We start from the raw sequence: 144,179 nt of genomic DNA on the forward strand, positions 1-144,179 counted from the left end.
CTGCTAGTCAGACCAGCCAAATTAAAGGCAGCACTGGAACATCACCATGTGCTGTGATTATACCCTCCCTTGGCATACACGTTTACCTCAAGTGAAAAGGTCAGGGATCCCCATGTATTCATTTAAAACACAGAAACGAGCCTGTTAAACGTGGGATAGGGTCACCTAGGATGTCAGCTGTAGGATGGGGAGTTTTGAGTCAGAACTTCATGTTGTCTCACATTACGTTCACCTGAGGATCCGAGTAAGAATAGAGAAAAAGAAAATTAAAGTTGTTTGTGAAGTCCTATAGCCCTGTCAGGCCCAATTCCTTCAGCAAATTAAAGAAATTTGTAAACTGACCACAACAGCAAAGGTAATGTCCCACCTGGCCAGGATCCATCCAGCCTAGCGAGGGCTGTGCCAGAGCAATTGTTTCTCCATGGACCATCACCATGTCCCTCCTCAAAGAGGAAGCTGTCCATTTAAAGCCACTTCCCAGATGCTCTAAGTAACAAGAAAAGCAAAGCTATATTTCAGCAGCCGTGGGTATGGATTTGTTGATTCTAGCTCTTGGATTAAATCGATACTCTCACCATCTAACTGATGCATAGGAAACGAAAATGAATTGATGGTCTTGGACCTTTTCCCAGCAGGCTAGTGTCTGCTTCTCAATGCCACCAGAATGAATATCACCAGCTGGCTCGCCTCTTGAGCCTTCAGCGAAACACACAAAGCAGATACGAGGAGTGACCTGCCTGCTCAGTCTTACAGCTGCTCCCTGCCTAGTTCTGGATCCAGGCACCAGGGCAGGGCTGGCCACCAGGCGCTTGCTGCTGTTCCCCTGGCTGAACCAGATCGGCAAAGACAGGGAAAACATAAAGCTTGGAATTTTTTCAGCCACAAGCATGTTTTTTTGCCTGTTACTCATGTCCTTGTAAACATTTACCCCCCAATAGCATTTGAAGATCCACATTCTATACTGTATTTGCATTTGCTCTTGGCATGCCTTGGACAGTGAAAATCAACAAAGGCGGTTTCACTTGCAGGATTCTGAAGCTGTGTTTGCCCAGTAAACAAACACCCCACACACACAGTTCTTCATTGCTAGAGAGCTGCACCAAAGTAAAAATATCGCAGGTCCTTCTCCTGATCTTAAAGTTTGTAAAAGGGTATTCTTACAGAAGCTGAAGGGCTGGATTGTGCAACCCTTACAGCACTGAGCCCTGACTTGCACAACTAGCCCATTGAGAAGGTCTGGCACAGAAATGTACCCCACAGGTCTTTGGTTTTAATAAACCAGCAAATTAGTTAATGAAGGATGGCAGCATCTCCAGAACAGCTCAGCCCTGAATTTAGAGGGGGCTTTTTTTCTGATGATGTTAGCATGAATGTACAGTAAAATCCTTTCAGGAAGAAAGTGGTCTCCAAATACTGATAGGGTGCTGTGGTAGAACAATTCCTGCAAACGAGTGGAAGTTTTGCGCCAGATTTTATTAGGGAGGAAGGATTTAGCCAGATTTTTCACTGTTTCAAATTGGCAGCAAAAGAGAAGAAAAAGCGTTCACCCAATTGATTCATTTCAGCAGCTCCAGGACAGCCTGTAGTTTCTTACAGGGAAATAACTGGGATTCAGAAACATATAAAAGACCCCTACAAATGCCATATGTCTTTTAATCCAAGAATGATGTTGTAGGCCACTGTCAGCCTGACTGTAACAAAGAAATTTCTGCCAGAAAAAATACCAAACTCAAAACCCAAACAAAATCCAAGCCACAGGGAAGAGAAAATAAAGACTGCAGAGATTGTTGTCAAACTTTTAGCAGGTTGAAATCGGAGCTGCCGTGCACAATGGCTCAAGTGTGCAGTTTTCAAAAGAGGCATCTGGAAAAAAACAAGCTTTGAATTGTTTTGGATGTGAAGCCAAAGGAATTAAGAATAAACATTTTGGGAACAGAAAAAAGTCCATTAAAAGGGGTCAGGCAGAAACAGTTCACCTCCACCCCAGCTAGTGATCAAGCTCTGAGAAGCATCCTGGGTTTTTTGGAGGATGGTTTCACTGAAGCTCATTTAACCCTACCCTTTGCATGACAGAGCTTTGAATGCTGAGCGGTGGAGAGACACAACAGCACATTGAACTGCAGGATTTCTTTGCTTTTTGTGATGTGTTAGGACCAGTTCCAAACTCCTTGTAATCATCACATTAATCTCACAAGCTGTGCCTGACTTCCAAGTCTGCAACGTTAGAAACCAGAGATTTCCACCAGCCCAGCCTTTGACAGCCATTTAGCCACTGCCTTTGTGTGAGAACTCACAGAGAGCAACAAGAGCTGCGTCTCCAAATGTGGTGACTGCTCCAGGACAGAACAAGAGCCACCCTGCTCTGCTCAGGCTGGAAACATCTTTGCATTTAAAAGCCAGCTCCAAAATGCCTGGCTTGCTCTGTCAGCACACCCCCAGCAACCCTCAGCATGTTGGTGAGGTGATGGAGCCCCAACATGAGCAAAACCCAAGCACCACCTGCTCATTGCTTCCTCCCCGGGTGTCAGGCCAGGGGCATATGCTCGTCTTTGACACAAACCAGGGAGGACGGCGTGGGTGCCTGACAGTCCCTCGTCGCCCTGTTCAGGCAGCTGTGGGACTCAAGTACCCTCTGCCAGCAATGTCTGAAGCTCCTTCTTTGTCTCCTGTATGGCAGTCCATGCTGCAGCCAGCCTCTGAGGGCTGTACGAGCTCAGACCACACAGGAGCTAGCAAGCGACAGGGCACCTTGCCCAGGGCAGGAAGGAGAGGGGCCACTGCCAGCAAGGAGCCCCCAGAGCAGGGCACGGCGAGCAGCTGGGGCACACAGCGCGCTCTGGGCCTGCTTGTGTGACACAACCCAAGAAGTATTTATCAAAGGCTGTAGCTTGCATGGAGTAGTAATGCCTCTTCCCTTCAAGCAGATGGTGCCTCTGTGCCCAGACAACACTGCAGGCCACTCTGGAAAAAGCAGAAGGGGGATGTGCTGTGGAGGATGGACAAAAGCCAGGCAGAGAAATTAGGTATTTTCTATCACAGAAAGTTATCCCAAGCAGCCTGTAATAAAGCTGTCATGATGGAGGAATCGAAGCCATGCCCGTGGCTGGCAGCCACGCTGCTGTGCTCTGGGGTTGGAGCAGATGCTGTAGTTGTGGTGCATCCCGAGGGGAGGAAGGAGGCTCGCACAGTGCACAGCGGCCATTTGCTCTCCACCGGGGCATTTCATCAGAGAGCCTCCGGTTCTGAGAGCAGCCAGAGGAGGTGCTGCAGATAACACAGAAAAAACAGGGCAAAAGCCAGGGCCACGCCATGGCAGAGGTGGTATTCCCTAATCCACGTATTCCCTAATTCTCCCCAGGGTACTCCCATGAACTTCCTCTGCTTCCTTTTGAGACTACAAAATTTCAATATTCCTCCAATATTCCGTAGCGAGAAGTTTCACAGCTGCAAACCTCCAAAACAGCACCACACCAAAATACTTTTCTACTAAACCAAGTGTTTAGGTTTGTTTTTCTTTCCCAAGATGTGCAGTTCACAGCTGTTGATAGGAACAGAGCCAGCCCTGCAAGCAGTGGGGCTGCGGAGCCTTGGGGCTCAGGGCATTTGTACCCCAAGTCCTGCAAACCTGCCCAGCTCCGCAGCACATCGCAGCATGGGGAATCCCTCCCTGCCACACCTGCTCCGCTCTGCTCTCAATACACGCAAGAACAGTAGCTCACACCAAGGCGCGTTAGCTGTTAAGCACTGGAAGTGCCATGGCCAGCAGGACAACACGTGGAGAAGCAGCGTCTACACACCTATTTCCACATCCCATAGGACTGCCATAATATGTAGTGCCTAAGTCCAGTCTGCATCTGCCTGTTCATCCCTTAAGCTTCTTTGAACTTAAGTCTTGCACAGAGCTAATCACACTGCCAACGTTTTGCTAATAATAGCAGCAGCCCTTCAGGCTTTCAGGAGCACTGACTGCAGCCTAACAAAACTCCAGAGATGCTGGATCCCTGACGTCTCCTCCAAGCCAGCCCTTTCTCAGTCTGGCGAGGAAAGAGCAGCAGATTGTAAAGCTATGACACTTATTTTGGGACCCTCTGACTCCCACCCAGGCTGTTCACCGGTGGTTCACATCCCGTCTGCTGTGGAGCTCTTCTGGAGGAGTCAGCAATTAGCAGTCCTGTAACGAATGTTAAAAAGCATTTAATTAAACAAATACATTCAGAGTTAAACACGTTGCCAAGGCTGATCAATGCAAGCACAAAGATGAACAAAGCCCCACAGGCACTAGGACCTTGTCTATATGGGATGGTAACCTGGAATGCCTTCCTCTGAAAATGCACTTACCTGTCACTGTGGGTGTAATTCTTCTGTGGGGTAGCTCCTGCAGAGACACCCTGGCTGGGAGCATACCTGCTCTGCTGTGGAAGAGGTGACCAAGCTCAGCTTGACTGCCTGGCAGCAGGGAGAAAGGCAGGTTTCAAACCATGGTGCTGCTGTCTACATGATCATTTTGCAGTCTTTTAATTACTTCAGAGAAATTATTTAATTAAGGCCTCTTCTGTACAGTTCTAGTTCAAAATTGCAGCCTGCCAGCTTTGCTAGTCCTAAACTGAAAAAAGAACAGTCCCTGAGAGAGGACATGCCAAGGCTCCTTAGATGATGCCTGCGTGGACTCCTGGAGCTGACCCCTGTCCAGCAGAGAGGGCACCGGGTCACTGTGGTTTCAGGCCACCAGCACCTGGGGAAATCACCCATGCTCTGTGCAAAGGCTGAAATTTGCAGTGAGAGGGACATGTGCTCAGCCATAAATAGCTGTGAAGGACTGAGGAGCTTTCCCAAGTACCGTGTGTGATTTGTTCATCCACACTAGTGCTGGCTCACAGGGACAGCGCCACCTCACATAGGCTCCACATGCTCAATTTAAAAGCTAATTTACTAGTTAAGCAAATTATACATAATACTAAGATTTTAGTATAAAGGCAGCTAGAAACAAATCTCATTCTCTGGGGTCAGATCATGCTAGCATTTTCTTAGGTCTCAAATACGCATAAACATCGATACTGACAGCAATCAGTTTACAACCCAGCTGGCCTTTGCCTTTTGTTAAGCACGTGTCCCAGTTTTCATAGGTTAAAACTCGAGGTCCTGATAGGCACCTGTCTGGTTTCCAGCTCTGTTGTGCATTACAGCGCTACAGACCAAGGCATATACCCAGAGTCTCCGCTTGCCCAGCTTTTCACATCCATCGGACACCCTCGCAGCTGCACTACAGCCACAGTGTGGGAAGCCCACGACAAAACTCATGATAAGGAAGAGCCCAGAGGGCTTGAGACCAGCCACCACCTTCAGATACATCCCCTGGGCCTGGAGAAGCCAAACAGCAGAGGACAGCAGCAGTCACCTGCCCCTGGGCAGGGTCACCCTGAGGCTGTGTGACACCCCGACACTCTTCCCTGCTCAGCCATAAGACCAAAGTCACCTTGTAAAACTGCCTCTGAATTCCCTTCCTGTGGAGTGCTGCCTGCTCAAGGAGGGGCAAGCTGGAGGGTTGGACAACCCGGACAGGCGGCGTGACACTGCTGCTCCTGGGGGGTCCTGTTCTGGCTGCGTGTCCCCAGGGTCAGCAGCCCTACGCTGGGGGAGGCCTCAGCCCGCGTCCCGTTACAGACACCGCTAATTTTACCAAACCCAATAAACTGAGAGGACTCAGGAGAGAGCAGCGGGAGTTACAAAACACACATGCAAACAACCCCTGAAGAAAGGCTGAAGCAAGGGGTTTAACCTAGGGCAGAGAAAAAACCTCCAAGGGGTGACTCACTGCAGAGGGGCTGTCAGGTGCTCTCTGCATCCTTTACAAACAGGGTAAGAAACACACAACCACGTTTCCAACAAAGATAGGGGAGGCTGTTAGGACACACAAAACAGCAGAAGCCATGGGGATGCCTATAGAAATGGCAACTTAAGGGCGTTATGGAAACCCTTTCCTCAGAGGAGTGCAGGAAAAGTGAGGTTCCCCCAGGCTGTGTGAGACCTGGAGGAGGACGGGACCCCACCAGGCCCAGCATCACCCACTCTGTAGCGCTTCCGTGCAGCAGCCCTGGAGCGGGAGCCTGGCAGCTGGGAGGGAGCTTCAGCAGGGCTCTGCCCCACTCGGGAGTCACCGGCCAGCTGGAGGAGGGAGCACCCCTTCGGGAGGAGAAGCTGCAGCTCCAAGATTAGGCTCTGGCCCCTGATAGTGCCAGGGGTCTCCCTGCAGACCCCCCTGCAGAGCACTGCCCAGCTGGCAGCCAGGGCAGGGGAGCAGCCTGCTACAGCCGCGCCAGGACAAGCATTGACAGTTCTGCAGGGACAAGCTTATCACAGATACTTGAACGGCAGCAGAAGGGGAAGGACAGCACACAAGCAGCAGCCACACAGGTGTCCTAAGGTCCTGTCTGACAGGGGGGGACAGAAGTAAAGAAAGAAAGAGGTAAAGAAAGAAAGAAAAGGCAGAGAGCCATAGGGTGCTCTGAGGGTTTCAGCTTGGCTCTAGGGACAAGCCTCTGTAACTTGTGCTCCAGATTTTACACAGTCTTTCAAAAACTGCTGAAATTACAAGATGGGGGTGGGCGCTCTACCTCCTCTCAGGGCTATTTATACCCCCCCCCCCCCCCTTTTTTTTTCCCCTCCTTATTCTGCATTTCCTGCTGTTATCACGACCCCCATCTTTCAGACATGACACTTGGCAATAGGTTGCATTCAACAGCATTCCTTCTGTTTTGTAGCTAAGGACACAATCTCATGCGGCATCATCACCCAGGAGGGGTGAGAGAAATCCCGCTGCCCCAGCAGAGGGGAGCCTCCACAGGGTGCCGGCAGCAGTGGTGGCACCCATGCCCTCTCCCACCCCAGCTCTGCCAGGGCAGCTCCAGCAATACCCTCTGGGGCAAACCAGCAAACATTGGCTCCAGAGACATTGCAGGACAGTGCTAGGGGAAAGGTCTTAAAATCTACTTTCACAAACCACCTGAAGCAGCAAAACAACCCAGAACTGGTTAGCAGAACAGCAATGTGCTCGTGCGTTTATTCCTAATGGTCTATGCAACCCAGTCCCAAATCAAGATTTTGTTGTTTATGGGCACAACATGTTCATTTTATGGGAACAGACCTGCTCTGTGCTGAAAGACTTCCTGCAAAGCGACTGTGGTGTTAATTTAGATGATGGCATTCTTCCCAAACAGTCATTATTAAACCAATAACCCTACATTACCTCCAGCATCAAGGGGCAATGTGCTGTTGAGGCAAGACAGAACAAAGGTCCTGGTGGTAATAATTGCAAAAGGGCTTAGGGGCTGTTCTTTTCAGGGAAGGGAGAGAGATGCAGCCTGGCCAAAATCCAGTGCATGTGGTTTTAAAGATTCTCACTTGAGTTGTATTGTGTTGATGTGCAGCATTGAAGAACTGCCACTTCTTCACCCATGCCTGGCTGAGTTACAGCAACTATTTTCAGCATCTGCCAGAAATGACATCTCTCATGACTTTTATCGTGGAATGGGTATGTGTTTGTAATCAGCTTGGAAAATCTGTTTCTGAGCTTAGTTCTAAAGCTTCATCTTTGCTACAGAAACAACTGTACTCAGTAACACAGCTTTCCCTCCTTTTGGCAGCATGGGGAATGATTTGCCGTCCTGGGAAACTGGTCACGGCGTAAGCCCACAGGGTTTTGCAATGTCAATGTTTGATGCCTTTGGTTTAAGTGCTGAACACACTGTACAAGCACAAGTGGACAGCCTTCTGTTGTGCTAAAATTGCCAGTCATTCAGGGAACACTGTAAACTAATCAGTAGTTTGTGCAGCAATTTTATCAATTCACAGTGGGAGGCAAGGGGTTAATGCCAAGGTTAGAAACACTACAGAATTTGTCTCAGATCTGTCAATTATGGTAATCTTAAGGATCACCTTACATGTGCCCACAACAAACTTGCCTGAGAAACCTTTTACTTAAATGCCTTCACAAAATGTCTTTCCAAACAGACCACCCAGGCTTTGCTGGGTTTTCTAAGGGCAAGGATGCCAACCAGCAGCCCAAGACGAGGCAGACCAGCCATAAATGCACTGCACCGTGGTTGCGGATGGCCTTGCCATCACTGGCGAACGCAACTTTCTGCACTGTATCTGAAGCCAAACTGATGCTAGCTGTCCCTCAGAGTTCTTCTCAAAGGAACCCCAAACTTCAGTCCTCCCAAGCTGCTAGGGACACAATACATCCACGAGGAAGTCTCTCAGTCTGTACCTCTACAAGCAAATAGATTAATACATTTCTAATAATTTGGTTTGGCCTAAATGGAACATCAGCAGTTGCTGTCTGGCTAAGGTACTAGCTGTGTTTCTTCAATGGGAAAGATGATTAATGAAACAACTTGCCTAGAGAGGCTGGAATCTCCATCGGTGTCGAACCTGTTCCTACATCTTGCCAAATACCTGCCAGGAATGCGTTAGGGAGCCTTATTTCTGCACGAGGCAGGGTGGCACGTGTAAACACATATTGAGATAACTTCTAGCCATTCCTATGATAGTTTGTTGTGTAAATCAAATTGTTCTGGGATCACACATTATAAACGTGTTGACAGGGCTCTGCCATGCAGCTAATGACAAGACTGTCTGTGCCTCTTGATTCTTTCTATATGACCTCATTTCTACCAGACCTGTGTTTTTCACAGTTATTCATGCATTTCACCTCCACTAAAGAATCTCCAGTTTATATATACAGGAAATGTAAATCTTTTTAATAACCTTTTCCCCAGGTGAAGAGAAGGCTGCACCAAAACCAAAAGCAGGTCTCAAGCCATGGGTTTAGCCTCCCTCCTTGCTTTGGACTGAAGAGCGGTGCTGTACTCCGTGTTATCTTCAAGGTCAGTTGTTGCACAGGCAATAATCGCATCAGATGGGCAACAGCAGCCCAGAAAGCTATCCTCAGCCCACTGCCACCTGTGCCCTATGGCTCTGCCATCGATGCTGGGATGCCTCAGCAAATTCAAGGCTTTTGTTCTCATCTTTAGCACCCTCGTGGGTTTACATCTCACAGACCCGATAGAAGCCTTATTTCATGTTCACAACAAGCTGGAGAAGTATTACACTCAGGACTGTCAGGTTCCCTGCATGGCTCCCTGTCTTGAGAACCAGTAAGTCTGAAAGCCAAAATCTGCTCCTGCAAGGAATCAGAATGACTGTTAACAGCAGCTGTAGGAGCACCTCATTTGTTTAACTTGACTTTAAGGAATCACAGTCTAGCCCACTGCCTTCACATAACAGTACACCACTAATTTCTGTATGCATCCATGGAAACACAATATACAGAACAGCTATTTCTGTAAGATTTTTATTAAAAATAGAGGAGTCCACAAAGTGGAACCCCCATAATTAGACATGACTTACAGTGTCTGGGCTTCACCTTTTGCTACCACAGAGGGCAGCTCAGGACAGCAAAACCATTTATTTAGCAGCAGAGAGCCTTTTACGAGTGTCAGCATCCTTCCTTACACCAAAAGGCCCGATGCCTGCTCAGGACAGCCAGAGCTCTGCCTGCATCACAGGAGCATCTTCCAAAAAGGACAATTTACTGGAAAACTAAAGGATCTTCACAGAAATGCATTAGAGCGGCAGGGGCAAACAGAATGGGCAATTTCCTACTTCCTCTCATTTGAATCAACACAGTAATTTTTCTTTCAGAGCCATGCATATATTCTGCAAAACACCATTAACAAAATAAAAACAGTGGTAGGTCATTTAGATTATGTGTATGAAAGAAAGAAAAAAAAAACCCTACCCTGAAGTAGTATATTCCAGTCAGAAACCATACCCACAGGATTATCAGGAGCAGCAACTCATACCTCTTCCTTCTTAGGTTAAAGGCACCACAGAACAAGTTCAGCATAAGATACTTGAAATCAGAGATTTTACTATGCAAACATTTTCCCCCCATTAAAAAAATAGATTTGAGGAAGATATAAACATATTTATTAAATCAAATAGAAATGCAAAATATATTTCACATGCCTTACATGGAAAAGAGATGAACTTCCAAGACTTTAAAGCAAGACTGTGTCAGTTGACACGCAGGAAATAGGAACATTACAGTCACAAAGAGAGGAAGGACTGGGGTGAGGCGACATGGGGATGGTGGGCAGTTCCTCTCCACTCCGAGAAAGGTCTCCTAAAACCCAAGAATGGAATGGAGTTTATGCTGAGCAAGCATCACAAGCCTGAAATTAACTTTAACATATACTTATTTTGGAGGAAGTTGTCTAAAGAAGTACAATTGGCTAATAACTAGTCGAAACAGTGGTCTAAATTATGTACACCATACTCATATGAAGTGGACATGGGTTTATTTTTTTGAACATCAGTAGGGACAGTAGGAGCATTGGCAACACCAAAAAAACCCCAAACAAACCAACTTTTAAAAGCTGGATCAATCCACAGCCGCATTCTGTGCGACTCCTCTATTAAAATAAGAAAAAAAAAAAGATGAAAAATAGCACTATTTTTCTAAATATTTTAATTACTTCGTCATCCTCCGACTCTTCGTCCCTCCTATGCACAGTTTCTTGGAAGCTGAAATGACACTCAACAGCAAATAAAAAGCATACACCAATAGTATATTCCACAGTTTTTCTAAAGAGTCAACAGTCCAGCAATTTTAAAGTGATCTATGTGCAAAAATAAACACATGAGTTTCTTAAAAAAAAAATCACCTACTGCAGCCTTAACTTCTACTTCAAAAAAAAAATCAGAGGATTAGCATTAAATTTCCCAGCGGAGGACAGATCAGTAACTGCAAGTATTCCGCCAAACCTGTGACTTGGTGTTGCAGAACTGTCAACATCGCAAGTTTACTGCCTGCTGGCAAGTGGAAAAACAGACTATCCCCAAAAAAGAAGTGGGAAAATGACTATTCATAAACGGGTCTTCTGACATACATAAGCATATCGTGCAGGTACGTACTCAGAGACCGCTACCCGCAGCGGAGAACAGTCCTCCCAGCATGACCAACAGTAAATGATTAACAATAAAATGTGCAAGATTTGTAAGAGCAGTATTTGAAATGTTCCTGACTGCTCAATGCCCCTAGGCCTAAACTATCCCCTCATTAATAGTGGTGGAAGTCAGGGCAGCTCTGGTGAAGTTACAGTAGAAATTGCTGTGCATGAGGATTTCTGTGTGAGAAGAACAGTCCCTTGAACTACAGACTAGTTCAGTCCTGACCGCACTACAATAGGGAATTGTGTTTAATCCATGAGTAACCATGTAATCATCTCCCAGCATAGTACTTCTTTTCTGCACACATGGAATGTAAATGGCCAAGATTTACAACTGATGATTATGCAGATTTAATGGATTATATGTCTTTAATGGTTCTGGCAATGCAAACTCAGTTAAAAAAACAAAACAAAAACACCAAAAAAACACCCCTCAAAAGAATCCCACGCTCACTGCTGTCTGCTTTCTTCTTTATTTGATGACTTATGTGGCACACAGGGTTTTCTAACAGTGTTCAAAAACACCAAATTACTTGGGCTGGGGCTGGGGAGAAGGGTAGTCCTGTGGTTAAAGTCCAGGTGTGGAAGACACACCACAGTAAGTGATAAAGCTAAATCACATTTGGGTAAATTGTTAACTCTTATGTCTCTGTCTTTGATCTAATAAACAGAACAGACACCTCAGTTTCTAAGCAAGGGCTGAGAAACAAAACAATCACCAACTCATAAAAAGCCTTGATTTTTCCAGCTGAAAACTCAGAAGAGGAGCAAAATACGAGCAGTAAAGTCACTTGGTGTTTAATGGCCTTTGAAGTCACCTTGCGAAACAGTTCAAATATCAAAACTATCCCCAACTTGAAAGCCAAGTGGCAGTATTCTCCCTTTTACCACCCACTGCTGCGTGGGACAGAGGAGCCTTATGGAAGCTGCGGGGGAGACCAGCTGCAGGAACACGACCAGTCTTTGCCAGCATGAAGGAGCAGCACACTGGACCACAGAAGAGATCTCACCCAGTAACATGAGGCCTTGAGGATGAAGAATGAAGGCAAACACGCCTGGCCCGATGCAGACCACATACCTTAATGCAGGAAAATGGTGGTTCTGGTGCACATCAAAGCACAGCCAAACTGGTTTCATTTGCCAGGGATGGCTAACACTAACCACGCACATCAACATGTGTTTCAAGTGCTGTTAGAACCATACCGTATACATTTATCCTTGTTTTTCACCCCCCATAATGCACTAAAGTAAATCCAGACCTTAAGGAATAACTTGCATAGTAAGAAAAGGTCATCAATTTAATCATTTACTTTAAGCAGGCAAGCAAATTTGTAAACATTCAAAAGCGGCAGCATCCAAGTTACAAACAATTTAAGAAAAAAAGAATTGAGATTAAGGTTCTTTATCATCTCAAAAATTTTGGAAATAATATTTTAAAACACTGCAAACATTGAACACTCTGTTACATCTCTTCTAATCCTGCTAGTAGTCCTGCCTTCCAAGGAATTCTCCTTTCTAAAATGCATGGTCTCACAACTGCCATAATTTTTAGCGTTTGCCGTTTGGAAATCAGCTACCGGTGCATTTCACCTCAGCCTAAATCCCGTTAGCAAAGGGAATGCTTGTGTCTTGGTTCAACACCTCTTTAACTTCCGAGGGCAAAGCGTCAAAGAGGTGATCTTCCACCACGAGCCCGCTTTTCCTGAGAAGCTGACACTGCCCCAGCGTGGCTGGCAGACGGTCCAAGCAGTTTCCCTTCAGTTCCAGGTGAGTCAGCTGCAACAGTTGACTAACTTTATCTGGGATTGAGGTAATACAGTTTTGTCCCAGACTCAAAGTCCTCAATTTAACACATTTAAACAACTGTTTTGGCAAAACGTCGACTTTGTTTCCTGTGATGTGAAAATGCTGCAGATTTTGAAGCAAACCTATTTCCACTGGAATCAATGCGATTGAGTTATAGCTTACATCTAAACACCTAAGTTTCTGTAAACTGAACACTGCGGCTGGTAAGGATTCGAGTTTGTTATTGGAAAGATAAAGAGACTCCAAATTCTTTATGTAGGTAATGGAGGGAGGAATGTTGACTATTTTATTGTGCCACAGCTTTAAACAAGTCAATCTTTTTAAGTGCTGGAAACTGATGATTTCTTCAATTGTGCGTATGCTATTTGACTTTAAATCCAGTTCCTGTAAGTTAGAGAGGCTGAAGATGGCGTGGGGAATTCTCTCCAGTTCACAGTTCTGCAGTTCCAATTCCGCAACATTAGTCATTTTCTTAAGGCTATTGAGTACCACAAGCTTAGTGCCATCATTATGAATGACTAGTTTTGTCAGATGTGGTGCCACATCTGTGATGTTAGGGGGAATTTTGGTCAAATTGCTCTTCACATGGAGAATTTTAAGGTGTCTCAACTCTCTGAGAGATTCAAGCCCTATCATTTTATTGTTTTCAGAGTTCAAGTTGCCTATCAAGTACAATTCACGGAGGTTTTTGAGCAAATACACCCACGCAGGAATTTCTGCAACATCTGTGAATTTCACATGAAGGCATCTCAAGTGGTCCCGGAGGAAGCTGAAGGCAGTCTGCTCGACCTTCGCAGGGCAGTGGCACAGATGAAGTTCCTGAAGATTTGTCATCTGGGAAATTTTCGCTGGGATTTTCGCTTCAGGAATCAGCTCCAGTTTCAACACATCCAGATCAGTCAGATCAAACACTGCATCGGGGACCCCCGACAACATGAAGAGATGCAACTCTTGCTTGTCCTGGGCATTGCGGGAAACATGTTGACGCAGCTTTTCAAAAGTCCATTCATGGTTTAAACTAATTTCCCGTAGTTTGTTCTCACTTACCTCTGACAAAAAAACACCAAATCGCTTAGAGTACAGCTGGTCGTACTGATCTACCATATGCAAGAGAAATGCAAAATCATTTTTGACATCAGGGATATCACTGAAACTACTCTCTTCTCTGACCTTTTCAAAGGAATATTCTTTTAAAGGTATTCGGAACAGCCAGAAAAGCGTATACAGGCAGATAAAACCATAGACACAAATGAGGGAAATGTAGCTGATAAGCAACTTCTTCAACATGTAAGCCATGTTGTGTGTACATTCAAACTGCGTGTAGCCAATCAGATGTTCCACTTTCGGGTTGCAGATGTGTTCAAAACTAATGGTGTTGACAAAGTTTGCAGTATAGCAGAGAATAAATATGAACTTGACGGTCTTGATGACGGTCTGGCCAACATAAAGCTTGTAAATCAGATCACTGTCCTCCACATGAGCCCGGAACTTACGGACTTTCTCGAACAGCGCTTTGGCTTGTTCTCCGTCTTTCTTATCTAAAATAGTGACGCTGGGAACCTCGATCATCGGCTTGTCAGCTGAAAATTTGAAGCCAGACTTTGTTATCATGGGAGTGCTGGCACTTGGGCTTCCTTCATCACTGCTAGTGGAAACATACTTGGGCAGGGACTGGGCACCAGTTAACCTCTGTTTGTTCTCCTCAGAGTCCTCACATGCCGTTTCAGACAATGCTTTCGTAGTCCAAGGGGACTCAAAGCACTTCCCTAATATAGACACAAAATGCTCAATTTTTGAGCAAGTCTTGGGATACTTGAACCAAAAATTGCTACTGACTATTAAAATGATGGTATGGATGAGAACAAGATAGGGAAAATACTTGGAATACCAAGGAAGAGCCAAATGGTAGCACATCTGGTTAATAAATACGTATTGCTGAAAATCCAAATTTGTTTTACGACCTGAAGAATCTTTCTGCTCCTTCTTCAGCTCCTGGCCTGATTCAGTGGGTTGATACTGAGAAGAGGTAGCTCTGCTCAGAGGTATGTCAGGTGTTACAGTAGGGGCACTTCCAAAGGAAACCGTTCTCACTGACGCTGCTTCTCCTGGACCAGTAGATGTTTCAACAGTGGTAAAGTCAGCCTTCCCTGATGTGCCGGTTTGTGCTTTTGAATTTACAGTAGACTGCAAAACTGGCAAGCAGACCACCTGGTCTTTGGTCAGCTGCATGGTTCCAGCAAAAATGGCAACCATTAACATAACAACAGCTAGATAATCCATAAATACATCCCACCATGGTTTCAAGATACGGTAAGTTGGCTGGATGTCATTGAGTGATGCAACTTCTGCAAGGGTAAACATTCCTACAAGAGAACAAAGACAAAATCAGTGTTGACGACTGGTGAGCAGGTTATTTTACCATTTAATAACAATCACACCATAACTTACAGATCCTCAGAAGTTTCCAGTTCTCATTATGTTTTGTTGCCTGTCACACATTGTCCGTCATTCCACTCAATGCTCTTTTTTCAAAGGATATGTACTGAAACGATGCATTACTTTAGCATCAGAACAGAATTCTCCTCACTTCAGGCCAGATGGTATTTATGTACCTTTGCCACCTCACAGTACAAGCACCAAGGCCTGCTTTGTGCAGCTGCAGCATCTGAAAGGTAAAGTGCTGTAGCTGATATGTATTATTAACATAAATAGCAGCAATTGATTACACTGCACAAAATCTGATTCTGTAAAAATGACAGCTTGAGTCTGAACACATGAAACCCAGGAGTAACATTACTTTGTAGTACCTTGCATTTAAATAAAATAGCATTTGTTCAATGCTTTCCACCTTGCTCATGACTTGCACAGCACATTTTAGGCCCCCTGTTACACTATAAGCAAGGTCTCTCATTTCTTTTCATCTAATACAGTAACGGTCAATGTCTCCCACTCCTTGCTACCAAGCATCCAGATTGATTAGCTCCTTTCCCTGATGCATCACTGCACAAGTGAAAGTCTTGCAGTTGCTATGTGAATATCCAGCACAATTTTTTTAATGTGTTTGGATGTTTTACAGGGAGAAACAGTTTTCACCTATTCATTGGACCAAATGGTAGCGTATAAATTTTTTCCCCCAATTAATGAAGAAATAATCCTTCCTCAGAAAAATACAACCCAACTAACCAACAGAAAACACTGACAACTTTTTTGACATATAATGAGAGAAAAATATTTTTCAATTATCATCACAGCCTGGTGATTATAGGAAGCTGGTTAGTCCAGGCAGCACAGGAGCAGGCTGCAAGGCTTTCACTTTAATTTAAACATCTACACCGTGAGACAAAGTGGCAAACTGATGGAGTAAGAATCCAAACCTCTTTGCAGCTTTAAATAGCTTGCTTTGCTTTTTGTTTTGACAAAATCTAGAGGACTCAACTTATCAGCTTTTTAAAAAATAAGCTTCCTGTGCAAGCAGGATGTGGTAACATCATCATTTTAACTGCTGAACTTGTGACCCAAATTTGCCATTTCTAAAGTAAAATATGCAGCTTGTGTGCACACATGGAGTGTGGAAGGAGACAGGATGCACATTAACACACAGAGTCTGGCTCCCTTTGGTTGGGAGAAGAACAGCTTAGCAGAGCACAAGGAGATCAAAGTAGGCAGTATAAAGATGCATCAGGTTTATTATTTTTAACTTGTAGCATACCAGCTCCTACAGACCTGCACCTTACAGACCCTAAAGGACAGCATCACAGGCAATGAATATACAACACGTTTGATTATTTCTAGCCTACATTTCTCTGAAGAGGATAACAGACATTTCTATATGCAGAACTCAAACATCAGCTACTGCCTGTGTGGTCCAAGGCACGCACTAGCCCCTCTCCTTCCCCGCAGCAGCACGCAGCTCCCATGATCTTGGCCTGCAGGAAAGGCCAGAGGTCATTGCCATTGCAGAGCCCGGCACAGAGCTCATGATAAAAGCGTCTCCACCACAGGGAGGGATCCAGCCCCTGGCTTCCCATGCTCTCCTCCCAGGAGCTCTTACCAGTATTGCATACCTAGCCTTGCATTTGGTGAAGACAGCCAGAGGACAGGTGTTTATCTCACTCTGCAGTTAGATAAACTCTCCTCATCTCAGTTGGTGCTGTTGGCACAGTTGCCAAAATGTAAAAGTTAAGGCTCAGTTCCTCAGGGAATAGGCAGAAGGAACTTCCAGTTCTCTCTTTATTTTCCAGGGAGCAAATGAATGTCAAAAACTCCTCCCTTGTCAGTAACACAGGTTGTCAGGCTCTTAACAGTTCTCCCAGCCCCAGCAGAGCCTCCTCGCAGCAGCATGGCTCCTGAGCCCTGCCCCACGCACCTTCACGGGGCTGTAGTTGCTACAGCAAGTGCTGAAGGACGCAGACCAGTAACACCCCACAGATATCAAAGCCTCACAGCGCTTTTCTTCAAGTTAGCTACGAACTCCCACTTTCTTTAATGTCTCCCGATGCTTACCTAGACTGAGTCACAGCACTACTCCTTGCCCTAGAACTGCTACCTTTGACATTTAAATAACCACCTGTCCAAAAGAATAGCTTTAGTCATTTGTACTAATGCGAAAAGACAGATACAACAGGACCTTCCTCAGTCCAAAGGCACAACCGCCACCTGCCCAGGACAGAACAACAGCACAACAGCAGCAATGGGGTGGGTGGGTGTTTTTTTCCTGCATGGATTTTTTTTTTTTTTTTCTTTTCCTTCTCAGAAGCTGTTTGGAAGAGATGCTCTTACGGATCTCCAGGCTGTTTTCACTGTGGTCTCGCCCACCTTGGCAGCCACAAGAACTTCTCACCCACTAGGCTACTAATGCAATAGCTCAACAGGAGAGCACAGAGCCAAATGCTTAGCAAGGACAAGTCATACACGCTTACTACAGCCATGCCTCTGCACACAGAGCCATGCAACGTGCAGAGAGAAGGTGGCAAGCGGGATGGGAAAGAGGAATGAGATGACTGCTGTAACGAACATAGGTAGCTGCTACTGCTTGTTCCTCTGGGGGTAGCCTTTCCCTCAACTTTGCACTACCTAATTATGTGGGAAGTTACTTCATTGCGGTTTGGGGCACAACCTGCAGAATTCCTTTCACAGAATGAAGGTGGTTTTTTTTGCTTCTGCCATGAGAACATGTGGATAAAGCACTGAAACTCCAGCGCTGCAGATGTGGCTGCTCTAAGCAACTGAAATAATGGAAAAGAAATGAGAGAACACAAAGTGGTTCCATCTAGATTTAGAAAGAACAGTAAAAAAAATGCTAAAGCTAAAAATCACCCTACCAGACCTCTGTCTTGCACACACACAAAATGATTTCAAAAAAGGTTAGGAGACACAACAGAGCCCACATAATCCTCTTTGTGGGGCTGTAGGCAGCATGGTGTAACAGGAGCTTTACACTGAGAAGTACCACATTCAATGCTCTGAACATGCCTTTTCTTTCAAGTTACTGATACTCACAGAAAAGCTACTGTTTTGGCAGAGATCAGCCGTTATAAAACACAAAAAAATCCTCTGTGGCGTTACTGTCTAACACTGTCTCATAAAAATGAGAGGCAGTCTTTTTTCTAGCTAGTAAAAATCAATTCCAGGAGCTGAATACAGGTTTCTGTCCTCACACGTCTGAAATATTTAAATGCTCCGAGTCTTAATCAACAAAATGAAAAACTATAAAACTACACACAGTATAAGGCACATTCTGACTGATAGGCTGCAAATAAATATGTTATTTCCTCTCTTAAATCCATAATTACATGTATTGGCATTTGATTTCACTAAACTAATAACCACAGAAGTTAACTTCTATTTTATTTTTGCAGATGCTTAGAAATCCAGTCTCTACAGTATTGTAATGTTTTTGGGTTTTCTTTATTCCACAGTTAAACTGAAACTATTTAAGGCTTTTAAAACCTACTTTTAAAGCCTACTGTCCAGAATATTCCTTGGAGTAGGTAGATAGTATTTTCATCACTAATTTTAACCTCCCTTTAAGGGTGCCAGACTGGGGTTGGGGTTTCATGATAAGCTGCAGTGATGACACAGTAGTAAGGAAAAGGAAAAAAAAGAAGAAAAAGAAAAAAAAAAGAGAAAAAACAGAAAGAAAGAAAAAAATGTAAAAGGCAGCCTGTGACTCGCTGCCATAGGTGGTCTCCCCTCAAGACCAGTACATGCTCTATGCACAACTCCAATGCAAAAAAAAATCTGTAAGCAGGGAGCTCAAACTGAAGAATAAAGTATATGCATCTGGAAAGCCAAATCATCTTAATTTCTCATGGTGAAAACACGCATCTTTTTTCCCCAGCCCTCTTCAAGGCTCACAAGACACCAAGTGGACCTTGAGGCTCAGCAGAACATGGGATTTTGGTACACCAAGATCTAGACCCAAACTAAAAAACTGGTTCTTGAAGGGAAATAATTTTCAATTCCAAATATGGAATTCCAGGACACAGTCTCCTTTTTAAAATAGCATATTTTAGTTTAGTTTTAATAAGCACAGGTTATAATTCAAGCCTATTGCCACACAATCTTTAGGGCTGCACAGCTACACAATATGAGGAAGATTTTTAATTCCAGCAAATAATCTTTTTTCCTCCCAAACCCTTTGACTCCAGTTCTGTAACCTGGATGATGCTCTAGGATAACATTAACCTCTCCCAGCTCCATCCATTATCTCCAGCTACCTACTGGGTGCATTATCTCTCCTGGGGGGTGGGGGGTGGGGATAGAATCTTTAAACTAAAGAAACACAACTGTTCCAAGCACAACTGTTTCTTGCTACCTTCTAAGATTTTAGGTGGAAAAACTTCTGAAAGCAGCATAGTACTACCTTTCTTTTCATTGCTTATGTGATATGGAGCTCTAGAACTAAAACCAGTTTATTTATTTTGCAGTTCCATAAGTTACAGTGAAAGCGGAATACAAAAATAAAAAATTGACAACGACAATATAGTTGCTCTAAGTTACAGGCCTATGTTAAATCAGCAAGGATAACAACTAATTTCATAAATCATATTTCTTCCCCAATTATGATCCTTTCATTAGTCTTAAAGAAAAGTTGTAATAGAAAGAACTCAGAATGTGATCAGCCTGGTGAATTTTTCTGACATATTTCAGACTAAAAATGCTGAAATACAAAGTGGACATATTTGGGTTATTTCGTAAGAAACTGTTCTAGCTTAAATACAGAAGTTAGAGGAAAAGGAAGCAGCAGATTGGTATGTCACTAATGTTCATTTACATCCTACTTCTTCCTGTACTTACTAATAAAAACTTCATCTGTCTGCCCCTGTAATTCACTGGCCCTCCTGTTTTAAAAGCGTATTTAAACTTAAAGCAAATCCAAAGTTAGAACAAACAAATAAAACCAGAACTGTAGCACATGAACCTCTCATTTTACTTTCAGGTTCCCAAGACTCCAAACAAGCCCATTTTGTTACAGGAAACAAAAAGATTCTTGAATTAGCCTTGTCACCGCAACTGGTCAAGAATTTCTTTTTTTTTTTTTTTTAAAAAAAAAAAAAAAACAACAACAAAAAAAACCAGAACAAAAACCAACAAAATATTTCTAGTTGAAAAGAAAAAGTGCTACCATGAACAAAATTGTTTTCTCCCTTCCCACAGGAAATTAGGGAGAAGAAAAGTTTTCCCATAACTAAAAGGCTTTGCTAGCTTGCTTTTGATCAAATGACCATAGGTTTAAATTTATTTCCGCTGTATATTTTACTCTTTCCACCAGCCATTTCTACTTCCTTTGTTTTTCTACTTCTGCAGTATCCTATTAAAGCAATTAGAACTTAATGTGATAAGAATGGATTATGAGATTCCTTTTAGCCAAGGATGCTGCGAATATCAATTGTTCCACAGTCTGCAAAGACCAAAAAGATGGCACCAGCCTTTTTTTAATCCTTCCCCACAGAACCAAGTGTAAGAAGCCCCAAAGCCCTTGTAAAATAATGCATAAAGACATTCAGAAAAGAGCCTATGAATGGATTTATGCATGCCGAGCACACAGACACATTCATCACCTGCACTGGTTATTCAGTTTCTGATATTAAGAGAAATCTACAACAAACTGAAGAAGGTTGGAATCTAGTAATGGAGGGAAATTGTCCCCGCTACTGTAGCTGGGAATATTACAGCTATTCCTAGCCCGGTTTGCAGGTCCTGGCTAGGAACAGCTGGCTGAGGCACTGCCTCTGGATAGCTGTAGAGAAGCTGCAGCCCATTTGAAAAAGAGGAATTAACTCTGCTGCTTTATTCCACAGGGGATTAGTGTGCTTTGCTCTACCTGACCCAACTCAAGTTACAAAACCAGTTTTAGGTACAGCTGCGATTAGAGCTTCTCTTCTCAAGCATCCTGCAAATCAAATCCCCAAATTCAGCTAAGCATGGATTTGTGTGTTGAGTGCCCCTATTGTCTGAAAAGCCCAGGAATCATTTAATGATCAAATACAACACTGTATTTCTATAGTGTTTCTCTACTGTATGAAACGCTTTGCTGCTTCTTCAGCGACAGAAGGAATTGCAGAACATTAACACCAGCACACAAGGACTACGCTGCAGCTTACAGCGTTAGACACTTTCTGATCAGTGCTTTTGTCTCAGGAAGATCAGAAAGAGATTTAAGATAAGAACCTGCACAGAAAAAGATCTCCCTTATTTTCTTCCACCAAATTAGAATGACAAGAATTCACACTCACTATTTCTTCCCTAAACATCTGACATCAACCAAATCTACCAGTTTTAGATCAATCCGTAAGATCTGGGTTGGTTTATTTTTGTTTGGCTACCCCTTGACTGAACAAATTGTTATTTTGTTTGGCCTCTCTGATATTCCAGGCTAAGCAAACTTCTATGAGATGGGACATTTATCTGTATGATAAGACTTTCTTAAAATTAATTGCCTGTCACCCTGAAGGTAGTATTTCAGAGACAGCATACCACAAGATGCTCTGTGGGTGTAATGGATGATAACTACATAAGGAGAAAACAAAGAAAACAAAGCTGAAGGAGATTTCTATAGAGAAAAACATCCCAACTAAGGAACAGGAGTTCCACAAAAGCTTTTAATTATAACCAAGTCTCACCATATAAATATATGTGGAAAATGTTGATGCTGTTATATAATAACATACTTAACATGATTAAGGAGGATTAATTAGGACCACTCACAGACACATTATTTGAGGAACAGACAAACAAAAAAACCCTCACCAAAACCCATCTCCCCAATTCCCCCATCCCACTGCCCAAATTGCACAGCTAATTTTGAACTTTCCCTTAAAGGGAATATATAATCTCTGATATAGACTGTAAATAAATCCCCCACCAAGGAATCATCATCTTTATGAACAACATCAACCTGACAGTAACTCAGTAAATGAAGAATTATCAAAATCTGATTTCTCTCAGACTGCACACAGAAATATTAGGCTTCAGTAAACTGGAGACAAAAATAAGATTCTTGCTTTGTAACCAATGTCAAATCAGTACCCATTTAAAAAAATTAAATCTATATAAAACTTTTTTCTTTTTTTAAACCTTCAAAAATTCTGCCCTTCTAAGCTGGGCTTTTTCAGGTTGTGTAACACTCTAACCTACTTTTAGATGCTGCTATTTAAGTGTTTACACTGAATCTTCCTTGTTTACCAGCTCTTTGAAGGTCTAGTGCTATACACCACTCCTACACAGATGGTTTTGTAATCAATGTGATATTTAAAAAGCACTGTTAGTGGCTATAATTTCCATAACAATAAACTCTCAAATCATACCTCATTCTTGCCTTGCCGTAAATGACGGGAGAGGTCTGTTTAAGGATGACTTCTCCAAAACAGGAGCCCAGCGTTGTACTTCTGACTAGCTCCCCAAAGCAACCAAAGATTATTAACACAATTAACTCTGTGTTTGCTACACGAGAGTTCTGTGTCCACAGAGCACAAAGTGAGCAACTTCCCGCCAGGACTGCAGTACACCTGAGAATGCTCTTACAAGAGGGCTGCTTTGAAAAGAAGTACAAGCTTCGGGTTTTATTCATACTTATCCCCAGACCACAGAGCGCAGGGTAGGTGCCTAGTATCTTTCAGAATACAGCTTGTCAGTTTTTTGACCTTGAAAAGTTCAGAGATCCTAAGCTGAATGTTCTGCAACACCGCCCCATCCTCACTTTGCACAAGTTAGTAGCATGGCAGACCATACAGGGCGTGAGAGATGGGAGAAGGAAACAAGGGTGGAGAGGAGAGTGGTCCTTGAGCATCCTTCTGTAGCGGGTGCAGAGCTCAGTATTATAACCGTATGTGTTACAGTTCAAGTCAGTTAGCCACGTGATTTTACAGTTATAAACCAAACCACCTAGCAAGGCAATATGCAAGAAACCAAGAGGGGTGACTAATGAGGCTAGACCCCAGCAGAGGCAAATACTGAATTTACGCTTTTCATATCTGTAATTAACAGTCCGCAAACACATGGGCATTTGACAGGCAATTTCTTTTGGGAAGAACACAAATCTTGCATTGCACAACTGAACAGAAATCCTACAGCAGAGTAAGAGGGACCTTGCAGAAGAAGGCAAAGAACATGCCTCGGCGTACCCTGGCACATGCATTGCTGTTACAGTGTTGTACGTTACATTGCTGTTACAACCGCCAGCATTAATGCAATATGGATTCACCCTTCTTTTATTGACAGTACCAGCGATAGCAGTAACAATGCTAAGGCTGAGTGATCAGATTTCCGAAAACATTTTGTTTTACCTAGCCAGACTAGAGCGAAAAACAGTGAGTGGACACTTTGAATCTCATTCCACCAAATTCCCAAAACATACCCAAACCAGTAATATTGAAAAGACAGCCTAATCTGTATGTGCAAGACCCCCAGTTCAACAGTAAGCACTTTTACTCAAACACAGACACAACTGAAAGTTACTGTAGTTGATTCAACCTTCGCTGACATGCATGTACAGTGCGATTAAAAGTTACACCATCCAATAAACTCTATCAGCTGCTTGTGCTCAAGTGTTACACATTGAATTCCTTTGCCGTTTCAAAATTTGCTGTTGCCCTATCTTTTAGCCAGCGATGTTTCTGCAGTGTTTTCATGACCACTATCAGAAGTACAGGAATACACAGTAAACATCTGGTGCTTCTACTGACCAAAGCACTTTGGGAATTTATCAAGATGCAAAAGCAAGCTGCACCAAAATAAAAGCACATCTGGTAACTCTAGTCTCTAGAGGCTGCTTTTCATCACTAAAAAAAAAACACCCAGTGATACAATTTTTTAAAAAAGGTAATAAAAGAATTGAAAGAGAAAAAGGAAGAAAATGTAACAAAATTATATTTCCTTTTCAGTTTAGAAATCTGAACACAGAATGGTTAAAAATGGTTGACCCTAAGATGTTACTTAAATTTGCTTTTACATAAATAAATCCACATGGCTACAGAGTTTGTTATACAAAGTAGCTTGATCTCAGGTAGAGGTGGCACTCAGCAATGCATGCAATTCCTCTGAGAAATACTCCTTTCTGATCCACAGCCACACACACTGCTGGTCTGACTCATCTTGTTCTGGATTCACTTGGAACTGGGGCAACTTCAAAAATGGCAAGAAATTGAACTTGGCATAGAGTTGCTGGCTTGATGATTTTAAGCCACAGAATGTAAAGATACAAATCTTATTACAGGACATATTAGTACTTTTAGCTACACACCCTAAACATACATAAAGAACAGGAAGGAGCATCTACCAAAGAAAAACACGTCCCTGAAGTTCATGTTGCTGTAGGTTTTTACAGCCCCTCTTAAGGGCAAAATGACCTCTCCACCCTAACTCATGGTACTAAAGTCTAGCTTTACTTAATTTCTAAACTGTATTCTCAACAGAATGGAAGCAGGTTTACTGAGTAACTGAAGTTATTTTCAATGAATACTTTCCTTCTTTTTATTTTTAATGGACATGCCAACAACCTTGCACTGGAACATTTGCAACATCCTCATGGAGATACTGAGCCAAGAGCAGACAGAAAGTTCCTTTAACTAAAGAACAGGCTCCATTGCTGCCTACCTGAGCTGGTTCATCTCTTCACACAGAACAGCACACACACACAGACATGTTAAATCTAAGTTTCATATATAAGATTTGCACACCTATGAGCTACTGTATTTTCAAGTACCTGCAGTGACGCTTCCATTACATTCATTAGTTAAAAATGACCTAGGAAAGGTCACACTTAAAGTAAAAAATTAAAACAACAAAAGCAAATTACATGCATGCGTGCAAAACAAAACCAAAAAACACCCAGGGACACAAGAGGCCACATGTAACCAGCCTCCTACTTGCACATCAGACTACCTCTATTTCTGCCAAGATCTTTTCCATGGCAAGAGCAGTAGGAAGATGCATCAAGTGCAACTGAAAATCAGGACATGAAAAAAGCACACTTTAATTCCACCTTCCTTTTTACCCATTATGCCAACATAGAGCTGCCTTGATTAAAAAAAAAAAAAAAAAAAAAGAGAGAGAAAAGCAAGTTTACAGCTCAATAAATAGACTGCACCCTCAGTTTTCAAATAAGAGTCTCTGACTCTTTATGGGACAATAGTCAAAGTACGTTCCTACTTAAATGTCACACAGCTTCTTTTCTCCCCAGGGAGAAGGGGAGACTTCCTCACTCAAGCTGAGGAATAGCTGTAAAGCCATGTCACAAACTGCTCAAGACAACTGCTAAGCAGCCTCCGACACCCCTCCCACCATCCCGTCTCCCCCCACTCTGGGCAGACACCGCACCACAGATAACCTGCTCCCGGCTCTACCTGCAAAGATTAAACCACTGCTATCAAGCAGAGAGATCTTCTATGCTTCGGACATCCTGCCAGATGGGTAATAACGATGACTTCTCATGTAAAACTCTGATCAACAGATGAAGGATGACTTATTAATGCTACCGCATTCCTGCCAAGCTTCCAATAGCTGAATCTCCAGTGGGTTCATGCCAGGAAAAATGCCTGCAGCTGAAGCATTTATCCTCAAAGGGCTTTATTTAGGTTTATTTCTTTTTCCTCTTCTAAACTTAAGCTGCTTTCTGTAAGAGGTAAGCTATTTACTTAGCCCATCTAGTCCCATAATTGTTTGGTTCAGTGTGTGTACTTAAGAACAAAAAAGGCATTACGCTACAACACATATTTTGGAAGCTGTTGTTCTGAAATTTTGCTGATGAGTTCAGATCACCTCCTTCCTTTTTATGCTTTAATTTCTAAAAACCCCATTCAAAGTTGCCTTAAGAAAGAATGTTCCAAAAGACTTGCTGTCTTCCCCGAGACTGCAGCATTCCTGCTCTAACAAGCAAGCTTCCAGCTCTGCAAAAAGGTTCAGTAAGGCTCAGTTACCTGTGTTGCTTGCTGCCATTCACCAGCACCAACTCATCCATACATCCTCCAATTTAAATATTTACTATTGCTAAATTTATATTATGATTTGACCCAGCTGGAATTGTAACCTCTGCACTGAGAGCTCTCCAGCAGTGAGCGGGCAAACAACCCTTGCCCTTGAAGGCTTACAATCTAGAAGTGATTATTTGTTAGGCAATGACAAGCATGTTTGTGGCTGTAAAATTCAAAGCAAAAAACCAAAACCCATCAGGCTCCCAGAAAAAGAAAAAAAAATGGGACAGCAGCACGATTAAGAGTATACTCAAACTTACACTGCTACCTTTCAAAAGGCTTAACATTATGTCCAGATAAATCCAGTTACCGCATTCCTATATACTTAGCCATATGCCTTCCACCTGGTTCAAGGATGACTCTTATCCCAAAAATAAGGCACTAAACATAACAAACAGATCTTGAAATCCACCTTTCCAGTAAAACAGAAAACAAAGCTTTCTTTTCCAGTCAAATCTGGTTTAGAACAGACAAGGAAGCTTTCTGGGTACATACTTCACTTCAACTCAAATAAACAAAATAAAAATATAGAAAGGAGACATTTTATTCAGTCTCATCTACGGACAGATGCCACTCCTGCTCCGGCACTTATCACCTTGCCACAACTACTACAGCCTTCCCCACGCACTTGCAATAATGTTTTTGGCAGCCACCCTCACAGACATGCAGTCATGTACCATGTCACTGTCTGTCTGACTTTTACAGCTGATGTGCTATCTGCTTGGATGGCCAAATGGGGAAATTTGTCCAGAGGCAACTTTTCTTATTCTGCAGGCAGCTTCCCTTACCCCAGATGCTTGTGATTTGAACTTGTTTTGGCAAGTTACTCATCACTAAACGCAGCACAACAACCACTCCCCAGCTGCTACAGAAATAAAAGGAGAGTTGCCCTCTAACTGGAGGAAAACAAAACAGTCAGGTTTTGTTGTTTGCCACTGCTTCCATACACAGCCAAACCAAGTAATTTTCACACCCTCAGGCAGACCCCAATCAGGTCCCCACGAGGTTCTGTGCAAGTGCAGGTAACCAGCAAAGCTAGTTCAGAACCCACCACTAGCATCATACTGACCCTGAAGAAGGGTCCTTTCCTTCTAACTAATCTTATAGCCCTTCCACCAGCATGCCAAGATTTCAAAACCAGGGGAAATGGGAAGTTTGAGCTTGTGATTTCAGAGTCCTGGCTCTCATGTGCCTTCCACTGAGCATAACGCAAGGCTTTCAGAAAGAGGCGCAACCCAGCCCTCCTTGCTGCCTTGGTGTCCTGTACAGAACAAGGTGGAGAATCAGGACTTGTCCTAAGGCAAATTGCTCTTTAACATCATCTCCAGCTGTATTTCTATAGGCACGTGTGATGGACAGGGCATCACCTACTCACATAGATGAAGCAGGAACAAGTTACAAGATATAAGCAACATTTGCTTCCATCTTGTAACAACACCAGAAAACACCAGCCCCGGTGCAGTGGTGGTGGCAGATAGGACAACTACAGTGTTCCTCTCCCTCAGCCATGCAGACCTCCTCATACTCCTGAGCAATCAGGTGATATGGCCCTATGGGCCTGACAAACACCCCTTCTTGGAACAGGGTAGCCTGGAGGCAACCTGCAACTATCAGGGGACAGCAGGGATTACTTGAGCTCTTGGTTTGCATTTCAAATTGTTGATTCAACACAAAACAAAACCACAAAATGGCCACAAATTGCCCACACAGTGACCTGCATCCCGTCATAGCTGAATGCAAGTAATCTCCCATATACCAGATTTATTCATAAGTTTGACTGGCACTATTTTAACAAGGATCTAGTCAAGAACATTAGGACAACTAGCCAACTGCTTTATTTATATGTTCCTGTTATCTCATCTGCACACTTGGACTACTGCCTGTGCATGTGGGTGTACAACAATAATATACATATGACTACATTCCCATAAACCGTCAGTTAAGAGTTTAGGATTTGTCATGTCCAGACCAAAACATGAACAAAACCATCCATTTCATTTATTATAAAGTTTTGTAACAGCCTGTCTTTGACCAAGAACTCTGCCTGCCAAATTATGCCTCAAGTATCTTTTCTAAAATTAAGAAAAATGTCATCAAGGCCCAGAACTCCATGATAGTTTTTGTTCCCTTTTAGGCTAAACGGCAATTCTAATCTCAGTTTCAAGTTCCTTAAAGACTAACAATAAACCCCCTTCTCTTAAGATATAAAACCACCGAGCAACTTTGGATTAACAACAACTAATTAAATGATTCCTTTAAGCCTTCACTGGTTTCAGTTTCCCAAGAACAGACTTGCTTTAGGAAACCAAAGACGAAGGTCTGTTCTCTACCCTCATCGCAGAGCTTGGGACACCCATGCACAGCACCCATTGACATCGTAACAGACTCAAAACGGTGACTTTGAGCAGGCAGGTGACATGCTACTGCTGCAAGCTCCAAGTTCTTGCACGTGGACACAGCCACATCCATGTTCACTGTGAAGTGGCCCCAGATCACAAGGCCTTTGCAGATACATCGAAGTTGGATCGCTGCTCACCACACGTAAGCAGGCATGAGATGACTGTTATTTCGGGTTTGAAGCCAAGAAAGGGAAGAGCCAGCACAACAGCCGGCTGGCAATCAGACAGTGGTCTTTAGGCTTGATTGAAAGTTGCAGCCTTGTCCCAAAATGGGGCTAACAGCTTGTGCTGCTCGCTCTGTACGACTGGCAAAGCTACTGCCAGGTTAAAACATGCTTTAGAAGACAGACCATTATAGCAGTCCTGCTCCCGACTCATTAGGGGCATCCTCTCTCTGCCTCATCATGCCATGCATCAGTTGCCACTACCTTTCACAATACTTGCATCATATGCTGTATGCTCCTTCTGCAGTGCTCAGCTCCTAGGGTCTTTCAGAGTTCCTTTGTATTCAAACTAACAAAAAAAAAAAGTGATTCCTGGACAAAGAGCTAGACTCTTCTAGCACTTGATATTTGCATGGCTTAAAAGGCTCAATTTCCCACTCCCTATTAAAGCCTTACTGCATTATGCATTGTGTAATCCTGCCTCAAAAAGATTACAGCCCGAGAATTCAGCTGAATTGCACAGGACTTCACGCTGTATAACATGACAGAGTGTTTGAGGAAGGCAAAGTTTCAAGCTTGACCAGTTATAAAAGGAAGAACCTTTAAGTCCGTGCTGTGGGCTAGAAATGGGAATAAAACACCTTTAGTCTGCTACATTAGCAACGCTTAGACCACAGGAAAAGTCACAAAGTAAAAATATCCTAAAAAAGTTCGCAAGTATTATCAGTGTGTTGGAATTATTCCTTAATACGTGACTTCATTCTAAAAAGTGATTTAACAAAGATATCATTGAAGGACCTAAGCAGGCAATTTTGCTATTTCCATGTGGATGTACAGTTCACAAACTATTTCCCTCTGGAACTCTTCCTCAGGGAGCGTAGCTGAGGTTTCCACAGAGTTAATCTGGGGATAATGCTTCTTACTGCTCTGTATAGACATACTTCACTGATACTTGCTTTGTCAAATTAAGAAAAGCAAGTTGTAATAAAGCTTTACTTCCACCTCAAAGGCAGAAGATACAACTGGCTGTATATATACAAGAAAAACAAAATGAGTAATCATGAAGTAGCTTTGAAACAAAAACAAAGCCCCCGTCAAAAATTAAAACACTCATAGAAGTAAAGGCCAAAAGGCTTAGACTAAAAGATCTTAAGTTCCACAAATAAGAGCAATAATGCTATTGTGACTCATTTATTATGGAATCTACTGCTTTTAGTTAACAAAAAACCCCAAACTTGTGTGATGATGGCACACTTGAAATTATCCAGTTACATAAAGTGATTTTTTGCTTCTGAGTTGCTGTTTGTGAATAGCTGCAATTTGAACAGAGATCTGAATAAAGATCCTTCCACCTCCTCACTGTAACACAGACTCAGAATGAAAGTTTATTAGCAATGAGCAAAAGCATGTGTCCATGCCAGCAGCATGTTCCTTGGTAGAAGCCCAAAGACCACTTAAAGTCTACATTTTCAAGATGTCTTAGACTACATAACTTATTTCATTACTTTCCCCCCCGCAAACAAAGTACAAAAGCAGCTTCAGTTTCCTCTATGATCCCCTGTGACTCTTGAAACTCCTGTGGGCAGAAAAGAACACCAAGAACTATGAATACAGCTCGTATTTGGCATTAACCGAACGTGTTTAATTTATGATTTACAATTATATTACAAAACACACATATACACAAATGTGTCTTACAGATCAAGCAGTCTTTCCACAGTTAGCAAATGATGCAATTTATTCAGTCATCACAGTCCAGATCAGACCAGTGACACTGTAAGACATCACACAAGCAACACAATAGCATGTACTGAAGAACTACTGAAAACTCATTTAACAAATAAAATCCTTCTCATAAAAAAATCCCATGAGAGTCTTTTGCCACAGTATATCATCTGTGTTTCAGACTCAGCATACCAAAATATTTAGCTTTTTCTACAACAAAGAATTTAACTTGTGTTGGAATGATTGCATGCAGGGAAATACATAGCATTCATACAAGAACCACAAAATATCACACTTATAAATTGTGCTTCTTGATGCAGCTCTCTAAGAGCTAATTCATAGCATCTATGACTTTAACATTGTATTTTTCTCTGTTCAAAGGTCCAGTATCCCTACTTGATGCTTTTCCAGATTAGTGCTATATCAAGTTAGACAGCCCAGGAAGGCAGGACTGAGCTGTTACTTTTAACCTTGCACTTAACTTGAAGTCCACTCACTGGTCCCATCTTTGGACCACGAATGGCATGACCACAAAATAACCATTCCCACCTACAAGGACAGAGATGCTAAAATGCTCATCTTTTACATTTTCTCAAGTTATAAAACTTTTACTGCAATACCATTTTTCTCATGTTCTTGTTTTAAGACTTCCCTCCCTGCTGCACTTTCCACCAAGACTACCCAAGACTTTTGGATAGTGCAAAGCTGTGGGTCACAAGACACATCCAGGAGCTGACTGGTTTTCTCTGAGCATGTACATGTGTTTCTGTGTGGATACAGTGACAAACACAGAAGAGCCCTCTGCTCTTCAGGTGACATCTCAGGAGCACACCGAGGTAGACACTACCAACAATGCTGAGCAGCTATCCCAGTGCTTGGAGACCATGAAAGGGAAGTAGAACAACAGCCTTCACAGTCATTATGCCTGTACCCATATGTCCCCGTCAACAATTTATGTCCATTAGTATCTACTAGATGCAATTGTCACACACAGAGTTATGAGTGTGCCTGTGTGCACCTCCCCATAACACTGGGAGGGGAAAAAGGAAGAAAAAAAAAAAAGACAAACATTTTTAACTCTCAATTTAAGAATAGAAAAAAGCTTTCTCCAAAACAAGTGTCAGGAGGTAGTTAATAAAGGAAATTGGAGACTTTTGCTTGACAAAAAAACCCACAATTATGGCTTTTTTTCTCTCCACATCTTAGATCTCCTTGCTCCATTCCATTCCCCTCTCAGCTTCTGAAGAGCTCAATCCTCAAATAAAGACCGTGCATTTTCTCTGCAGATCACTTACTTTAAATACAATGGAGGGACACTGTGCAAGCATGATCACTGAAAAGCTGAATGCTCAAAACCAGTTTGTTACTTTGATCCACGCGCATTCTGTTTGTAGATCAGCATGTAGGCCCTGCAATCAGAGGCTCAATAACACATTTTAGCATGCAGGGTGTTTTCTCTCTTTATCACCACCACCCCTTCGTACACACACCCTCTGTGTTCCTTCAGCCGGCACTATGCTCCTTCTTATATTAAATTTAGAAACAGACCTCTGAATCACCAGTTCCTGTTGTTGAAAGTAGCTAGAAACAGATGTTACAGCAAAAGAAGTTTCCTAGTAAACAATTATAGAATAATCTGCCCACTACGTTAGACCCCATCATTACAAAATGTTTTAAAACCCTAGAACAAGAGGGTTTATAGATTTACATGAAACTAAATTTTATTCCTGGGTGCCTAATCCTTCCTACAATCATATTCTTACCCACAATGGTGTCATGCAGCAGCAAGTTCCAGAGGTTAGGTGTCCATTATAAAAAGGAAAAAAAATACCACCACCAAAACCCCCTCAAAAATGTTGCTTATAAACTCATTGCTTTTGAGCCTCCCACTTGCACTTACTCCATTCTACTCTGCTTTTTCTTGTCACTTCCTCAGCTACACCTTCCAAGAAGAGGAACAGTAAGATCTGAGCTACTACTTTGCAAGAGAAGAGCAGCACCAAGATTCCAAAAATGGTTACATGCAAGAAAGATCAGTTTCAGAGAGAGGAGAGCAGAGTCAGACAGCGCTATCCCCAAGCTAATCCACCCTGCAGTGAGGAATTTCTTCCTAGTATAAGCTGAGTGGAAATGCACCCAAGTTGTCTGTGAGGAACTGTATGCATGGTTAGGAAGCTCTCAGCAATCATGTGCGGACTCCAACTTCTTCTGTTGCTCTTGAAATATATTAACAGAGGAACTACATATCTCAGGCCAAGAAGCACCATCCATGTATATGACTCACATGTATGTATATATATACATATACACACTATATATATATGTACTTCCCATCAGAGGCACCAGCTGGTGCTCAATTATTCAGCATATGAGGAACATTTCATTTTGCAGGTTTGTATAGTCCCATGTATGAAGTACTGCAGCCAGAGGGACACCACAGACCACCAGACTCAATTATTCTTGTTTTTAGCCCAGTGGACTACATGTAATTAAGCCAAATCTTTGCTTGCCTAACATAACACTTCCAGGAATGCTTTCAGCCCTGGGAACATTTTGGGTGGAATCCACTACTTTCCTTTGTCATGTATTTGTTCCAGTGCTTGTGCTCTCTCACCATTACAAATGCTTGTCTAATTTCCCATTGCCCGATTTCAGCTCCCAGTCATTAGTTCTGTGTTACACCTGGTTTTGCTGTCTTTTAGCCTGCAGTACGCCCTCCATCACAAGGTGCTTCCCACCAATTATCAAGTCACCCCATTTATCTACCAAGAAGCAACATGTCCAGCAACAGAATGAGCTTTTCGGGCTCTCCTTGTGGTACCTGAACACCACCCAGCCTCCAAATATCTCCTCTGACTGTTCTCCGAACTCGCATTTTCAACATGCTGCTCAGTACCCCAGAACCACACACAATTCACCTCCTTTTGCCCACCAGCCCTATTTGTACACCCAAACTTCCACAGCTTTGCTGCCCTGCAAGAAGGCAGTAATGTCCAGTTGTTTGCTCACTGTACCCTCAAGTAGTCTTCCCCCCAAGCTCCTATTCTGTCACTACTTTGAAGTACAACATCTGCATGCCCCATGATCTTGCATCAGGCTACACTAAAATGCATTTTTGATTGATACAACTCACCAGGATCCCCGGATTACTCCCTACAAGCTGCCTTGTCCCCATTTACCACATTGCCTAGCATGATCCAGCCTGCAAACTGTATCCGTCCAGATCCTGTCCTTGTCTCCAAGTACTTGATGAAAAGGTTCAATGGAATCTGGCCTCACCTCAATCATTAAAACAGATTTCTAGAAGCATTCCCATTTGATAATGATTCACCACCAATGACTAACTTTTAAACATCAGTTAGTCAGTTCTTAATTCGTTTACTTTTGCAATACCACATAGCCCTAAACGTGTCAGGACAGGAGTCCCAAAGGGGTATGTCAAAGTCCTAACTGACTGCCTTTGCTGCTGCCAAGAAAGGGAACTATAGGTAGCACATGGAAGGAGTTAGGAAGTAGTAGGGGACCACAAGGGTTGGACTGTCTCCCTGCCCCTGTATCAGATGCTTTTTGAAGATAAGGCTTTACTACATCTCATACAGGTCTCTCTCTCAAGTAAATCTTAAGTTTCTAGCATGCCACCACATATGATCAGACATTTCCCTTGAAGTGATGCAGACTAGTATTAGTCTGCCTGATGTTTTATCAATTGAGTATTCCATTAACTTTTCCAATATTTTTATGAGGATTAATGTCAATCTAGCTGGAATATGGTTAAGTCAGTCACCCACCGTTCTGTTTTTTACTTTGGCACAGTTAAGACCCTCAATACCAACATTTATTAAAAACTGTCCGCAGGCCTGCAGACTTTTCAGCAAGCTCTTTTGAACAACGTAGTCATAGCACTGCTGATTTACATATGTCTGTCCCTAGAAGGTAATAAATCTTTATTCATTAAGATGGATGCAATTCTGTGTTGGAATGGTATTGATGGTATCACATTCTGCACCTTCCCCAATACAGAACAGTATTAACAAATATTTCTACTTTTCTTGCATGAGTTAATTTATTATCTCCATCTAGTAACTGGAATTATTAGTTTCCTAACATAATTCAGCTGTAGAAAATATGCAAAGTTAATTCTCTAACTTACTTCCTAGTTCCTAATGTGCGCTAATTCTCATGTAGTCATCATCCCCTTAATTACTGTATTTCACTTTGAAATTTCTAAATGTGTCCTGAAGTCAGAGGGCTGTTAGTGTAGCGGTTCACTTTTTTTTAAAACCAAAATTTTAGCTTTTCAGCTATTTAGTATCTTCTTCTAGAGATCTCTGCTTTCCACTCATATTTTTCTTCCTACATAATGTCAAGTTCCCCATGATGACAAATACGCTCTTCTGAAGCATTAAATATAATTTCTTTGGGGCTGCTCTCTATTTGCACATCCTGTTTGCAACTGGGTCACACTCATGGTCCCATGGCAAACACCAACGGCCAGTTGTGTGATACAGAAGTCCACAGTAGCTATCTGGGCTGAAGAGCTGAAACATGAGCTGACTTGCAAGGGGCTGAATTTCCAAGGCACTTAACACCTTCTCATGATGCCAACAGGACATTAAGCACCTTCGAAGCAATAAAGGCAAACAAACCTGTATGTTTGCCGATTAGCTATTCTGGACATCTCCAAAGAATATTTTTTAAAAAGATCTATATTAATTCCTTGTATTCCTTGACTGTAAAGGTAAGGCATTTACCAAGCCACCAACCTGGTGAGTCAATCAGACTGGATAACAAACATATTCAGGCTCCTCCTCATCAGCCTGACTCTCACCCAGGTTAATAGCTTCTGCATATGACCAGCCATCTGCTGCTTGTTTGATGAACAAGGCAAAAATGAACTGACTTCAGTCCTATCCCAGTATGTCACTACCACAGAAACTGCAGTGCTCCTCTGCAGCCTCAGCAGAGAAGAAAGGCAGCGCAAAGCACACACACTCTGAGTGCAGAGACAACATTCCTTGTCTACCTAAGGTAAAAGCATCTATGCTGTACCTGGATTTGCACATGCAGTTGATTAAACTTCAGTATGGAATCAGTCCATAGCCTCTAGGACCAAGCGTTTCACAGGGCAATAAAACTTAAACGTATTCAGCAAAAACCCACAACATTTGGTTTTGTAATTGCCACGATAGCAGGAAAAACATTCAGAACCTTCCAGTTTCACAACTTTAAATAAATATGCTAACTGTTCATACACAGGGATCTGTTAGGTATCCTAGAAGGTGGCAGTAGCAGTATGCAGATGTAATTCTGCAGTTCAACACACACGATGGACTTTTCTACATATCAGGAGTCCTACACAGTTCCTGAAGCACATACTTGCATGCATTTAGTTAGAGTAAAAATTCCATATGATGTTTAACAAGAATCTAAATTCAGTAGCTGAAAAGGAAATAACCTGGGTTGGGTTCTTGCAGGGTATTGGTACAACCAAAAACGACTAAGGAAAAACACATACAGTGGCTCAGTCATTCCTCTTATTAAAACAGCAAAATGGGAGGGAAAATGAAGGAGGGGGGAAGAGTCTGTAGCAGTACATTAAAAAGCAAAACACAGAGCCCTACCCACACCTTCTGCAACAAATTTCCCCTAAATTAGGCAGCAGATATTCAAAACGACCAGTCTGCAGACAGTTCAGTCTGAAGTGTACGCTCCCTGTGCTGGATTCCTCTGTCCTCTCCTCTCACACTTGAGGTAAACACAGCTATCCAGGTTGCAAAAAGCCTCAGATACTGAAACATTCAGCCTTTTTCTACTACTCAGATTTTGCCAAAGTGCTCTGCTTCATACACATATTTTAAAAAGCTTTGTATGGGATGGGAAGAATCTCGGTTTGGCTTGGAAGTCCAAGATTTACTAGGAGGACTCACTCCTCTAACTTACTTCCTCCTCCTCCCCATCAGCTTAAAAAAAAATCTCACAAGACATCAGCAGCTTTACCCACCTAAGAAGTGCATTCCATTCCCTATGAAAGATTAAATACATGAACTACAAATTTCTCCTGAAAATCTCAGTCATGACACAGTTAATGACAAATTTGAGATGCTGTAACAGTGTTTCAAAGGTCTATTGCAGAGACCGAAGTCAATTCACATTCCTCTCATAATTTCTGGTTAAGGTTAGCAGAGTCTGAAGAAGTTGCTTGATTATTAAATGCAGATGAAAGTACAGAATGTCTTTAAAATACAAGTGCTATTCCGACTAGTAATACATCTGCATCCACGTAAACCCTCCAAATCCTTAAGAACAGCCTTCCTATATAACATAATCCACTTTGAGGCTTTCTCTGCAGAAGGCACTTTGGATTACTTCGAGATAAAAACCATACAAATTAAAAAATTGATTAAACTGTTTGAGACTCTCTACAGATGCTCTTTTCCAGAATCTGAGTGACTTTCAATTATTAAGTCTCAGAGACGTAGGGCAGTTGAAGCCATTAACTTTAAATTCACACCTTCAGCTGACTCAAGTATTATTTATTTCTCAATGGCATGTGAAGACAAGCCCTTAACTCCAGAACCACACACAGGATTTACTTGGGAGTAACTGTCCAAAATATCTCCCTTGGGAGACAGGCCCAGACAACACAACACATCAGGATGCTGGTTCAACACCAAACCATTCTAAGAAGAATGCAAGAAACCACACAATCAGAAAAGCTGGAATTCTTGTAAATAAATTCATGACTAGGTATTTTCCAGGTTTGTTTTAGAAAAGCATTTCCAACAAGCACCTAGCCTTAGTTTGAAAAGCCTCTTATGACACAGTTTTCCAAGACTCCGCTCCATTCCCTCCCTCCCTCCCCCCCATCCCTACCCCTTCTCTGCAAGCTGCATCCCCCAGCTGTTCTTTCCCAAACCCCAGCCTGCCACCCCGACAGCAAACACACCGGGCACAACCTAACACAAAAAGTGACAATCCCTTGTTCTACGATTTCAAGCATCACCTGAATACACCGCAAAGCAGCCTGGAACAGGAATTGCAGGTTCAGATCCAGCAGAGGTGCCTCGACTTCAGATGCTCCCTCCCCCGCAGCTAGGCTCTCATTGTTTTTTCCTGGGGATACACTTTCAGATCAGAGCCACTGCCTGCTGCAGATACAGATCAGCTTTGCTCATCCCACAGTTCTCTGTCACTGACAAAAAATAGCTCTGGAGGAGAGGAGGAGGTTTTCAGCTGTTTTCTTCTTCCAGTCCTCTAGCCGTTTCCTCTGTCTTTGTCCTCTCCTTCCAGCTTTTATACCTTGCAATAAGGGAGAAGCCATTTTCTCATGTTCATGACTTGACGCAGAATAACTCCTTTCTTACTCTGTGGAGTCAGTAAATACCAGATCTGCCTTTAAAACAAATCTAATAGTAGCCACAACGTTCCAGCAGCACCTTCAACATCACTAACGCCAGGCATTTCATGGAAGAGCAGAAAGCTGCTGGCAGCTTGTTTCCTTACCGAAGGCTGCCCAGAGAAGCAGCTAGAGCCAAACAGGAGTGGTCTGGATAGATGCTTCTACCAGGCACCACTGATACCCTACAGGGCTCAAACGAGCCACAGGAGAGGGGCATTTTCCTAGGCAGGATCAAAAAGAGACGGCTTTAAGATGGCTGGAAAGCATGTAATATACTATTCTTCAGTTTTCTTATAAACAGTAACTTTATTCTTCCTGAAACATTGATCGACATTTGATCCTGTTATGAACAATTCCAAGGCCTCCCCCACTGAGCATCTAAGCTGCATCACATTAAAGCTGTTCCTTTCTCCTTGCCTCTAGCATATTCCCAACATGTAAACAACTCTGCTGTGCACACAAGCAAAGTCACAGCTAGCTAGTGAAAGCTACAGCACTAAGAGCACCATAGGAATCCATACAATCCCAATAACCCATTATTTTCACAGGGCACTGTATTTATTAACTAGAAGCCAACAAAAAATGATCCCATTAGGAAAGCTGAAAGAATATTGCAGAGTAATATTTTTCATGAAATAGTCATGTTTCACAGGCTTTGTTACCACCCCCACCCCCCCCCATAACCCAAACATACAAGAGAAGCCAGCCTGAATGATAGAAGAATTGCTAGCAAGGCTAGGACAAAGGCAAGTATCAGAAAATCCATGCAGGCTTACTGTCTGAGGATTTCTCAGCTGATGTGACACCACATGACAAGTAATGTTCTTGTGGCCAAGCCTGAAAACCCTACAGGGACTATTTCAAGTTCAGCTTAAAAAAAAAATAATAAAATAATCAATCTCACATCTCAACTATTCAGAAGTGAGGTAATTAGCAGGAGATACACCGTTACAAAAGGTAACAATGTTTAATGCAGAAGCATTGCCTAGCCACATATTTTGTGTAGGTTAACTCTTGCTTTACAGGCTCTGGACCAAGCATAGGAGGCAAGCTGCCCTGGTGAGCCCTGCTCCTGGGGGCAAGTTTCAACAGCCAGACCCACCCGCCCTGCCCTGGAACCCCCTTACAGCACCACCGCTCTGCCCACACATCTCTGCAGGCAAGTCTCTGAGGAGGAAACACAGGTCATCTCTGACCCCTATCTCATCCGTCCAGGGGTGCTGCAGTGATCCCACAGGAAAAGCAAATGTAACTGCAAGTACTTCTGTTTAGGGCTTTCTCCGTGTTAAGACATCTCCAATGGCAGGAATCCAGAGCAAAGCGGCTCTGGAGCAGTGAACTGCACACAGCTGCACCGCCAGGCTCAAACCCTAGGACGTAGGGCAGGTCAGAGTACCTTGCCACATACCCTTCTGACCAATGCCTGATGCACAAATTTTTGCCTCTTAGGTTAAAAAAGCCCAATGATTTCTCACTGTCCTTCTGTCCACACCTACTCTACAAACTGGAGCAAATAAGTCATGTCCCAACACCCACTAGCTTCCTTTGGCTTACTTCACACATCCAGAAATGTCAGACTATGAATTCCAGATCCTGCTTCTTCCTTCCACGATGTAAAGTATTGCCCTAGTCACACATATCCTTCTCCCTTCCCACTTCTTGTCAAATTCAACTTACCCATACTGCCACCAAGCAAGTTTTATCTACTTGAAGCCATGAAATTATCCACTTCTTCGCAGCACCACTCCAGAGCAAACTGCTTTCCCATCTTACTCTCTATGACCCAGCAGGTGAACACTCACTCAATCCTGCACAACATTTACCCAAGGAGGTTTTACTGGCGTAAAACAAGCATTCAAGGAGGTCTAGTTTTATAAATAAAATCACATATCCTTCCGTGTACCTACAGTTTCTTCATCATCCCCACATTTCTCACTTTCAATCCTTTTAACACAAATTAAGAGAGAGAAAGAAAAAAAACCAAACAGCCTTCCCCTTCCATATTTTGTACCAAGGCAAATGGTTGTTTTATTACACAGGTCAAACCACCTCTTTTTACAAAACTAACTGGAGTCTAACTCCAATGTTATCCTTGCAAAGCAGTCCTGCACACTCTTTTTCCACTCAAAAAACACTACTCAAGGTACCTCTGCGCCACAGGATAAATGTTACAAAGAATTTATACAGCAGTGCAACTGAATCTTAAATTCTGACTAAGGCAAATTAAAGTTCACGGTTAAAGTAGGCCAAAGTGTATCGCTATCTGCAAGCTGGAAAACACAGACAACTCTTCACAGACTCAGGCCTTGAAAAGTACAAGGTTCAGCTGCTGCACCCCACATATCTAACAAAATACAATGTCACAAACACCAACAACAGAAGGTTGCAGCTACATCTCAGTGCCAAGTGTCTGACAGCCATTGCCCTTTCAGAGGAGCCTGATCAGAAGACTATCGCTGAGCCACAGCTCAGGATTTACTGATCAAGGAGCCCAATGAACTGAAATGTGAAGCATTTCAGCTTTAAATTATGAATGACAGCAACAGCTCCAGGTAAAATTACTACACATTTTCATTCACCTTTCATGCTTAAAAATGAATAAAAATTAACAAAAGGTTGGAAAGTGGCTTTTTGCACACTGCCAGCAACAAAGACCTCAATGTACATGCACCATGCACTAAACACTCAAGATTCAGTACCAAAAATGCTCAGGACTGCACATAGCATGGTTTTAATTAATAAAATTACAAAACCCAATTTATTGCCTCTTCTACGATCAGAGCCAAAAGATGTACCTTGTATCAAAGATCTGCCCCAGACAGGAGCACTCAGAGGGTATCAATTTACATCTTCCAGGATTTCAAAAACTTGCTGAAGTTTCCATGCCCTTCACGAATGGGTTTTGATTGACCCCTTGACTTTGGCCTACTGCACTTGGAAAACTCCTCAAACAGAGATTATTTATGCTAATTTAACTGAATTCAAAAGGCCAATTTAGAGTCATCCCTTCAGGGTCACATTGCATTCATTCTGGAGCATTCTCCACTTTTATTATCATCCCAGCATAAAGGCAAAAAGGCACCATGGATCTAGGGCTTCCCGTTAAGACACCCAGCTCAAACACAAATCTGTAGAAATGTAATGCCTTGACTGAGACAAACCTATTAAGGTAAAGCAAACGAACCTGTACGCAAGAGCATACAAACGCTGAAAAAATACCTTTGCCCATGAGGCACCTAGTATACCAGTGGAACTCAAAACTGTTATGAAGCAAGTATAATTAACCCTAACACTCACACCAAAATAATGGGAACATTTGGCTCTTTCCAAGTGCTGTAACCTCATCAAAACACTCAAACCAAGTATGACATTTATCTCTCTATAAATAACGTGTAAGTAAGAAAAGAAAACCCAACATTTGCAGTTCAGGGAAAGACATCAAAACAAACATGTCCATAGTACTCAAATGCTAAACTACATATGGGAATCTGATGATCTTTTGAATGGCTGAAAGCTGGGACACAGAGGAAAGGGGATTCTTGGCTTTAAATTAATTATTAATCAATCTTTCCAGCTATCAAACCCCTGCAATGACTCATCCACTTTCTTTACCAAAGTCTAAATTGTTATGAAAAGACTACAATTCCACTGGAACATTACCCTCCTGAGTGCAATACTTAACCCTACATATGAGAAAGGATTTTAGTACGTTCATTCCTGTCTCCCACAAAAAGATCATGTTCTCATTGAACCTGAAAAATCACAAAAAAAAAACCCCAACCCATAAAGCAAAACAGTATTTGTAATTTTTACATTGAGAGAAACAAGAGAAGATGAAGTCCACCTCAGTTATTCATAGCAAAGCCAGTATTCTTCCAATGACAGTATGCACTGCAAGCAATGAGAGAATTCACATCATCAGAAATCCTCAATAAACATGCCATTAAACAATCCAATTCCCTACACTCATACAGACAGTTTCTACCGCCTATAAAGGAATTTAGTTTTATGGAAGCATGGCTTGATAGGAGTTGCTTTTTAAGCTTACAAAATTAAGAACTTGCTCCTATACCTCACACCCATGTAAACCCCTTTTCAGAGGTAACAGCTCTATTAAATAAACTAAGCTGCAAGACCGGAGCTCAGTTGGTGATATGCATGTACAGAGCTTGCTCTTTTCCTGCGCTAAAATTGTATCAGAACATTACAACACATTTGCATATCTCCCACACATGTAACTTTTTGCCAGCAGTTAACGAGACGAGGACATCAAAGCTTAGAAAAACGTACCAGACAGAGATAGAAGGAGAGGGTGGAGTTTCCTGTAGGAACACCCAGACTGAAGTCCAGCAGTTCTCAGGGAAGGTGCTGCTTCTACCAGCCCCGACGCCTTTGCCTTCGTATCAGGCTCCCAATTGTCAATGTCACATGTGAAACTCCACCCAGGAAACCAAAAGCTTCCTATTGTTTCTCCCCTCTCCACAGCACTCCTGGCCACTATCAGGAATAGTGATACCACACCACCCTTTTTCCATGAGGATGGTTTCCATTTTTCCCTTTTATTATGTTCAGCCTTGGAGCTACAGTAGAAACAGGAAAAAAAGCCTCTGCTGGGTTCTCTCTCCTCTAGTCTCTCCCATATGGTTTTCCTGGGAATACTTCTAGTGGTAGCCCACACTGCCGCCCTTGATTTTAACCATGCAGAAGTAACATGAAACACACGTGACTTGTCTGTTTTCCAGCTACAGAAGTTTTGCAAAAGCATCAATTAAAACAATCAGACCTTCAAACTTTAACCTAGCAAAGCTGTAAAAAAATTACAGGTAGCAGGCCCCTTGGAAGAGTTTGATAGACACATTGATACGCAGTTATTTTCAGAAAAGCTTTTTGTTAAAAAATAAAAAAGATGACACTGCTGAAAATTTCTGGCACCTTACCTCCTCCTATAAGCTCCCAATGGAAAAAAAAATGATCCAACTAAAAGGAAGTAATAAGAAGTTACTATCAATCATAGGAAAATACCTTACCTCCCATAAATAAAGTATTACTAAGGTATAAGAGTAAGTTTAAGTGATTTTCAAAGTAAATAGTGGAATCCAGCGTCATAATTCAAGGTGTTATACATACTACACATTGTAACTTGGATGCTCAAGTTATAGAGCCATGACTCTCCCTCCGATTCCTTCCAGCAGCCCATTTCTCCCAGTCCCACCCTACCACGGCATCCCTATAGTGAAGCTCGGTTAAAATGCAAGTAGAACATGTCAATTAATCTGAGGCTCAGGGAAGTCTCAAACATTGTGTAGGGAAAATTGAAAACAAGATCATACAAGTAAGACAGTATAACAACAGACTAAATACAATAGTCCCCACATTTAATAATAATTGTTTATTAATGATCATGTTAAGACAGCTGCAAGGAAAGTGCCTTTGTATCATAATTTGATGAAGACCCAACTAGAAAGAAACGGAACACTCAAAAATTACATTTGCTAGTATCAAATCAGGCCAAGTACACACCACGCACATGGGGATAAGACACTAACTACTCTAGGAAGCAGGCTTCCTGACACCAGCACACTTACTTAAAAAAAATCTACATTATCATGGACTAGGGAACAGAAAAACGCAGAACAGCGCGAAAGGAAGGCAAACCCGGCTTACAAAATAGCAGTGACTCAGCTCCTGAGGACTAGTCTGTGGCTGCTCTGAAAACAAGGTGCGCATTCCTTATGCGCCCTACAGACATACAGAACGAAAACAAGTCCATCCTCTACATATACCTTTAACATGGTAGATGACATTACAAGAAAGGTGTGAGGAAACACCAGTAACACTGTTTAACCCATTCAAACTTCAGAAAACATTTTCAACCACTGCTGATCCACACAGCCTGTCAAGACTATACAAATCTATCCATGCTTGGTGTATTTAATAAGCAAGAAACATATCTCTGGCCTCAGATCAATCAGAAACAGCTTATCTTGGGGATACCTCCAACTCTAAAAGGTCAGCGAGTTATTTTTAAGAAAATCTTTCTAAAATGCCATGACCCTTTAGCCTGCCTAGTTCTATCATCTGTGATCAGACTATCCAGAAAGCCAAGAATAAGCCCCAAGGCCTTTTGTGACAAGCTGTGAAACACAGCCATTTAATATTATAAGGAACACTAAGGAACATAGCTACTTCGAGTATTTATTTGGAGAACACAACTACATTTGTCCTCATTCAAAAAAAAAAGATAGCTTTTGGGTTTTCATATCCCATCTCCCCCTTAGCAAGTGCCCTTGGCTGCAAACAGCTCTCTCCTTGACCACATTATAGCTCATTTTGTTGCTCTTAAGGGACAATCTGGGGGCTTTCTGGTCTTCTGACTTACTTTGCTGTTTTCAGATATTATTGGTGACTGGGGCTTTTCCTGGTATGTTGAATATCTCGGGGGGGGATATTTATATATATATATATATGCACACACAAAGAATTACTGCAGCACACATGCAAGGAAAAATAGGTCAAATAAGTCAGCTCTAACAATATTACTTTTCCAACAATTACTAACACAAGGTGCTGGCCACTGAACATCATGCCAGCATACACATGAATGAAAGCACCCCATCCAACCCCTCCCAAAATAAGAAACCTTGAAACTGGCTCATTTCAGGGATAGGATTAAAGGTTGTTTCTTTAGGTGTCATTCTTGCACACTGAATCCCTCTGCCAGACGTTGCAGTTTATCATTGCTAAACATTGCAGAAGCACCTAGAGGCCTCAAGTAGGTCAGGGCTTCAGTATGTAAGGTACAGAATATATGCATAATACTTGACAGCCCTTGCCTCATCATATTTTTCTATTTCAAGCATCTGTCTTCCCACTAGCACAGCTATGTGAGTAACCCACGCAAGCAAAAGAAACTCAATGACGCTGCAAAAAAACCACCCAAGTCCTACCGACGATGTATGTAAGTGCTATCCAACACACAAAGAAAACAGAAAGTAACTCTACCCCTCATTAGGATATTATATATAAGGATCTAGCTAAATGTCAAAGCAAAGCAGGTCTGGGGCTTTTTTGGTTGGCATAGCTCCAGCTACTATAACAAAGACAAAAATGGCTGTTGAAATAAGCTTTGATAAATGTTTATAGATGAGAGCTCCAATTCTCATTTTCCCATCCCCTACAACCTAGACATACCCTTCTAGTGAAAGAAGGAGTTTCTCAGTTGTTGCCCTCAGACTGAACCCCAATTAAGACAGAGCAGGGGTGCAAAACCAAAACAAACAGAAGAATTTACGTGAGCTGTAAGGAGAGAAGCTACAGACAAAGTGCTAAAACCCCCTTATCTTAAACACATATCTTAAATTAGCTGCATTGAAGATGGACAAACACATCAAAAATCTGAAATGATGCTTAACAAGGTGATGGAGTTCTTGGCAACCTGATTATTTTACCAAGCCTGTTATCCCAGATTGTCCCAGTCTAAATACACATACCAGGACGGCACAATCCAAAGGAGAAACGAACTGATACACTCCCATAACATTACCCATGCTTTTTTGCTCCATGCTGTGTCTTTTGATACCTCCCTGCTCCACCACCACCCACCTCTGCCTTCCCAAACACTCATCCACAGCCTGCAGAGCTTCCCTGCTGCTCCCCATCCTGTTCCCTCACCTGGAAAGGAAATACTGGCATTGCTGTGGATCTCGACTGCAAGTTACCACCAGTCAGGTGTTGTCCAGAACTAGGAAGTACACAGACTTGGGGAAAAAACAGCCATTACTCATCAAACAAAAGGTGGTAAGTTGACATGGGACTGTCTAGCTCTATCACAGCCCATTGCTTCTTGCATCTAAAGAAAATCCCATTCAACACCACTATTTCCACAGCCCTCCTCATTTCCCCCAAGCCACAGGAATGTGCACTGCCCCCAGCCTCCAGCAGCATTACCAAGATCCCAGCCCGGCGTCATGGGAGGCAGCAAGTCACCAGGTGGCAGGATGTGACAAAAAGGCAAGGCGTGCGGGACCGCCAGATCCAGTTGCAAGCTACGGCCAGACCCCAGACCGCAGCTCTGGTGCAGTTGTTGGGTTTTTGGGTGGGGTGGGATGGTTGAGCTTTGCCTCAAAAGCCCAAAACCACCATAGTTCCTCTGCAGAGGAGATTTAAAACAAAACCCTGTGCAGCGTTCTTAACTACTGCAGGACTTCAAAACAACACATGGGAGGGGGACAGGGGCTGTCTGGGGTTTTCCTTTTGTACAGAATTTATTTTCACGGATTCCCCACCCCCAATGTTTCAAACGTCGGTAATGTTATCACTAAGTTCCTTACGTAATTACTTGAACTTGTTTTGCAGACTGCCTGGAAAAAAAACATTTTACTTCAAAAGGCAGCAGATTCAGTTTATGAGCAGAAAAACCACATTTTTTTGCCCAGCTCATGCAGAACGTAAGAGTTGAAGGAATAGGAAAGAGGCTAATGCCTTATTGATCAAATCAATTCCAATTATGCATAGAAAACTTTTCCACAGTTTCCAATAATAAAGTGAGCAAGAGCTATTTCATGAAATGCCAAGTCAGATGAGTGCAAAGTTTGGGAGTTTATTGCTCCCCAACAAAGGCCAGGATTTCATATATCCAGTCACCAGAGGCAGTAGAATGTTATAATTGCAAGCAAGCAATAGCACTTGAAATAATAAATAAAACTAGAGAAATGTATTATTTATTTAAATTTAAAATTTTTCTAAAAGAGGCCCATAAAAAGCTGTGGACAGAGTAACAGCACTAAAGCTAAACCACAACAGCACTAAAATAATTAGGTAAAGAGCTGTTTGCTCATTTTTCCCCTCACAAATCTTCCTTTCTCCTCCCATCTTCACTGTCTGAGGTGCCAGGCAACAATGTCACAGACTTCATATGGTGTGTCCTTTTCAATATCAAGGTTACTAGACAACATGTTAGGCCCATCTACGCAAGAACCACCAGGTTTTGGCAAGGCCAGCTTTCCCCCATCCCAACCCAAGCCCTTCCGTGGTTTCTCCATTGTTGGAAGTGTTTCACCTCCCTGTGAAATGAAATCAGGTGCAGACAAGGATGGGCATACCTTACCCTTTGATGCTGAACCTCACTATGCTGATTTGGTGCTCCAGTATTCACAGCCAGCCTCTTAAGAGAACAAGAGAACAAGCACACTGCAATGGTGCTCCCTTATTCGAGAGAGCATCACCTCCCAAAGACAAGGGATGAAGCTTGGGGGAGCAACCATATGTTGAGAATCTCTTCCCATCTATCCAAAACACGAGAACTGAAAGCAGGTAAACATTTCAAAACAGCATCACGCTGTGTCAAAACACACAGCTAACATTACTGCAGCCTACTGAATCTGGTACACATCCAGTAGGAAACAGAATGAAATACATATGAAAATCCACAACATGACATTACTCCGCTAAAGGTTCCAAGAGAGCACTGCTGCATTTTGACCCTGCTTAGATTTTTCTCTGCTATGGTAAATTCCCTGCCAATCACTGATGAATGCCAGCTTCCCCCTCCCGCCCGCGGCAGCCGGTATCGGTGCCCGTGGCCAGGCTCAGGCTGGCAGGAGATGCTGGCTGCCCACAGCTCTGCTTGCAGACGTCTGCCCAGGGGCACTGCCCTCTGCTATCGGTAACGGGCAAGCCTCCCACTAGGCAAAGAAGGGCGGGAGCAAAAACAGTGGAAAAACCACTGAAGTAGGGCTGTTTTTCAGTTTCTGCATCTAACATTAACAGTGAAAATTCTGCTGGGAGGACAGAAAGAAAAGACAACCTGATGTGGAAGCTGTAATGTTGGGGTGAGGTACGTAGACATCCTTTTCATTGCACAGAAGTCGTCAAAATGACATCTGTATCTACCTACTTTATATATGTATATATTATTTATGTATTTACCTAAAACCTAAGGAAAAATTTACTTTTTCCTTGAGGCAGCTTTGGCAATAACATTGTTGCAAGCAAAAAACAGTTTATCAGTTTCGTGGGGAATTTAAATAAAAGTTAACTTGCCAATTAATAAACTTCTAACTGCTGTTTCTGGCACAGAAACACACCCACAGGGGAAACAGCCCTTGCTCTCCAATCCCCTCGCTGTACCCAGTCCCAGCGGGGCAGCAACGGGGCTGGCCTGTGGTGCTTCCCCCACTGGTCCCAGTCCCTGCAGGGTCCCACTGCTCCCTATGGCACACGGCAGGTCCCTCAGGTGGGCTGGGGAGCTGGACCAGCGCAGGGCAGTGCTGCCCTCCCTGCCAGCCCTTGCTGCCAACACTGTGCCAACCACGGCCGCACCAACACCAACATAACTCACTACGTGCACACCCAGACCTGCGGGGGGCGTACCTCAGTGTTGGGTTAGAAGTCAATCTGTAGGCGAACGTCCAGGAAAGCCTGCCGTTTGCAACACATCTGGGAAGGGCACCCCCTCCCCCAGAGGCTGAAGGATGCTTGGAAACACACAGCACTTCAGGACATCCATCTTTTGTCTGCCCTTTGGTAGCCATTGGTCAAAAATTGATTTTGTTAAAAGACGATTTTATTTTCTTAAGTGAGCTACTCCTGGCCTCATCCTCCACCTCTGCCACAAGCTCACACAGCTCAAACACATAAAATACAAAGGACCATTGGCACAAGCTACACGTGGCACTCACTCCATTAACAGATCAGAACAAGCCGACAGGTTACCTCCCAACATTAAGTCTGGTATTGATACATTTTTGTAATTAACTCACAGAGGGAGCTGATGCATAGCAAGTGAATCTGTCAGACTCACCTGCCTCTGGAGAATGAACGCTGCCTTACACCACACAGAGGAACTACATGCTGAAATGCCGATAAAGCAGGGCACAAGAAATTTAAAGAAAATAATCAAGCAAATCCACCTTCCTTGGGTCCCTTCATTACTTCTAGAAGAAGGTCGGTATTGCTGCTTATTATGTGCATAGAGTAAACAAACAGCTTATATAGACAAGATGTTCTTAAAACAAATCTAAAGCACATCAGTGAAATGTGATCCAAACCAAACCAGCTATGTTTGAGGATATCGCTATTTCCCCTGGTGCTACAGGATTCTGCAGCTGCAGAAATTCCTCTAAGAAAATTCAAAAGACCTGAAAGCTTATGCTCCCACAAAAGAGGTTTCCAGACACAAATATATTTTATATATATACACACACATATGCACTCCATCACAGTAACCAGACCAGAACACTTGCACAGAAAAGCCCCTAGCCACACTTTAACATTTTGCTGATTTAGCTGTATCAGCCAAGATTACTCTCATGCCAGCAAAAACCTTACTGCAGAAGCCCTTCCAGTGGCTGCAAAATTCTTCTGCCTGCACAAACCGCTCCTTTCATAGGACCCAGTTTAAGCAGCACCAGCAGAAAAATTCCTCTCGTAGCTGTAGGGGCACCTCAGGAGGAAGTGGTGAGACCGGGTAACGACAGCATGCACGCGGGAGGGGTGAAGGCAAAGGAGAGGTTGCATCAGTCTAGCTTACGTCTACAGAAAAAGGGAGGAAGCAGTAACTGCCATCACACCAGGTCTGTGCCAGCAGAAACTAAACTGCAAAGTCACAATCCTGCTACAAGAAGTAACAGCAGTAAAATCCTGCACACAGGTCAGACCGACCAATTTATTTTGATAGACGTTGCATTTCATTTTCTGTTTGGATTTTTGTGTCATGTTTTGTGTGTCATGCACAATCTTGAGAAACAGACTGCCTGAAAGCATAAGTGCAAGCCGTTCCATTTATGTCAAGTAGATGCTAATCCTATTTCCCCTCAAGAGGTGACTAAGTGTCAGTTGGGTTAACTGCTTCACTATTGATAAGATACGTATCATCATTTGCTAAAACCTATCTCAACCCCAAACCATCTGTAAAAGCCTCTTAATGAACAAAACCATCCAGGTATTTCCCCATCTAGGAGTAAACAACCTCTCTACTCTTCCTAATGAGCATCCTTATAATGCAGACTCATCCTGACTACATGGAAAGTACTCAAGAATAGAGAAGTGTGACTTAGAAAACAAAAAAAGTTTAAGATAGATTCAGTACAGTTAATACAGACTGCCCTGTTCGTGTTTCTACTCAAATATAAATCTTCTCTGACCTCTTCTTTTCCTTTTTTTTCTTTGTTTTTCTTTTTTTAAATCAGATCTGCTGCAGGTTATCTAGCCTGCCACATCACATCAATGCAGAAACCAGTAAGGCCTGGCTGCAGAATTTAGGTCAGCTTGTCTGGGGAGTATGTAAGGTCTTGCACACAGCCATGAATTTCCTAGTAATGCTTCAATAATCCCTCTTCATCCTGCTATGCAGCTATCTCACTAGTAGCTGTTAGCTTTCCTCTAACTCCCCAACAAAGACTCTCCACAGGAGGGATGTTTGCAGGCAAATGAGCCACTATCTCTTCCTTGGGAAGCAGGAAGCTGGTTGTTGAATCAAATAAATGCTGATCCTTATTTCCCAAGACAAAGAAGTGAAGGATTCCCAATGCATGCTAGAAAAATACTTCCATTTTTCCACCACACAAGAGAAGATAAAATCAGACAGAGCTGGAAATTACCCCTAGAACATTAAGAATAATTTTCTTAACAGTTCATCTAAACAAACCCCCACTGTTCCCACCTGGGTGAATAAATAACATACAAATGTGACAAATGAATTCAGACAGTCTAAGGGACAGATGCTGCTATTTCTGGAGAAAAAGCATCACTCAAGGTGAAAAACATCATGCCTCTTCAAAAAACTCTTCCCTCTAGAAGTGAATTGCAGGCCACTACCATCCCAGCATTATATGAGCATACATATGTAGCAGCCCTGTTCTTAAGGAATCTCTGAAGGTGCATAAAAAAAAAGTAAAGTTGTTTCAAAACATGGTCCTCAGAGCAGAAGCTCCACATAAACTGCGAAGTACAGTTAGGTAAGAAAAAAATAAATTGAATACAATAAACCAAAGCCTTGAACTACTCTGACTGTCTTCATACAACAAGATGAACCTAAGTAAGTCTTCTTAAGTATGACAACCTGAAAGACTTGAACGCAAGAACAAATACCAGTTTCCAGGAACAGTTATGGGAATCCAAGGAAATAAAAACACAACTAGCAAGCTGATAGTTGGTTATGTCTTAAAACCCATCAGACTGCTACCTTTCTGTGCTCTATGGTTGCCACAGAACATTGGGCTCCTCGAAAGCGGGTGCTTATATCTGCCTGTTAGAACAAAGAATGAGGCTGACGGAAGAGTTTAACCTCCAGACACCAAACTGCTCTTCAGCATTCAAATGTGTTAAGAGTATTCCTAGTCCCTTCTTTCCAACTCACATGGAGCCTGGCTACAGGTATTGGCAAACACATACTGAGCTGTACTGCACGTTAGATGTGTAAATCAAAATACCTCTGAAAACATAAAGTTGTATTTGTTTATGTTTACCTCAGATCTGTTACAGAACTCAAGCTTGTGCAACCTGCTCCAGGTGAACCAGCTTTAGCAGGGGGGGTGGACTATATTATCTCCAGAGGTCCTTTCCAACCCCAGCCACTCTGTGATATAACACACACCCATGCCAGGTCCACAGGTTACATGGTTGTCATTACTGGGCCACCACCGTATCACACACGTTTAACAAAATTTTTTAAGGAACAGAACTCTATTTTTATAACTAAGGATCATCCACAACTTCAACTCAGCATCAGACAGCTTTTCCCATTCCTGGCTCAGTACCTGATCAGGCTGTGCTTTTCCTCCTTCCTCCTCTGGCTTCACCTGGGCTGAGCGCTGGTTCCAGGAGGCTCCAGTGACAGGAATACCAAGCCAGGCGCTGACAGTCACTTTCTCATTTTGACAAGCACCACGGACTCTTCCTGCATAAAAACAAACTTCTGTGAATCAAAGTGGCCAAAAATAGTGTTGATGCTAGTGGGGCGTCAAGAGAAACGGCAGTCTGCAACACGGAAGCAGAACGTTAGTCATTCTTTTGCCACCAGCACCTTATCTCTGGGGAAGGCCGAGTGTACCCTTAGATTTGTAATTTCAGAAATACTCTGAGTTGTCCTATTCTTGAAGGGTGGAGATCCCTCAAACTAGCCATTTGCTATTTCCCACATATATTCTTAAATACATCGGCTCATCCAAACTTAACCAATAGCACTGCTATTTCTACACTGCCACTTCTCTACACCACCACAAAAGCCAGACAAGACCCCAATGATGTGGTAGCTGCACACTGTGTATGCTCCATGCAACCGCTTTGATCACACTCGAACTGCTGCATTACAGCAGTATGCCAGGCAAGCAGCCCACTCTGAATCAATGAGCTGCCCGGAAAAAAACACCTCTATTGCTGGCATGAACAAAATGGAGAAGAACCAGGACTCTCCTCCCTCCTCCTTTAGCTCAACAGTTCCACCAGCCAAGATCCCAGCACCGCTACCTTCAACTTAAGTGACGCAGAGGCTCCAGGGCAGAGCAGAGCCTGCAGATGGAAAGCAACAACTCAGCAAAATGAACAGCCAGACTCCAGCAGGTAGTTCATGAGTATTTATTTTAGTTTGCTGCTTATTAAGTATGCCTCGTTATAAATCAAGCATTTTACAGTAATTGCCTCCAATCAACAAACACCAAGAAAGTTGCTACGTAGACTGATGCTGTTTCCTAACTGAAACAAGTCCCCTAGCAACAGGCACAACTCTGCACGACTCTCCGTGTGCAGCAGGCTGGCCACCATTGCCTTGCTGCCCTTTTCATGCCTCTCCTGCCCTGGCTGCACCCCAAGCACCGCTGCTGTGTGCCCAAGCCCTTCCTAGCACCGCCAGCCACCGCACACTGCTGCCAGGCTGCAAACGCCAGCACAGCAGGGCACTCGCTATAAGGCTGGCAAGCCCCAGCCTGGCTGGCAGCAGCACCTCACCAGGAACCAGGGCTGCCCTTCAGTGTGGGGGACACTCCACAGCCAGGGCTCAAAGGCAGGGACAACGAGCTGCATCCCCTGCTTCAGCCATCAGCCCCCAGCCCCTTGCCTCCACACCAGCAGTGGCTGCAGCAGTGAGCTGCTCTGCCAAAAGGTCTGTGCACAGCACCAAGCACAGTGCACTCACTCACCTGAGCTGCTCCCAAACCACCGCAGCAAAATAAAAAATAAAAATAATAATAAAAAAAATATCAATCAAGCACCAGCACCCCACCACCAGCACATACGTCCCTCTTAACTTATTTTCCAAAGCCTTTTCAGGGTTGGCACCCACTGGCACTCAGAAACCCACAGGAACAAGCCCTGTGTCATGCTTTCCACTGAGAGCATTTTAAAGGTCAGCAGGAACCTGCTGTTCCAGGTTTCTTCCTAGCAGTAAAGATCCAGGATAAAGGAGATGGGGAAGGCACTGCCAAATACACAGATAAAATATGCATCTTAAATAATTTCCTCCTTCAAAGGGGTCAGGGTGGTCAAGTGGTCTTGGGAGAACTAAATCCCTTTTTGCAGCATACATCACCAGAACTGGAGTTTTCAGAGACTGTTGGTTTTTAAACACGCAGAGGGAAAAAAAAAAAATCTCTGACTAGATACTTTACAAAGGTCTATTGCAAGCAGGTTTCAGAACAGACCTTTGGATCATACTTTGAGCTCTGACTGAATGTGCTCTCACAGCCACAGGGCCATTCACCTTGGCTGTTTCTGCAACCTTTTTTCACAAGGTCAGAGACCCACATAAGAACGGCCTAAGCAAAGCTTGCCATGCCCTCCAACCCCTTCTCAGCAGCCACGCCAAAGGCAACGAACAGTTTTTGAAAACAGAAGGCAAAGGCAGCACCCATCTCCAAAGTAGGAGGGCTGCATTTTTTGAAAATGCATCAGTGCTTAAGGAAAAGCACCACCACCACACTTGGGAAGGCATGGAAGAACAGGACAGCTTGTCTTCAACGAGTTGTATCACAATCTGAAAGACTGCTGACATCCATCACCACCACCCTCCCCTTACCAGAACAGACTGAGCATGAGTTGGATCATACCTGGAGGAGAGGTGGAAGGAACAAATGACAAAGCACACTCATAAGACTTTGGTTAAAAAAACAACCAAAACAAAATACAAAACCCAACAAACCTAACAACTACCTAAGGCAGAAATTCTCATATAAATCATATCAGCGCATAAGTACATGCTTGGGCAGAGCCAAGACCAGTGAAGGAATCTTCCCCACAGTTATTGCCACAGAAATCCTCCTGGATGTTATTCCAAATCTCATTTGAAAAATTCTCACTTTATGCTTCCTCCTTCAACTCCCTCTCCCATTTTGAAGTGACAACATCAATTTATTAAAACAAAGCAATGTCTTACTTACAGAAACATCTGCTCTGATACAAGAATACGCACCCATTGTTACAGAGTCAGTATGTGGAACAGTGGGTATGAAGGTTAGACATGCACCACTTCTCTTATAACCTAGTTCCCCTCTGGCACTCATTCCCTTTAATCCTCTCTTTTTTCTTCCAGGTCCTTTCAGCATAGGGAAAGACTTACACCCCATTTACACCAGGGTATTGGCATCACCCAGTGCCAATTTTACCTGAATCACAGCCAGGCACTTGGCACTTCAGGCATAACACGTGCAACCTCCAAATGCCACGTCCTATATACTGTAGACCTACATGTGGCAGCCTTCATTTGTACAGTCACTTGATCAAACATCTTTTCCACTACGGAAAACACCACTTCTGTTGCACTTAACAGAGGTTGCATTTAACAGAAACAAATGTTCCTAACAGAGTGAAAAAATCAGATGATGCACTTATAGAGCAAATTATTATGAATTCTGTAAAGAAAGAGGAGGGAAATGACAGTATTTTGGGGAAGTAGAGAACCTGGGGGAAAAACCTTCAGCTAATAAAATAAGTGAAGCAGTTCCAGACATTAGAGGTTTAATTTCAGCACAACTGAGTAATTTGGGTTCTAAACGTATCTCCAAGTACCCAGCCAACAGCAGACATTTGACAATCACTTTGAAGTGCCATCTTCCTCCCTTGCTGCTGCATAAGAAAAACAACAAACCACCACACAGCAAAAAAGTCATGCCATCAAAAGAAAAAAGAAACACCAAAACCAGCACAGAAACCTACTGTAAAAGTATTGTCCAAAGCAGCATGTAACCTAACCAGATAAATACCAGATTTTGTTGCTATCTCCGAGTGAGGTTTTGCAACCTGCTTAAGCTGCTTTATAGCCACCCTGCTGCTAAACACTCCAACTCTCTCCCCTGGTGTGTGCCTGGGGGAAGCATCCTGCCTGACCAAGGTAGAGGCAGGTGGGCAGGACCTCCACTTTCAAAAGTAGTGCAAGCTCAGATTTGCTCCAGCTGGTCTTGAAACCACACTCCCTTTGGAAAGCACCTTAGGCATTGCTCCTACACCATGGGCGCCTACAGGATCCCACTGCTGCTCCCTGCAGAGTTCATTGTCCATACTGGGGCCTTGCTGCAGCTTTCCACATGTCACTCAACACCCCTTTTATTTCAGGGGCCCCCTGTGATTCTTTCTTTCTCTTCGTGGCCACCTCCTCTTGCCCTCTCCATGAGCCAGGGGCTGCATGCAATCTTCTCCCTGCTTTCTGTCTTCTGTTGCAGAAGGCAGGAATATAACCAAGACATTAACGAATCAAACCTTGCTGGGCAAGCAGGCAAAATCCCCCAGCGCTACAGGTAATCCACTGTCTGATCTGCAGGCAACAAGAGAGGGGGCTGCTGGTGGTAGCTCTGGTATTACGCTCTTTAGCAAACAGCAAGCCAGGTCCAAGATCTTACCAGTTCAGGCAGCAAGCGGGTAAATGACCAGACACTGAAGATGAGGTGACAAATCAGCAGCAATCAGAGCACGGAGGGCTGCCATCCTCTCTTCATTCACAAAAGGAACAGCAGAGGAGGAGCACCGCGTGCCCCTCACACTGACCAGCTGCACACTGGTTGTGACCGGGTGCTCTGGGCCACTGTGCACGTGGACAGACCACGATTTTACAACACAAATCAGACAGGTGCAAAACTATTCGACCAAAACCAGGCCTGCACCAATGCAACAAGTAAGTTTATAGGTGCTCATTAAATTTACTGTAATTAATACAGATCCCTGCGTGGACATGCGTATTCCTCTGCAACATGCTTTCAAGCTGATTGCAAACTGGGAGAACCTTGCCATTCCGCTGTGAGCATGAAAATCTTGTTTCTGGAGATGAGACTCCCTCCATCAAACTAACAAGTTTCATACACTTTCCACATGCAGAGCACATACAACTTCGAGTTTTAAGATTTTATTTTATACACATTCACACTTATCTCAATGGTTTTGTTAACTCCTTTTCTTTGCCACAGTGTCACTATTTTCTTTTGTATTTTCGCATGCCTCTCGTTTTTATTTTCTGGCTTTCCTACCTGCTTTACTACTTTTGTTCTCCTGTAACTCTGGCCCCAGCAGTTTCTTTCTTTAAAATCTGTTTTGATTAGACTGATTGATGCTAACAAGGACACTCTTAAATTCACCTTTCAATCTAGGTACATCCTAAATCAAATTACAGTAAAAATAAACAAAGCGTAACCACAAATTTTAACCACTGGAAATAAGAGTCTTGTCCAAACCACTGCGTTTTTCATTTTCCTGATTTATTATTAGTACAATTCTGTCTCATTCTTGGTCCACTCTTTTTTTCCAAGAACCACTCTTCTCCCATCGTTCTCCTGTTAGACACTTTCCTACCCGCGTTCCATGGGGGCACTAGCACTGACCAAGGTCACAATTCCTGCTGCACCAACAAGCATTTGTGTATCTGCATTCCTCCACTTCCTCATTTCAAGAGTCAACAGATTTTTTGTCAGAAGGACAGAAAAGGAGAGGACCCAAACTATCAAGCACAGTCTTCCCCTTCTGCCTGCTAACAATGCTAAGGAGGTAAAACAGTGAAGAAATTTAGTATGGGTTATAAACCAGCAAATGTTACTTTAAAAAAACTCAAGTGCATAAAAAGTTTCATTCCTCTTTTGTCAGTTCCTCCTCTAAGCTAGGTAGTTTAGGCTTTATTTCTTAATTTAATTAGACAGAAAGCAAGTACATTAAAGTTTCTGGATGGCAGCCATTGAGAGGAACCCTGCATATAGGCTTCTCAGTTTGTATTTTTAAACACCAGTCAGATTAAGCGTGAAGTCTGGTTCCTCCGTGCATTTTTGATGAAGGCAATTGCTAATGCATGTGGAAAGCATTTGTGACCATAGCAGTACTTGAAAACAAAGCAAGCTAGTTCACTACCTTGCACACTTCTCACTCAAATTTTAATACAGAGACTATCAGACCAAAATAATTCCTATCCTCCCTTTCCACAATCTGTACACAAACCACTATGTGCAAATATGCAAGATGGACTTTTTTTTTTAATCATTCACTGACATTTGCATTGGTTTAGTGGACAAATTTATATTGAACAATCCAAATGACATCAGCTTAACAATGTGTTCCTCTGTGCAGGACTGCAAAGGCGACAAAATGTCTATTACATAATACTTCTGTCTAAAATATTAATATTCGCAGAAGCAGCTTTTCAACCGAAAGGCTATTTTCAATGATTAGCAAATTAGCGTTGTATAAGCTTGGGGTTTTTTAATCACTGCATTTAAGACTGATAAACTATAGTTTTTGCTCACAAAATAAAACAAAATCAACTTTGCGTGTGCACATATCAAGCTAGATGAAAGATCTCCCTGCGTTTACCAGCTTTTCTTTTGACCTTAAGGTACTGCAAAATTACAGAACTGCCTCCATCTCTAGCACACACAGCTTCAGCACGCCTGCACTAGGGTTATTCCAGGCGTGGGTGTTCTTTGTACAAGTTCTCACACCAGCTGAAAGTACCTAACAATGGCTGAAGAACAGATAGCTATTCAGACATCATATTCATACACACATCCTATGCACTTGTTTTCTCCTTAAAACTATAATCCCAAGTTGGAAGATCACTGCAGCAAGAAAAGTGCTTCAAACAAAGTCCACCCAAAAAAAAAAAAAGCAATGCTGCTTTTAGCGGGCATGTTGGTATCTGTGGCATTGGCCACACTTAAAAACACTAGAGGTGCAGCAGCCTTGGCTTCTGTAGAACCCAAGGGCGATCAAGAACACCTTTTTTAGAGAAACTTATCCCAGTGCTGACTTGTAAAGAATGAAGTCCAAGGAGGGAGTGGGGGGGTAGCGGGAAACCACCACCCTGTATCTTGGCTGTGGCTCTGCAGCCATTAGGTTGCACGGGGGCGGGTAGCAGCCTGCCTCGCTGCTTCACTGCGAGGGCTATAAAGAGCCTTTGTGTCTGATTTTTTCCTTTCTGTGTGTATATCTTTACATAATGGATCTAGGGAAGGGGTCCATCTGGAGCATCGCAGGTCTCCAGCAGATGCTTCAGGACATTTGTTGTAGGTCTCCATTTATGGTTGGACTTGATGATCTTAAAGGCCTTTTCCAACCAATATGATTCTATGATTCCATTTACCAGCTCCATGCAAGTACTGCAGATAAGACATCCTGCAATAGACACCTGTATTTAGGTGGCCCCACCTATGGTCTCAATATACAGGGGAAAACATCAGGAGATGTGACTCAAGACAGAAAAATCCTGAGCAAGTGAATAGAAAGGGATTTTAAAACTCCAGTTTTTGGAATAGTGCCATTTTTTCACATTTAAATGCACAGCAAACAGTTTGAAGAGATGTTTGATAGGAAAAGGTAGCAACAGCAGCAGTCATGCCTACCCCTTGGGTCTGAGAAATCTTCCATTGATGGCATTTTCCTAGTCTTCAAAGGAGAGCTTCATAAGACAGAACACCTGAGATGCCTAACTTTTAATTAAAAGACCACATACAGAGAAGATTCTTTTTTTAACACTAACAAGGAGCAAGGCAGATCACAAAAATCAGAGCATTTCTTTTTCTATTTAGATATATATATATTTTGCATACATAATACAAAATGCAGGACCACTGTGAATAAGGTAATGGCTACCCTCACCCACTGCTGGCTGCCACATGCTTTCAACCTGGTTGGTTTTACTGCTGCTTCATCAGTTACCTTCACCAAGAAAAGGGTCTCTGAAAGAAAAAAAAAAATTAAGGAACAAATAACTTTCCTCCTCCCCTAAGAGTAGCTGTATGTTACATCATGATTGTTTCTGAAGTCTGGAATATCACAACTACTTCAGTCTTAGAATAAATCACTTCTGAGGAAAAAGCTCAAGTGGAAAGAAGGAAAATTACAGGTAGCAACAGTTTTGAGACTACACAAACAACTGTGTTTTCATATCCTGATTTATACTTGCAGAAGAGGAAGAAGAAAAGGGAAGGTATTTCTTTGAGCTTCTCTTCCTATCTCATTTCCTGAAGGGAGACAGGAACCAGTTCTGGCAAGACTGGAAGAATAAAGCTGAGCAGGATATAGAAATAAGTGAAAAGAGCTTCAATTCTTTTAATTAAAAAGAAATTTGTGGCAAGAGAAAGGCTGAAGCAGTGTCAGTTAAAATTAATGATGTGGAAATGAGTATTACTGATGGTATTAGAAAATGCCAACTTGACTTGTGACGCACTTTCCCTTTTAACATGCCAAAACTCAAGATGATTCTCAAGAAGTTAAACACTAGAAATACTGGCTTTGTTCTTCCCTAAATTTTTTTTGGAATCTCTGAGGGGAAAAATTGTTTGGCAAGCAATCAATACCTATTCTTTGTTATATGGTTAAAAGAAAATTGCACTCAATTTGCTTAGACCAAAAGATCTTGAGCCAAACCCATCCCCAACACAAGCAAGTCAGACTGAAAACACATAGCTCAAAGTGTTCTCAAGGCAAGAGGTACAGAGTAGCTTTGAAACACTAATTACAATCAGTTTTACAAATATAACGCTGGTACCTGCTAGAAAACTGCATTTGACAAACATCCTTCTCTGTATTTCAGCCCTTGTCTAGCAAATACTTACAAGCGTAGGCCCACAGAACCTCAGTATCACAGCCAAGAATAAACTTTCAAGTTCAAGCACTTTTACCATGACCCCAGAGAGCCTCATGCATGCATGCGTTGTCCTCATGAGCCTATACATGTGTGGAAAATTAGTCATGTGCACAAGTCTTTGCATGGTGAAGTCCACAGACTTTTCACTGCTTGTTATAAAAAGATGTTTAAAATGTCAGTTATGCAAAAGCACAGACAAGCCTTTATCTAAATGTAAGGTTTCTGGGGAAAATTATTGCCATTTTCCTTAATACATCAATAGCTTTTTTTTCTACGATATAATCTTCCCACCACAAGAGACAATAAATGAATAAATAAAACAGAAAGAAAAGAGAGAAAAAAAACAAGAGGAGAATTGTGTAGTCTTGTTTCAGTGCTAAGCAAGAAATGGGGACATTTAAACAGCAGAAACTGAAATAGCACGTTTGGTTCGTTCCACTTTATATGTTAACATTTGGGTATAACATAAATACTGCTAGTTGTGTTTTATAAATATTTAGGGATCTACAACAATTATGAATTAACTGGAAGATACGGATTGTTTTTTTGAAAAGAAATGAAAAACCTTCAGAGTTCATTATTTGGTAAAATACTAACACCGGAACTCCCTTTTGTTTACATCTAGTTGACAAGCTAGTTCACTGCATTCCCCCATGACACCATTTGTGACTCAAGCTACTTCTCAGTAAAGCTGCCCCACACCGATTAAATGCTTTAAGCCTCACGACTAATTCATCCTCAGTGATCACAGCGTCCATGTCACGGCATCAAAACTCCCCTCTGGCTCTTAGAGGTGGAGAAGAAAGCAAAGGAGACCCTGGGCTGAGGACTGAGTCAGTGCTCTGCCCGCCAGATGTCCCAAGCCAACCCACTGGTATGCAGCAAAAGGAGGAACCGACACAGTGGCCAGTGGCATCGAGAACACAAGGAGGAAAAGAAACTCAGCCAGTGGTACAGGACCCCCAGTTCAAAATCCACTTACTCCCACTGACTGGCTTCAACAGATTTTGAATGGGACCTCAATACACAAAAGGAACAGGAAGACTTGGAGAAATTAGAAGAACTAACTTCAAGGCAGGAAATTTCAGTACAGTTACTTCTTATAAAACTGCACCAAGCCACAACACACATGGTCACAAGTGCTTTTGACCACAGGGACATACATAACCTTTTCTTCACTAGCCTTTATTTTATAACCCTCCTGTCACTGGCAGGACCTATTGCAGCCATATCACCCACAACATTCGCTTTTTTCTCACTCTCCAGGCACACGCAATCAAGAAAGCTGTCCACACACAACATACAGTTGTGACATCTCCATACCACCACCTACCTACGGCTACAGAAGAGAAAGGGGCTCGTCTGAGGCAACAGGAATACTGGGCTATAGAACCAGAATACAAGAACTGTATTTTACATGTGCAGTTATGTGTTAGCACAACATACACTAGTTAATCTTTCCACAGCAAGCACCTAAATGCTTTCGCTCTCTTCGCATCATTATTGTACTGGTTTGTTCCTATTAATAATTACCTTCCCATGACGGCTGCACGCAGACTTTCCCCGTTGTTGGTGCTGCTGCTTTACAATGCCTCCTCCAGGTCTGAACACACTGGACAGACTACTGTCCCCTCAAAGGTGTCAGGACTGGAGCAGATGTCTATTGCGCACACCTGGATCTTACAAAATAAATTACTGCTTAATGCTGCTCCCTTCCCCCTGTTACCTCATATAGCCTTTGTAAACTTTGGATCTTTATCAAAGTCATCTTGACTGCAAATAACAGTATCTATATTTAAATATTCCCTGCTTATTATGTGCAAAACAGATACAGCAGACATAACAGACTAGTGTTTTCCACGTCGAGCAAGACACAGGCAAAGCAACAAATGAGTTTATTATAAAGGCAATGCTTGCTCAGAAACACGGAAGAAAATGGTGTACAGCACAAAAAAACATAGCCAGAGTAGCATATTCCTAGGTCAGGACCTTATAAATCAGTTTCAGCTAACAATAAAAGGTTTATAGGGGATTTGTAAATCACAAAGAATGAGTAGGATCCTGACCTCTGAGCAAGCCTTGGTGAATTAATTTAAGATGGCAATCAAGAGCAAATAACGTAACACTAACCTTCTATACCACCAATCCTTACCCTAAGTTTGAAGAAAAGGGGTTTCCTCTGCCACCAGGAAGACTGAGGAGGAAGAAAGGGGGAAAAAAATTTAAAAAAAAGCACAGAGAAAGGAATTTAGCCACCCCATCTGGGATGAGAGTGCTTTTTTAATAGCTCAGAGCTGCGGGATCAAAATCTCAGTGCTGTTCCTGCAAATTTCTCACATCCTAAAGCCCGCTCTTCCAAACAAGAGGGCATAGCCATTCTCCACCTTCAGTTTTAGAGGAGAAAAGATGATCCTTCCCTACCATGGCTGACAGACATAATGCTGAAAAAAATCAAAATACTTCTCTAGGCTATTAGAAAAAAAGCTGTAACTGACAATGCTTATGAGTAGCAGGTACCCCAAAGCTAGTACCGGAGATGTTTTGCTCTCTGCACCAGCAGCTAAACCAAGTAAAACATCACTTTCAGCACCACCATTACAGGAAGTACTGCTGAGACTTATTCCACCAAACAACAGGGTGGTTACCACTACCGTCCTCCATTTTCAAGTCTGAGTAACCTACCTCATGGCTCTTACACACTGGGAGCATCCAGAGAAGAAACTGCCACGGGCTGCTGGCGTGCTGGAAACCCACAGCCTGCATCCCCCCGACCGCAGACCAGCTTCCCTGAAGGATGCTGGGCAAGTCACAAGCTTTCTGTGCCTGAATTGGTGTTTGTTTAACAGCAGTGGCGGCACTTGTAACGGGGACGGGGCGGGGGGGAACGGAGGTTGAAAGACAGAGGAGCTGCCGTGCCAGGCTCGGGGATCCTCAAGGAGCAGGAGTCGATATGGCCACGTACTGGGGAGCTGGGAGGATACGTGCCTCGGGAAGCCAGGGGCGATCCTCCGGCAGGGGCTGGCGTTGCCCCCGGGATGGGTTCTATTGACAGGTTTAGGCCCCTTGAACCCGCGCGTTGCAGCCCCCGGCACGGTTGGCCCCACACAAAGGGCACCCGGCTGGCGCCACCCGCCCGGAGCTCGCACCGCCGGCCCCGGGACGGGGCTCGCTTTTCTCCGCCGCGTTCCCACCGGCACGCCGTGCTCCCAGCCCCGCCGCCCGGCACGGCCCGGCACGGGGCACGGCGGCACGGCCCGCGGGGTGCGCGCCCCGAGGCGAAAGCACGGCGGGGGGTCCCGGCGGCGGCGCCCAGGCTCGGAGGCGCCCCGGGCACACCGGCGCCGGCAGCCAGCGAGCGAACCGACCCAGGCCGGTTTGAAGGCGGAAAAAAAAAAACCAGTAGGCGAGGGCCACGGAGGGCGCGGGGAGAGCGCGGGGAGAGGCGGGGGGGGCCGGGGCCGGTGTCGATGCCGCCCCCTCCCCGCCGGCCCCGCGCGCGGCTCACCTCAGGGACGGCCCCGCGGGCTGAGGGACCCCGAAAGCCGCCCGGCCGCGCCACGCCGGGCCGGGCCGTGCCGTGCCGCGGGGACGCAGACCTTCTCCGGGGCGGTCACTCTCGCGGCGCTGCCATGCGGGCGGCGGCGGGCTCGGAGGGGAGGGGGAGGCCGGGCCGGGCGGGCTCGGCTCCTAGCAGCGCCCTGCAGCGCGCTCTCCGTATGCGGCGCGCACCCGCATGGCTCGGCGCACGGACAGCACCGGCTGCCGGCGAGGGCCGGCCCCCGCGGCCCGGCGGCGGCCAATGGCTCCCGCGGCGCCGCGCATGTGAGGGCCGGGCCGGGCCGGCCCCGCCCGCTCGCCCCCCGCGCAGCCGCCGCGCTCAGGTGCCTGCGGGCCGCCGCGCCCCGCTGGCCGCTGCCTGGACCGGGGCTCGGCCCGGTACCGCGGGGCACGGCGGCCTGCGCGGCCCGAGCGAAGCCCCGCGCGGGGGTTGCCTGGGGCATCGGGCCGTGTCTGCAGGGCGCAGCCGACGCTGCAGGGCGCGCTCAGGCTAGCAAAGCCATCGATGGCCGCTTCTCCTGGTGCAGGTGAACGAAGTGTGGTGCGTGAGGTAAACAAAACAGCGACACGTTCCAGTGATGCGTTCTAACGATATAAAGTGTTGGGAGGAAAAGTCAGTTCTGTTGCGTGTGCCCGAGCCGCTGGGGGGAGCGGGCAGCTCCAGGCGGCTGCAGCGGCGGCCGGGGGGGAGCGCACGGAGCCATCCCGCCGCCGCCGCCCCGCAGGCGGGGGAAGGGGCCGAACTGAACCCCGTCCTCACTCCAAAATCCACGGGAAACTTGTTTTTTCTCCTGTAACTGAAAGGGCACCAATATCCTGAAGCCTTGGTTGAACGCTGACCGGACGAGTGACCAGATCTGGGTTGTGTGTGCGGGGTTAACTAGCACTGAGTAACCTGTTACTTCTGAAACTATATTGAACTTCATCAAGAATGGAATTAAAAAAAAAATACTGGCTCGTCTTCTTCCCAGTTTGCTTCATTCCCATGGTTTCTAGGAACTGGAGGAGATGGGAAATGATCCTTAGGTGCTTGTTCAAAACAGCTTTATGGCTCTTTAAAGACTGAGAATCTCCCCTCTGTATTTGCAGATGCATTTTTAATCAGACTCTCTGGTCTAAATGACTGTAAGATGTATCTAAGGTTACAAACAAAAGCACTTCTTAGCAGCAATTTAGCTTCTGAGACCAGAGAAAATCAGGCCAGCTTGTCCTGCTCTCAGCTGTTCAGCACTATTTTCATAACAAGAGTTTTCATCTGGTGGAGAATTTTAGCAGAGTTCAGATTTAGTCTGATGAGCTGTCAATTATTTTAAGCTTTGATTTTTAGTACCTTCATCTGGCCTTTTAGCTATTTTCTTCCCTGAGATCATCAGCACTCGTGTTATTTTTGGCCAGCTTTTTAGACCTCACTGTTTCCTCAATAAGGTGAATTTATTCTCTATTTATGTATTTCTGCTCTGACCCGGTGGCCAAGTCACGCAGGGTGTATAACACTGGGGCTCCACAGTGATGTAGGGTTAATAGAGATAAAAGCAGTCCAATCTGGTTAACATCAAGGCGAGTGAAAACAGATAATAACAAGAGCTGCTGGCTGGGAAACCCTGACTCGCAGGCAGCTGGCAGAGAAATTCAAGCGGAAGAAAAAGGATTTTTTCAAATGCCAGAGCTGGTCAGAGCTAGCTGAATCCACATTCACTTGGCAATCAAGACACCTTGCCAAGCCGAGGCACACCAGCAAAACAAATGAATAGTTCAGGGGACCTGAGGCAGAAGACACCTGGAACTGGGTAGATCCAGATCCAATTAGAGTCGCTTTCTGACAGGGCAAACACAAGTGTGAAGGACTTACCTCCTACAGAACGTATGCTGGGCTGCTTGCTTTGTTGTTTTTGTTTCCCCTTGTCGTGATATGTATTTAAACGTAACTCTTTTATTTATTTATTTATTTTAAACTCTTTACATTCCTTTCTTTCAAGCTTCCCTAGCAGAGACCTCTCCCACTGTCTCAGGTTTGGTCTTCTCTGGGCTCAAGCCTAAGTGCTTTTGGGCAGCTCTTTCTAGATTGCTGTTTCTGGCTCTGGCTGCCTAGGACATGCTGAGGTGGGATAGAAGAGAGAGGAGGAGGGTTAAAAACCTGAAAGAGCTCAGTTTCAGGCAAACATATGTCCCAGATGTTCTGCTATCCTCCTATAGTCTATAGGGTTATTTTAGCAGAAGTACAAGTCAGCCAGCTCCATGTGATAAAAGAGATGCCAGAAAAACAGAGTCAACAAAGGAAAAATGGCTTCTTTCCACTTGCACAGTTTTGACGTTGGCCCTTTACAATTAAAATAAACTAATATTGTTATTTTGATCTATGGCTCAGAGGACTGAATTAGTGATTACATTAACAAGCAATTGCAATGCAGCCATATGCCTCGCAGGATAAATTGGTGCTGTTTGTTTTTACAGCTGTGGTTTAGTTTAAATTTTTCAAATTCCCTAACCCTGACTAGCCAAAAGGTGTCAGATTTTTCCACCTTAGCATTATTCCCATTCTCGTATCATTAAAACACTTCAGAAAATATCAGTTTCAATAGAGTTATGGTTTTGCCCAGGTTGAAAAGCTGACAATTTACTCTGAGATAGTTTCCAGTTCTTTCTTGCTCTCAACGAACCATCCTGTGCATCTCAGATATGCCTGCTTGACATTGTCCAGCAGGTGTCCAAGCTCAGTCCAAGGGAGCCAGGTGCAGGAGGGACAGCAGCAGAAGGTGAACATAAGGAAGAGATGGTGCCAAAAATAGCGAGTGCCAGCGGTTCCTCAGAAACTGCAAGGAAAATCCATACTGCAAAATGCTTCAGTCCTGGCTTTGAGTGGTCTGACAAATTTTTCTCCCAAGCAAATTTAAGATGAGGGGGAATATTCCAAGGTAGATGAGGTAGTTACTTGGGAAGGAGTGCAGATGGCAACATAGAAGAGAGATATGGGCAGGGAAATGGCTTTCCCCTCTCCAGAAACACGGTGGTTAGGCTTCATGGAATGGGCAAAGCTTGAAGGAGAAGACTCCAGTTTAAATAAGGAGGAGGATGCATATGAGTCACTTGGATACTGGCCACCTTGTCCCAAGAAAAAGTGTTTCTAAGTGCTGAACAGTTCATCCCATGGTCCTCATCCAGGACACATGGGCAGGAAGATGGGGTTGGGGATGCACTCACGCTTACCAGTCCCAATCCTGCCACTTGCAACCCACTCACCCCTTAGTGCCATCTCTGTGCCTCACAGCCTCCCGCAGTGGCAGGCTGACTTTCCAGGCAAAATTAGGCAATGTGTTGGCAGCTGGTTTGTTGCCCTGCAGTCAGATGATGTTGGCAAGGGCCTGCTTTCCTTGTGCCTGCAGCTGGCTGCGGAGAGGCTCTTGCATGGAGAGCCAGCCCAGGGGGTGGGGCGGGCTCCACTCCGCCAGAGAAGAGAGAGAAACCTGTCACCCCAGGGCTGTGCTTCTGCACTGCAAGGCTGCTGCAGCTCATGGTACACCGTGACCAGGACACAATGTCAAAGCTTTCAGAAAGTCTTAACTAAATTATGTCAGAAAATCTTTACTACAGTTTTATTGACAATCCCAAAGATATGTAAGAAAACCAGAGCAGCATGTTTTTCCACTATAAAAAGCATCGCAAAACTTTGTCCCTACCATGCTAGGTTCATTTATAATTCCATGAATTTGTAATTGTTTTTTTAACCTGCCAACCAACTTTCTTTGCTACTTTATAAGACCATCTTAAATAATTATCCAGACCCATGTTACCACTTTTTCTGAAGACACTTTATTATGCTTGTCTTCAAATGCCACCAACAGCGGTCTCCATGTTAAAAGCATGGTGACCTTTGGAGGCCTTGCAAGCCAGCCTAGTCTGACACTGAGCTGCATCTCTTTCCCTTCCTGGTTGAAAAAAGTCACTCTCTCCTTACCTTTGCTTTGTGCTGAAAAAAGGAGGACTCCCTCTATCTTACAACATGAGAACGACTGTTTAGATTAAAAGCAGTTTCTTCCCCCTTGTAATTGCATCCAGAACCCCACAACGTGCTCTACTGTCTCTATTTCATTTGTGACAGTAAAAAGCCACTCACTCAATGTGCAATGCGGCCATCTAAAAATGGAATAGAGATTTGGGGGACGAGGCCTCATTCTCAGCAAGTACCTTTGTATTTTGAAACAAGACGAGCAGCCGTGTCGGTGCGCATGGTAAGCAGCACTTGATTAACATAGCAGATCTAGTTTTCACTTTTCATCCGGTGGTTATATGAACTAATGGCCCATCTGCTGCATTCTGTACTTATCAATAAAGGACTACGTATTCACGAAACACACAGCATCATCTAAGACGGAAGGGAGGCGCGGCAGGAAGGCAGTAAGCTGTGCTGTGGGCAAACACCATCATCACCCACCCCTCACCCTGACTGTTCACCCGACCAGGGCTTGCTTTTGGCAGAAGCAGGAAGAAGGTTGTGCATTGCTTGGTCAGCCCAAGGTAGAGCCTGTGCCAGTCACATGTCATGCCTGGTAACAGGGCAGCTTCATACTCAGATCCCAGCTCAGCAGCATGCCAGGTGCCACCATGGAGGTATCGGGTACCTTCAGATCTTCAGAGCCAGAGGGCTAGGGTGGGGGGCTTAGTCTGTGACTGAAGTAGTCCGTTTCATCTACTTAGCTCTTCCTATTTTCTTGATTTTGCGCTTTATTACTTGTGTGATTGCTAGCTTTTCTGCTCACCCTGGTTTCCACAAATACTAAACACTAAACATGGAAGCTGAATAGGAAATAAAAATTAAAGCCCTGTCATAACCAGAATTAGCAAGGTAAGACCAAAAGAAACTTTCAGCTGTCACAGCTTGTCCAGCCCAGCTTGCTGGAATGATTTCCCTACCTCCTCCTGGGACATTTTAGACTTCTTTCTTCAAATCATGCCTAAAAACCCTCTTCCCTCTTCAGATCTTGATTGGCTTTCTCAGTGAAATGGCTGTAGCTCTGTGTGCAAATGGCTGACACAAAACCTAAGTGCCCCACCTGGATCTAGGAAAATGGTGGTCTTTAAAGAAATCACAAGCCAGTTATCTGCGGAGTGCTTAGCTATACCTGTGCTAGCACTTAACCTTTACTTCCCCAATACCACAGTTACAACAGTTAAAGCTTGCTGATTTTGTTATTCCTTTAGAAGAAGTTTTCTTAAAATAGCCTAGCCACAAGGGCATAATGAGGTGCACAGCTGGGCAAAGCTTTCTGAGCAGCAGGAGGAAAAAGAAAGAACATATGCAGGACCAAAATGCTCAGAGCCTGCAAATGACTGCTCGCCAGTCATTCACATGGCTGAAGATTAAGGACTTTGCCAGCTGGACCATTAAAAAAATAAAGTTGGGGAAGACCAGGCAAAAACAGCAGAAAAAAGGGGTAAGAGAATAATATATCATTTATTTCTTACATGCTGAATCTTCTCTCTGTCTTCCTATTTTCCCATGGAGCAAAGAAACCACCAGTCATTCTGTAGAAGGAGAACAGAGAAAGATTATTTAACAATGGCGATTCTTAATCAGGGACCTAGAGGCACTTGGAGATCTTTTCCCACCTCTACAACTGCAGCAGGGCTGCTATGTTTGTGCCTGGGAGCCTACAGAACCCAGGCTTGCCAACACAGCACTAAGAGAAGTTGATTTTGCTTGAAAAGGCTAGATTAATCTTTTCACTTTAACTGCAGCACCTTCTGCTACTTAACATGTACATATACTAGATCAAACAAAATTAGTCATTCCATTCTAGACACTCTACCCAAGGGAAAACATAGCAACAACATGATATAACTGCACCTCTGAGGTCTTCTTACCAATACTTTTTCAAATGCAATGACAATAAACCAAAGTATTCCAGTTCCTAGAGCTTCTATAATTAGATATCCACTGTCAGTTTAGCAGCAGGCTATCCACTCTAACACAACACACCTTAAAGATCCCAGGTATTCCTGCGATTCCTAGCCACAGCCATGGTGGCCATCAGCACGCTCATTTGAAACATGCTTCATCTTCTGCGGAGGAGTATTGCACATGTGTGCAGCGGCAGGGAAGCAGGTTACTGTAATCTCCAAATCATTATCTTCTCTGTGTTTATCTTGAATGTAAATTAATTGGAGAAAGCACTGGCAATATTTTATGTATTACGCAGCAATTAATTCCCTGCCTACACTGTATAGCCACCACAAAACAACTAAACATATACCTTCCCCCAGCCCTTCAACTTAGGTTATCACCATACGGAAACAGGTAGTGGGAGAAGGAAGGTCTGATCATGCCTTAACCCAAAATAACGTTTTGCTCTGTCAGGGTAATTATACATTCTGACATCAGGAACTGAAATTAGCAGATGGTTTTCCCTTGGGTTGCCCAGAGACTGTAGAATGAATCATGCCCACTCTTGCGCTGCACCGGGCACCACGGGAATGAGGGGTGAAAAGACCAGGATATTTATTTTCCTGCTCAGATGTCTGTGGCTGGAGAGTCACATCCATGCTTTGGCTTTGTAGGTGCTGTGATGTGGCTGTTGTTACTGCTGTCATCCCACGTGTGGCAGAAATGGCCATCATCTTCCAGTGGATGCGTTTACACAGCCACAAAAGCATATTCACCGCTTCGCTTTGATCCTGGTGAGAATTCATGCCACTAGAATCTCTCAAAATGTCACTGAAACTTTGTGAAATGAATTTGACTTGAGAATAGTTCTCAACACAGAGCATTCTCCACAGGAGAAAAAAAAAATAATGTAGCCAGCCCTTTTAAACGTTTAAATACACAGAAGAGACTCCCGAGTAGCTAAGATACCCGCCTCCCCCTCAGAGCCGTTTAGCACCAGGCACCCTGGTTAGCCCAAGCCTTAAATCTTACAAGGGAAAGAGCACCCAGACACTTCTCCTGCTCGCCTCTTTCATGTCTTTTCATACCTAAAGTTCTCCCGGCGTTGCGTTTCCATGGTGGCTGCTTTTCAACCACTTCTCCCTCTCTCAGGCCCCTTTCTTCCTCATCCCCTTTCTGCAGTTTGAGCCCCGCACCCGGCGCAGCGTGCCGGCAGCCGCCGCCCGCGCACCCGCCTGCCCCCTGCCCAGGGCTGCTGCCGCCGTCCTGCTGCTCTTCCTCGCCCAGAGCTCCCCCTGCCGTTCGGCGCAGCTGCACGCCCAGCCGCGGCTGCAGGCCGCCGGCACCCCCCGCGCTGCTCTGGGGGGCTGATGCACCTCACCGGGAGCAAGGCTGCGCTGGGGGGGGCAGCCTGGCCCCCATGGGCCCCCTGCCGGCTGCCTCCTCTGCCAGGGCGCCTCCTGAAGGCGAAAGGAGCAGTACCCTTGCTCAGCACCCCGCAGGGATGGGGTCTGTCTGTCTGATGGCAGTGCTTTAGGGAACGCTGCTTCTTTGGGCAGAAAAATCGGCCTTTGTGCTCTGTCTCCAGCTGTCTAGCATAGGACATTAGCATAATGCTGTGGAATAGCTGCATGCTCAAAGTGCTGGTTAATTACAGGAGACAAAATAGGAGAGGAAGGGAAAATTCTGCCAAAAATTACTGAGGAATGGAGAATAAGGGCCCAGCCTGTGAAAAGCGTGTGCTATTTCTGCCTGCCCTAAGCAGGCTGGCCCTGGGCTGTGATAGCCTGGTTGGAAGGCAGCTGCACGCTGTAGGTGCCTGGAGGCATGTGCCAGCTGCAGCAGGCCACTCTGAGGCAGGGCACCGGAGATTTAAGATCCCAGCCTTATGGTACATGGGTGTGAGGGACCAGAGGGAGGGATGCTCGCTCTCCCATTGCCTGCTCCAGAGGTCTGTGCTGTAGAGCTACCTCCTCGCCATGTGGCACACAACACACAGCTCACTGCTGACAAGATGCTCAGCAGGCCCTCGTTCTGCTGGGCTTTGGGATGCCCAGGATGGAAGAGCAAAAGCACAAGAAATGCATCTCCCAGCAGTGAGGGGGCCTGGCCTCAAAACGTGCCAGTAGCTTGTGCCGGTTTCCACAGGGGCAGCACCCTGCAGCCCTGGTACCCAGGGACAGTACACGGCTCTGCTACCACCCCGAGCAGCGTGACATGGAAACGTGCCAAGCTGTCCCCTGCTAATGCTGCCACGTTTGCACACTTGTTGCATTCGCCTGCATATGTTGCCATAGGAACTGCAGCCCCAGCATCTGCTGCCTGCTGCTCCCGCTGCGCTGCCTCTGTGCCCAGGAGGGCTCAGCCCACCTCTGTTCCTCTGCCTGCCTGCTCTGCCAGCCTGATCATGCCTCCCCTTCACTCACAAACACCCTCTTTTTTTGGGTGACAATCAGATTACTCCTGTAGCACCTAATTATTGCATTAGTTATAATTTGCCTATTCATTTGTCTCTCCCCCTCCCTCCCACCCCAGAACACTTTCATCTCTCCATCCTTTCCACCTTCACGCTAGCTCTGCTCTCTGACTCCCATCGCCTTTTCTCTTGCACTCCTCAGCCACACAAAGCCTGGCTGCATTGCTGTACGCTTTCCTTCCTCTTTACTTCCCCATTACTCACATCCGTGCTCTTCCCTAGCGCCTCTTGTTCCACCCTCTCTCCCAGTCTTTCTCCTCTAGTTTCCTTCCCCTTAGCCCACCTGCCCACCACCTCAGGCTACTCCTTCACACAGTCCTTCTCTTTCTTATATCCCTGTGCAGGGCACTGCCAGCTTCTCCTGGGTCTGAGCCAGGCTTGGTCCTCTCCTGCACTCTCCATGGCTCTTACACAGTCAACAGCATTTCTCATTCTCTGCTCTTGTCTATCCAAATACCCCAGAAACTGCATCTCCTCCCACCTCCCAATAGCCTGTACCAATGGACCCTTACTCCATTCTTCACCTCTCTGAATTCATTTTCCTCCAGGCTCCTTCATCAAGCCCTCCAATGTAAGCATGTTCTAATCTCTCACTGTCCCCAGATCCCATCCTGACCCACTTTTCTTCTTCCTTGTCCTTTGAATGGGAGATTCCAGCCAGCACCACAGCCAACTCCAGCCTAACAACCGTGGTCTAAACCTTTATTCCAGTGGTTGCACCACCATGTTTCACAGCCTCTCACTCCTCCATTCCCATTCCGCTGGCTGTACTGTTGCTTTTGATGCCATTGAATGCAAATTCCTTTTGAAGCCATATTCCCTCCTGTTTCTTGGAATTGCTTTTCTTCTCTGCCACCTTCTCCATTTCCACACAGCCCCTTGGACCAGAACCCCAGTGTCTTCCCTCCATCCCCACCCCAGCACACTAGCCATTCTTCCTTGCTACCATCTGTGCCCTGCCCTCCCCCGGGAGTCTCCAGCACACATGCCCTCTCCTTTCTCCCATGTGAAGGACACAGATGCCTCCTGGGGCACCTTCTGGAGACCACCTCATCTGCTTAGAGGGCTTCAGCTAGCATCTACACCTGTGCTGGTCCCTGCTCCTGATGAGCGTCTCTCCATCTTGCACCTCAGCCAACCTCTACACTTTCCTAGATTAACTGAGTGCTGCTAACGCCACCTTCACTGATTCTCTTGCTTTGCTTCGCAAGTCCCTTGCATTTCCACACTCCTTTTTTTCTTACCAGGAACATCACTGTTTCTTGCTAGGTTTCTTCTGCTTCCACTTTTCCAGCCTTGTATCACCACCCCAAAACCACCAGTGGTCATGAAATCATTACATTTAGACTGTTGCTGCAGGACATGTAGAAGGTGTGCACGAGAGAGAGCACATAAGAATTCTGTAAAGTTAGACAAGAAATTTTCTACTTGTATTATATTTTCATACATACTTCAGACCATCTGTGGAAAGCTGTCAAATGACTAGCTAGAAACATATTATAAAATCTTGTTATTTTACTTTAAACATTAATTTAGCAGGCTCAGATCTGAGGACTCAGCAAAATGCTAGCAGTTCTCATGTGCTTCCAAATTTTGCTCATATTTTTACAACAAAGCGGTCTCATAGCTTAACGTGCCCTATACTCTTCCCCTACCCCCTGTGACTCCTGAGCCCACGTTTGGCTGCTAGTTTGGCATGTGTTGTAATTGGCATTGCTGTAATCTCAGGTCCACACATGCTTGTTAATACAGCCTGGAATAATTTGCAAGTGTGTTCTCGAGTCAGCAAAAGTGAGACAGCACTTCATTATTTTCAAGTGACACCTCTGGACCCCGAGATCAGTACATTACCAAGTATTTTTTAAGCCTGTTTGCAGTGGGTTTTTTAGGAGCTTTTTGCACGTGGTATTGTCCTGTTATCCATGTATTTGGACTCCAGATTTCCAGCTCTTTATCCTCACTGTCCACTGAAACAGTATCCTGAATATATTTTGAAGTTAGATTTGTGACCACCTCTTTCTTGATTCCCAGTGTTTGAGAAAGCTTCTGGTACATGTCTAGTTTCCAAATGCCATTTTGTGGCGTTGCTGGCCTGGAGGATACTGGCAGGTCTATATTCCTGGTTTTCTCTATATCAATTTTCTCTGCTTTCGTTCCAAACCTCTGGAAAAAAAAACCAAAAAACAACTGTCTCTCTCTTTGCTGTTACTATCAACTCCCATTTTTATTTAGATGTTTCCTATATAGAACAGCTTGTCTTACTGCTGCCTACTACAGAATTTCTTCTTCACATCTGAATATCTGTTGTTGAACTCATCTTCAAACTCTCCTTGCTATCAACAAGTTCTTCTGTCTTTCCTCTTCAAAAATAGCCACACAGACCTTTCCTGTATGTGTTCCTCTGCAAAACAAATTCAAGTTAGTGCAACAAAAGGTAAGAGACAGGTACCCATGCTTCCAAATTACATAACCCTATACTTGGTGCTGCTGTGATGCGAGTTCTGCTGGTACTCACATACATTGTCCTCCTGATCTGCAGCTGCTTCCATTGCAAACCCCTTTGCTTGGATGTAAATCTGAATATACACGAAATAATAATGAAATGTTACTAAATCTACAGTAAATCCACTGAAAAGCGTCTACCTTGTCCAATTTATGCCTGCTGACCATGCAACATGTTCTAGGTTTCCTGCACTGACAGTGGTCCTTCACAACACTTTCCAGAGATGCAACCCTCACATACACTTGGTCTCAACACATTAGTTGTAGCAGGCAACATTTCCCACTCAGAGCTTGTTCGCAGAATCAGAAATTAATCTCCCAGGGTTTAAGACAGTCCCACAGCTCATCCCTAACCCCAGGGCATCCACATTTTTCTCTTCTTTTATAACTTGGATTCACTTCATACAGACAGGATCTCTTTTGATACAAAAGAATCTGACATGATAACAAGCAGCAGCTGCACAGAACAGTCACAACTTGTGTCTGAACTAGGGTGTTTCTGGTGCAAAAGGGAAGAGTCAAAATGCACCAAAGGAAGAACTCCAGGAAGGATTGGGCAGTCAGTGTCTTGAGTTTAAATTGTGCTCTACATCAGGACTAGTCAGACGGGAGCAGCTGTCCCTTTTAGAAAATGTGGATAACATGATGGGATTTGGAATAGAAAACAGGGAATGACTTAGGGAGCTGCTGTGACTGCTGTGTACCGTGCCCTACCTAAGCCCAAAAGCCCTTCAGCTTTAGGGGTGGGAGTCTGCTGAGAAAGCCTGATATTCCAGCCAGAACTGGAGCATGCGTCAGGGAGCAGGTAGGTCCTTAGAAGCAGAGGTCTTAATCCCGTAATTTTCCCATGGAGTTTTCCATAAGTCCAATATTTTTATGTACATTGGCCAGCCTTTTGCGGTAACATCAGACATCAGGCAAATGTTTCCTTCTATTGTCTTTGCGTCTCCCAAAGGACCTTTGGCTTGAGTGTCTTTGCCAGCAAATAAGAAACAGCAAAAGCAGTTGACAGCTCAAGATCAGTGATGATGGTAGAGCTGACTGCGATGCTGGTTGCCGTTTACTCTTCTAACAAAGTACAACCAGTTTGCTCAGGACTGCATGAACAGGAAGGAAGAGCTGATCTCTGCTGTGCCTGGCTAAGCATATAATGGTCTGGGATGAAGTCCCAACCAGAGAAACTGAGGGTGGGGGAAGGTGAGGATCCCTGAAGTTCAGCCCTGTTGCACTATGAGTTATCTATTCTTGTGTGAAGTTCTAAAATCTAGGTGAGCAGAATCTGTCCTAAAAATATTGCCTGGCTTGCTAAGTTTGGGGAGGGAGAAGGACAAGGTGAGCTCCACACTGCTGGTGCCAGGGCTGTAGGAGACAAGCAAGAGAGAGTGCTTTCCTCCCCTTTTCACTTGCCTTCACATAGGAGGTGGGCTGTGCCCTCACGTCCTCCTTTTGGGCCTGCAGAGAACAGGAGGAGCAGAAACAGAGAGGAGATGGTCTTTCCACCCAACTCAGTTATCAGAGCCATTAAGTACAGCAAAATCCTCAAATCACTGAGCTCACATCAGTGTGAGACCCTTACGTTTTCCTTTCCCAGAGCTGGATCGTTTGGATAAGAGCTGCAAGTCACCATACCCATGGACAAGCTCGTTTTGCTCTTAGGAGTAAATCTGTGGCTGGATGATAGTTTGTAGTTTGTCTCAAAGCTAATCCAAAACTTGCAAATGAAGTGCAGCGTGTGTCACAGTGGAGTGGTACATGGACCTCTGGGATGCCAACCTGCAAGATCTCACCTGCTTTGGACACTACAGCTGTGTCCTTGCTTGATGTGGTGCAAGCATTTCTAGAACTCCTCCAAGATGGCAGAAAAAGCCAGAATGGATCAGACTCACACATTTGCTGGATCTCCACTTTGCTTTTTCGAGATTTTCCCTCCAGTCCATTCACTTGAGTTTTACAGATGTTTTTTTCCTGTTCAAACGTGTACAGGCTTGAAAAATGCTGATGCAGGACTTTGAAAACCCTGAATGTAGCTGATGGAGAGGACTGAGCTCTCCCACCTGGACAGGCAGGTTTGTGTGTTGACACCTGCAGACCAAAGCTTGTGAATTTGTTTCTGTCTTCAGGAATTTTAAGGTAAGATGCAGCATTTTACTGTGCCTCTGGTAAATCAGTGCCTGGCACAGCTTCACAAGGGACATGGGCTGACAGCCAGAAGGGCCTGCAGATGTGATGTAGGTCCTTGCGAGACCTCTCTTCTGCTGGAATAACAACTGGAGGTGAAGCACGATATTGTCAATAGCAAGATCTAAGTCAACAGCAAGACTTTCATGATCTCTGTGGAAGTGGAGCAGACCCCGAGTTGCTCTGAAGACATCCCATGACACTTGTTTATGAACTGCACTTGCAGAACTCTACCTTTAAGAAGCACAATGATACTTTTATTACTAACCTGGAAAACCCCATGCTTTGAAAGAATAGCTCCTTTAATGTCAAGAAAGCAGGGAGACTCCTACTTCACTCAGTGGGTAGCTGTATGCACAAGAACCACAGAAAACTGCATGGGCACACGATCCAGATAGATCACATGGGGAGCACTGAAGGGAAATGTAGGCCTCCCTTTCTTCCCATCATTGTGTTTGGAATATGTTTCCAATTGCACTAGTCACAAAGCAATCAAAGAAACTTGTCTACAGTGGCAAATTGAAGATGTCCTATCAGACCACATTACAGGAAGCTATGCACCATTGAATCCTTCGTTACATCAGGCAAACCAACATCCACATGGCTTCAGGACACAATGCAGCCAACTCCATATGCCCTAACAGAAAAGACAGAACAGATCTTCAAAGCAAATGAAATCTGTCTTTGGATGACGCCCACTAACATGTTCTTTCCTCCCTCTTACATCCCTAACCAGCATCCCACCTTCCCACGCAGGCCACCCCCTGTGGCACTTCAGATGCAGCAAGCTCATCTAGCCAGGGACCCTCGGCCCTTCCCAGGCTCCCCCCTACCGAGCTCCAGGCCCGGCACCCCCTCCTCTCCACCCGCCACCCCTGTCAGCAGGCTGCTCCCAGGGGCAGGGCTTTGCTCATTTGGTTTCGCATGCTCCACACCTAGCGTTCCCAGCCTCGTTCTGCTCACCTGATGCCAGCTGCTGGTTTTAACAGCCCTGCAAAGGAAGACAAAAGCAAAAATTATTACACCACCCAGTCACGGCCACATGGTAACACGACAGCTAGGGCTGGCCACTGTCACAGGGAGCAGCATGGCCACAGTGGGCACCCTGGTTAAAAAAAAACGTATGTGGACAAATAAAGGGAACCAGTAACAGCCTTGCTGTTGGGCTCTGAAATGGATCAGAGATGGCTGCAGCCTTTGACTGGGATATTCCAATAATTGTTATAAAAGGAGTTTATCTCAGCCCTAAGAAAGGGTTCTTTGTTCACGAGCCCAGTTCTGCAGCACAATTGGAATAAGGAAAAGTTGCAAAGGAGAAACATTGATCTGTTACTGTGAAGACGCTTCAAAGACGATCAGGCTTTGGAAGCAAACTCTTCTCAAGCTACAGCTGATCTCTGATCTGGGCGAGGGCTCCACGCAAGCCATCCCGATGAGCCCTTGCACGGCCGGTGTGGGAAGGGATCCCTGCGGTGATCTGTCCCTTCAGTTAACGGGCAGATCCTTACCGGGCACGACTCCCGCTGGAACGATGGGGTCTGGTTCGCAATCCCGCCTAAATCCTACCAGCGTTTCCTGGGTCGAGTGAAATAAACTGGTGGCTGGCAAACGGAGTTAAAAACCCGCGGCCGCTCCTGAAGCGCCGGGGCTGCGGCGCTGCCCGGCCCCGACAGCAGGTGCCACTGCGGGCCGCGTCCCGGCCGCTCCCCGGCGCCCCCTGGCGGCGCGCCCCCCGCCTGCGCACCCCCGGGGGCAGAGGCGCCGGTCGTTGCCGGCCCGCGGAGCCGAGCGCGGCCTGGGGACGGGCGGGCAGCCGGGGGCCGCCGGCTCACGCGTGGGGAGGGACCCGCGGAAGCGTTCGGTGAAGGGGGCCGGAGCGGTGCGGCGGTGGGCAGCAGCCGGGCGGTGAGCGAGGCGAGCAGCCCGGGGGAAGGGGCTGGCGCTCGGCACGATCCCGCCGCCGCGGTATTTGCGCAGCGTGCCCTGCTCACGGCCCGGCCCCCGCGGACCCCTCCCCGTGCCCCTCCGCCCCCCGCCCCATCGCAGGGGCTACCTGGGGTCAGCCCCGGCTGCTGCCACAGGCACCGGTCACAGCTGCGTGCCGGTTCCATGGCCGGCAGGCAAGGCGTTAGACCCGCTAAGGGTCACCCACGCGCTGCGCTCCAGGACCGTCGCTGCCACTCCGGGGAGTCAGGATAACGTGCTCGGAGAGGGCACCACTTTCTTGTTTCCATTACTGATAGGAGAAGCAGCCACAGGAGAAAAAAAAATGTGCTTTGTTGTTAAAGCTGCGTCTGGTTTATACCCGCACCATGAACAACCTTCCAAGTGACAGTGGGTTTCCAATGTCTGTTTTCTTTCTGGTTGACTTCTGTAGTCAGGGAAGCGTTACCCACCTGACTGTGTAAAGAGACTAGCAGGGAGAGAGGGGAGAAGGAAAGGCACAGGGAAAAAGCCAAACCTGCTAATGGATTTATCCTAAAATTAGGGATGAAGGAAGTTACAAGGACTTCTCAGCTCATGAAAGGCCTTCCCTCATGGGCCACCCTCCACTGGACTATCCCATTTAGACCCCTGCCCTCACTCACCTGGGGACGCTGGATAACCAGTAGAAGCAAAGAGACACCGTGTCCTGCCCTTACCTGCCAGTGCTTACAAATATTGCTTGCACTGGGCAGCTGAATCCACAAACAAATTAAATTCTCTCTCAGATGAACACAATGATCACACATGATCATTTTCCTTCCAGCTCTTTCCTCTGGAGCAGAGGGAGGAGATGCTCTCCCAGTGTCACAGCAAGCTGTGCAGCACTCAGACCCAGCACCATCAGCCCTCTCCACTTGCTTCACTGCTGCGGTAGCTGCAGCTTTAGCATGGACTCTTGCCGACAGCTACAACTCTACTGAAATGCTTGAGGTTTTGGAGATCATTTGCAACTTCTTGGTATGCTACCAAGGCCCGGATGGAAGCCAAAGAAGAAGACAAGGAAGGGCTCATAGAAAGTGGAGGACAGGCTGGCAGTATGGCTGCAGGTAAGCAGGGCCCAGTTTGCCTACCCTCCACTTTAGACACCCCAAGGTTTCTGAAACTGCACAGAGCTGCCAGACACAGTGTAGGACCTCAGGAGACTGGGCCATGCAGGAGCAGCAGCTGAAGAGCAGAGAGGGTACCCAAGGATGCACTGGAGACCTGCAGTCATGGAGATGGGAGTGGAGAAAAAGACATGGTTAATTTGGAGAGCCACCAGGGAGGAGAATGAAAAAGCATGACCAAGTGCTGTGATGCTCTCCTAGTGAGCTACAGCTCCTAGATCTTGTTTTCTGTCTTTAAAAGTGGCAGGTGAAAACTGGGTGTTACTTCATGCTATCAAAGGCAGGTTTGCTGTGAGTGAACAGAGCAGCATTACCCCCTCTGGTGCTGCATGAGGGATCTGAGAGGCAGCGTTCACATGCTTAGCAAGAGCACTCCATGATGAAGTGCTACCTACCTGTTTTTTTATTGATAGCATGCTCTGCTGCTGGCCAGGTGTCCCCAGGCACATTACTCTGCCTGTGCTGGTTACCCACCTCGCTATGTCTGTCTGTCTCTTGATGACAGCTAGTGGATCACTCAGTACTTCTGGACATCTTCCTTGGGGTTGCACAGGGCTCCAGCTTTAGTATCTCCAGATGCTTTCTGTAAAGGGAACAACATAAACAGCCTTCACTGGACATGCATAACCAGGAGCCCCTTCACCTTCCCCCAGCACTGCCGCCTGCTGCTCTGGTGCCCAGCCTGGGAAAACCAACCCCAGATCTCCCTAAATTCCTGTCACCTGCGCACAGGCAGGTGCAGAAGGTACCATGCTGATCAGGGATGGGGCAGAAGGTGCCCACCACACACAGCGAGTGCCAGGCAGGCTGCAGTGGTTTGAAAGCGCAGCCTGCCCTGGGCACAGGATGGGGCACCAGGAATTACCCCCCTGTGAGAAATGTGGGTGGTACAAAGGTGGCAGCTTGCAGGTTAACCCACCAAGGGGCCAGTGGCAGCACAGCTATGTCGAAGGCCTGTGCTCTGAGCAGCACATCCTGCTAGCAGGAGAGGCAAGAGATCTGGCCTCAAGTTACAGCTTTAAAGCAGCTGACCCTGTACCTGATGTGTATCAAATCCAGATAATATTAACTGGGTTTAACTTGCTCTTGACACCCACGAAGACAAGCTAAACTGTTGGAAGTATCTCTAGTCAATGCAAGTGCATCCATGTGAGGGCTTGCACCAGTAAACTGTAGTGATCCGAAGGTGTGCTGCCACGTGAGCCTCTCCTGTGGACCTTGCAGTCATTTGGACACCCTGTTGCAAGGCCTTTCTGGGCATCACAAACATACACTCCCTCCAGAGCAGGAATGTTTTTTTTCCTTTGTAGAGCTCTATTCAGATTTCTGCATGTTGCTGCTGGAAATCCATGCATCTCCCTGTATTAATGGCTTCATGTCACACTAAATCCTTTTTAGCCGCAATGAAAATCAATAAAAGATGCCCATATGATACGATTACCTGTCATAATGATATACAATTACTGAATGACCCAATTCCTACTTACTGAAGCTGCGTAGCCTTGGTAACGTAGGAGGAATGTCCACAGAGTTAGGGGACAATTGCTTTGTCCTTTGCATTTCCAGGGCAATGTGACTGCCTTCACCACATGTTGAGATTTGCCTCCTGGACCTGCTCCTATATATTGTTCAGCTGAGGAACTTTCTGCTGGCTCAACTAGATTCCTTTCCCAGTGCTTTGGAAAGACTCTGCTGTTGTCCAGCTTGACCTCAAAACTGTTTTCTCAGACAGTGCCATCCTTTTTCTCCTTCCAGAAAGCTTTGCTGCTGGGTGAAGGACTTACAGTTTCTCATCAGGCTCTAGTTTGCTTTTCTACTGTTTTTTTTGCTGGCTGCTCAATTAGACACTAAGTCTTCCTGCAATTCAGTGATCTGAGAATCCAGGTCATCGTTTCCGTCAGAGCTGCTTCCTCCTCCATCTCTGCTGAGCTGCTCGCAGCTCTTCCTTCCTGGGCAGACCTCCACGCTCCTTGGACTGCGCCTGCAGATGCGGTACCTCCCTCCTGCTCTGCACGCTCTGTCTCCAGCTCCCGTCACAGTTTTCCTCCCTGAATTACAGATAACAATGATGACCTGAGGTTCAGTCGTACAATTCCCGCCAGAAATTTTTCTTTGCTGCTTGCAGTTCATGGGACTGCCTTGCCCATGGTTACCCAGCCCTCCAGGTCACTGTGGCCAGGGGCTGCCTGGGAGGTTCAGCAGGGCAGGACGCAGCCAGCAGGACCCATCCTACCACCCCAGCCAGGGAGCAGGGCAGGCCAGGAGGCACAAGGGGCAGCCCCTGGGCATCAGGCTCCTTCCTGGGGCTGGGGCTGGGCCAGGACATCAACCCAGGGGTGAAATATCACTGTGACCATAAGCGGAGGCTTTGTAGACCAATTGCTGGCTTGGAGCAAGGACTGACTGCCCAGGGTGGGCAGAGCTTGCCGCTGCCACAAGCCAGCCTGGCCCTACCTTGCCAGTGTCATGACACTCACAGCCCCACTCCTGCTCCTGCTGTGGCTCCCCCGCTTCTCACAAGGCTCACGTCTTTCAGCCCCATAGACCTCCCTGACTCCACAGCTGTGACAGCCCATCCTGGCGCATCCTTTGTCCAGCTACAGGCAATAGCCTGGGTGCGTGGCATGGAGGGAGCACCAGAGAGGCTGCCTGCTTCCAGAACTGCAGCTTTCGGGTGCTTTGCCAGTCCCCAACATGCTGTTCCTCAGGGTTACGTGCCCTCCACTCCACAACAACTTCAAGTATTTTTCTAGTAGTTTTTTGGGTGGTGCCCACGGGAGTCTTGCAAGCTACCGCTTCTGCCAGCGCAGCAGCAGTGTCCCATCGCAGCATCTGTACTGCACCAGCACAGCTGCTGGCTGTTACAGAGGTGCCTTCGCATTTTTAACCTCCCCCCATCTCCAGGGGAAGGAAGAACCTCACCTCTTATGATTCATTTATTGACTGGTGTGAAAAAAGCCAGTTCCTAGAGGAGTCTGCTCTGTGTGCCTATCCATGTTGAGATTTCCATTAATAATTGCTCAATCTGTCAGTCAGGTTTGTGTTTGGTGGTTGTTTGTTGTTTTTTATTTTTTTACCTACAGGATGTTTCTGTGTCTGTCTTCTCTCTGGTTTTAACATGATAGCGCACACAGGCTGTGCTGTGAACAAGTGAAACTGCATGTTCAAACTTTGATAGAAATCACCGTCAGGCTTTATATTTTATGATTCAAAGGTATTTATAATTCAGCAGGAGGCTTTCAAAGTGCATACATATGTACATACATTTTCTTTTTTCTTTGATTTAATATTTTGCCTGCTTTTCAGAGAAAGTAGCTACTTATTACATACCTAAACCATCACTTTTGAAGACCTGGAAATATGGAAGTATTTGCATTTCTGTTTCCTTCTTTTCCTACTTGCCTGTTTTTTCAAGTTACATTCCAAGGAGTCTATTTTAAATTTATTTTTTTATTTTTTAAAGACTCTTGGACATCTCTCTTTTGCTCCTTCTGTGTTATCTGTATCGCCTTATTGTTGCCTGGAGTTCATCTCTCTCTCTCTCTGGGTAGTCCAAAGTCACTACAAAACAGGTCTGACCTCTGTTCTTCAATCACATTGAAGGTATTTGACCTTTTTATATAGATGTAGATAACTGCACAGTGCTGACAATCATAGTAACCCCTTTTTCCTTTGCTTTGTCTACTAAAGATTTGCAGCAGTGCACCTGAAAAAGAACACTCTCCACTAGGCCTTGTTCCCTGGCATTTATGGACAATTCCTATTAGCCTCTTTTTTCCTCTTATGTGAGAGCATGCTTCTGCTTGGTCATTTTATGCAAGCAAAAATAATTTAATCTTTCAGTATCCTGGAAAACTTTTCTGTGCTTGCTCTTCTTACAGCTGGGTATCTCAACAAGTCTGAACAAAGTAATTCCCAGAGGCAATATCCAACAGCAACAGGGCAAAGGAAAAAACCCAAACCCACAACTGACATTCATAAAGCTAAATGATCCTGTAAATGGGGCAACTGACTGAAATAACTTGATCTGGCTCCTGTCACCAAACCTATTTTGCTCCTGCAGGAGTCCAGCCCCTTGAGCCAGGTCATTCCTGATAACCTTTGCTTCCCCAATGGTTGCCCAAAGCCCATGATGTCCCATGACTTTCTCATTCCAAAGGTTCCTTTCAGAGCAACAGGCTGGCCCCTGGCTCTGGGAGTTGCACGTCCCCAAGCCAACCCTGATGCTACAGCACCCAGCCACTGCAGGGCTCTGGTGAGGGGGTTCCTGGGCACCCTTCGCTGTGCCATGAGCAAATCCAGTGCATGGGATGAAGGGAAGGGTGAGGATGGCAATGTGGGTCTAAAAACCCCCAACTCTGTAACTTCCCAGTGTGAGACAGCAGCTAGTACCATCTGGGATTGCCCAGGACACTTGGGTCAACAGAACAGCCCCTGCCTGAGCCCTGGCTGTCTCCTGGCTTCACCACAAATCTGCAGGGCCGTCAGTGACCACACTTACACCGGAGTATGCCCTGTGGGCTGTAGAGCTGGTGGCTTTACACCCCAGCTGTGGAGGCCAGGGGGTTTCCAGGAACTGTAATCCTCACACCACGATAGCTTCCACGTCAGCACCCCTGTTTCAGTCCATCAGTCAGGATGAAAGAGGTTTCCCTGTGCTCAGCCCTCACCGCCTTGCCTCCCAGCAAGTCTGACATGTAGCACCAGAGCTTATCGCACTGAGCGTTACTGGCTGAGCTGGGCAAGCGCCCTGGGAAAAGGGACCAGAAAGGAAACAGAAGAAATTTTCATTTTATGGTCAAGGACATCCATTTATCTCCACAGTGCCTGCAGAGCACCGGTCTTTTTTATTTCTAAGAAAAATACTAACACAACACACCAAGAATCTACAGCTAATTTTCAGCCAAATTATTTAAAAAGTCTCTTTACCTCATTTCTTTACCAGCATTTCTTACGCTGTTTCTGCGTGGCATAACCATATCCCAGTAGCCTGCAGGTACCAGGTTTCTCCATTCTGGCCAAACACAAGCCTCAGCTGAAGCACTCTCCCCGTTTTGTGCGGAGCTGCTGCACAGGAGCTGTAACCTGGAGCAGCTGAATAAAGGCACAGGCTTTCTGTGTGCTGGCTGTTGTCACCTGGGCTGTGCCTGGCATCCCCCTCCCTGGCACCCCTTTGTGGGATGTCCCCAGCCTGTTCCCTGGCTTGAGAGCAGCCTGGGAGTCCCACCTGGTGGCACTGGCTACCAGCAAGAGCTCTGTGTAAGCATAGGTCTCTTAGGAAACTGTCCTAAACATTTAGGTAAGAGATGTTTAGTCATTAAAAAATAAAATAAAATAAATGTAGCTCCCCAGTGCTAGGGAATATTTATGTCACTTGTCTCAAAACCAAAAAACAAACAAACAAAAACCCAAACAAAACCAGAACAGAAGAAGAAAGGCAGTGGGAACCCTCAGCTACAGCACAGTGTGTGCAGTGCCCCCAGCAGCCCTGTGCCGGGGTCTTACAAACTGTGGGAGGCATCACAGCCACATCACAGATCTTCCAGGGGAAGCAGCTATGGTTTTAATTCTGACATCAACAATGCAAATGTGCAATTAGGCAGAGCGCTTTTTGGGAGCTGTCTCTATATCTGTAGTAAGGCTGCTCAAAGTGTGTAATTACTCAGACACGACAATCCTGCAGGAGCCAAGCACAAGATGGCCATAGCAAACGCCTCATAACTATATCCCGACTCCTTGGCACAGGCAGATGGTCCAGGGGAATGCAGGCACCTGGGACACAGCTCCTGGCACTCCCAGGGATCAGGGACACTGGTGGCACCATGCCCTGGGTCCTGGTAGCAGCTTCAGTGTTACCATGAATGAGTCTGACATGCTTTGCCATTGCATTACCGAGTATTGCAACCACCGTGTCTTCCTGCTGGTGTCTGCTCTGCAAGATGCCCTCTTCTGCTCAGAGTCCACCTACAAACTTGAGAAGAGCAAGGAAAATGCCACTTGATGGTCAAGATCTTTTTCTCCTGACTCCTTTCCAGTTTCTTGGATTCTCTCTCTGCTTTCAGACTCATATGTGCTGAAGTAATTTGCAGTCATGTCTAGGTTTTGCATTGCCACTAACTGCATTAGTTCACGGATTTCTTCTACCATGGAGTTCCTGCAGCTGCCGATGCCTTGCCAGTTAATTTATCATATATTTCCTCCAAATCTGAATTGAATTAGCAAGCATACATAATAAAGCATAGTAGAAAGAAAAAGAGGCAGATAAAAGCTGACACAGACCAGATGCCTCTTTCAGCTACTGCAACACCAACAGAGAGCGCGGGTAAACGTCAGGTGAGCAAGAAAAACCAGGACATAGACAAACAACTTGCCAGGATTTGATCATCAGCTGCTTACATAGGGGCTTTGAAAATTTCCTGCCCTCAGGGCATCAACATTTCTCTGAGCTTCCCAAGTATTGTGCAGTTGAAGGAAGACATTGAAAAGGAGCTCATTTGCATTAGAAAGACGTTGAACAGTGTGAGAACCAACGGTTGAAAGAAGACCAGCAAAAAAGACCATCCTAGGGGAGCACAGTATATGAACAACAACAACAAAACCAGCCAAATAACCCCCACAAAAAGTCTCCCTTCACCTCCTCAGTAGGATACTCTGCCCATCTTTGAGACTGCTCATTTTCAGTGATATGCACCTTCATTAATTAATGCCTGTCAGCACTGCCACACATACACACACAAAGCATTCGCTACCCAGGAGATGTTAACTTTCCCTACCAACATTACCACAAGCTTATAACTGTATCCTCCACGTTCTGCTCTAGCTTCCTATAGGAAATCAAACAAAGGACAAAGCCCTTAAATTCAAGGCAACCAGTGGCAGAGACTCGAGACCTGCAGGGAGCAATGCAAGGCTGTGGGAAGGAACGTGAGAGTGGGAGATGGGAATCCACAGAGAGGGGAAGAGAATGTCCAGCAACAGGAACACAGGACACCCTACTCCAGAGCAGGATGGAGACCCAGGGCTCAGCTACCTCCTCCACAAAAACACTTACCAGGCACAGAGAGTTCCATTTGCATGGACTACACCACGCTGGGCAGAGCAGGACAGAAAACTTGGTACCCACCTGCAGTGAAGCCATTTGAGCACAGCACCGATCCTAGGCCAATGCCCTACACCTGCCACTTTGGCTTTCTGATTTAACCTGCGCCAGCTGGTCCTACAGCTCCCTCCCATGCAGAGTAAAGCAACGCTATGGCCCTCAGCACCCTTGGTGTGAAGTTACTTGTTCTTTATAAGCTGTATCGCAGAGTATCTGGGAAGGAAAATGTGCGCACAACTCATGTGTGTGGTAGAAACACGGCTATTCAAACCCTTCTCATCCTCTTTCTTGCTTCTAAAGCTCAACGTCCTGCATACTTTTGAAATGTATGTCAATAAGCAAATAAATAAATGCATGTCTTTTTCTCCCAGGTGCTGCTTTCCCTGAGCCGTGTGCTGCAGCAAGTGCTCAGGTGGGCACAGCTCCCTTAGTGTTGCCCTCATGCTGCCCAGAGGGGGACCTGGCGCTGCTGAAGGACAGCCAAGTGGTGGCAGCCGTCCCACTGCCCGCCTGCTGCCTGCGAACCAAGCCCCTGCCCTTTGGGTCTGGCACTGCCAGGCCACCAGCCTGGCTGAACCTCTCAGATAGTCCAAACTGCCATTTGAAATTATTACAGAAGCCCTCAGAGAAAAAATGTCAGGAGGAACATACCACCAACCCGTTCTCTGCATCCTCCTCTTCCCAGCCTTGTTCAAAGACCCTGTGAAAGGGTTCGCAGGCTTCTGTGAACGTGGATGTTCATCAAAAATGTCTCCTTCCCCAAGCAGAGTTCCAGCTTATTTCAGGGCTTCCTCACAGAAACTCCCCCATGAATGGCTCTGCTGGCAGCAGCTCAGCTGACTGAAGTGGAAGCAGATTGGCACTTTTTAAAGACCTCTTCCTTTCATCAGTTCGTTGAATTTTTGTTAAAGTGATGTGAAATTATCTTGGAAGAACTGGGGGTATGGCCTTTTAATGACAAGAAATAAGGCATGAAAGATTTGTTCACAGAGGTTTTGTTTGTGTGCTTATTTTTCAACTCTCCAAATTTCCAGTTTCCCTTGATGGTCTCCCGGGGTGAGCAGAGCCTACAGTTAAAGGCTTGTTGAAGAAGCGAAAATACAAGTTTTTTTAACGTAAGTGGTTTTATCAGTTCTGTTTGCCAGATATTTTATTAAGTGCTAGGAAAATAAGCAAATTAAACCTCCTACTGGTTTTATTATAAATAGATCAGGCACTTGAGGCCCTCCAGTTATTTGCAATTTGTTTCATGAAAAATAAGCTGCCTTTAAACTCTGATGTTCTTCCTACACAGTAAAGGGGGAGGAAGGGACAACCCTTTAGTCCTGATTTGTAGTTTGCTTTTTAGATCCACCTTTTTCCTTCTACACAGGTCACTTCTGGCAGCTGATACAGGATTTTTTCCTCTTTGTGCACAAAGGGGGAGAGTTGCATGAGAAGTCTCCAGCATCTTTTGGAGGAGAAGGTGTCCCCCCCCCGCCCAACCCATCTCTTCTGGCAGCCACCTGTGTCCCTGGTCCCTCTGTGCATCATTTAATCCCTGTGCTATCCCCAGCCTCATCTGAGCCAAGTTTCCAACAAGCATTGTGTCCCACAGGCTTTGCAGGAGGCTTTTCTTTCCAGTTCAGCGGTAGAGGAAAGATGAGGCTGGAAAGATGATGCTTTCAATCCCCTTTGCCCGCAGGCTCTCTCATAGTCCCACAGGGAGGTAAAAGGAAGCGACTGTTTATTAACAGAGGATCTAAATGCATAAGAGCTGCAGAAAGCAAATCAGAGTGAGGCATTCACTGAATAAGCCATGATAATCCTGCCTAAAAAACTGGTTTTGCAGGAAAAAGAAGCCAAAAGCCGGAAAAAGAACCATGTAGGCAAGTACCGAGAAGCGCTCAGAGAAGTACAGTATTTCCTCATCTGACCCAATAGTTGCTCATTTTTATGCTATCAGCCTGTGCATTCAGCATGCCCATGAGGTGATGTGCTATAGGGCTGTTTTTATGGCATAGTTTTTGGGGTGCTCTGATCTGGTGAGCATTTGAGCTGCTGCTGCCGTACCCTGCTTGTGTGAGAATTTCCTGGCTAGCTAAGGTGCTTCCTTTGCTTTTTAACAGCAGCAAAAATCTCCCTTTCCCCCCTCCCTGGAGGAAGTACCGTGACCCCTCGAGGAGGCAGCGAGGTTAGCGTGCCCCAGGAGGGTCCCGGCCACCCCCGTCCCCCACCCCTCTGACCTCGCCTCTGAGCGCGGAGGTGGGTGGCAGAAGACACTGGGCAAAGAAGGAGCCAGAAATAAAGTTAGGGAGAGGAAGTTCAAAAATAGCAGAGCTTTTCCTGTAAGCCTGTGTTATTTATTTAATTTGCTGTTGTTGTTTTTGCTTTAGGGACCTTTTTTTTTCTCCTCAATGACAGGGGAACAAGGAAAGGGAGAAGCTTTGGGAAACAGGCAAGGAAATTAAAAAAAAACCTTTCAAAGCAAACAGAAGGGAAAAAGAGAAGGATTTAAGAGGAATGATACTGAGGATAAGAGCTTCCCCTAGATATACCCATCGGATTTTAATTATCAAGAACAGAAACCAAGAACAGCAGGAAACCCTCCTTCCCCTTCCCGAGGCTTTCAGCAGTGCCATTTGCAGCTGGCCCCCTGCAGCCCTCCCCGGCGCCCACCCTGGGGCTGGGGGTGCTGGGCTCCCTGCAGCCAGCCAGGGACACCCTAAGGGTTGGGAGCCCAGGCTCCCTGTCCCCAGAACACCACACAGCTCTGCTGCCTTGGAACCCGTTCAGTGCCCTGCTCTGCTTTCCACGACCCCGCTGGCTGCTGCCCTCCCACCTCGCGGGACCTGGCCACGGCCCCCCAGCCCCGTGGGGCGCTGCCAAAGCCAGGCACAGCGACTCGGGGGCACGGGCACAGCTGGGATTTCAGCAGCAGAAGCCGAGGGAAGAGGAGGCAATCCCAAAAGCGAGCAAACCGAACCGGTGTTGCAGACAGAGCGTGCATCTACGTGCTGCGGTGCTGTGTCACCTCGTGGCTTCGCTCGGCCTCTGCCAGCCCCTTCTGCAGCCCGGCTGCCCAGGAGCTTCGCTCAGCTGCAGACCCCCTGGGGGGACTTGGCAGGTGAACCCAGCCCCGGCCCAGCCTTCCAGCCGGGGGGAGCCTGTCTCACATCACTGAGATGGGCCACCACAGTGTGGGCACACCTGGGGATGTGTGCTGGTGCTCATGGACAAAGCAGTAGGGAAAGAGCAGAGATTATCTTTACACCAGGGATGGAACTACATTTCCTACCGTGGCACGTCTGATTCATTACCATCTGGTGTATATGCAGCTGTCACCTGGATCCGATGCGGGTCTGTTACACGCCGAGAGCGGCAAGGCCCCCTTACCACCACCGCTGGCTGCGAGCGTCCTGCGCTACTGCGCATGGAGTTGTGAGAGAGATTTTCAGGGAAGTCTGCTGAGGCGCAGAGCTATAACGGGCTATTTTATCAGTGGATTTCACCTGAGGGCCTCGGAGTACTTTATATCACCTCTTGTCAGCTTGACAAACTCCTTTAAATGTTCCCCCACGCCAAAGGCAGGGATGGACGTGGCAGAGAGTCACAGGGTGGCTGTTCTCAGGGCAGCGAGTGAGCTGCTGGTACGGGGCTCTGACTCCCACGTGCAGCTGGAGCCATGGCAGGGGCTGTCCTGGGGAGCCCTGCTGGCACGGGTGTCCCACACATGGGCCCAGACACAACCCCCTCCTGGGGCAATGGCCAGCATCACGCTCAACGTGTGCCTGGTGAGTTAATTAGCAAGGGAAGGAGGGAGGCTTCTCCAACACTTCCCCTGGCAGCACCTTTGGTGAATTCTGCTGTTTTCACCCCAGAAAGGGTCATAATCTGGAGACGGACCATCACCCCTCCCCAGCCACACATGGCAGCACCGTGTGAGGACTGAGGCCCCTTGGCTCCTGCTACAACAGAAGCACTGCTTAGCTGCTTCTCACCGCAGCCCCTGCACTTTACCCTCATAAGATGTCACTTGGTGTGTCCCTGGTTTCCCCCAGCCTCTGTAATATCTGCTGCCTGTCAGTGACACTATGGAAGAGGTCTACACCCTGAGGTCTCACCTCTCTTTTCCACAGCCATAAAAGGGAAAGCAAAATGTTTAAATTTGACTGCTTTGAAGTTTTGCAGAATAAACAAACTTCTTCGTGTGGACTGCAATAGGGAAAAAATTCACAGAACCTCCATGAGGCGTAATAAATGTGGCATCTTGTGTATTATCTGTGCATCCATGGCAAATAATACATTAAAGACCTGAAAATAAAGTGCTCGGGGATACCACATTATTAAAAACCAGGGAATCGGTCTTGCTGTCCTGGAAGGCAACCAAAGCATCCAAGGCATATGTAAAGATGGGATCAAAATCCAGTGAGAGAGCTGCAGGACTAGTAGAAGTGTGACATTAATGGAATTCACTTTAAAGGCTCCTAGAACTGGAAACATTTCTTACATAATGAGAGACAGTTTAATGCGGGATGCCCTCAGAGGTCTGCAGCAACTACACACATGTACTTCACGGAGTGTTAGGAGCTTTCTACACTGTAGAGAAAAAGGGTGTGAAAAATGGAAATATGCTTGGGGTGGAGACAGCTTTGGGCCATTTGTTTGTACTCTGTCTGAATTCTTTGCTGGCCCTGTTTCTAAATCATCATTATCACAGATCCCCAACAGCTGAGTGATCTCCCATGGAAAAATATCAAGGCAGGCAATGTGTAAGGAAAACACACTCATACATTAGGCAGATCTCTCGGGCGTAACTTCTAAACAAGTACTGGATGAAATTACAGCTCAAATGGAAGGATTTCAGTGTAGTTCCCAGTCACTTTTAAAAACTTTCTTGGAAAGCTGGTTAAGTGAGATTTAAGTAAGGCTAAGGCTCAGCTGTGCTGTTGTCAAGGGAGAACATCCACACACACATTATTAATGATTGACCTGGGGGGACATTGCTCACTTTTGTTTGGATAGTGTCTCAGCCCATACCAAAATCCTGGCTACAATCTTTCAGCTGGCCTGTGCTGCATAGAGGGTTACACCCAAACGCTGGGATCAAGCACCCTTGAACACCCGGGCACGGCACTATCCGACTGTACGTCATTTGGGTAGGGATCTTCTCACCTCCTTTTGGCTGCTTGGGGTTGAGCATCACATCATTGTTACTGTTCACCTTCCACCTCCAGCCAAAAGACACAGGAAGGAGCCAAAGGAGGAGGAAGCATCCTGCGCCACGCAAGGGGTCTGAGGCAGAGGCTGCTACTGAACATCCTACCCCTGGAGCCTACATGATTAGTTCAGCCAGCAATTATTCCTCATCCTCTAACCCCTGTTTAAAATATCCAGGGCCAAAGACTAAGACAGGACTGGTTCCTGGCAGGACTGAGCACACCTGAAGCAGTGGAGAGGAGAGCTATCAGTGACACTGGGAGCATCTCAGGCTGCCCTCACCTGCCCCTTGCCACACAGCCCTCATTCCCGGCACCCCAAGGCTTGCTGCCCTCTTTGGTGAGATGATGCATGGGAACCCTTGGTGCCCTGTGCTCCGGCCTTGGGGTGCTGGGAGCACAAAGGGGAGACCAGCTTTGGGAAGCTCAATACTTTGTCCGCTGGCCCACTACAGGAAACTGATTTTTTTCTGGGCGAAACCAAAAAATTATCAATAAATATTTCACAAGAACTGGGACACAGAAACAATCAGGTCTGAAATCTGCAAGTTTTAGGCAGCCACATTTTTCATATTTACGTGTAACTTCCCTCAGAGAGTGTGACTTAGCTTTCTGCGCCCTAATGAATGAGGACTCTTGAAACCTATCTAATGGGAATCAGAGCTGCAAAGCTGGGAAAAAATGAAGCTTAAGTAAACACAGGCTTTTTAGGTTTTGTTTTGTTTTTTTTTTTTAATTGAAAGCCTCAAGTGTCCTAGTGGCAAACCTGATGCTGGAGAGTGGCAGTGGGAGCCCCATGCCACAGTCTGGCCATTGGTATGGGTGCTGGCGTTGGTATGTGTCCCACTACTTCACCCAGGGTGAGTGGTGCCCACCTGGCCGTGGGTGGCTGTAGGCCCTTCAGGGCAGCTGAGGCAGACCATGGCTGACGCTGGCTCCTAACATGGGTTGAAAAAGGAGACTTGTGCCGATGAGGGCTGCTCCCTGCATTGCCATGGAAACACATCTGCTTCCTCCATTTCCCCTCTCCCTGCCAAGGGAGAGCTCCAGCCCTGCTGGCGTCAACACAAGCCCAGGAGAAGTCCCAACAAAACACCTTTTCACTGGTCCCTCACTCCCCAGGCCACAGCTCTCTCTTGAACGACTGCAAAAACCTTTACTCTCTTGTAAAGAGTTTGCCTTGCTGCTGCTGCCCTGTTCATGAAAAAGCCACACGAGCCCTGAGCACTCAGCTGCCCTTGCAGCCTTGGGGCCAGCAGCACCCTTCCTGCCGTGGGTATTGCCACAGCCCACGGGATGCAGCAGCCCCCTGCCTCATCACCTCACTTTTTTCCAGGCTTGCAGACTTGCATTTGCTTCCCTCAGAGGCCTGATGAGTGCAGAGTTTTCCTTTCAGGTACTTTTCACAGGCTTCCTGTTAAAGATCTTCTGCTCTGGGAGATTCAAGGCAAACCTCCACTGATGAGTAGGAGCAAGCTCAAGCTCCTGGTGAAGCACAGTTGCTCACTCACCTCCTTGAAGTCCCAGCCTCACCTCCTTGAAGAAAACACCTACTTGGGCACTCACAGGACAGCGTGGGTTATGGTGTTAAGAAAGGGGTCCCACAGCTCTGGCGGCGTGGTGAACTGCATGGTTCCTGCAGCAGAGCTGGCCCACTGATGCCTGAGGTGCCTGGATGCCAGCATGGCCTGGGGCGAGTCCCTGGTGCAACTGGCTTCTGACACTGGGCTCAGTCAGAAGTTTGGAGGCGGTTCCTCTCCGCTTTCACAGCTTCTGCAGAAATAATTGCTGGTGAAGGCAAAGCGTGTGTGGCAGTTCCTCCGGCACCTTATCGGGTTGTCCATGCTGAGCTCCCAGGAAGGGCTGCTGGGGCAGGAGGAGCCGGTACCACCTGCTCGGCTGATCCAGCCCTGAACCAGCAGGACCACTTGATTGCCCTTCCACCGGGCAAGCGCTAGGCTTTGCAAAGCCATTTCCACCAGCTCAGAAAGTTACTTTTCCCTTCTATTCAACCAATTTGTGCCCCTGATAAGCTGTCAGGTTTGAAACAAGTGCCTGGGTCCTTGGCTTTGTAGAAGCTTTTCAGCTCATTGAAGCGAGGCCGGTAAAATCCCCCAAAGGTTAGGCTGTGTCTTCAAGGAGCATCGTAGCCACCAGCTGGGAGCACAGCTGTAATGGTATTTATTTACTATGTCTCACCCTGCTCAAGAGGCCACATAGGGGTTCTGACACACTGGTGGTGACAGCGATAAGGGACAGTGTTCCTAAAATGCCACAGATTGCACCCTGAGACCTTGCAGTGAGATGTAGCAATAGATTTCTTAAATTTAAAGAAAATACTAAATTCTGTCCCTTTGAGCCAGGCAGTCTGCTACTCAGCACACCCACACTCAGAGATGCTGCAGTCACGTGGGCAAAGAAACTGCCTCATGGGTAGCATCACCTTCAAAACACAGGAGGGAGGTGCAGCTCTGCTCCTTCCAGCCATCTTGCACCCCACCACGACGAGCCTGTCCCCCCCACCCTCCACCCCTGCACTGCAGAGCATTGTGTGCCTCAGGCTGCGGGTCTCACCAGCACTGATCCTGCTTGCATTCACTCCTGGCACTTCAGCTTCCTAAAGTTACTCTTTGCAGAGGGGATTACTTTGCTCTGTGGTTTTGTCTGCAGCTTGTTCTAGACTTGTAAAAATCTCATTTAGCTTCTAGCTGTAGCCGGCAACTTGCTCCTGAGGGTAACCTTGTGACTTTACTGAAGTTCTGTGCTTCTTTAACTACTTTCTTCTCTCTGCTCACAGCAAGGAAACAGGATGCCACAGCTTTGCCAAAATATTTTACTGAATAAATAGAACTGCAGGCAGTCTCCACAACCCAGGCTAACAGTGTCACATGACCCCAACTGGCAAGAAACAAGGGTTACATTTAAATCATATTCAGCAAAATATCAACACTTATTTACCACAGTCCATAAAATTCATGTGTCAAAATACCTCCAACAACCAGCTTAGTAGCCCTCTTACTCCAGCAATGTAAAAGCACAGCAAATGAAGTCAGCCCGCGTACTGCAGCATCACATCAGGCTGGCAGCAACTCATGCCCTAGCAAGTGACTCCTTGCTGAAATCTCTGCGTGGTCTTCGGGGCTCAGTGCATCTGGCAGTCCTAAAATCCCTTGCCACCTCTGTCTTGTTCCCAAGGGACCTTCCAGTTGTCTGAAGTAGCTAAGGGTCCACCTTTAGTATAATCTATACATAGCAGCACTGTAAAGGGACATAGGCACCTATGTCCCATTTGGCCCGTTGATGCTGGTTTTGAAGGAAGCACCATCTTGTCATTACTGTTCCCAATGACCATGCCACTGCCACCTTGCCACATCAAGGACGCTGCTGGATGTGCTACCCAGTTTAGGTGTAACATCATAAGCCTTGGCAGCAGAGGAGAGTATGGGCTGATAAAATCATGTTTGATAGCAGAACAGTTCAAGCTTGCCTGCAATGTAGGTGTTTTACTCCACGCCCTGGGATTGCACACCTTGCCAGTGCTGCCCATGGTAGTTCCTGGGAATCTGGCCCGGGTCAAAAGCCACCAAACCCCACTGGCCATGGTGGTTGCACTCCTTGAGGTTATTGTATTTGCTTTCTCATTGGAAGCACACCTCTAGGCACATCCAGTCCCTCCCTGGCCTGGGCCCTGCTCTGGAAGCCAGGACCATGAGCAACCTCATGGTTTACTTGCCTGAGCCAAAGCTGTCAGCTGCAGCCCAGTCGCAACACAGCCTATTCCATATCGAGACAGCAATCAAAACACTCCTCTGCCAGCACAAGCTGCTTCAAATGTGTGTCTGGAGCCAGAGGACTGAAGCAAGATCCTCATGCTGGTCTGGGCTTCCCTGCATGGAAGCTCTGGGGCCATTGCCATCCACTGCGCATCTGCCAAACCTCACATTGCCCCGTGGCATGCCAGCCATCTCTGATCCCCGTGGGGATGGGGCAGGTCCAGCCTGGTTTTGTCTGTCGGGTCTTCTGCACCCAGCAATACAGACAAGAGCATGATGAAGGGCAGGATGCGTGATGGGAAACTGGGAGCTGAGCCTGGGTGGCACGAGCACCCATGGGTGGAGGTGGACCTGCAGAGACCTGCCTCACTGAGCCGCCCCACCGGCGGTGCACCGCCTGCCCGGCCCTGCCCGGGTGCCCCCCCAGCGGGGGGAGGCTGAGGGGCTCGTCCTCGCCCTCCTGGCAGACCCGCTCCTGCCTCCTGGCCCCGGCCCCCGTGGGCCATCGCTCCTGTGTGCTCGCTGCACGTGGGGACAGAGGCGGCAGCGGGGAAGACCTGCACCCTTGGCACGAGGGGTATTTCTGAGGCAATCACGGATAAAAAAAAGCAGAAACAGAAACGGCTTCTTCACCTCAGTCTTCAGGGCTTCATGAACGCTCCTACAGAGAAAAGACGGCAGACATGCAATTTTCTTACCATTGCCCACACTATCAAATGCAATATGAGGACATACAAGCAAACTCTCACAACCGTTGGGAATTCCCAGTACCTATTTGGTGTGAGGTGAAGGACAAACTGGCCTGAGCGCTGCTGCTTGCTGGCAAGCAGATGACATAGCTGCAGGGGGGCTGTGCCCTGGGAGCCCCCCGGGCTGCGGCTTGGGGGTTTCTCATGGCATGGTATCTGCCCCGGTTAACTCCTGCTCCCCAGCACGCATATTCAGGAAACCAAAAGAAGAGGTTTGTTGGGGCTCAGCTAACTTGGGCCGTGAACGCCTCCTGCCACCAGCACACTCAACAAACGGGGCGACACCTGCTCCAGCAGCGCGATCTCATCGCCCCAGGGATCCCCGCCGTGGTTTCGCCTGAGCGTTCCCATCCCGCCGGGTGCGGCCCAGAGATGCTATCTGCGGCGGGGCCGGTGGGAAGGAGCAGGGCTGCAAGGAGCATACCAGCTTTTCCAGCCCTCCACCAACCCTCCACATCTTCGCAGGGAACAGCCCGGAGGTTAGGAGCAGGTGCTGTCAGCAAGGCATCTCCATCCTCTACTCCTCCGCGAGGCTCGCCGTGCCCCAGGGGCAGCATGTCCCTGCTGCCAGCTCCCTGCCAGGGTTTATCCAGGGGCAAAGCCGACTCAGGCTGACTGCCCGTGCTTACCGCTCCCCTCCTCTCCCTGGGACCATGAGAACCAGAGAGGAGCATTTCTTGCTCCATCTCAGCAGGACAGCGTTGCCTCAGTATCAAAAACCAAAACTGAAACACATTATTGCTTCCAACTTAAAAGGTATGGAGAAACGAAGAAAACATCCCACGCCAAATGCAGGCAGCACAAACCCATCGCCTTTGGTCAGATTTATAGGGGGTTACGTCAGATGCAAGCACCAAGAGCATCGTTTCCCTTAGTGGCACAGGCACATGATGGGGGAGGCAGGAGCCTCCGTGCCCCTGGCCACCGGCTGCACGGGGCCGTGTGGTAGCCCAGGCTGGCAGGGCCCCGGCATCCCCCCGGCCCTGGCAGAGCACAGGGACCGGAGCGGGGGAGCTGCTCCCGCAGGGATGGCTTCTTTGCTGGCCACTGAGCAGGCTGCCAGAAGGAGGAGATGGAAGGAGGTGCACAGGAAGCGAGACCATGCGGCTATAAATCCCGTCAAGCCTAACGATGTTTTTTCAAGCATATTTTCCTGACTTCCCTCCCAAGGGATCAAACCCAAAAGATGGTTATGTTTGATCTTTAGGTAACCGAGAAACAAAATATTTCCCAAACAAAAAATCACATTCCAGTCTGACAATGTTCATTATTACAAAAGAGCATTTTATTTCCATTTTTTCTGGGTGTACTATATTGCAATGTAACACTACACAGGTCTATTACCATATTAAGATTCTTGCTACAGAATTAAGAAGTTTGTCCATTTGGTCAAATTTCAGAGTTTTTCCTTGGCATTCTTACAGGACTTGTCACCACTTAAGCACATGTATTATTAGAAGTGCCAGAAACATGATAGGAGACTTTAGGCAGGCGCTTTGCAATCAGAATTTACAAAAGTTGTTGGGCTGGCTAAATGCAAGAGGTCAGCACATATATCCATCCTCATCTTGACAAAGAGGGAGATGCACATCTCCAGATTTTGATCACAAAGTAGATTTGCTTGTCAGGTTTAATGTACTACTAAGGTTGTCATCTTATTTTTGGTGCACTCCTTGTCATCTCTGCTTCTGTTACCAAGCAAGATTTGTATTATTTTTGAGCAATAATGTAAAATGCCTTGCTTATGTTCTGGAATTGTCATACTTGTTAGGCACCTGAATAATGTAAGTAGTTATATAAACTCTTTGTGTGTGTGTGTGTGTGTATATATATAAACCATGCCTGAAGTATTATCCACAAAATGTCCATCCATTCTAAGTCAAATACTATAGGTCACAGAAAAGTCTAGTACGCATTGCATGTGAATATACATATGAGCAGTACATGAATCACTGAGTAAATATGGCACTTTTACATTTTTTCCTGGATGTCATACTCATACAGAATTAGGAAACAATCTTCTTTGAGCTGACGCATTTCTAAAATACTGTAATATGGTTTTGGAAAATACATCCCACAGACTAGACAGTAAGAAGTTTACAAAAGTCAACAGTGCAGCTACCTGAGTTTGTTTCATTAAATTTAAGCAATTAACAGTAATGTGATAATTTACCATTCACTGCGAGCCTGAGGGTTGTGTACCCACAAAATCCATGCCACCCAACCCCGCTACAGATAAAACAGCACAGCTCTCCAAGCACGTGGCTCGGCAAGATGCTGAACTGACCTAGCAGCTCAGCACCTCCAGAGTGACTTGTCCCTCCTTTTCCTTGCGGGGATCGGGCTGCAGAGTCCTGTCCCCTCGCTACTTCCACCCTACTGTGCATCCGATCCTTTGGAGAACTGATCCAGCAGAAAATTTGTCCTTTTTTTAAACTGGCTTAGTTTTCTGCTGGCTTAAAAAGTTGATTTGTCCTGTGGAGGGATCAGACCAGTAAAGGTACAAGAGAAGCAGCTGGCACGTGTTGGCAGGGATAGGGAGCATGGGAGGAGGAGGGAACTGTCCCTTTCTGGTGGCAGTGAGCTGTCAGATTGAGGAAGCTGTCTCAGCAGATCAAATCCTTGGAAAAGATACAGTTGTTAGTGTGAAAGTGCTTAGACCGGTATAGTTTATTCCTATCAAAGTGAATAAAGATATGCCAGCACAAGGCACTTTATACTCATGTAACTGTGTCCACATGAGGGGTTGCACTGGTGTAAGTATAATTGGTAACAAACAATCCCCCCACATCCCCTAAGTGACGTATTTACAAAAATGGTGTAGAACAAGTCTCCAACCTTCAGTTATGAGGTGTGCATAACTTCCATTCAGAAAATAGACGACATACTATACATTTAACAACATCAGACACAAAATAAATTAGGGATTTAAAATGCTACATCTAGGAATATAAAGATCTTTTTAAAAAACTTTAAATGTAATCCCATATTTCAAATCTAAATAAGAGAACTATACAGCTCCACCGATTACTTGGACATTTTAAACAGTTTACATTCATCAGGGACAACAGCACTTTGGTTTACATAATTAGGCTAATATGAGCAATGAAACTTTTCTCTCCCTCACGTTACATCAAAGTGAAATACATTTAGAAGATATATACTGCCAAGCTCTTCCAATAAGTGCATTCTGTACATGAGTAAGCGTAGCTCTCGCAATAGCTACATCAGTCACAAGTCTTTAATAGAACTAAATCAAACCCCTTTAAAAAAGCTTGCTTTGATTCTTTCATGCCTGACCCATTTTTGATTAATCACATGGATCTTCTCCAGAACATAGTCAAGCGCAAAAAATAAGTCTGACTTTGCACTGTGGCAAGCCTGCATACCAGATTGAATAGCACACCCTGGATTAATGAGGAAATGCTCATTTTTGTTCGTCTCCCCACCTCTATAAGTCAGACTCTTAAAACAACAATATGCTTTTGTACCAAGCTCGAGAACTCAGATTAACTGTAGCTCAAGACACACAATGGCAGTTAGAAAACATTTAAGAGCAACCAACCTGACAATCATCAATTATGTTACATAACTTTAAACAATCAGCAACTCAACCTCTGCAATTTATGAACAGCATCGCTTCCTAGAGAAAGAAGTACTTATTCCTAGATATTCTTGCAAAGCGTTTATCCAGTGCCTGCATCTGACTCACATACGTGTTGTTGGATAGGATGAAGAGACCTCCTCCTAGCAAAATATTTTACTATCATAGGGTTACTTTTGATTAGCTTAAATAAGCTTGTGAGCAGCACGTGAGTTACCATATACCTGCCAAACTTGCCTGAAAGAAAGCAAATGGCTGGATTAAATAAACAACTGAACATGGCTTCAGAGGATAAAGTTCCCAACCTGATGCACCATTGTTACAGATTACTACGTTATTTTAAAAAGCAAACTTCCAATTGTATGAGTCACAATTTAATAACTAGCAGGGAGATGAAAAAATAGTCTTCATCACTGTCTCCTGATAAGTTGAGACTTTTGAGAAGTTAATGTATTCATTTTTAATCTCAGTTTTGTAAATCTGCCAATGTTCCTGTGCTGAGCTCGGTTATAAGATACTCAAGCTCAATTAAGGAGTGTATTAGATGCTATTTCCTTGTCAGGAGCTTTACAAACTAAACACGATTGCACTTTTTCTGGATCCCATTCCTGCAGGGTGCCAGGCATCCCCACGGGGAAGTGAACTGAGGAGGGCAGAGGGCACTTTCTCCCTTGCAAGATGGGGTGTTTAGCAGAGGATGGGGAATTTTCAAGATAGTGTTTCATCTCGCTGGGTTGATGTTTCCAACACAGTGAGTTCATTGCACCCCTTCCATTCAAGTTAGCAGGAAACAGGCAGCCGCATCCCTTTGCACTGTTTGGAAAATCTTCAAAATGAGTCACTTTGGTCCAGACTTGTCTGTGAACTGTGACCTTACCCTTCCTGCACCAGAGAGGAAATCTCAGTCAGTGCCTCCTGCTCGGCGCGGTGTGCGAACGGACAGCTAGACTGAACTTGCCAAAAGGCGGTGAAGGAGTTCTGCATGCTCCCTCAGACCAGTATAAATACATAAAAGACCTTTCTACTTGCTTTGACCATCTAAGAAAACCACGTCATAAATAAAAAAGGATGGTCAACCCAGATTTCATCTTGTTAGATGCTGAACACCTTCTACTGCCAGTGAAGAAAAGACGAAACAAGGCATTCAACACCTGCAGCACCACCCGTTGAAGACCATGTCCTAAGGGATCAACAATAACAAGGAAGACAATATAATCCTCTATTAAAAATTATACAACCCAAAGCATACAGCTTAAACCCAGTTCCCCTGTCGGAATTAGGCAAAGGGAAAAAAAAAAAATCAGCAGATAAACCCATTTACTTTTACCAGTAAAAATTAAGTTACAGACACCCTTGTTCCAGGGCAAAACAAACTTAAAAAATATCTTAAAACAGTGAAAAAATACGAGGCAATTTTATTTAAAAATATATGTACTCCTTACTCCAAATGTGTTTGTACAGAAAGGATTTGTTTGAAAATGAAAAAAATCATGACAAACTAAACGCATATTTGGAGTATGCACTTTCTACAGCGTATTTGGTAGAAGCGTTATTTCTGTAAAACTGAGCAAGAGGAAGTTAGTTATTCAGCTTTCATTTGCTCCCTGACATCAGAAGGCAACGTTTCAAACAAGGTGTCCTCTACAGTGAAACCAGTCCGCTTCAGAGCTCTGCATTCTCCGAGCTCAGGTGGGAGGATTTCAAAGTGATTGCCTTTAATATCCAAATAGGAGAGGAATACCAAATTACCAATTTTAGGTGAAAGGACTGACAAGTTATTTTTCCCAATTTTCAGAGTTTTAAGTTTTTTGCAAAAGTATAGTTCATCTGGCACACTCTCCACTTTGTTGCAAGTAATGGAAAAGTACTGTAAACTCTGCAGAACTCCTATTTCAGGTGGGATAAAGCGAATGTCATTGTAAGACAAATCCAAATATCTGATTTTGTTGCATAGGAATAGGTGGGACGGAAGAACCTCTATTTTGTTATGGCTGAAGGAAAGCCGCTCGAGACTCGTGAGTTTCTTTATATGCTCTGGGATGTATGTTATACTGTTGTACCAGAGCTTTAGGATTGTCAGTTTTCGCAGATGTTGAAAACTTACTATTTCTTCGATGGATTTGAGGTTGTTTTCCTTTAGATCCAATTCCTGAAGACTGAGAAGGCTGAAAACTGCATGAGGTATGCGCTCTAAATCACAATGAACTAATTCCAGCTGTGTCAGGTTGACCATCTTCTTCAGATTGTTGAGCATCACTAACTTAGTGCCATCGTTATGGACGCACAATTTTTGCAGGTGACTTGAAACATCGACAGCAGATTGTGGGATTTTGGACAAATTACTTTTTATGTAAAGAACTTTAAGGCTTTTAAGTTCCCGAAAAGACTCCAGTGTAATGTTTTTGGAAATATCGTGACTTAGGGAGCCAATTAAATAGAGCTCTTCCAAATTTCTGAGGCCATACATCCAGTGTGGAAGTTCTCTGATGTCATCAAACTTAACGCTCAAGATCTTGAGATTCTCTTTCAGAAATGCCAAGGCAGCGCTGTGGATCTTCACAGAACACTGGTGCAATGAGAGTTCCTGGAGATTGTCCAACTGTGCAATGGTTGCTGGTATCATTACATTATTAATTATTTCAAGCTTTAATGACTGCAGCTCAGTAATTTCAAAAACTGTGTCTGGTAGTCCGGAAAGCATGAAGAGCTGTAGCTCCAAATGGCTATGGGAGTTCGTCTGCAGCCTCTGTCGCAGTTTATCGGCAGTCCACTCGTTGTTCAGGTTCAGCTGTTTCAGCTTATTTTCACTGACTTCAGATAGGAAGACAGCAAACCGCTTGGAATAGAGAGGATCATACTGATCAATCATATGAAGCATAAAAGCAAAGTCATTCTTGACATCCGGGATATCGTCAATTCCCGTCTCTTGCCGAACATATTCAAAAGAATATTCTTTCAGCGAACGGTAGAACAACCAGTATAGTGTATAAAGGCATGTGAGGCCGTAGATGCTTACAAAGCACAGGTAGCAGTAAGAAAGTTTAGAGAACAGATGTGCCATTGTGTGATTACAGCAGAAATTCTTATATCCTGTCATATCTTCAATATCAACATTACAGACTACTGTAAAATTGACTTCTGAGACAAGTGCTGTGTTGTAAGCAATAATAATCAGGAATTTAATTACCTTAAGTACAGTCTGGCGAACATACATGACATAAAGAATATCACCCTCCTCAACATGCAGTCTGAATTTCTTCACCTTTTCAAAGAGTGCTTTGGCCTGTTCACCTTCTTTCTTATCTAATGCCCCAGGTGTTCCCTTATCCACAACCAACTTCTCAGGAATTGATTTTAAAGACTGTGACTTGACCAAAGTGCCCTCAGTGCTTGGCTGGATAGTATTAGACTTGTTTATGTTGTTCTTCCTGTTATCCTTCTCTTCAGAGTCTTCCCCTGACACTTCAGATAAGGCTCTTGTTGTCCAGGGAGAATCAAAGCATTTCCCGAGTATTGAAATGAAGTGTTCGATTTTGGAGCTCGATCCAGGGAATTTGAACCAAAAGTTACTACACAGCATGAAGACCAGTGTGTGTATAAGGACAAGGTAAGGGAAGTACTTGGCATACCAGTGCAGAGCACGTTCGTAGCACACCTGATTTATAAAGCTGTATTGCTGAAGGTCCAAATCAGTCTTCAGTCCTTTCATTTCAACTGTAGCTGGAGGGGTGGATGGCTTAGGTGGAGGAAGGGGGGTTGTATCTGGGATTGTATTAAACACATTTGAACTATTAGATTGGTTCTGGCAAGGCTGTATGCGCTTTGGAAGGCATATTATCTTGTCTTGCATGACCTGAAACACACAAAAAGATACCTCTCAAACTGATGTACAAACAAAGGTGGCAGTACCAATGGGTAGCTGTCCTTGGAGCTCCTCCAGCTGCCAGGCGTTCCTCCCCATAGCCTGCGCTATTGTTATTATTATTATTCCTGACAAGACACTTGTTCTATATGCCAAGAACTAGGCCACCCCTTTTCATCTGTGGTTAGTTTTCCATACTTTGAGTAAGAGGGCATTGAGATAATCCAGAAAACGGAAAAGTGTGGGTAATGCTTCCAGAAAAGATCAGGGATCTCCTGCACTGCTCTCCCCAGAAACAGACTGTTCTTGCCAGGGGTATCCACCCTGGCCACACAATATTCAGAGATAGCTTAGGCTTGAAAGCAGCATAACTGCATTCATGTGGCTGTATGCTCACACGGTGCTATCTTATCACACCAAAAATGGCTGACAAAGAGCTAACGTGGGCATATCTATGCTGGGACATTATTAATCTTCAGTAATAATAAAGACAGATAGAGATAATAGAGAATTGCCAGCATCTCTCTGTGTGTGCGCATCAATGTAATTTTTATTCAGTTTCTCATACATACACACAAAAGTCCTCCTACCACATACCTCGGGGAAAAGTAGCTCTGCCCTTCTGTCCTTGAGTCTCTCTACAATGCAAAAAACCCCAACTTTCTTAATTTGGGGTGGCCATCCATGTTGAAAAACTGAGGTCAGAGTGCCTTTAGGGACCAATCACCTTTGGTTTAACTTGAAATAATAGTTCGAGTTCACTGCAAGGGTCCCCGTAAGTCTGAATTTTAAATTCTAATCTATGTGATAAACCAAGGAGCTCTGTTATTTGCCCTGAATGACTAACTGCGATTATCCCTAACCAAGAATGTGTGTGTAGTGTAGATGTACTCTTTGACGTCATGGTTGTTGAAAGCACTGAATACAGGGTACGCAACAAGAGCTACCAAAATCAGATCCTCCTTGATGATCCACCCTGGTGCAGGGAGATGCTGAGATGAGACCACGTGTGTTTTGAACAATATCAGTGCCACAACTGTTGACACATCAAAAACTCCTGCAGTTTTTGTCTTTGTCTGTAAACGCTATTCAGATACACATCCTTACTTACACCCTGAATTCATACCTTTGGTAGTAAGTTGGAATAAAAAAGAAATAAAAGAAATAAAATCGCCTATTCTTTGCAGTGTTTCCACACATTATTTTCCAGTGTGCTTCACCCAATCAAGCAGGTAAACTGAAAAATAACAGATGTTCTACTTTGCATGCCTAAGCAAACACTTAGCTACTAATGCAAAATTCAGCCCTATTAAAGAGATTTTTCAACATAGACGTTGTACCCTTTCAACTGAAAATACTTGAGAACAGAGAATACAGGCAAAACTACCGTTGATTTCACATGAAATTTGGGATATATTATGTAAAAATCTTGGACCATGTAAGTGAGCAAATTCCCCTGAAATAAGAGCTCTATCAGTATGTCCCTTTAGCTCCATTTCCAAGTCATGCCAAGAAACGTGAGATCCACGTTTGAACTAGTACTATAACTTTTTGGTTTTGTGGAGTCTGTCCCAAACAGTACTTTCCACTTCTTTTCAGCTTTTGCCTCTTTAGCAAAATCTAACTAACAGCAATTGATAGTAACGTCAATTGTTTATGTGTCAGCATCCTCAGAGATGCTTTGGAATGGAAGAGGCATAATATTAGTTGTGGGTGGTGTTATTAAAATAAGCGCATTCATTTCAAATCTCTTTGAAGCATAACAAGAGAAATAATATTAACATCTGCCAAATAAAGAAAAACAGAAATTACAAAACTACATTTTTCAATCTTTTCAACAGAAGAATGGTAATAAATAAGAACTGAAGTTGATTGTCTGCTTTGTTATGCCAAACTGTGGTGAAAACAGGCATCCAGGCACAAGCCAAACCAACAGCTCTTATCTTAGCTGGCACGGCTCCATCGACTCTAGCGCAACTCTGCTGATTTACAGCTGCTAAGTCTGGTCTGTGTTATTTGATGTTGCTACCTAAACAGCTTTAATCCTGGGACCAGTGAATTTTTGCTTTGTTCATGGTGAACCCAAGAGATAAAACAAGATGTGACATCATCCTTCTAAGGACCTTCCGGATTGTGGTCCTCTTTCAGCAACCCCGAGAGCACCCGCCTCGCTTCCATCCCGTTTGATTTACCTGTAATGTGCACCCAAACACACCGATCATCAGCATGGCAACAGAGAGATAGTCCGTGAACACATCCCACCAGGGCTTCAGCACTCTGAACGCCGGCTGCTGCTCCGAGAACTGGCGAAATTCGGTCACGGGAATCATCGTCCTACAAAAGAGCAAGGCCAGTGCTCAGTTTCCTGCAGCCCACACCTCTCAGTCTGTGTGAGCAAGTACTTCCGTGAGGTTTGAAAAAAAACTGCTCTGGAAATGAAACTCCCAGGATGTGGCATAAAAGTTCCCAGCTATCACCCAGGTGGTCCCTCTGACACGCCACCTCAGAACACGGATGCTGGTGCTGCCCTCCTGCAGCTCCGGTGAGGAAGGGAGGGCAGGACTGGGGTGCCATCCATTCAGGCAGGTAAATCCCTCTCTGCATTGACTCCACCTGTATCTGATGGGTCAACGAGGCCTTCTGAATCCTTGAAAAACCAGACCGTTCTGTAGATACATTCAGCTTTACACACCTTAGCCTTGATCTCAAAGGTCTGGCTAAAACACTTACCCTGTGCTCAGATTTCACAGGCCCTTTCAGCTATCATTTCATATCTTTCCGTTTTATTCATAGTGGTTTCAGGGATGCTTTGAAATATTTGTGTGCATACTCACCCAGTTTTAAATCCACCATGTTTTGAGTGCAAGTTGCTAAAGTGCTTTAGCTAACCCAAACTACAGGCAGATCAAGGGCTTTATCTTCACCTCAGATGTCTAGGCTTACATCACTACCTCCTCTGAAAAATCAGCTAATACATGAGCATGTACAGGCAAAGAAACTGATTTTAAAGCCTACGGCACATTGTGTAACTGAATCCCTGAGATCAAACCAGCACTGAAACTTCCCAGTAAGTTATGATGGAAAGATAAATTTACATGGGAATGTAATAAAAATACTCCCAAGGGCATTTACAAACTTTGTCCTTTAACTAACATCCAAAATGCTCACCACAATCACTTCATATCACAGTAGTACTGGAAATCCATAATCTAATAATCTATATGCTGGGACCCATCAGTGTGGGTTTGGTGCCATCCAACCGTGCGCAGGCTTAGCAATGAGCACACACTTGCTGATACGCTGCCCAGGGACTTAAGGGATTCAGCTCATTCAGAGCCGGGGATCCAGCAGGGAAGGATTCAGGCCCTAATGGCTGCAATTCATCACAAGCATACAGCCATCCCAAGAATTTATAACTGACTCCCACTACACTGGGCATACCCGTGTGGAAAGACGCTCACTTTGGCACCTTCTCAGGGACTGCTGTGTGTCTGCTTGCCCAACTGACCCTCGGGAGGTACTGCAGTCTCCAAAGGCACAAGGTGACATCTGTAAATGAACTTGGGTTAGTAGCTAGGCTGGGACTTTGCAGCTTTCTGAGTGAGCAGCGTAAAAACGTCTTACCCCTTGTTCCCTGCTCCCCTCTCGCAACCCTTCTCTGTTGCTTTAAGCACTACTTGGCCAGGCAGAGGAATCTCTCTCTCAGCCTCTTGTCCTTCCAAAAGCTGTTCCCTGGGTGCATGCTACGATGCCAGATGAAATCACACATACCTCTCACACGGCTGGCAATCCCCAAGAGAAAGGCACGTTGTCCTCTACAGCACTTGCAAATTAATAGACCAACAGTGAAAACGATGGCAATGCATGCCTGACTCCATCCAACCAGGTCGGAAGCTCGGCAGCATCCATGCCACCAGGCCTGACTTGCTAGAGTGGTGGCAAGGGAATGCAGCATTCGTTATCACACTGCAGGCAGCCAGGAGCGGCAGTTCTGATTTTTGTGTTCCTGTCTTGCAAATGCTCAGCAGACCTACCAGGGAAGACATACTTCTACAGCAGAGAACAGCTGGGACAGCGCTGGGACAAACCTTTGTTGCCTTTCACTTTTATTTTGGAAATACTGATGGAAAAAACAGACCTCATAAATTAGAGGTGCCCCATGCAGCTTTAAGTACATGCCCAGCTGAAGCCGGGGAGAGAAAACCCTGCAATGGCAGCTCCCAGCAGAGCCTGAGCTGAAGAACACCTCGCGCTGATGCCTCTTCCATATCTGCATGCATTTCACATCCATTGGTAAGGAATTACCCTTCTCTTTTTTATTTCCACATCAAACGCAGGCGACTGGCAATAGCTGGTGGTAAGCTTTAAAAAATAATTTTTCTATCAAGCATTGAAAAACACAGAAAATTCTTAAAGGATACACTAATACAATTGTTAGCTACTCAGATGCCACACAACACTCCTGCTCAAAGCTCTGTAACACATATGCCACTGTCAGCTCAGGTTTTGAGGCCAGTTAGCTGACTCGACTGCCATCGGTACACCGGAGGACACGCATCAACAGATTGCTTTAGAATCACAACATTTTATCCCATCCACCCACCTCACCCTCCCTTAATAATGGCTTATGAGTGCTTTTCCATATTGTGATGCCACAGCCTCTGGAGGTGCTGTTTGTAAGGTCTTTCCAAAAGCATAGACAATTTGAGTGTTAGGCAAGACAGAATCATGTTTCCTACAGTGCAGACTCTTGAGAAAACATTAATGTTCACACGCACCAAAACATGCGGAGACCCAACCCTTGCCAGATAGATGCTGAAGCAACTCTGTGGATCTGAGCCATGGCGTTGCAAGTCAGCAGTACTGAAACAGGGGCAGTGTCTGACAGCAGATGGAACTGGAAACTATCTTCCAAATTACTGTGCAGGGACAGCTTTCAAGACCAAAAATTAATTTGGCTGTTGCATTTGATAGGTTTCACTCTGTATTTTTAGGGGGTCTTTGTTGTATTATATACTTGCTTTATTTCTTCTAAGTGATGTGTGGGGAATTTAGATGAAGGCAGACAGTTTCTGGCACCACAAATACACGCTGCTCTGATCCCTTGTTCCCTTTAGAGGCTGCTGTTTGCCTAGTGAGACTCCTCATTAGCAGAGTGCACATACTGTTACCCTGGTTAATGGGCCAAGCAGAGGGAGACCTGCTTCTGCATACAGAGAGCCTCTGTGAGCCATGCTAGGGAACCCATCTCTGAGCGCACAAGATCTGCAGCCCAATGCCAGACATAAAAATCTGTCTGCCCTTTATGGTTTTCTTCATTGTCAAAAAAAGAAGACAAACATTACTGAATGATGGCAATAGTACCGTACATAATAATGGTAAATAAACCAACAACGTCTAACAACAGACAGTATTTTTTAACTTCAGGAAAAAAGACATTCACAAGAAGCTTTAAATAGAGATTGGATGTGAAGAAGTGGGATAACCGTTTTCCAGCATCCTCTGGAGAAACCCTATAGCTTCTCCCCTTGCTGCACTAGCAATAAAGAAAAAATGCTGGAAAGCAGCGCAGAGAAGCCTAGGCTTACCAGTGCTTCTGGTATGTGCACACAGAACAGAATGACACAAAATCACTTTTTATTTGTCTCCCTCTTCCCTCTAGCTTCTTTCCCATCCTGGCCTGTCCAGTGACTGAAAGGACATCTATCAGCAGTGGCTCTGATGCCTCCGAAAAGATAGAGCAGGTCCATGTGGCTCAGAGCAATCCTGAAACCCCTCTCCTGGCTGTGGCCAGAGTCCGGCTCTTCCCCACTGTTAATCTAAAGCCGAACCACTGCTAGACCCATAGCCACGCACAAACCAGATCTGTACAAAATAAAGTGATTCAGTCAATCAGGAATTTAAACAAATCCTAACAGGGATGCTAAAAAGTCACACTGCAGCCCAAATCACAGCAATCTCTGGGACAGCACAACATCTACTGCAGATTTTTATCTCTTCTTATAACAAAGAGATAGAAGAAAAGGAGTTGAACATTTGAGCTGGTGAAAACTAAGACAGTATTACTAATTTCAGTTCACTCACATGCAAAATACTATTTAATGGCACAATACATCGTAGCTGAAATGTGGGGTCTGACTTACGTTAAATGCTATTCTAACCTACTTTAGGAAACACTGAATTCTAAACACTGGATAATTTTTTCAATTAAAATCAGAACTTGCTCTTGTTTTTCTCTCTTGCATTTCTAATAAACCTCAGTCTCTAGAGAAATGAAAACCGTACATGAGATAAATCATCTGGTATTCAGCTACCAGAAGGAAATAAAAAAGGAACTTGGATTAAAAAAAAGTTGTACAGGCTGTTAAGCAGTGCTGCAGAAAAGAGCTGAGGATTTGCCAAATTAAATAAAAAGCAAACGCACAAACAACCCCCCCCCAAAAGTGAAAGGAGAGAAATTAGTGGGGATTTTTATTATTATTTCAAAATTTCTAGGAAATGCAGAAATCTTGATGAGTTAAAATGAATACGTGATAGTAAGATTAAACACTGGAATCCAGGTACAACGAAGGTGTGATATTTCCTCCAGCAGAAAAACTAACTACAGGAATCGGCTAATGCACAGGTGATTAGGCGCAAGACATGACAACTTAATGTGACCTAAAAGAGCTAAGGAGAATAAACAGATCCAAGTCAGAGAAAAAAGTATTGGAAACAAATTAGACTTAATAAATGAAGAGATCTAACCAAAGGATGACTGTGAAATGGCCACACCATGGAGCAAGCCAGCTTCTCTGCAATCGGCCTTCAGCAGAGGAAACAAAGGAAGTGGTGGGGATAGTTCGGAAGTAATGATGGCTCTTGCCAGTGTGGCTAAAGAGAAAAATGAGTACATTTTACAAATTGGGCAATCCGTGTGATATGCACTGCAGGATATAAAGAAAATTAATTAACTTCTGCCCACTGGTGACTCAGAGGACGCTGGGGCAGGCAACCCGGGGGGTTTCTGTGCTGTGGGACCACCTTTGGGGCACTGGTGCCCTCGGGGCCAGGTGCCAGCAGGGCGTCTGTGCAAACGGGCGCAGAGACGCTGATGAGCAGTTTCCAGCCATAGCTGTAGCTACCCTACCTCCACCAGTGACAGCAACCCAACGGACTGGGCCTCCCCAGCCACGGCACAGCACTGCCACGGTGCCAGCTGTCAGACAGCGCCAGCAAAGCCTCAGCTCGATGCACTGCAGGCAGGCACTGCGCGCTGCTCCCTGCGGCTTCGTGCCCACCGAACCTCTGTGACAGCCTCGCGAGCAGCGTGAGGGACCCCCGTCAGAGGCAGGGCCCACCGTGCCAGACGGGCAAACACATGGGGACACTCAAGTTTATATACTCAACCTGTCTGAGGTGTGCGTGATACACCCCCTCATCAAGCTGCATTCATCTTGCATCTTGAGAGAGGCTTTACGAAGAAAAAACATATTAATACTCAGAGAAGTGCCGCCCTGGTACAACCCTGAACAAAACTGCTTTTGGCTTCTAGCAGCTTCCAGGTCCCACGCTCCAGCTATTGCTAGGTGATGGCTGCTATTTTTAAGCAGATTCTCACGGAGTAACTTCATTTTATGGAGCATAACGGCGCGGGTGGACACGAGCCCTCAGCAGAGCCGGAGGGCTCACTGCCGGGGAGCGCTCTGCCACGGGTGAGAACTGCTGCGCTGCTCCCGCTCTGCCCCACCTCGGCTGTCAAGGCACTGCTCGTAGAGACACAGTCATTAAAAAGCAGCACGCTGAGTGACACAGGAAGGGATAACTGGGAGGCCCTCCCTTTACCTCACCGGCGGCAGGCCCGCTAGCACGCACAGCCCAGCGAGGCAGGCCCCCCGCAGCTCCCACCGCCCAGGCAAGATGGCCGCCAGGCCGCCTGTGCCGCGTGGTTGGGAATGCCGCCGCCGGCCTGTGCCTTACACAGGCAACGCTCGGCATCGCCCGCCGCCAGCGGCCAGCCCATGCCCCAGCTACAGCCTCTGGCCAGGCAAAGCCCAAAGGCCTGTCCCCATGCTTTGCCAGCCCTCATGCAACAGAAAGACGGCGGCGGCGCTGCTGCGTGGGCTGTAAGCGGGAGGCCAGGACTTGCCAGAGCTGCCTTTGCCAAGCTACAGGTGTTATGCACCAGAAGTCAAGCCCTCTGTTACTTTACCCTTCCAGCAGTGGTTACTCAATAATGTTGCCATGCGCTGAAGCAATCACTTGCCTGTTTTAGGGGAATAACCACAGCTGCACAGCAGAAGCAGGGACCCTGGGTTCCGGGCAGGCAATTAACATCCAGGATTTATTGGTTCAGTAGGGACAGGGTATGAATAACCCACCAGAGGGAAAAAGGAGGAGGCACACAGCAGGATGCGAGAGACAACACTGCAGAAATAGTGATGTTTACAACCGGGAAGCATAAAAAGCTGGTGAGATTTCTTAAGCTGATCAGAAGAGATGTATACGTGATTAGCCAGCTGACATTTAACCACATTTCCTTGACATTGCACCAACTCTCCCTGGATGTAGGGCCACCACAACTTCCTGAGAGCGGCGCAGAGTCCAAGCAAGTCCCAGATGCTATGGACATGGCCCTGACCCGCCCCGCAGGGAAGGAGCTTCCCCATTGGCACGAGGGGCCTTGGGCTGGTGGCCGCAGGGCCACCACCACAGCCCAGCTTGAGTACACCAGGAAGGGTCAAGGCTGAGATGTCCTCAAGAGACAACTCAGGCTGGGACTGCTTGGTCTTTCACATCAGAGATGTACCGAAAGGAGAAAGTGCTGGGCTAGGCAAAACCCGCCCTCCTGGCCGTTTTAAACATACTGCATGTGCTAGGATAAATTATGAAATGCCTTTTGGGAATAGTGCTGCAAGTAGGTCTCTGGGTTGGTTCCCATGCATAATTTATTGCATATTAATCTTCATTAAAGGAACAAGGCACAACACACATTTAACACACAACAAGCCTATGATCGGGTAGCAAGGACTCAGCAGAGCCTGAGTGCTGCAGGCTGCCTGAGCAGGGGCTGTGCTCCAGGGGCTTCTGCTTTACACAGGACATGGCACTGCATGCCCTGAACACCACAGCCCACTGTCCTTGGTCATAAACATTTGTACCTCTGCATAAATACCATGAAGTTGCTTTTCAGGTGGTTCTGTGCTGTCTGGCCTCAGCCACCTTGGGCCAGGAGCTGATGTTAAGCTAAAGCGCTTCTCAGCACAGTGCCCGAGGTTGCACCAAAAAGCAGAATTTGGCATTCTTATTTTACCTGACTGGGAACTGCACACTGAGACAGTAAAATAAGCAGGGACAAGGGAGTTTTGCGGCTAGGTTCATCATGACGTATTCTTAAGTACCCAATTTAAGCAAAATCACTGGTCTATGCAGAGCCCCAGAGCTTAGGGCCACAGTCTCCTTCCTCTAGCCGGGGCTGACAGGCTCAGCCTGGCACAAAAATGGCTTGGTACTACCATCATCAGTCATATTTTCTGGTGATTATAACTTCGCTAAATTTGTATTTTTGTGTGGGATTGAGTTCCCAAAATGACAGTATGGGAAACCCTGCCTAATCTAAAACAAAATTTAAATTAAGATCTAGCCAGCAATTGTTCAAATAATTTCCACAAACAAGCTCAGGGAAACAACAAACCTGCAGTCTTTTTATTTTAAAGCTTCCAGACCCTCCCATGCCCCAAAATGTTCCCTGTGTATTGAGGACACGGTTTTTACTGCAGCGTGAACAGCTGCCCACAGCTGGCTAATTCATAAATCTTTGCAAACTGTGGTTTTGCATACGTCCCTTGCTCTCAGCAGCTGAACACTTCATCTTCAGCTCCTGGCACTGCCCATGCTGGCACCACAGATCACAGATAACAAACCTGCTTCACTTCATCACGTAAACAAGAGAGGACTAAAAGTGGACCCAGGGACAACGCACCAAGTCTGGAAAACTGAGATTAGATTTAGGGGAAATAAGATGATAAGGGCTGGAATTAGCAACTCCTAATTCCCAAGATGTTAATGTTCCATCCTTATCTGTGTATTCTCACACACATTATACACACAGTGAAATAACATCTGAACTACTCTGACATGCAGTTTGGTAATTATCTTGCTATATGTTTGCACTGACCAAAATGTACAGTGTTTTGGTAAGTGTAGGTGCTTGGTCAGCTCCCATGTAACATACAATAATACCTCTGCTACCAATTTCTCCCTGTATTTGAGGCATTTCAGGAGACGTTTCCCTGCTAGGCCTTACATACATTAGCATTTCATGTAATATAAAATTTAATTAAACAAACAAACAAACATAAATTTTAAATTCAGTAGAAAAACTCCTTTGAATGCTGGCTATTTGGGAGTATACCGAAAAACCATCACATTGCTGCTTTTTCAAACATGATGGGTTACTTTTTGTTCCACTGACTATAAAGGAGATTTTCACAGGAAGAAATACCATCATTCTGAAGTAAAAAATACAAACAAATGATGTTGCCGCTTAAACATAAATCCCACGTTAAGGAACAGGAAAGCCATTAAAAACAAACCATTTGCATCCAAACAGTTATTTTTAAAAGTCTGCGTGTTTACTGTATTTTCAAACAAATTCATCTTCTTGGGGCTGAGGCTGGCAAGGAAACGTGGCCTTAAGGAACAACAGCGTGAGTCAGGAGTCCCCACTGGGACCCGGCCGTGGGCTCACTGTGCTCCTGCTTTGGGCACACTACACTGACCCACCATGCCACCACTTCTCCAGATGCAAAACAGAAAGGCATCTACTTTCTTTACCACCTTTGGTGGGAAATATGAATGAACAGCACTACAAAATCGTAACACGCTGCTTTTTCCAGTTCTCTGCAACGGTTGAGTCTAAACCAATAGCATGTCAAAACTTCCCTGAGAAGCCACGGGAGTCAGTTTTATTTCATACTACACATTACCAAAATTACGCGCCACAGTTGGTATTAGTTTGTACTAATGAGTCTGGGGAGCAAGACAAAATACAATCAGCCCACAGAAGACATTATTCCAGCACCAACAGTTTGATTGTTCTATAAAACATGTGCAACCCATGCAGTTTGCACAGGTTTGCCAATGCAGATGAAAGCAGGCTGGCCACGACCGGGCTGTCCCCTGCTGACAGCTGTTTGGCATAGAAATGGGGTGCCATTCCCAGGTGCACTGACTGGAGAAGGCTAGGCTGTGCCACCTGAACTCCAGCAGAGTCACAACCCAGCTACTGGAAAAATGCCCTCCGTCATGCTAACTGCCACAACTGAGCTTCCCCAATGCCCTGGCTGTGCAGGTCTGCAACCGTGGGCAAGACTCTAATGAATCACTGGGGATTTAGTTGCTTGAGAAAACTGAAAAGGGTGTAAGGTCCAGAAACTTGCTGAACACCCAGACCTTTTCCATTCTCTCCCCCGCCTCCAGTTACTGAGGCCCACACTGCAAGCATCCAGCATACATTTAGGTTCCGGCTGCCCCTCTGCCAACACCCAGGAGGGAGTGTGGTGGATTCGGAGGTGGCAGTGAATCCCCCACTCTGCTGGTGGTACCGTCTGCTGTGACAGTGGAAGCTCAAAGGCCTGATTCCAGAACTTGGAGGAGATGTAAGGGATAGAAAGAGGAGATAAAAAGGACATAAAGAGGAAGTAACTTTAATGAACTGCATTTCAAAATGTGCTGCAATTTCCACCTACACATACAGTAAGTGCTGCCTTGGTGACAGATCCCAGACAATAACTTTGTTGTTTGTTTCAATTGAGTCATAGTACTTTTTCATGTATTACACACCAAGAAGACTTCCTATTGACAGCAGTGCTTTGACTTCAACTTGGTTGGACTGAATTAAAAAAAAAATGTTCAGGGCCAGATTCTGGCAGATAAAGTCTCAGTGAAATCAACAGGAGTTCTTTCTGTGCCAAGCACGTGGGCCTGTGTGGAGATTTGGCTTTGCTGAACTATTTGTCCAAACCTAAAGAAAAGTACACTCTACACATTTCCATGTCAAAGACTACTTCAAAGGCAATACTTACCATTTTTTAGCTCTGGGAGTAACATTCTTACTTTATCAGGGCTATCACTCAAGCTGCCGACCCTCTTTCCAGAGCTGCAAAATGTTCTTAATGTGAGCGAAAACCTTTAACAGCAAACCAAAGCACTGAGCAAGAAACTATCCAATAAGTGGTATGTATATTAGTACTCCTGAAAACATGTCTAGATGATTGAGAAAAGTAAACTTGCATTAAGTTTTAATCAAAGTTACACCACATTTTCCACAAATGCTTATTTAACGTATTCAGGTAATGAAGACAGAAACAATGCTGTAGAATGTCATAGGACAGACAATATTACACAAACCAGTGCCATTCATTGTCAAAGGAATAGTCAGGGGCCTCAGGCTAAGTCAAGTGCTCATAATAAAAAAAAAATAATGTTCAGCTGATATAATTAAAAATTAATTCCTAATTGGGACAGGAAGCACAAAGGGTCCATTCTGAGTCTTAAGCAGCTCAACCATCTGAAAAGTTAGTGAAAAACTTTTTATGCAGTGATTGAGCCAGAAACATTAAAGAAATGCCTGTTTCCACAATTTGTGAGACTTTTTCACATAAAGGATCTTTTCTGTTGCTGCTTGCATACTACACAAGAGAGCCTTCTAAACTTTGTGATAGTCTCCTAAAACATGGATCCCAAAATACCTGGGTAAGCATACAGGTATTCTCAGCCTGAACCACAGCTGATGAATTTTCTTCCCTCAAACCATCTTTTGTGACATCCCCAACAGTAAAAATAAAGCTCACAGTTTCATCCATACTCCTGAAAGAGTAAGAAAGACTAACAGAGATAAATGGAAGCACACAGAATGGATGTGATCTACACATGCTTGAAGATAAACACAGACAGGCACAGAATCAGAATCCTCATACAGTAAGATGACTTTTAAAGATCGTAACTTCAGAGATGTGGAAAACCAGAGCTATCTGCCTAAATTCTCTATTGAACTTTCTCAGTGCAGTGTCCAGCCAATGCTCACCACACAGGGATTAGCAATAAACTTGTCCCACCAAGAAGTCTGTTGCTGCATCATAAAACAGAAATAAAGGCTGTTTCCACCAAGCCTAAACTTTGTGATATCAAAGCAGTTGCTGGGGGGGGGGTTCCAACCACACTATAGCAGGTGTGCAGGTCTTTCAAATTATGTTGTCATGAGTAAATGATGGCAAAGAGCAAATACTGGTTTTAATCACACTACACTTCAGAAAGGGCTTATCTGACAATATTGTCTGTGAACACCCACGAAAACTATCTCACCCCTGAGACAGCTCATCAAGCATTCACATGGACTGGAAAATGGGATCTCTAACGGTGCTCACTTAGAACACCAAACCTGCTTTCTGACAGCAACCTGCGCTTCTGAGCTGTAGCATTCTGCTGTAAACCACACGTGCATCAGGATCTTACACCACTGCATGCTGAGGGCAGGGCTTGATCTGTGCTCTGCTTCACTGTACGCGCCAGAGCAATCGATTAATCCAAGCTCCCACATTGCTTTCAGTGATGAGTAAATAAAATTGGAAATGTTCTCAGCACTTCAGCAGTCTTATTGCTGGTTTGTTTAATTCTGGGTTCCCATCAATACCAAATCACTATGTGCTCTTGCCACTGAAGGGAGACATGAGCTAGCGTCTCCATTTTCAGCAGATCGTTGTTTAGGCCAGGATCTGAAGTTGATATAAAAGGCTGGATGTTGCTCACCTGAAAGTCAATGGAAAAGTTAAAGTTTATTTCGACAAAGAGAGGAATGGATTTTCAATGCTGCTCTACAGGACCAAATGCTTTCACATATGCTAGTTCAAATTAGTGGAACTTTGTATGCTTGCTGTGACAGCAGCGTTAGCAGCTTTCCATGGAGAACAGTGCCATTCTGCACTTCAGCAGAGCCCTTCGGTTTACTTTAAACCCAAGCAAAAACATGCACTGTATCTTAATGCAGGAGTCTCCCAAACAAATGGAAAATGTGCAAAGCACATGCATGGTACCATGCTATGTTTTACAAATCTGACCTGATCAAACACTATTGTAAATGAGTCCTTCACTGGCGATGGAAACAGAGAGCACACAACCTCCATACTGGAAAAAAATGCCGAAAAACCCCATCCTGGTCCAAGCCTACAGCTCTCTGGATAATATAGTTGTAAAGTTTATGGTGTGTCTGATTAGCTGCTTGTGTCAGGCACTAAAATGTAAAATTAATACAGTGCAGGAAAGATGACCCAGGCTCTGTCAGATTTAAAGACAGCTCTAAGACGCTTTGCCTGCCTGGGGATGGGAAGACAGAGGTGCCTGCCCTGTATGATGAATGAAAGCAATGGAGCAAATGGCACACTGGCACATGCCCGAGAAGGTGCATCAAACCTAGCACCTTCCTAGTGGGAAAGCGATCTTAGAAACAAAACCCCCAAGTCATTGCACTATAGCTTGAATCCGCATCAGAGTTTTGTCGCACAAAATCCCTGGGCAAACAGCTGAAGGATGAAGGAGAGAGTAAAGTTATGTTGAGCATGTGAAATCCAACACTTGTTAACATTCTTCTGACAAATCATTTTGGAAGGAGAATGGCTTCTTTGCTTTACTAAGTAAGGTTTTAAGAGAAGTATTTTGGGGCTCTCTTACCCCCACCCCGAAGTAAATTGTTTCATTTTCAGGGTTTTCTTTAACATTTAGTCCCTCCCCTTCCCTTCACAACTCTGTGACAATGAGGACAGTATCTTCGCACTAAATTTTCTCAAAAAGGGAAAAACCTGTAAAATTAAACTCCAGCTTCTGTTACTGTGAATTGTTTGGGCAGTAATCGAATTTTTTTTTTTTTTTTACTTCCCACAGCATTGAAAGAGGCTTGGGCTGGGAAGTGCCTTTCTGGTGATGAATAGAGGCCACTTCAACCAGTTGCTACTGAGGTCAATGGACAATCGGGGGAACTGCTCCTCCCAGCACTCTCTGACCCAATTCCTTATTTTGGGTCTTACTGTGTGGTCACCCTGGCGCTGAGGCCACCTGAACATTGTTTAACCCTCTCCATTTCCCAGCCCGGATGCCTCCCCCCTCCCAGTTAGAGCCCCTTATTGTGAGCCTCAAAAACCAGATACCGAGGTGAGATGGGATGCGGCTGCCTCAGGAAATCAACTCGAACTGGTACAGGAACTAAACTGCAAGATAGCACCAAGCGCCGAGGCAAGGAACTTGTGCGAAGAATTCAGCAGTCTGATTTCACTCTTCACAGACAACCAGCGCTGGCCTTTTCCAACACCAGGCACACAAAGTAGCTAGACTTTTAGGCTTCCCATCATAAAGTTTCTTTCCAAAACTGCTTACAAGAGTAACTAATAACAAAAAACCCACAGAATTTTATTACGGTAAAACCTCCAGCGGGGCCTGTTAGTACTCAGACTGGAGGAAAACGGCATCACGGCTGCCACACATTTAGCAAACTCAGAATGCAACTCTAAAAGGAAATGATTCAGAAACCACAGGTGCTCAGCACCAGGCTGCTGTGCCTCGCTGGCAGCCCCTGGGCACCGGCACTTGCGAGACTGCAGGAATCCAAGGCCAGGTTAAAATTAGGAATCAGCTCGGAACTGCGCTCAGCCCGGCTCTCGATACTGAACTGCACCATGGTGGCAAACAGGTATTTCCAGGAGAAGAGTGAGCCCAGGGGAGTCCCCACTGCTTTCATCATGCCCAAAAGAAAAGTTACAGGACATCTAATGCACCAGGGGGGAGGGGGAATGTGCATATCTGGTTAAACTGGAGAGATTTATTTCCAACGTTGCCATCTCTTTCTGCACTACCTTGCGAAGCACCTTTCTGCCTGTCCAGTTTTTTACAGCATCATTGGAGCCTACAGTGCTCTGTGGGAGCAAAATCACACATGCTTTCAGACTTCAGACAGCAGTGCCTTCAGACAGCACTGCTCCTAATACTGAGCCTTTCCTCACAGAAAGTCCTTACTCCAAAAGTAAAAAAAAATATATACAAAAATTCGAAAAGGCAAGCCATAACGCATGTCCTTATCTGTGCAATAAAATTCCTCACTTCCAAATGTTTCCATCCTAACGAAATGCTAGCAGGACACATTCGGCAGCCTTTCATAAGCCTCTCGTTTTGCTTGGTCAACTCTTTCCAGTGAACTGGACAAACTGCATTTCGTGAATAATGAACAAAACCGCCCATCACACTGCGACAAGGCAGGGCTGGTTTTAAACCGATTTAAAATCAGGACTGGCGGGGAGGGTTTAAATCTCTTCCAAAACGGGGCCCCGAACGGCGGCGGCTGGCAGCGCGGCGGGGACCCTCCGGGGCAGGGGGACGCGGCGCAGCCCCCGCGGCGGGACCGGCCGCGCTCCCGCACCCGCTGCCCGACGCGCCCGCAGCCTCCCCGGCCACGCGCTGCTTCGCCACGGAAATTTGCGGGGAAAACACCACCAAAGGCTTCCCTGGAGCCGCCCGTCTCCACGGCGGCCGTTCGCGCCCCCCCCCCCGCGCCAACCCCGCTCCCGGGAAGCCCCGCTTGGATCCAGGCCGCCGCCCCGCGGGGCACCCCGCGCCCGCCCGAGCGCCGCGGCCCGGCAGCGGGGGGGGCCCGCCCGGCAGGGGATGGGGGGGCGGGCAGGGGGGCTGCCGCGGCCTCTTCCCGGCGCCCCTCGGCGGGGGGGGGGGGGGGGGGGGAGGCGCCGGCGACCGCGGTTAAAGTTTGGCTCCCGCGGCGCTGCCCAGGGAGGGGGCGGCACCGCCGATGGTGCCGGCGGGCAGAGCGGCGCCGCCGCTGCCCGGGCCGGGCCTCTTCCCCCCAGAGGGGCGCAGCGCTGGGCTGCGGCGGCTCCGTCCCCGCGCGGCCCCCCAGCCCCCTCCCCGCGGCGATGCCCCGATGCCCCGGCCCCCGGTGCGGGCGGCGGCCCGGGCAGAGGCAGGCCGGGCGCGGCAGCGCCTACCTGGTGCGCGGCTGGGCGGGGGGCGCGGGGTCACGGGCGGCGGCGGCCGGGCGGCAGCGCGATCATGCCGCGGCGGCGCGGGGCTGAGCGCGGCGGGCAGGGCCGGGCCGGGCCGGGCCGGGCGGGGCGGGGAGGCGAGGCCGCCCGCAGCCGCGCTCCGCCCGCCGCCGCTCCGCCCCCGCCGCCGCGGGGCCACGTCTCCGGTCTGACGCACGCGGCGGCGGCCGGGGGGCGTCGGTCGGGTCGGGCCGGGCCGGGCCGGGCCGGGCAGCCCCCCCTGACGGCGGCGCTCCGGGCGTGCCGCCCCGCAGGCCCGGCCGCGGCGGGCGGGACAGCCGCGCCGCGCTCCGCCCGCCCCCGCAGGCCGGGCGGGAGGGGGCCGCTAACGGTAACCGAGAGCCGAGGCCTCCGGGGGGGGCCGCGGCGCCCCCGGCCGGAGCTGCGAGGCGGGGTCTGGCCGCACAAGCGCGGCGCGGTCCGCCGGGGCCGGGGTCTGTTCGCCCTCCGCAGCGGGCAGCGGGAGCGGCGGCCTCGGCCCGCGGCTGGAGGCGGCGGCAGGCGCGGGCACGGGGGGACCGCGACCCCGGCGCGCGGGGCCGCGGGGGGCTGTAACGGGACGAGGCTGCGGAGCGCCCGGGGTTGCACTGACAATAGAAAAGCGTCTCAGGGTGACAATTGGAAACACAAACTTCTGGCCCGGCAGTTCAAACAGCGCAGGCTGAAAACTGCTGCTGAAAGCCACCACATACTGGAAAGGTCTTCTGTCCAGCGTTTCCAAGAAAGATTGACATCTCTGGTGGAACGAAGAGATGGGACAGATTCTGGATCAGAGGGAGGTACTTGCCCTCTGATGGCTCGCCCCTAACTTTAGGGATAGCGTGTGTATCCCCTTAGGGACAGTACAAATATGTAAACAGAGAAGTACAAATACATAAGCCCACTGGGGGGGAGTTAATGGAAACAAATACAGCATGAGGCATCACAGCTGTTTTGCCACAAAAATACTAATTGGATCGGGATGCAGGCCGAAGGGCTGCCAGGGATAGCTGTGGGTAATTCTGACTTTGTGTACGTTCTGACCCGTCTGCTTCAGGGACTGCTGAGGGCAGGCTCAGGCTCCTCATTTGGGAATCACTGATGTGATTTATAGCTGTGGGAGTTCGGCTCATCATTTGACTGAAGTGTTTGCTGAAGTGCTTCGCGTGCGGAGCTGCTTTCCTCAGCTGAAGCCTTGAGGCTTTCCAAGGCACCGCCAGAAATGAGGGTCTGAATCTGGCAGGAGCTGTTGGAGGTTGTTGGCATTGCTTCCTCACGGTCATTGAGAGCTGCCGGCCTGAAAGATTTCAGCAGTATCGCACCATTACATAATTTTAAGTGTCAGCCTGGTGCTTTGGGGGAATACAGCTGAGGAGTAAAACGGGACAAATGAGCAAGGTTTCCATATGGGCAAAAGCACTGCCTTGCTTTTTTTGAGCTAAAGAAACGGTTATGGTGACTGCTGCATTCATTTTCTTTTTATTGGTTTCTTTCCATTACTCTTAACTCCTGGCAGCAGCTTAGAGAATCCCTCCCTGTCCTGGATGGTTTCTTCTTTCAGACATTTGCAGGCAGTAGTTCTGTTCACCCTTTCGTCATCGCTTAGCTCATTTAATCTTTTCTCATAAGTCAGTCCCTCCCGTTACCTAATCATGGTGCTGCTTTTCCCCGAACTCCCTCTCAGCCGCTCGTTTATTTTATGGTGACATGGTGGCCAGTAATCCTGCCATTGTTAACGTTTCCTGTTGTGGACTTTTGGGTTATTTTTGTTCAGAGTTGCTGCAGTACTTAGAGGACTGAGCTAAGCTTCCCCTTGAAGAATAATTACAGACAAAGTTACTGATGCTGTAGTAGAAAACATGGTCCATGGATAATTATAGCTGATGTGTTTGGGGACGGAGGCTTGGTGCAGTTCGGGTATGTGAGCTTCTGGTGGAAGAAGGCCCAGAAACTCATGCTTGGTATTAAACACACATGTTTGATATCAAGCTCTAGATACTTTTGCTCCACTGGAAAAATTTTGCTGCCTGCAGGAAACTGAAATTTATTTGTGAATTCCTGCATTATTTTTTCTAAGACCATCTAGGCAGGTGAAGTCTGAAGCAATTTTGGGGTACTTGTTTTACTGAAAGCGTTGCTACCAGAATGATAGGCAACAGAAACAGGATTCAACCACCTGTAAGACTGCAAGGTTTTGATATCCTTCGGTATCAGGTTGCCTCTTTGTTTTTCATGGACTCCGGAGGAATATGGGACAGGTGACATAAGAAATGCCATTACTGCAAGCTTAGTGCATTTGCCTTTACTGTCCATTGTCCTATTCTGTTATCCATAGTTTACAAACTCCAGGAGTGTTACTGCTGCTACCGAGTGCTAACTCGCAGTACTTGCACTACAACAGAACCGAGAGCAGTGCTGGTCTGCACCTGATTTAAAACTATCACAGATGAGCCTCCAAACCCAGCTGGACACAGACACAGATTGCACTATCAGTGCTTATGTGACTGTTATCCGCCGTTTGTGTGCCCATGGACCAATTCCCAAGTGTGATCTGGGTTCAGGATGCCCAATCCGGAAGACCTTGCTCAGCATCAACATAGCATCTGCCAGGCAGGATACAGTCCCCACCTTCTACCGATTCCTGCTCAGGGGTTTTTGTGTGTGTGTCAGGGTGTTCGTTTTTTGGTTTGTTTGGTTTGGTTTGTTTTTTTCTGCCCGATCTTTTGGTAATTTGAGGTTACACCCTGAAAAAACTCAAAGCCATCCCATACCCGAAAGTCTGGGGTCCCAAGAGCAGCCCTGAAACTAGGGCTGAGGGGATGGTGCTGTGCCGGGCTTGACCCCTCTCAGCTTCAGGAGAGACTAGGGCAAGAAAACGGGTTTGAGTGCAAGAGCTTTGTCTATACTTGGAAACACGCACAATGACAATGCTTTTCATCAGCCATCTCTCCAGCAACTGTTGAAAACAGCTTAATCTGCTAACACAGAAAAGCTAAATTGCTTTCAGACGAAGTACTAAAAAACTGCTTCTGTGATTTGATTCAGCTCAAACCCAAAATGCATGATTTGACAGCTCTAGTGCTTCTTAGCTGCTTCAAGTTGCTGTCGAAGTTCTCGTTTCCCCTAGTTTGCTTTTCTCTAATTTTTACATTTTAACCCCTCTCCCCCTAGATTAGTGTTTTTGAAATATGTATTTTTAAGTGCACCAGATGTTGAAATAACAGCAGCACACTGGAAATACAGACTTTTAAAGTAAATTGCATGGATGCTACAGGCTGAGTCTGGGCAGAATCAAAGCTTCAGAGCAACATAAAGAATATGCTATTATTTCTTAAGCCTGCAGCATTTTCTATGTACTAAAACCTGTTTCAATCAGAAGGAAAACAGTGAAGGGATGTTTAATTTCATGAGCCCTTTGTTGTTCCTAAGTAAAGAGGAGCCACATTAATGCCTGGTATGTTACAATGAAAGCAGTGCAATTACATCAGGGAAGAATTTGGCCCAACTAGTTCTCTCTAGAGAAGCTATTGATGGCTGTCCCCTTGTACCTTGTATTGTTGAGAAAACAGAGAGCTAAAGACATGCCAAAAGAAATAGGACTAACTCCCATTTTCTGACCTTTGGCTGAACCAGGGCTCCTGGGTTTTGGATTTGAATGATGCTTTACCTCTGTTACACTTCTGATCATCAGTAAGGTTTTCTTCAGTGATCCATCTGAAAACACCTTCCTGACTAGGGAGCTACACAGCTGTGCTTGGCATGGCTATTGCAGCTCTGAGCCACTGGGCCATGTGCCTCACGGGATACAGCATCTTACCTAATTTTAGATGTGATGGAACGAGTGGGGGTAGCTCACATGAAGCAGGAGGGATGCAGCTCAGCAGCCAGAGCTCAGAACAAGCAGTTTAGGATTACTAAATGGTACTTTCAAAATATTGGAGACTTTTATTGCTACCAATACACCTTTACGGGTGTGATTGAACAAACACGCAAGGACAAACACTTTTGGGGGAGGATATTAGGACGAGAGCTAGTCGCCAGGCTTGCTGTCCTTAGGTGGTAGCTGAGGCTGCCCCAAGTCCTGCCTCCCAGCCTTCCCCCCACTCTCTGCCCCTTCTGATGTTCTCTACTGAAATGCTGTAGCTGGTCTGACATGCATATAAGCTTTTTTTTTTCCTACATGGGCACCATCTCTTACCCTCATTCAAGCACTCACAGAGAGGTGGCTTAATTCAAGTGTTTGCTTTTCTCTCACACTTGGTTTTCTCAACAGTCTTCTGCCCCTTGCACAAGCCAGATGGTGATACTTGCAGAGCCAGTCTGCTCGTAACGAAGTTTATGTACAGAATCTATAAATTAATACAAAGCAGCTCTACTTTTAGGGAAGGCTCTACTTGCCAGAGCAGTGACCTATCCTGACCAGTATCCTGGCTCCGATGCTGTACTGGACTGAGTCACTGGTTACATGGCGTGCTCCCCCTGGCTGACATACTGCTGAGAGATAACAGACTGTCGGTGGTGGTCCACTTCGCATCATGCGTTGGGCTTGCATGTTTTCAAGGAGAATTCAAGTATTTCACTGTCATTAGACCTCAGCTTGGAATGTTTTTGCCTGGTTCCTCTCCCATGCCCACTTTTTTTATCCACTGTCTTTAAGCAGTTATTTACAGATCTTTTACTGCTCGCAAACCTGTGTCAATAAATCATAATTTAAAAATACAAATGGCACATTCTTAATGAAAATATCCGTTGACACATCTAAATGATAAAATAAATGTTTAAAAACCATGTCCCTAGATTTTGTTATGGTATTTTAAAACAATAATCTCAAAATAAACAAAAAATGTTTGTTAATCATCTGGAATTTTTAATTTCCTATTTTGCATGGGAACCTGAGTAATCAGACATATGGTATGCTTGTTAACTGGGAAAGGGTCGGGATTAGAATAGATTCTCAAATTTAGAAAGCCCTAAAATATAGCAGCAATCCTGGCTGCCCAAACTTAATATAAACAAAGTTTTGTGTTAATTGCTGGAACAGCAACACCAAACCCCCCCCCCCCCACACACACATCTGAATGATACTCTGAAATACGGTGCCTGGCAGGAGAGAGGAAGTCTCAGGGGACTGGGGACAAGCTAGTCAATAATTTACCTGCAAAAGGGATTATCCAATACAGACATAACCGATAAGCAAAATGTTTTGTTTGGTGGCTTCCGTATGAGCTCAATAGCTTTAAGAGTTGTGGGATTCATAACACAGAGGAGTCAAGTCATATAAAAGTAAGCGTATCTTTGGATTTATAGTGCTAAGCATCACCGAGCTATTAGGCAGTAAAAGTATGTTCTGATGTAAATTTTCACGCCCAGTATGATAGCACAGTTCATAGGCCTTACTGCTGCCATCAGCAGAGCTGCAATGAGTATGAAAATCACATCATCGTTCTAGTTCAGTACTGGTGTGATTCTTTACATTGCTAGTGTAATGGCAGAAGATAGCTCCCAACATTTTCCTGCCTCATTGGACCAGGCCCACGCAGAGGATGCATAGGTACATGCTTTGCTGCTTATACACGACACAGGTCCAGGCCAACACCCCCTCTGACAGCGGAAGGCGGCATACACCCCGCACTGTGCTCTGTGCTTATTCATCAACCGACAGTCGCTTACGTGGAAGGCATCTGACCCCGCTGCAATTATGCCTGCCGTGTTCAGACTTGCCCCCATTTCAGCGCACACAGTTAAAGAGGTGTTTTTTTTCCCCCTCTGTTGCCTTTCAACTATATATCAGAGCCTTGCGCTTCACTAGGAATCAATTTGAATCCAACTATTGGAGAAAGAAAAAAAAGCCACCAAAAAAAATAAGGATAGTTTACAATTTCAACTCTGGCTACTTCACACTACTTCAGTACAGGAACAACCCAAAAGACAATGCGCTTCACTGCTCCAGGAGTCCTGTGGTACAAACCCCATGGTGGGCACGGCCCCTGAAACAGGTAACCTCAATGGAGAGCGAGCAGTGTTCGGGAAAACTGTTTGGAACAGTCTTTTGTGGTGAGAGGGCACAACAGCAATCTGTGGCCTACAGTGTCAGCCCAGCCGTTTTACATACATAAACCCTGCTATCATACAGACAGCATGCACCTGACACTTGCATTTTTACTCACCGCTTTCCTGGGTTGTCAGTGGTTGGCTTTCCATTGGCACTACACCCGATTCAGCCAGGTGTGACTTCACATTTAAAAGCCTGTCGTTTCTTCTGGAAGTGCTTTTGTATCCTCCAAGCTCTAGCTGTGAGCCATTGACACAGTTGCAAGGTCATGGTCCGAGGGCTTTGTTCTTCTAGATGTTTCTGGTGGATGTGATTTGCAGAGTTGTCCGAGCAGTCCAGGCTGCATGGCCAGAAGTTTCTATCTATATGAACAACTATCACACTGAAGTATTTAGAGTTAAGGGTGTAGGTATTTGCATATACATACACATATGCTTACATACTAAACCAAGCCTGCACACAGCTGAGAGGCAAAATTGTTTATTATAGCACAAACGTAAGGGGATGAAACATCCACGCAAGCTGTTTTGGTCTAGCTGTTGGTTGGACTGTATATGGTACAATGACACTTTGTTCAGCAACAGGCTAAAGATTATATACTTACAGCTGAGACCTTTAAGACTCAGCCTATGCAGTAGATAACTTTCCCTTTACGCTGGCTGCTAAGAGACTGAACTCTGCATTTTTGCCTGGCTTCATCTGCTGTTTTGCATTTTTAGAGGACTGTATATGACAAACCTTTCAGGAATCCCAAGCACAAATGGAAGTTCCAATGAATCACTTGAATCAACTGAAGAACACCATCCATGAGGCCACGCTCCAGCTGTGTGGAATGTGATGAATTTCCAGGAATAGGACTGTCTCCCAGAGATTATTGTGTAAAATACAAGTATAAAGAGAGAACAAAGGTAATGCTGACAGTCTCTGCATCACTAGGCCATTTGTGAAAAGGAGAATGAAGAAACCAGACATGTTAGAAGACCTTTGCCAGGCTAACAGGAAGCATATATGTCAAGAGCAAACCCTGAAACAAAGCAGTACAAAATGATCTCAGCATAAAATGTAATCTCTTTGTGTTTTTATCTTATGAAACCAAATCCACTTTTAGCTTGAATGCAGTGCTAATGAAGGTTAAGAATTCTATGTCCATGCATCCATCTAGCAATAACACAGGAATGACTAGGTAAAGGTGATAATTATATAGAAACAGGTGAACTCTGCAGTTCTGAAGAGAGAGCAGTGCGTTCTGGGGTCCAAAAGCAATTTAAAACCTGTCCATTCAGGTTCATGAAGATATCAGTTCTTCTGACTAGAACCTGCTGTGAAGCAGTGGTTAAGCAGAGCACTTTCAAAGGAAAGCACCACATGCCACATGCAATGCACAAAAGTTTGGCCCCTGGATGCAATGAAAGCAATCCTCCCTGTAGAGCCTTCTGCCCTCTTCCCTCTGGAAATCTACTCCAACGTGCTGCAGAAAATCTTACTTTTGAGTAAGTTGACTCTTAGAGGTGCAAAATCTAGTATGGTTTCACCCCTGGAAGTGTTTGCTTCTCAGCTTTATCAAGCACAGCTCAGGTCCTGACACCGGCTATTGATGGGTAAAGACTGCAGCTCCTAATAAGACATCAGGTGTCAAACCCACGTGACATCGTGGTTACTGTTCAGTGTTTGCAGACTTCCAATTTCAGGTGGTCTTTCCGCCATATACAAAGATGCCTGGATGGAACACAAAACCTAGGTATAGCATTTCATGAACCATGTTTTCAAATGCTCTCTTATTTCTGTTACTCATTTACTTTTTGGTCCAACAGAAAGGCAGGAATACGGCAACCCCACTTGTGAGTTTAAGAATACGCAACTAGACACAGTCAGCTTATCAAGGTTTAAACAATGACATGATACTATAATTATTTTTCATATCTACTTACTGCAATGAACAGCCTCTGTCTATACAGCTAAACTCCCTTATTGTCACCAGCAGAGCTACGCCCAAACTGCCAGCTGGAAACAGGCACTGGCCTGTGCCACTCAGAGCATTGCTTGGAAGGGTGCTGACCAGCCCAGAGCTGTGCCACGGACTATTCATACTGCAAATTGTGGTGCAGAGAGCGTGCTAGTGCTTGGGCCCCTGCCCCAGACCTGTTTAGTTTACCCGTGCAGACATTGTCCACACAGCTGCAGAAATATTCGCACACACAGGGAGGGAGGAGAGGGCAGCAGAGCCATCTCCCTCAGCAGCACCATCCGTCTGTGCCAGCTCACACTATTCATGGAATTTCAGCTTAGCCGTGACAATGGCACTGGTTGCCAGATAGACAGCCCTCCGCTAGGAAAACGCGCAGCAGTGTCAGTCTACCAGAGGTGATACACCAGCTCTGCACCAGAAACAAGAACAGAACGGGTTTTGCCCCACGCCTGTATTCTGCCACTACCTTCACAGCATCTCAGCGGTGTGGCCTTTAGTTTCAGCATCGCAGTATGACTCCCACACACAAGGCACCACTGTGCCGAGATCCTCAGCAAGCTGAGATGAGCAGGGAGAGCTGCCTGGCACAGCCTGTGGGCCCAGCTTATAGCCCAGCAGCAGTCAAGCTGCATTAGCCAAAAAGGAGACAGCAACGCACAGCAGCCCAGCAGAACCGAGGGCAGTCTGCATTCCCTCTCCTGGCAAGTTCTCTTGACAGCAAATGAGATGACAACTGCTATAGGGGGTTGGGGCCAGAGGGGAGGCTGCAAAGTACCGTTACTGTTTCTGTTTCTTTTTCTTCTAGTCTAACAAATAAAAACACATTACTGGCTCAAGTTCTATAAGTTTGACATGAACACTATGTTTTAATGAAAAAACAGAAAGACGGGAAATGATGAGTAACTTTCCAACAGAAGCAAGAGCAACATTGAAAAATCCTGACTAGTTAAAGCCTTGATAATTACACCCACGATCACCCAGGCAATCTTATTTTGTGTCTTTGGATAGGTCCATCTTCCCTTCCTCTCCCCCATCTTCAATGTTCCTCTTATAAATTTATCATTTGGTGTATATAGACGCACACTTGAAACTCTGATCTATGCTCTCCCTAAAAATGTTGCTTTCTTCACCTCTCTCAAAGTTCATTAAACGTAGAGTGGATGATTTAGCCCAGAGGATACTTAATTCATAGTAACAAGTAGGGCTTCTGCAGATTGCTGAGGATGAAGACTACTTGCATCATATAACTGCAGGAAATTAGGTACAGAATAAACATTAAAGTTACAATGAGATCTATGTCATCCTCCTAATAAATACTGAATGTGCCAGTTGCTATCCAACAAAATTAACAAAAGAAGTCTCAAATAAACTGAGTTCCCTCAAGTTGCATGAAAATAGGTAACTAACTACTTAGGGAAAGAAGATCCTGCAAGTGTTCCAGCCAAGAAAAACCCTGCAAGATTAAGTTAAACACCAGAAAAATCTGTAAGAGGGAGGTCACTTTTAAATACCCCAACTATGACAAAATCTTCAGGGACACTGATCTGGAGGCCAGGCTTCATTCCTCCAGCTGCTTATGAAATGATGCAGTGTTAGGCTCTTCCTTCCTGTTTTCAGTTTCCATCCAGTTATGGAACAGTGTGTCAGAGGCTTCAGACAGACAGTATGCTTGTCCAAGCTAGAAACATTAAAAAGTATCCCCAAGTAGGAACGTAAAGATAACATGTCTGCATCTGGAAAATCCTAGGGATCCCCAAGGGTTATGATGCTGATGAAGTGCAAATTGTACTGACAGGAGTCCCTGGCTACACACACATTAGCTGGAAGACCTACAACTCTGACACACAGCAACGGCTACAGAAAAGTTTCCTTTATCGCTCCTACGCTGTTGGCTTTGCTACTGTTCTGCAAAGCACTCGCCAAAAGCAACCTCAGGCACAGAAAGGCAAAGGCCTTCAGGTATTTTATTTATTGCTCCTGGTACCTTTAAAAAGCCCACACTGTGATAAACTACTAACTCCTATTTTACATCTTCTGTCCTCCCAACCTTGGACAGTGGCAGGATCAGGAACATTTAAAGCATTTGGAGAAATGAACTGCTACAAGCAAGAGACTGTCCGTTAATTATGTGGTAGTTAGTGCTCTATTAGAAGATGATGATGTTGACCTCTAGTGACTGGTCTGGGGATACCTGGTGGCATGATCACAGTAAAACGTTTCTGTGAACATCTAACCAAAAATTTCTCTGAAGCTGGCACAGTCACGCTTCTCATGGAAGCAAGTGATTACACACCCCTTTCATGGAACAGAAAGCCCCAGCTGAAACAAGGACCCCAGAAAGGCTGCTATATAGCCTAAATTATGTATGCAGCAAGATTTAAGTAGAGGGTCACTGTCCACAGATACCTTCAGCTGTACAGTGGCTGCAACCTCAAGAGAGAAGATGCACCCAGACTGGGTGGAAGGACTGGACGAAGCAGCCCATGGAGGCAGCCATTGTGGTGTAATCCCAGGAGAGGAAGAGAGGGTGTGGAGTCAGGTAGGAAAGGACCTGAGCTGGAAGCAATGAATTAAATCAATTTCTCAAAACACAGAAATGAAGCAAGAGCAGACAGTTGTGATTCACTGTAAATAAGCAAAACAGAAGAGGAATGCCCCAATCCACTGTCTGTTTCTTACCTTATGTAACCCATTAGATTATTAATGAAAAATACTGGCCATCAACAAGGTATACACTTGATTTTAAAATCTCATCCATTCTACACAATGAAACTATTTATTCAATTGTGTTTGAAAATCATGTAGAGTATGTTACACTGCATGTTCACAGAATAAAACCAGAAGACAATACATGATGCCTTAGGAAGTTACTCAGATCTTTACCACAGATTCAAAATAACAAGTGTTTTATTTTCCCACCCATTCAACAGAAATGAAGAAAAAACTCTTCCCAGCAGAGCCACTCAAGACGTATGAAGAAAATAACAGATATTCTGGAAGAGGTTGAAGAACAAAAATGGCTCAAAGACTGAGAAGAGTATATTCTAAACTAGTGACACAGCCCAAGTGATGTGGTGACTATACTGCCCCATGCAGAGAGAATATCAGCCTAAGGGAAATTAGGTGAGCAGAGCATGCTCCCAGGTAACTGTTCTGAAATGGATCGACGTGAGGAGAAAAAAATTTCTAGTCCCTCCAGAACTAAGTAATGGTAGCTGTTTTGCAATATAAAAGGACTTTTCCTATTTTTTGAGAACTTTTTCCATTTAATACAGCTTTTCCAATAGAGCTTAACATCCATCTTAATATCATTGTTTACTTCTCAGCTTGGACTGATTAGCATCGAAACTGGGCAGCCACCCTGGCAGCAAAAAAGTAAACTGAAAATGCATATTTTGCCACTCAAGTACATAAATTAAGGAATTCACTTAGGTTTTGCTATTTGGGTAGTGCTTTTGCTTTGCACACAGTGGCTAACTGGCAGCGTGAAGACAAACTGGTACATGTTTCAGCATGTTCCCAGTAAGAGTTCCATTCCTGGTTTCCAGGGCTTTGCTCCATACTGCAGCGACTGGAAAGCGAGAGTGTGTTTATAGTCAGACCTCAGAGAGCTTAGATTATGATCTGTATTTAATCCACTAAAATATTTTTTAGACTGTCCTTTCCAAGACATGGTCCATCCCCGGCATCCCGTTCCAGCACCGCTCGGCCACGGAGCGGGGCCGGCAGGGGGCGATGGAGAGCGCGGGCGGCCGCAGCCGCAGCGGGCGGGGGGAGATCCTACAGCAGGAACTCCTGACGCGGGGGTCTTGGAGCACTTAAAAGCAGAAATAAACCGGCATTTAAACAGGAGAGTTAAAAAAACAAAACAAACGACAGGCAAAATATTAAGGAGCAAGAGCACATGGTACGTATTCTCTACAAATGCTTGCTTTAGTTGTCTGGGTCTACCTGATCATTTCTGAACTCTCGCCTAGTAGCTTCATTTTTGAGTCTTTAATAATCATACCCACATACCTTATACATTTGTTTAACTATCTGTAGATTACTACAATCCTTTTTGTTAGTATTCCTCAGTATATATTCTCTCTCTCAACTGGAGATGTTCTCAGGACATATCATTTGGGGAGGGATAGGAGTTATTTTGGCATATCCAAATGTGCCATGTCCCTAGCTGCCCAGGATGCATTTCCCATGCTTCACTGGATCAGACTCAACATCAGTATATACAGCTTATGCTAAAAAAAGCTTTCTGATTTTTTAGCATATTACTTTAGCTGAGAAAGAATTAAGGTAAATGCTGCTCCCTCCCCACCGACGTACAGACTTAACATAAGAAGCCACTGGCTTACCCTATGAAGATGGCAAAGATACAGCTGTTGGCTAAATGAACACTAAGGATCAAACAGAAATGCTGATATTGGGAGAGACTCAGATCTACAACCAAAGGTTTCCCCTCCAAAGAGTATTTTTTCCAGTACTCCCTGCCAGCTCAGTTCTTTCAACACACAGCAGGGCTAGCCTCTAGAGAATTACTGAGTTTGCCTCCCAATCCGCGTGTTTCTTACTCCACGTTCTACACTTGGATGTGGCCACTATTTAGCTCACATTTCTATCTACGAATGATCAAAACTGGCACAGCTACTGAAATAATCAGCCCTGTTGTGCCCCTCCCAGCTCTTCTCTCTCATGCCAGCACAAGCATGAATTCTCCTACATACCAGGCTATAATTTTATCAACAGCTGGACTCTAAAGGGGAAGCAGCAACCACAGTGATTTAGCATCTCCCTGTGCTCAGTATAGAAACTGAAGGAATGTTCACCTAGATACAAGGGGGAGAAGACTCATCTAGAAGCTATAGGGGAGTCCTTTGCCCTATGCAATTATTACTACAATTAAAACTCACTTAAGGGTAGGCTGTTAATGAGAAAAGGCAGAGTTGAAATCAACTGGCACACAGGCCTTCCAAAGAGAAACTTCTGAAAAATGCAAGACAGATATTGCAACTTAAAGGAGCTCACGGCCTTATTAACCATACTAGATTTCTGCAGCATAGCTTTGTTTTTTTCCTTTGAAAAAGATCCAACAGCTTTTTTCAGTGAAGAAAAATCCCCAAACCTCAACTTGTCCTCTGCTCCACTTCTGTTTTCTTGAGTCTGCAAGGTCCTGGAGCAATACTGCAAGGGAAGCAAATGACTGAGATCTGAACTGATTAAGCCTGAAGTCTTAAAAAGACAACTTGTCACGCACTATTTGCTACTTCACTGCTGACTCAAGAACATTCAGTTCATGTGCATATTCTACTTTCCCATCTGCTCACTGCTTCAGCTTCTCACCGACAGTTGCACATTTCCAGCACAAACATCTCTGATATATTAGGAATTAAGTGCAGGGCAGCATAAAACATGCAGAGCTTTTCATCAAGGTATTAGAAGTACTACTCTATTGACTATTAATCTTTATTTGTGAGCTTAACTTATTAAGAGCTTCCATTTTAACATAATAAATAATGTAACTATGTATTGTAGCCTACTGCAACTAGAAACTTCATGTACAATTTCAGACTCCTCTGCTATGGAATACAAGGCTTTTTTTTTTTTATACTCTGTGTGGATCTGTGTAAGCCTACAGCAATGAAAACCAATGAAAATCTCCTTATAAGCTCCTAGCATTATTAAATCCAGCAAAACAGCTAGACCTAAAATTATGACTCAGTAAATTTAAAACTTTGTACCTAAAGTTTATCAAAGTTTTCTCCAAACCAGCGCAGGAAAGAATACGTTATCAGTTAAGACCATTCAGTAGATTTATTTCTCAAGCTAGCAAACCCACACACACTTGGCATAAAATCAGATTTAAATCAAATAAGATTCATATGTTCTTGCCTTTGACATTGTTACTTGTTTCTAGCCATTTTTTAAAACAGAAAACTGTTATCCATTTCCTTTTCATGCATATGTTATAATTTATATCCACAGCACAGAAAGAAAACAAATCATTGTTTTACAAACTCCTTTTATCAAGACATCTTTAAGAATAAAACGGGTTATTTGGAATGGTATGAATACCCTGAACTCCCACTGGCTTTGGGTGGGAGTCAAGCACATTCAGTAAGCAGTTACTCAAAAACTCAGCACCTTACAATAGCAGTCTCTGCACAGCCCTCAATTTACTGCATAAGTTTTCTATCACGACACAAACTGCTCTGAAGAAAAACTAGCAGTATCTCTCATCAGCCAAATTAAGGAGCTGATTCAGGAGTGAAAACGGCTTGCTCTACAACAGTTGGAGTAGCTCCTGCCCCAGCTTCTCTCCCCTCTTCAGTTTTCCATCTCCACGACAGGACTGGCTCTGTTGCTTTGACACAGCCACTTAACTTCTCTCTACCTCACAAAAAGCAATGCCAACTTTGGGTTACCTTAATAACCTGGACTAAAACACAGCAGTTCAGCAGCTGCTGGAGAACCTGAATCATCCCCAAGTAGCAGAAAACTCAAAGGAACACAGAAACCACCATCACTGCTCGATAATCAGAACACTGATCTAGATAAAACAGACAACCTGAGAAAAACTGACAGCGTTAAGGATTAATGAGCCCACACAGTCACCAGTTATCATGGGTTACACATCTTGAAGGTCTGATTAGTTTCCCTCCTACTCCTAAACTTTCAGGAACAGAGTATACCAGTAATCCAAGAAAATCAGCTCAAGACATGCTATTTATGAACTCTGGAAGAGTTTTCTTAATCTTTCAATTTTTACACTTTTCCACTTGGTACCTTATTTTAGATAAGCATATTTAATACATTACTGTGTCCTAGATCTGTTTCATAGCAGATCTGGATTCAATACCTATTGTATGTGCTTATATGTAGCTATATACATATAGACCAGATGAAGTCATGACCATTTGGATGTAATAATGCGCTATTAAAAGAAAAGAAGAGGCAGTCAAGGATAATTAGTTTGCAAGCAAATGCAAAGTTGCACCCTAAGCAATCTTCATAAGGGGAGGGAGTTACTGATCTTTGTCCCATTCTCCTACTTACTTCGGTACTTGTCAGACTGTACCAAACTAATCCAGCTTGTTAAACCAGCAGGTAACTAGTACATGAAGTATTATTTTGCCAGGCCTTTGCATTCCATCAGCTCAGCATAAGGTCCAACAAAAGCCAAAACAATGGTGTAGTCCAACCACAGGGCCAGAGGATTGGCACCTCCCCTGCGCTGATGCAAAGGGGTTAAACACCTTTAGCTATAATGAGCAACTTGACTCGAAAAAAAACCACCAAACTGTTTCATGCACAATTTTATGCAGTTTTGCTACCCAACAAGGCTGATTAAAATGGTCAATTCACTATTTGCTCACAGGTTAGCTGTACTTTCAATAAAGAGTAGTGAGCTATGTTCCCCCCTTTTTCCTTTACCATCCATATACTAAGCCTTAACCCGGACTTCAGAGATTTTCAAGATGCACTGCCAGTGAGATTGCAGTGATTGACATTTCTACATGCATCCCATTACAGTTTTCATCCTTGCAGGCTTTCCAAACACTAATCATGTTCGCTGCTTTGCAACATCTTTTGACAAAAGCATCAGTTCTGCAATACATAGGTACACAAGCATGAGGAAGGGGAAAGGAGAGTTTTATTCAGAGTTTTGTAAGTAAGTTTTATAAATAGTGGCAGTAGATTTACAAGTACCATTTTTACAAGAGGAAAAAAGCAACAGCAAGTAATAAATTAACCTGTTGTGTGCCCAGCATGCCCACTATAGACCAATACCTCACCATGTTCAGTACTATACTGTCTAACCGCCCACTAGCAAGTAATACTTCCCAATAGTCTTGCTGGGCTAAGTAGTAATAATGATCTCTCAGACATCTCCCTTGCTACTTTGAGCTGTTATTCCTTTCCCCTCTCTCTGCAGGTAAAACTATTTTCATTCTCTCTTCTCTACCTCTCCAAGCGTTAAATGCGTATGGCTTGCATATCCATGCCACCTGAAAGTCTTTTAGCCAGCTCCTGCCAAGCAGAGAGCACACTTGTACAAAATAATGAAAACGGATTATAAGTTATTAGAGGTTGGCCAACAAAAGAACAGGTATTCACATAAATGGAGGAACATAAGGAAGCAACAAGTCAAAGATGTAACAGTTCATTTACTGAACACAATAGATGAGTTAACGCCTAAACCCTTTCAGATGCCAGTCCAGCCCCAGAGCATGTGGCTACTGCTCCCTCTGTCATCCACATGTCCCAGCAATAGAGGGCTGGGATAAACTGTTCGTGTACTACCAGGATGACCACTTCTCCAGACACAGGAATTCCGAGACATTGCTGTCTCCCACAAGCACATAGGACTGTAGTATCACTGCTTGCTTCTTCCTGCCAATTAACTACAATTCCTCCTCTGTTGCCACAGCCTATGTTAGCTGCCAGCTCCGTGACAGCAAGCAGACGGTGCAGTCCCTGCATTCTCTCTGGGAAACGCATTACCATGCTTGCATGTTTGAGGGGTTCACCCACCCAACAAGGTGCAATAAAGCACAAGAGCTTGATCAAATTCCTGATCTCCAGAAATACCTTGATATAAACAATCCATAGGATGACATGCACTGCCTCCTGCTTTCAGGATTTGCAGCCATGTATTTGCTAGCAGAATTCTCAAGCTGCTCTATAATCCCAACGTTTATTAGGGTGGAAAGGGAACACGGGAAGTCACTTATTAGAAGCCATTACAGAATGAACTTCAGGTCACATTTTTGAAGACAGAAAGTCTACATACCAAGGAAGTTTGTTAACATGATGTAAATCTACTAGTTAAAAAAATAAATCATTAGAACTACTCTAAGCTGCCATGAAAACAAAACATATGGATCTGCAGGAGCATGGAACAACAGATTTAAGAAGAATCATCTGCCTTATTTTACTAACACTACCACCTCAAAACAGGTCAACCGCAAGTAATTTTTCATTAGTTATTTCATCTCCAAGAAGAAAGGGCCACCTGTAAAACTTGCTAGGAAGGCTCTTATTTTGAAAGATAAGCTGCTAGCACTGTAATACATAACATCACTTGCATGTTGGGATTTTTCCCTTACCCTCAAAACAGAGCCAAACCCAGGTTCCCACAAAAAGCCATCAGGTATCATCTGAATTCAAGAGAAACGAGATCTTTGAGCTAACACAACACGCAATACTTGCAACACATTCATGATTTACTACGAGCAGCGTTATTTTTGGCAGTTTAGCAGCATGACAGCTGTATGTGCCAAGCTGGGAAGACAATCATCGCCTTCTCACTTCTCCCAGTACAATTCCAGGCTGCATTCAGTATTTACCCAGCTCACAAAAAACTGAAGTGGGAGACTTGGAAAAGGTTCTGCAACAACGATTAAAATAGCAGCTTAGGTCTAATCAACAGGGGAGCTTCTCTCCCAGCCTAGAACATGAGAACTGCTTTGCTATGGAGCAGAGTGTTCATTTGCTGCTGCTGTTCATTACCTTCACGCTTTCCTGTGGAAGATATACGTGCTAGGACATGGGCACAAATAGCTGGAAGCAGACTTTGAGCTTTGCAATATATCATATGAAAAATAAAGAACAGTTCATAGAATTGTAATGCAAAAAAAATTTAATTTAAAAAAAATGTTCACCATACGGAAGATCACAATACAAAATTCTTAGACACAATACAACATCGAAACAGGTTGAAGAGCCTTTTTTTGATTGGAAGTGATTGTTTAATACAAAGACTAGATGCCAACAATACTTATTGTACAAAGTATATGACAGCAGATTCGTATACCGATTCCCTGAAAATCCCCTCATTTTGAAGAAAAATTGAATAATAAGGTCATGGCTGAAGTGAATTCAAGAAATCCAGAGTTATATTTGTCTCCACCCTCAATTCTAAGCACTAGGATTGGGTTTCACGGTACAAAATGGATAATAAAGGCACACTGTGGTTTGAAAGCAAGGCTAGAGATTCTAGCCTTTAAACTTTCTGGCTTTTGTCTGGGTGTTTTATAAACACTCAAACATGCAGTGAAAAAAATCCAACCCTCTTGAGGGGGTGCAGAGGGTGAAAAAATATTGAAGTCTGCAAAAAAAGGTAACCCATTTAACCTATATTATATTCTTAGGCATTTCTTAATGTTTCCCCAAATCCTTTGAGGTTACACATTCTAGAAATGAAGTACCTTTCTCCAAGTTATTTCACTCTGACAGAACTAGCATAAAATGCACATCTAAGATTACTGCCTCCGTCAGGTTTGTTTACTATGGAAAAAGGACGTGCACTGCTAAAAAGTTGAAGCCATTGGCCAAGCCAGTTACTTGCTTATTTAACTTCTTCAATACAACTTTCCAATTTAGAAAAAAGCTTTAAAGAAAATGCTTGCTTAACCTTTTAAAAATTACTAGACTGCAAATCTTGCGTGTCAAATTCTGGCATGAAGAGTCCTTCACCGTTAAGTTATTAAGTCCTGGCAGACCTATTGCAATTATTAACAGAACTCTAGCCACCGGGGTACAAATCAATATACCCTGGTTATAATTATATCTACCACAAGTAGCTCAGTTTGTGAACTACGTAAACCCCTATGGAATTATTATGCAACTCAGAACTAGTCAAATGAGTTTGGAAGAGCTATGTGTGGACACTAAGAAAGACTTCCAGCAGCACTGGTCTGCACATAAACACAACTGATCGATTTACACTAAACATTTCTACAACTACATAAAAAAGTAATAGTTTTACCATATTTTCTTTCCCTGAGAAAAGCACTCTAACTACAAAGGTCTTTGGATGCCATTGGTACAGTGAATAAACATGCATCTCTTGCACTGCTACTCAACGATACAGACTTCCATGTTGATCAGACTTAGTTTTGGCATTTTCATTCAAAATAAACCTTACTCTCCAGGAAAGTGGAACTGGAATGGGAACAAAAGATGACTAAAAGTCTAGTACTAAAACTGGTTTATCTGTGGTGATTTGTTATTGCAGACTGGAATGCATAGCTAGTACACTTCATGAACACAAAGTCATTAAGGGCACAATTTACCTCATCTATTTAACCTAAAATTGATATTGGTTTTGAAAACTTTAATATAATACAAAAAGTTTTCAAATATGTTTTTGGAAAGCATGCTTTTCTTTTTTTCCCCAGGGGCTTAACTTACGTTTTTAGTGAACATGATAAACATCATGAGAGTTAGGACTTCAAATACAATAAAACAGCGCACAGCGGAAGAATGAAGTCAGGAACCATTTTATTTCTATCCAGTTTTGCAAGTATTTAGGATGGCGTAAGAGCTCATTTCACCACTATAATTTATGAAATTATTACATCCCTAGAAGAGGCAAAGCTTATAATGTTTCCTGGTTTTCCCTCCCAAACACTTATAAGATGTGTGATTATTTGGTTTAACTGTGTCTTTCTGTCCTTATCTAATACAAACCTTCTTCATCCTCTCCCCAGCCACGAAAATACAGTAGTTGAGTGTGGAGAAGAAGCACTGAGGCAGCCAGTAATGAGAAATTATGAAAATGTTTAACAGCAACATACACTACACTAACATCTGGGATGCTCACAACATACAGAAGACAACTTTGCGACTATATCGTGTTCTGTTTGCCATCATCATCTATGGAGATCAGTACTGTAACACTGGCTTTCTAGTACACGCGCACAACAGTTACTTCAAGTTCTTCCAATTCCTCCCAATTTCTAGGCAACAATTCATTTTGTATTTACTATTTTTAAGACAAAGTACTGAAATTGGTTTCAGGTATTGCTGTCCAACTGATTTTAAGAGCAAGATTCAAATGGCATCTTCCACAATTATAGTATTAATACTCAGTACTTGTCAAAGCTTTAAAAATTAAGGTATGTTGAAAAATTACTTTCAGTATACCCCATGCAACTGAACTGCTCAAAAGTTTAAATTCTTAATTCAACAAATTCTAAGTTAGTGAAGAGTTCATACTCAGAAACTAATTCCAGACAGTTCTTAGACCTCATATGGCAGGAGATGAAACTGTTTAAAATTATCACTATCAAAGAAAAAAAATCCCACTGGAAAAAAAAAAAGTATATACACTCTCACTATAGCCAGACAATCCACTTTTCCACTTCAATACTATCATTATCATAAGCATTTAACTGAACTATTTCAACCAGTAGAACCCAACCAACAATTCATATTTCATATTTTTCAAACACATGATTACCTGTTAAAGGCTGCATTTTTTGTTCAAATTTAAGTATTTTTTCCTTTCCAATACAATCAACTCAGTTCAATGCATTTAAGTTTAAGACTGATTTGTAAACTGTTACCTCTCCTTCACTTCTCTCCACCTATATAGATCTTTAGAGAGATATTAAGCAAAAGGCTTATAGAATGTAGCGATGCCATTTCATTTTAAACTTAGGACTTATCTGAGCATGTCTGCAAACGCTCTCTTACACGAGATGGAAGTGTTTTTAACAACCTTTCTTCTACAATTAGACTGTTCCGCTTTAAGAACTGACATTCTTCGAGTTCAGCAGGAAGTGATTCAAGATAGTTTCCAATGAGCTCTAACTGAACAAGATTCAGTAGCTGACCCACAAGAGGGGACAAATTCATCAGACTGTTATTTCCCAGAAGAAGAAATTGCAGCTTTTTGCACTGAAATAATCCATCAGGCAGCATTTCAATCTAGAAAAAGGAAAGAAAAGATCAAAAATAATGTACGTTAGAAGTCATTAGTCTACATGCAGCTGCGTATTTTGGTATTTCCTGGGTTTATTTTAGGATTAAAAAATCCCTCTTAGTTTGTGGAAGGATAAGGAAAAGGAAAATAGTAATGCTTCTATGATTATGCAACAAAGTGCCTAAGAACACTACAATGGTTTTATATACCTGTTTTGCTATGAAGATGCTTAGCTACTGGCAGAAGTGAAGAAGTAAGCATGGTGGGGTGAGCACATACACGCACAGAAACGTGTACAAGTTGTGCACATGCAGGTGGCAGGGGAAGCAAATAGGCTACTGTCTCCTAGGAATCACTTAATGAAGACTGGAGACACATTAGCAGCTCCTGGCTTGTGAAACCTGTACACGTAGTTACCTGTGCATACGCTAGTAACTTAGTCCCAGTCCACGCTACTGACACACAACATCCAAAACCCAAACTCACCTGTGAACGCAATTATAAACCTCGAAAGTCTTAAGTCACAAACCTGGACACCCCCCTAATTAACCAGACAGTTTAGCACTGCTGATGAGGTGACCAGCTATGATTATTTCCCTCTTCCCAAACAGACAGCTGAGCTGCTTGTCAACTAGCTGTTGATTCACTACCACTTTCAGTTTGACATTAAGGTAAAAATTTAACACTGTTCTTTTCCATTAAAATACTACATAGGATAGACAGCTGCAGAGAAAGGGAAAATACATTTCTACAGCCATCGTAATGTATACTACCTGGATCAGAGCCCTCAAGCTGCTACAGACTGGTATAGTACTTACTCAGTATTATGGCTTTGATGACACAGAAGCTTTAGTAATTAAACAAGCCCCACCCCCTTTTCAGCTTTACTGGGTTTAATCATGAACACCACAAAAGCATTTTGAACCAGAGGCTGTTCCAGAAGAAATGGTACGTTAAGTCACTATTTGATTTTTTTTTTTTTTAAAGTAGTAATTCAAAGTTCTACTTACATGGTTTTTTGTCAAAGCCAAGTACTGCAGATTGGTCAGATAACCGATTTCTTCGGGGATGGAGGTTAGCTTATTATAGCTAAGATCCAAATAGTATAATTTTTTACAAAGAAATAGCTGCAATGGAACATTTTTTATATTATTATAATTTAGATACAATTGTTCCAGGTTTGATAACGCACCTATCTGCACTGGGACATATGAAATACTGTTGTGCCACAATTTTAAGCAAGAAAGGTTCTTAAGATGTTGAAAACTAATTATTTCTTCCACTGTTCTGAGATTATTTTCTTTTAAGTCAATTTCATGCAAGTTGTTTAGGCTAAAAATGGAATGGGGAATGCGCTCTAAATCACAGCAGATTAATTCCAAGGTTCTCAGGTTTACCAGCTTCTTCAGGTTATTTAGCACTATCAGTTTATTTCCCTCATTGTTGATAGACAAGTGTTGTAAAGAAGGCAGAAGATCTGTAACCACTTGAGGTATACGGGAAAGGTTGTTCTTTAAATGAATTGATTTCAGACTTTTTAGCCCCTGAAAGCTTTCGTTGTATATGGAGTTGTGATGATCTAGCATGAAATATCCTGTTAAGCACAATTCTTGCAGGTTTTTTAGATGAAAAACCCAAAATGGAATTCTTCCCATCTCACTAGATTTCAGGCGCAATGTTTTCAGATTTTCTTCTAAAAAGCTGACTGCTGCATAATCCATAGTTAGTGATGAATGATAAACATTGAGTTCTTTGAGACTGACTAGCTGGGTCACAGCTGGAGGAAGTTTGGCTTCAGGAATGAGTTCCAGGCTTAGGACTTCTATTTCTGTCAGTTCAAAGACACTGTCTGGAAGACCATTTAACATGAAAAGGTGAAGTTCAATCTTGTCTTGGGAATTCCTTACTAGTTTATTTTTCAGTTTTTCCACTGACCATTCATTGTTAAGATTTATCTGTTTCAGTTTGTTTTCACTCAAATCAGACAGGAATATTGAGAATCGTTGGGAATAAAGAGGATCATACTGATCTGCCAAGTGGAGAATAAATGCAAAGTCGTTCTTTACATCAGGTATATCACTGTAATTACTTTTCTCTCTCAACTTCTCAAAAGAATATTGCTTAAGTGAACTTCTTAACATCCACCACAAACTATAAGTACAAGTTAAGCCATAGAAGATCACTAGAACAACATAAAATGAAGCCAAAACTTTAAAAATTTCTGCTAGTGAATAAACACACTGGTACCTTTTGTAGCCTGTAAAGGCTTGAACATTAACTACACAATCGATTTCAAGTGTAATAAATGATAAATAGTAGGGGACATAAATTATTATTATTACAAATACAATAACTTTCACTATAATCTGTTTCATATACACTGTATATATGACATCCTTCTCTT

The 144,179-nt window shown here is 45.0% G+C and overlaps 3 protein-coding genes and 1 long non-coding RNA gene across 11 annotated transcripts in view; all 4 read right to left on the minus strand.

The window, feature by feature from the left end:
• Window positions 1–9,973: 9,973 nt before the first annotated feature.
• Window positions 9,974–63,817, minus strand: LRRC8D (leucine rich repeat containing 8 VRAC subunit D). Of its 5 annotated transcripts, none has more exons than XM_055815283.1 (3): window positions 63,531–63,816; window positions 51,735–51,874; window positions 9,974–15,181 (listed from the first exon to the last, which is right to left on the minus strand). In XM_055815283.1, exon 3 carries the CDS (start codon window positions 15,177–15,179, stop codon window positions 12,609–12,611), a length of 2,571 nt encoding a protein of 856 aa, XP_055671258.1. In that variant the 5' UTR covers window positions 15,180–15,181; window positions 51,735–51,874; window positions 63,531–63,816; the 3' UTR covers window positions 9,974–12,608. The 5 variants fall into 5 exon arrangements, with proteins under 5 accessions (XP_055671258.1, XP_027643934.1, XP_055671259.1 ...); XM_027788133.2 differs by lacking the exon at window positions 63,531–63,816 and adding an exon at window positions 62,708–63,280; XM_055815284.1 differs by lacking the exon at window positions 51,735–51,874 and having other exon boundaries at window positions 63,531–63,817.
• A 9,428-nt stretch (window positions 63,818–73,245) lies between these two features.
• Window positions 73,246–87,721, minus strand: LOC114012467 (uncharacterized). Its single transcript, XR_008749079.1, has 6 exons — window positions 87,460–87,721; window positions 81,197–81,757; window positions 80,184–80,292; window positions 78,671–79,806; window positions 77,581–77,608; window positions 73,246–74,338 (listed from the first exon to the last, which is right to left on the minus strand). It is a non-coding gene; the product is annotated as an uncharacterized LOC114012467 (long non-coding RNA).
• Window positions 87,722–101,530: 13,809 nt separating this feature from the next.
• On the minus strand, window positions 101,531–121,176 carry LRRC8C (leucine rich repeat containing 8 VRAC subunit C). Of its 2 annotated transcripts, XM_055814860.1 has the most exons (3): window positions 121,016–121,176; window positions 106,187–106,328; window positions 101,531–103,985 (listed from the first exon to the last, which is right to left on the minus strand). In XM_055814860.1, exons 2-3 carry the CDS (start codon window positions 106,322–106,324, stop codon window positions 101,715–101,717), a joined length of 2,409 nt encoding a protein of 802 aa, XP_055670835.1. In that variant the 5' UTR covers window positions 106,325–106,328; window positions 121,016–121,176; the 3' UTR covers window positions 101,531–101,714. The 2 variants fall into 2 exon arrangements, with proteins under 2 accessions (XP_055670835.1, XP_005238522.1); XM_005238465.4 differs by lacking the exon at window positions 121,016–121,176 and having other exon boundaries at window positions 106,187–107,439.
• Window positions 121,177–140,332: 19,156 nt separating this feature from the next.
• Window positions 140,333–144,179, minus strand: part of LRRC8B (leucine rich repeat containing 8 VRAC subunit B) — a 21,965-nt gene continuing 18,118 nt past the window's right edge. For all 3 annotated transcript variants that reach the window (XM_055814858.1, XM_005238464.4, XM_055814859.1), the window contains exons 4-5: window positions 142,786–144,179; window positions 140,333–141,780 (exon numbers count right to left, since the gene is read on the minus strand). The exon at window positions 142,786–144,179 is cut by the window's right edge and continues 768 nt beyond it. In XM_055814858.1, coding sequence (XP_055670833.1) covers window positions 141,508–141,780; window positions 142,786–144,179 — 1,667 coding nt within the window. In that variant the 3' untranslated portion in view covers window positions 140,333–141,507. The remainder of the gene's footprint in view (window positions 141,781–142,785) is intronic.

This window comes from Falco peregrinus, chromosome 10 (assembly GCF_023634155.1).
Source record: "Falco peregrinus isolate bFalPer1 chromosome 10, bFalPer1.pri, whole genome shotgun sequence".
Taxonomy (NCBI): domain Eukaryota; kingdom Metazoa; phylum Chordata; class Aves; order Falconiformes; family Falconidae; genus Falco; species Falco peregrinus.

What these genes read in the sequence shown, in the direction of transcription:
- LRRC8D (XM_005238466.4), bottom strand. Translation starts at nt 45,946, where the DNA reads ATGACGCCGGGCTGGGATCTTG. An exon ending in GACGCCGGGCTGGGATCTTG is followed by an intron (nt 15,182 to 45,924) that starts GTAATGCTGCTG and finishes GTTCTCTTGTAG; the next exon opens with GAATGTTTACCCTTGCAGAA.
- LRRC8C (XM_055814860.1), bottom strand. Translation starts at nt 106,324, where the DNA reads ATGATTCCCGTGACCGAATTTCGCCAGTTCTCGGAGCAGCAGCCGGCG. An exon ending in TGTTTGGGTGCACATTACAG is followed by an intron (nt 103,986 to 106,186) that starts GTAAATCAAACG and finishes TGTGTGTTTCAG; the next exon opens with GTCATGCAAGACAAGATAAT.